The sequence below is a fragment of the Platalea leucorodia genome (assembly GCF_965183815.1).
Source record: "Platalea leucorodia genome assembly, chromosome: 2".
Lineage (NCBI taxonomy): Eukaryota > Metazoa > Chordata > Aves > Pelecaniformes > Threskiornithidae > Platalea > Platalea leucorodia.
In genome coordinates, this window is record NC_138824.1 from 1,263,666 (window position 1) to 1,405,541 (window position 141,876).

General features: G+C 50.0%; 3 protein-coding genes across 3 annotated transcripts; 1 reads left to right on the forward strand and 2 right to left on the reverse strand.

Annotated features, from left to right (window-relative positions):
• Positions 1-2,146: 2,146 nt before the first annotated feature.
• On the reverse strand, positions 2,147-28,277 carry LOC309587078 (disintegrin and metalloproteinase domain-containing protein 9-like; the record flags this gene model as incomplete). The annotated part of the gene is made up of 17 exons (XM_082304958.1): positions 2,147-2,373; positions 2,575-2,686; positions 4,691-4,768; positions 6,020-6,203; positions 8,612-8,717; positions 11,269-11,461; positions 12,158-12,250; positions 14,498-14,666; positions 16,931-17,085; positions 17,478-17,553; positions 18,943-19,112; positions 19,991-20,062; positions 20,161-20,235; positions 23,532-23,721; positions 25,493-25,569; positions 26,050-26,128; positions 28,168-28,277. The coding sequence occupies 17 exons, from the start codon at positions 28,275-28,277 to the stop codon at positions 2,147-2,149; spliced, it is 2,166 nt and encodes a 721-aa protein (XP_082161084.1).
• Positions 28,278-37,676: 9,399 nt separating this feature from the next.
• On the reverse strand, positions 37,677-38,648 carry OR2AT4 (olfactory receptor family 2 subfamily AT member 4; the record flags this gene model as incomplete). The annotated part of the gene is made up of 1 exon (XM_082304959.1): positions 37,677-38,648. One exon carries the CDS (start codon positions 38,646-38,648, stop codon positions 37,677-37,679), a length of 972 nt encoding a protein of 323 aa, XP_082161085.1.
• A 19,472-nt stretch (positions 38,649-58,120) lies between these two features.
• Positions 58,121-118,951, forward strand: SLCO2B1 (solute carrier organic anion transporter family member 2B1). The gene is made up of 15 exons (XM_082337846.1): positions 58,121-58,202; positions 71,983-72,086; positions 82,498-82,635; positions 82,736-82,898; positions 84,289-84,516; positions 85,626-85,724; positions 88,253-88,383; positions 99,559-99,667; positions 106,866-107,030; positions 108,622-108,814; positions 109,615-109,774; positions 114,523-114,692; positions 116,546-116,610; positions 117,297-117,417; positions 118,440-118,951. The coding sequence occupies exons 2-15, from the start codon at positions 72,006-72,008 to the stop codon at positions 118,612-118,614; spliced, it is 1,998 nt and encodes a 665-aa protein (XP_082193972.1). The 5' UTR covers positions 58,121-58,202; positions 71,983-72,005; the 3' UTR covers positions 118,615-118,951.
• The last annotated feature ends 22,925 nt before the right edge of the window (positions 118,952-141,876 follow it).

A 141,876-nucleotide genomic window follows, 5' to 3' on the forward strand; every position in this document is an offset into this window, starting at 1 on the left:
GGACTTTGGACAGGGATTTCATGCAGAATAAGGTGCTCTAGCTTATGGACAAGTGCCTTAGGAGAAATGCTGGCTGCTTTTTTGAAATCGTGTTCTCTGACATGGCTATGTAAAATGACAGGAAAATAGAACTATGAAGTAAGTTAAATCCTGTTTCTTACCTGAGATCCAGAGATACCACAGGTCACTGTGGTAAGGGGAAAGCATTTATTATATCTGTTGTGGAGACTTGGGGTAGAGATACCTAAATTGGTAGTACACGAGGTAGCTGGGTACTAGGCAGTCTTGCTGCAAAGAGCAGAACAAACCTCTGTGTGTTTTTTTCCTATTTCTTGGCAGAACAAATTAGCCCAGCAAATCTGAAGCATGTGGATGTGCAGAGATCATCGAGGGGAATGTCATTGTTCCTTTTCTGCTTTGAGATTTTGAACATTCTCCCTGTCTGCAGTCACATTCCCATATTCTTTCAGTTAAGTTTATAAACACGTTTGACCTGGGAAAAATGTGCAAAACAGTAAGAGGATAAGAGAGTGTTTATCCTCCGCATGCCGTTTAAAAAATCTTTCTTTATTCAACTTCGGTTTGCATTTTTCAGTGAATGAAAAAAATGAAAATCAAAAAGTAAAAAAAAAAAAAAAAGGATTAAACATTTCAAAAGAGACAAATGGAAGAGCCATTTAGAAAAAGCTTGAACTTTATGAAAAATTATCCTGAAGCTAGACAATTCTCGTCTCAAAATTTCTATGGAGAACTTTCAAAAAGTGCCAGAAGGGTTTAAAAACTATTAAGCTCTAGCTGCCATTTCTGGTTACGAGGCAATTGTGACAAAGCTCGGTTCACAGATCGGAGCACGTTTGGTTGCATTACTCCGCAGGTTGTCTTTGAAGCAAGAGGAGCTCGGTGGCCGGCATTGCACCGTGAACTCAGAGTAAGGCCTTTCGTGGAAAGGCGTGCCCTTGGTTAGAAATTGTTAAATGTGCCTCCGTTTTGCCGGGTGATGTGAAGATCAGTGGAGCTTTACCTACCTTCGGATCCACTGAGCAATGGCAACCCAAATCAGGAAGAGTAAAAGAAGTGTTCCAGCAGCTTTTCCCATATTCCTTACAGCTCTCAACACTTGGACTGGAAGAGGGAAAGAGAGAACATCACTCTCTGTGCACATCAGACATTTCTGGCACAACAGAACGCTAGTAGACATCAGTTTGTCATATATGTTGAGATGTTAATGAGCGCACGCACTCAACCCCAAGCGAGCAGATGCTCACTGGCATGCTCCCGCCCTTCTGCTCTTGGGCTGGGTCTCCAAGGCACCTCCACCACTCCCTACGTAGGACCTACCAGCGTTCTTATCTTTCTGAGAAACAATAAAAAGCCTGGAGTTATTATTAAGTATTGCTGTATAGGCCTGGCAACGAGGAGTCTTTGGGACTGCGTGGTAAGGAGTTTGAGGACATAAGGAATGAGCAGGAAGGCTTCCCAGGTAGTTCCTTGGTAAGGACACGCAGGTGAAGAAATATCCAAATATAGCACTGAAGGACAAGTGACGTGAGCTGAACACCTACTTCAGCTAATGGCTGAGGCTTCGCTAAGGCTCCGGTGTGTAGTTAGTGTATGGATAAATAAGTACGAGAGGTTTTTCATACTGGAAGCGTAAAAGGGTTGACTCCTCCTAGCACACCTAAGCAACCACTAAGGAGACCGTAGCAGAAGCCTAAAACTTGGCATCGGCTTTTCTCCGTGAACTGAGAGGAGCAGAACATTGCCACTTGGGTACCTTCCCTTCCACGCAGGCAGGTGAAATATCGCAGTGGGTTGATATTTGAAGAACAGCTGGTTTGACATATAAACCGTTACCTGCTCCAAAGAGCTTCATTTCTGCAGTGCCCGTGGGCCTGTTACTGCCTGAGCAACTCGCCATTTGCCTGGTCAAATAAACAGCGGGAAGATCTAAGAGCTCTTCTTCAGCAGCAGAACTAACGAGGAAAGAGGGTTGGGGAAGAGCTTGAAGGCTATCGGCTGTCGGGTGCTGATGGGTTTGTGGAGCACTGCTGCGTGACCCCGTGGTATTTCTTAATCAGCAAGTTAGGACGCCTAATGTATAGGAAGGCAAAAGTATAACTCTCAGAGGTACGTGCCAGGATCGGATTTATTTATGTCCTGTCCTCTCAGGATTGGAGCTCTGCTGGAGATCTCTGTTAAGAGGAGAGGAAGATTCTTTGAAGAGGGTTTTCATGAGCTCAGAGCGACACCCCTCGTAAACCGTCTTAATGAGCTGCGTGCTGGCTGCTTGGCCCCTGTGCTTAATGGAATCGATCTGCAGTTCGTGCGGGTGCCCTGGGAATAGTCTGATAGAGTCAGGCAAGGCAAGCACGACTGGAATGATAATAAAGAAGGCGAGATGAGAGGGAAAAAAAAATAATCTGACATGGCTAAATAGGAAGGGACAAAGAGATGCCTGAACAAAGTCTAAACTGATCTGAAAGTATAGATGGAGAGCTGCTGAGCTTGTTGAAGGCAAAATAAAGCTACGGCAGGCAGTGCGGTGCGCAGAGCGGTCCCACCCCACGCGCTTACTGTTGAAAGAAGGAGGTGGTCCACTGTCAACGCTGCCTCCAAGTCCTTTCGCCTTGCAGTCCGGAGGGGCCCATCCGAAATCGCAGTGACAATTTTTCTTATTGTTGCACACCTAAAAGAAACCAAATATTTTATGGCATGAAAAATAAAGAAACCGTGAAGTGGCCCTGCATTTCTCCAGGGAATAGGCTGCTAGCACAGCTTATTGGCAGGCAGACCAGAGACAGGCTGGATGAAATCTGTGTCCTAAGATAAATTTGTTACTCTGCTTTAGCTGCCGCTGTGGAAATGTTCAGTCTGTTTTGTGCAGAGGTGATAGACTGGTGCCCCGGTCACAGGCTGTCGTGGGCTGTGTGGCTCGTACCGACCATTAGGTGTCTGCTACCCTGGCAAAGTGAGGGCAGCGGGAGTTCCCAGCCCATCGCTGTGGTGATGCTCCTGTTGGAAGAGGTGCTACAAACACAGCAGGGAAGAGATGACAGCATACAGAAGGTGAAAGATGGTTATGTTTTGCCTTTTTCCAACTTAGTAGGAGTGCTTTTGCGTTTGTCAAGCCATTTTTAATCTCAAAGTTGGAAAGCGTTCTTGCACTCTTTATTAATTGCAGAGCTACCCTGCGCTTGTGAGTGCTTTCACTGTTTCTGTCGTGACAACGTATTTCACAAATACGTCCAAAATGAATTTGTCACCTTTATGTGATACAAAAATTACAGGTTTTCCTACAAGATAGGACCGTGACTCCCTTGGTTGCACATTTATTTGCCCTGTCCAGGCTGCATTACTCACCTCCTGTGTTTCTCAGTTCTCACTCACGGTCTGTAGCAGCTGAACGCCTGACGGGGTGCGGCGAGGGCTGCCCAACAGCGTGAGCATCCTCACGGTGGGCCCCTGGGACTGCCACCCTGATTTTGGGTCACGCCGCGGTGTGGGTCTGCGGTCCGCCTGTGTCGTTGCACGCACTGCGGTGGTGCAGAAGTGAGCCTCTCTAACCGTCTTTAGATGCTCGTCGGCTGATTTCCTATTGTATGTTCTTGGTCTAGGTTTGTGTTATTGTTTGGTAGTATGGACCCATAGCTCTGCTCCCCCACATCTCAAATTTGCACGCCCGTGTAGGGAGTGACAGTCTCCCACCCAACCATAAGCGTCTCCGCTTCGAGTAACGTTTCTCTCTCCTCTTCTGGGGAGACAAGGTTGAGGCCAGCTTTCCTCACTCATTTGTGCAGCCCAAACCATATAGAGCAATAATTCTTCATTTCAAGGATGTGTCGTTAGTTTGGAGAACTGCTTCCCAAGAAAAAAGCGTGCGTTTTTGGGGTTATAACCTTTCTCTCTGGAGACAGCAAAAAGACGTGATTATTCCAGCTACTTTGAGAACACTTCCGCCAAGAACGTAACTTCTGATGGACTCAGCCACCCACAGCTGGTGACAGAGCAGAAGAAAAGCAGACCTCAGACCCTTCCAATTATAGATTGACAGATTGCCAGTAACTTTTCTTACTGGTCCTCAGCAATATTACAGATAAAGGACAGATGATGGCAAATCTTCCCAGTATTCTCCCTTAACATCCACACTAACACCCAGACAGATCTGCTCATCTACAATAATAATCTGTCTGGAAACGGGCAGGTAACTTGGAAATGATGTCATAAAAAAAAATCCACATGTGAAATAATTCTGCCAGTGTTAATGTCTGAAACGGAGGTTTTATGTAAGACTAAGTGTTGTACAAAATGTGCCGTTTCTGTGGTGTTTGTAAGGAAAGCGAAGTTACAGAACCGAGCATGCATTTTTTTAGATCTCTCCAACTCCACCTAATTTAAATTCAGTAGCACTGACAGACGCAATGAAGGATGAAGTGTTCTGGTGTGGAAGTTTTTCTTCACAGTATTTGAGGGAACAAAGAAGAAAAATGGTAAAAGTAACCAACAAACACTGCTGTGAAGAGCTGTGGATGGCCAGAGCAGAATCTGGGAGGACAGTCGTGGGTGAAAACCAAAATAATCTCTGTGCTGCTGAGCCAGGAATGATTCTGGACATCTCATACTGCTTTTGAGAGACAAATTTACACTTCCTATACTCTACTATTCAGAGGATACTTAGGTGTTTTCTACTTACCCCTCTGTAATTGCATTTTTTCTCCCTGCAATCGTTGTTGAGAAAAGCTGCGCTGACACATGTCCTGTTCATACATATCTGCAGAAAGAGGAACATTTATGTTAGTGAAACGATAAAGTGACGGATACTAGGAACGGGCACTGGCTGGTCAATAGGGATAAAATTGGTGAAAACCAGCCTGGCAAGTCTTTTCCTTCGTTTAATTTCATTCAAGGCTTTTCTTTCCCTCTCTCCAGACAAGCGCTGGGGGAGCATAGAATGAAGATCTTTAGTTCCAGATTCAAGACGAACCAGAAGGGAGACTGAACAAACCCACTGAAGGTTAGAAAATGCACAGAAACCACTTCTACCTCAGGAACTGAGTAATTAAGAGCTGAAAATAATTGAAGGTAGTGCCAGTATTAGTAGGAAGTACCATATGTGCCTGCTCTCTTCATACCCTTCCCACGGTCCTGCCCGAGACTGGTGGAGGATGCTGGGCTGGATGGGCTCTTGGACTGACCCCGCACAATCATCCTCATCTTCGTGCATCCCCGCAACACTGTGTCCCCAGCATGCTCTCCAGCTCCCGGCAGTTTGTGGCTCGGGAACTCCGGTCTTGTCCTGTCCAGTCCACGATGTGAACAAGACCTTGGAACTACAGAAGATGTTTTGTTTGCTCAGTGAATAACTTGGGGCATCTTCCTAGCTCTAGGAGACACAAACACATCTCCTCTGTGCAGAAGGAGAATGAAGGAGATATATTTTCAACTTTTTGCCTTGCAAATTAGTTATTTTTGGAATTAATGTGTGTATCTGGTGCTGTGAAACCCATGTCTCCTGAAAGGGGAACTCTACTGAAGCCAGCACTGAACAGCTGCTTCCTTTTCTGTGGAACTCAGCACCTCTGTTTTCCTCAGAAATATTTTTGCTGACATGTAATAGCAAGAAACTCATCCTTTAGTGTGTCACCAGCTTGACAGGAATTGTCTCTTCTGCATGTGTCAAGGGAAGAAATGAGTCCTGTTCTTGGAACAACACTTCAAGTTCTTTTGCCTGTACAACAAATGAACCTCGACTTTGGTTAGTAGCTTCAAAAGACGAGTACGATCTATTGCTTTTCCTTTCTAATGGAACAAAATAGCAGCTATTGTGTTAGCCACTCAGTCTGAGGGAAAAAACCCCACAAAATACAAGATGTTGCTAGTTTTCAGCTGCTAAAGGAGGCTTTAACAGAAGGCACTATGCAGCTTATATCAGAGATCAAGAGCATCTCCTTTAGGAACAAAATCCTTCCATTTAATCTCCATCCTGTACTATTCGTATCTCCTCCTAGCTTTCTAAGGGTACCTTGTTACTACCGCACGATGTGCCGTCTTTCACTGATCCCTCGTCAGGAGTGTCTGAAGCCAGGTGAAACTCGAGTCCCCAGCAGAGCTGATCGTTCACGGTCGTCTGAACCACGGTCTCGCCGTCTTGCCTGACTGGTACTTTTTTAATGTTAACACACTGCACTCTCCCACACAGGACATTCCTGGGATAGACAAAGAGACTGCCGCAAGGTCTGTAGAGACATCTGACGACATGGTGATCCGTGGTGCTGGTACACAACTGTGCCGTCAGCTATTTGAGCAATCTGGTACAAATTTGGCCCGTTCCAGCTCACGGGCTCGGAGCAACCCTGGGCACGGTCAGAGGCTCCAGCTCTCCAGGACCAACCCTTTTGGGCAGTTTGCATCCCAACCACCCCTTTTCTGAGGTTCAGACATTTAGCTGGTATCGACTCTTTTATGCCAGTCGGTGTCAGTGCCGTGGGCGCATAGGCCCGGCCCTTTGGTGTATCTCTCCAGAAGCTGCAGAGACACTTCCATTTGACTTTTTGACCCTCACTTTTCATGTTTTTTGCCCATTTTATATACTGTACGAGAAATACTGCTGTTTATGCCAGGAAGAATTGGCTGTGGCTATTCAGAAAGTCGTCTCTGTGCCCAGAGGTGGCAACAGAGGTGCTGCCTCTGTAGTGCTCAGTAGGAAAATAGGACATAAGCTCAAATTCTGAATTTGCATCCTAGCGTCTCCCCTGATGACAGCAATGTCCCTCTCCTTGGTAAACTGTCAAAGCGCAAGCGTGAAGAAAGGTTAGGTACTAGCAACTGCGTATTTTTGAGTGCATGTTAACGTGCATAGGGACAGCAAATCTCCAGGGTTCTGGTAAACCATCTCCTTCCTTTTGAATGATTGCCCACAGTCAGATGTGGCTCATTCTCAGCAGGTCCTGCTCTCAGGACAGGACCACAGAGGAGGGTTTGGAGAGTTAGGAGTTCAAAGGTTGAGGGACTGCACTCCATGGCAATGTCCTGTCTAGAGATGTCTTTCAAGGTGTGCTGAGTGATGACTGCTGCTCATGGCAGCAACGTGAAAAGAATTAATGCTGTAGGAGAGAAAGGGTTAGAGAACCTGTTATCAAACAAAACCCATTCTCAAAGCCCTCGCCCGGTGATGGGATGACCCCTTACTGCGGGGAAGCTGGAAAGTATCATGCGCTGAACCTCCATTCAATGCTGGGAGATAAGATTTAAGGCTGTTCTGGGCAAGCAAAGAAGAAAAATCTGTAAGTTGCTGTAAAAAAAGAAAACCGTCCTCACTTAACTTTCTGGGTTGAAAGTAAAACGCAAGAAGAACCCAGCCTGAAGAAATGCTGCAAATTCCTCCTCTTGCCATGTGCTTTTTTCACCTACTTTGGCTGTTAGACGTGTAGGCTCTCAGCAATGCTTGTGCATCACTCCTTCATCTATGAAAACCAACCAGAAAAGCCTAGCGGAGCCTCCAAGTTGTATAAAAAGCTGCACTCCTTTTCCTGATACCATTTTTGCTTTTGCCTCCCTTCTTGTGCTTAATCCCAACAACAACAAAAAAAAAACAAGTTGAAAAACTTTTAGAAACAGTGTTCTGTTTGTATGCCTTGTACAGCAGTGCACGAGCAGTGTCCCAGTCCTACCTTTGCAGGTGACACCAAGCTGAGCGGTGCGGGTGCCAGGCCTGAGGGACGGGATGGCATCCAGAGGGACCTGGACAAGCTCGAGAAGTGGGACCCTGTGAACCTCATGGGGTTCAACAAGGCCAAGTGCAAGGTCCTGCACCTGGGTGGGGGCAACCCCCGGTGTCAGCACAGGCTGGGGGATGGAGGGATGGAGAGCAGCCCTGAGGAGAGGGACTTGGGGGTGCTGGGGGATGGAAAGCCGGCCATGGGCCGGCAATGTGCGCTGGCAGCCCAGCAAGCCAAGCGTCTCCTGGGCTGCATCCCCCGCAGCGTGGGCAGCGGGGCGAGGGAGGGGATTCTGCCCCTCTGCCCCGCTCTGGGGAGACCCCCCTGGAGCCCCGCGTCCAGCTCGGGGGTCCTCAGCACGGGAAGGACATGGAGCTGTGGGAGCGGGGCCAGGGGAGGCCCCAGCGATGGTCCGAGGGTGGCCCAGCTCTGCTGTGAGGGCAGGCTGAGAGCTGGGGGGGTTCAGCCTGGGGAGGGGGAGGCTGCGGGCAGAGCTGATTGCGGCCTTGCCGTGCTTAACGGGGGCTTGTGAGAAAGGGGGGGACAGGCTTTTTAGCAGGGCCTGCTGCGACAGGACAAGGGGGGATGGTTTTAAACTGAAAGAGGGGAGATTCAGACTGGATGGAAGGAAGAAATGTTTCACGCTGAGGGTGGTGAGACACTGGCCCAGGTTGCCCAGAGAGGTGGGAGATGCCCCATCCCTGGAAGCATCCAAGGCCAGGCTGGACGGGGCTGTGAGCACCCTGATCTGGTGGAAGATGTCCCTGCCCATGGCAGGGGTGGGACTGGATGGGCTTGAAAGGCCCCTTCCCACCCAAACCCTTCTGTGATTCTATGATTCTACCTGGCTACTGGCAGGACTGGGACACCAGTAACCACCAGTCGCCAGCACTTACTCTTCCAGGCATTTGGCGTAGCGCGTCCCGTTCCAGCCGCAGTTCCCGCAGCGGTCGCCCCGAACGTTCACTTCCCTGAAGCAGCTCAGCGGGGCGCGGTGGGCGGCTGCAGAGCGAGAGAGCAAAGGCAGGCGCTCACGGAGCGGCAGGGGCTGTGCGCGCCCCCGTCATCCCTCCAGGTGATTTCTGTGATTTTTTTCTGAAACGAAGTTCTGGTCAACCACAGCTTGTGTTTGACTTGCTGTGTTTTATGGGCATATTTTTTTTTTTTTTTTCACCTCTTCTTTTTGTTCTGGTCCTCTTTTGGACCAGAATAACCAGTGTGAGAATGAGGTGGCTAAATGAGTGGGTTTGCCACCAAGAGATCAACCAGTGATCAGAATAGACCGCGGTCATTTATACAGAACAACACGGAGCATAAAATGAGATTAAAGCTTAAAACCTTTCCCAAGCCTATTTTTTTTTTCTTTAATTCTAACTTGCTGCGTGACGCAGGTCAATATATCTTAGATTTACTCTGCAACCAGAATCACCGCCGTTATATTCAGCGTTAGCAACGCTAATTCCTGTTAGATGTCAGAAGCTGCTCCCAGATCTGGATTTCAGTAAGGCAGAACCATTTCTAACCCAGGGACTCCCCGTTTTTTCAGAACATCTTTATCTTCACCAGGTGTTGTATCAGAGCAGAGAGCACTGAGGGAAGAGACGGAGAGCCTGTGGTCAGCGCAGGACTCCCACCAGGCGTTTTTGCAAGTTTTCAAGCATCCAAAATGTTTTGAAGCATCCAGCCAGCTGCGGGGCTTCCCAGCTCTCCTGCAGAGGTGGCCGAGATCACTGTTGCCCACATTAGCACCCGCGTAAATGTTCGTGTGACAGTGTCCCGTGGCAAAATGATGACAAAAATATTTTGCCTTATCGAAATATTCTGCCTTATCAATATCCTTGCCTTCCCCAGCAATGCCTTTCATGAGAAATGCTACTGTCTTCATCTGCGGGGGTTCCCCGGGACTCCAGACTTCTCATAAATGTGGTAGATCACAGAGGAACGGTGGTTTTACTCGCAGAAGACTTTCGTATGAAAGACACCTCGGACTCAGATCATGATGGGCATCACTGCTGTCGCTATCGAGGGAGCGCAGAGTCGATCTGCTCTGCCGCAGCTTCGGGACATGTGCTCTGAGGAAGTTTGGTTGCTTCCTCCAGAACTGAAATAATCTGAAAGAGGATGTGGGCAGGTATTCAAAGAAATCACATGCGTGCTTCAGGTTTGAACTGGGGCAAACTTAGATGCACGAATTACAGGGCGTGGTTGCTTTCAGAGGCATAAAAGTGATCTCCACGGCTGTCTCCAGCGCATCTTTGTTCCTGGGACCCTCTCGTGGCAAATGGGTGAGGGTGGCCACGTCTGCTGTTCCTGTTGCACACGGGGCATGGGATGTTCCTAAACGGCGCTGCAACAACTACTGCCCGAGAAAACCCCTTTTCTGTTACCCTGACTGTTGTAAATATATAGAATCACAGAATCATTTAGCTTGGAAAAGACCCTTAAGATCATGGAGTCCAATACTATATTTTATATACACTTTTATATATATAGTTATATAGCTATTGTTATGAAATCATAGGGTATTTTAAAAGTATTCTGTAGTATTTTTTATACAAGTACTTATATTCTTAAGTAACTGGCCCATCTATCTAAGCCTGCCTGCCTTACAAACAGTGAGTCTTCATGGGCCCAGGCCCCGGGGTGAGGGTCAGCAAGGCTCAGGGCCGGGTCCTGCCCTGGGGGCACAGCAACCCCAGGCACCGCTGCAGGCGTGGGGAGGAGCGGCTGGGAGCTGCCCGGCGGGAAAGGGCCTGGGGGTGCTGGTCGACAGCCGCTGGACACGAGCCAGCAGGGTGCCCAGGTGGCCAAGAGGGCCAGTGGCACCCTGGCTTGTGTCAGGAACGGTGTGGCCAGCAGGAGCAGGGCAGGGATGGTGCCCCTGCGCTGGGCACTGGTGAGGCCGCCCCTCGAATGCTGTGCTCAGCGCTGGGCCCCGCACCCCAAGGCGGCCATGGAGGGGCTGGAGCGTGGCCAGAGCAGGGCAGCGAGGCTGGGGCAGGGGCTGGAGCACAAGGCTGGGGAGGAGCGGCTGGGGGAGCTGGGGGGGCTCAGCCTGGAGAAGAGGAGGCTGAGGGGAGCCCTCATCGCTCTCTGCAACGGCCTGAAAGGAGGCTGGAGCCGGGGGGGTCGGTCTCTGCTCCCCAGGAACAAGCGCTGGGACGAGAGGGAACGGCCTCAAGCTGCGCCAGGGCAGGGTTGGGTTGGGTATGGGGAAAACTTCTTCCCCCAAAGGGCTGTCAGGGCCTGGCCCAGGCTGCCCAGGGCAGGGGCTGAGTCCCCATCCCTGGGGGGATTTAAAGGACGGATAGACGTGGTGCTTGGGGACATGGTTCAGTGGTGGCCTTGGCAGCGCTGGGTTAACGGTTGGACTCGATGGTCTTTTCCAACCTAAAGGATTCTGTGACTCTATGATTCAGTGACTGTGGAAAAACCAGACTTTTTAAAGTAGGGGGCAGGGCAAGGGGAGGAGACACGAGATGAAGTGTTCCCTGAAGGTGAGGGCTAATTCCATAGGAGATGATCTGGCAGTTCCTCGGACGAGATCTCTTACCTCTGCCAAATAAAGCTTTGCATTGTGCCTCATGGCTGTGGCAGTGCCCATCGTAGCAGCGGTCGTTGTCACCACATGGGGTTCCGTCTTGCTTAAATACATCGATGGGGCAGGTCCCTGAAGAGCCGTTGCAGTACTCGGGAAGATCACATATGCTCCTGTCTTCTCTGCAGATTTTTCCTGCTGGCTGAAACTGTAAAGAAAAGCCCACAAAATGAGTTTTGAATGGAATTTTTTTACTGGAGCGGCTGGCCCAAATTACTGAAACCCATGTGGCAAAATCTTAGGGAACGCCCCAAAAGTGTAAGATGAAGAACAGCAACTTGAATTTGCAAAAAGTCAGGCAGCATAAGGCCTGGAGGAGGGGGTAAGGCACTAAAGTCCTTGCTGTCCTATGGAAATCGAGACATTGCAAATGGTGATTGCTGATATTCCAGCACAGAAACCCGTGGTTTTATTTGTGCATTTCAGGTTAAATCTGAAATGCCTCTACAAATACAGTGTTGCGGGATTTTCCCTAAAAGCTCAAAATCAGCAGGAATGTAAATAAGGTTTAAAAATCTCTTTCCTTTCATCCAGACTTGTGATTGTTGGATGTTTGGTCCAGGACACCAATGCTCGTGTTGGGTTAGTCGGTTCGGTCCTTACACCCTCGCTTTGCCGCTCCTGCTGATGGTTTTTGTCTGACATAATCGCAGTGTTTCTAAACTATTTGTTTTCTACCTAAGCACGAGCAGTTTCCAGTCAAGTTTACGCATATTTTCTGACCAGATATACTGAGAAATGCAGGAAATAAACATTACAGCACCTAGCAGCTTTGAAAAACAATTAAATCATTCGTTTACCCTACATTACAAAGGCAATGGCAGTTGTTGCTGTTATAACTCACCTGACATTTGTGGCAGCATTCGCCTCTGTAACAAGAAGCCCCCGGTGCGAGCAAGCAGCTGGAGGAGAAGCAGCATCCTTCTTGGAGGCATGCCTGGAAGTAGATAGTGCCGTACCCTCTCGGTATGGGGGTTTCTTATTTGGATCACCTCCTCTAGCTGAAGAGCCACAGAATTAAAGGAGGTTAAGGGAAAACAGCTGTTTTCTGCTGCTCTTCAGACTCTGGCCACTCTGGAGTTCGGCGTCGAGGGGAATGATGCCTTGGGTAGACGCTTTTCAAACAATTTGCATTTTTCTCTCAACGCTAATGCTTCCATCTCATCTCCTCTGTTAATCAGCCAACCTACCTGCTTCACAGGGGTGCTCTAAGCATGGGTTCATTAAGGTTTCCAAAGTGCTTGGAAACTCCTGAGCACAATGGGAGAGATCAGTCTCCTTTGCTGGAATTTTTTTCCTTCTTTGATACTTTCCTTCCTTCCCTTTTACAACTCTTTCAGCAATGATCCACCATATCCTCAAAAGTTCCAGTTCCCAATCCCAAATCATTCAAGGTGCTAGAGCTGATGGACTCTGTCATGTAAACAAAATTAGGTACTCAAATTTTAAGGATACCTGGGATGTAAGGGTATCAGCTTTGTAAGGAGAGCTGGTTAATGGCTTTTTAGCGTAAAAACAAGGAGACAGGAACAGTACTGAAGGGATCACACAGCGATGATGAGGAGGAGGTAGTGGGGGCATTAGCAAAGACCAGAGCTCTCAGGTCACTGATGGAAAATGAGATTCAGGAGATTTTAGGACAATTTAGGAGATTTTTTAAATGAGATTTTGGGACGAGAGGGAGAGGCCTCAAGCTGCGCCAGGGCAGGTTTAGGTTGGATATTAGGAAAAACTTCTTCACCAAGAGGGTGGTCAAGCACTGGCGCAGGCTGCCCAGGGAAGTGGTTGAGTCTCCATCCCTGGAGGTATTTAAAGGACGGACAGACATGGTGCTCGAGGACGTGGTATAGATGGGCTTGGCAGTGCTGGGTTAACGGTTGGACTTGATGACCTTAAGGGTCTTTTCCAACCTTAACGATTCTGTGATTCTATGATTCTATGATTTTCTTGTGTCTCCTGAAAAGGCCAAACTTATAATGTGGTATTTGAGAGGGAATGTAGGGTTGTGTAAAACCTATTGTGGGATGTTTTAAGGCAAATGCAGGGATGTGCAAAGCTTTGTGTGGGATGGTTAGGGGAAGGAGCAAAGGTGGACTGGGGAGGAAGAATTGTGGGAAAGGGGAAAAGGGCTGGGATAAAAGGGGCTGATAAAAAGGGTCTTCTGGTCAGGGCACTTGTATGGCTGAGCCCCGCGTCTGATTGAGGAGAACAGGTCTGGGACCAGTTGTTGGAGAGACCGGGGGTCTGGGGGCTGTAGGTGGTAGGGTTTAGTTTTTTCTAGCGTAATTTCTTAAAGCAGGTGAATCCTCTTTATCAGCAAGGTTCAGCAGTTCAACCTAAGCCTGAATGTCAGACACGTGCAAATCGCTCACGGGGGAAATGTCAGTGCACAGGCTGAGTTTTGACAAAGCTGCAGAAGCTTTGTACAAATAACGATTGCACAAAATGCAAACAAGAGTTTCCACTGGAAAACTCAAACTTTCCGAAGTGTCGCAACTGCATGGATCCTGGAACTACAGCTGCGCAATACCAACATGCAAGCCCTTCTTTCACTGACTTCAAAGTAAATATAACGGAAAAAAGAACAGAAATAGAAAAACTCTCGTTTTCCATAAGTGCTCATAACTTGCTTGATATAGAGCGGCTTGGAGGCAAAGACATGTCCCTTCTGCAGAGTCTCCCACTCTGACTGCAGCACTGATCAGATACTTTTCTTTTCATCAGACCCCTCCTTCTTATGAACATTCGTACAGCCAGAAGGAAAACACCTTTCCTTGTGGAGGAGGTATGGAGAGGTCTCATCTCCGTCCCGGAGGCGTGACTCCTTATCAGACTTGCAGACAGAGTCCACCCTTAGATCTGCACAGAGTCTGCCATGCCAAAGGCTTGCCGTACCAAAGGTCCCTCCATAGCCGTGGAAGAAAAACTGAATTTACCTCTAGATATGCTCTGCATGTGTTTACACATATCATGCATATTTTGCCCACAAATAAAGCCATATTTGGGAAAATCCCCACTTCGAGGGAATTGGCAGAAGTGGAAGCCAGTGGGCTCGTTTGAATGTATAACACTTCAAAGATCATTTCTTCCCATGAGTCAGGGAGCTTTTATGGTTACAAAACCACCACAGTTTTACTACCACTACCCTAACAAGTAGATTGCAGTGAAATATTTAATTGCCAACCTCGTCACTGCCGCAGTCACATTCTTCCTCTTTTTCCAAGACACCGTTGCCACAGAGTTCAAGAAGAAATGGCTTTAAAGATGGTATGTTGAGTAGACAAGGTAGATTTTTTCTTATTACTTCGTTGTAATATTCTCCCATAGTGCAGTTACTGAATGCCAAGCAAGATCTGTAAGAAAAAAATACCATATATAACCACACCATAAATTGGTGGACTCAAAGAAGAGATAGATTAACTAGCGAAGAGGAATATGGGCAGTTTTAGGGGGAATAGGCCTTTTTTCTCGCCTTTTTTCATGTAGGAAGACATGGGAGACAGGAATGCCTGGATGAGAAAAGGGGAAGACTACAAAGCAGCTTTGAAAGTGTTTTGGTTGTTGTGGAAGGCTGAAGGCGGAGGACAGGAGACACTGCAGACACGGCGAGATCAGGTACGATTCATGACAATGATGTACAGTGTGAGAGCAGATCACCGGGTGTGAGAGAGGGATGGATCTACTTGCTTTCGTGTGAACGCTATGAAAACTACCTGGAACTTGCAAAGTAACCAGGAGAGAAACAGGGTGGCTTCATGCCTAGCTGCTCAAATGGGTGACAGCTGCTCGTGAACCAGGCAGGAGCGTGGGCATGAGAATTTCCAGCTGTGAAGTTAAGTTATCTCTTATTGAGGATTTTAAAAGAGAAATTGAATGCAGTTTGTAATCACACGAATTAAGAAGAAAGCTGAAGTAAGACGGTAACGTAGTGAGCATGATGCAGATATCAAACTGAGCATGATGCAGATAGCAAAGAAAATGCCGACGTGGCCCAAAACAAAGTGAGAGCTCGCTCGCCCTCAGCTTTGCTAAGCATGGTGTCAGGCAGCAGCGACGGGACAACAGAGCACTGCAAACGAGGAACAAGGCTGTGCAGACATCCCTTAAAGTGCTGAGGGCTTACATACGCCTAGGGTGACATACGGACAGGACTGATGAGGAATAAAGATTGCCATCATGGGATAGGTGAGAAGCAGCAGCGGATGGAAGGATGGATGAGTCAGAAAGAGAGTTGCTGGTGTTGTGCATAACTACGGGCATGGAAATTACTGCAGCCGAAATGGAAGCAGCTTGACTGACTGTGTCAATGTAGGAATTCTGGAAGAACTATTGCCTCAAGCGAGAAGTTTGGAAACATACATTTAATGAGTACGTTAGGATAACACGGTTACTATGTGAATGGACGGCAGCAAAAGCTGAAGGATCAGAGACCTGTGAAACACAGTGCTCTGACTTGCTAAGGTTTTCACCCCAGCAGTTGTGCGCTGGGTCCTCCGTCACGTTGAGGGCACCGAGGAGGTGACTTCCAGGTGGACGGGATAGGAGGGACCATCACGGGGTGAAGCAGGACTGCTGGTGACTGCACTGAAAGGGCTGTTTCAATGCTGATGTTATTGAAAGTGCAGACAAATCTGCTAGGAGACTTCAGTTTCTCAAATCTTTGATGTCTTCAGAGAGGCTTGGTTGGTCTCTGGTGAAGATAAGGGTCTAATATTACGCATGGAGCCTGTGTCCTTCTCATTACTGCAGTATGTACGTTGCAGAGAATGAAACAGGGATAGGGACTTCTTCACACCAAGAAAAGGATCTTAGGATTTGGAAGCAAACAAATCTGCAATGGAGCAACCTTCACTGCCTGCTGAAGTTCACTGCGTGTTGAGCGGACCTCTAAAGCTAAGAGGAATGAGTCATTTTTAAAGACACTGTGTTATCAGCAGTACTTGGAGCTGACCACAGGGATGTTGAAAGAAATATCATACGGTTTCTTTGATGCTGAAACAACAGGAGCTGACATCTACCAAATATTCATCACAGGAGACATTAATTAATTAGTAGAATTATTTTTCTTCATGATGGTCGTATATCGAGAGGGCAGGTATGAGCAGCTCCTTGTACACGAGGCACCTTTTCTGGAAGATACGTTGTCATGGGTAGCAATTGTAAATAAACGGTGCAAGGGGAGGGGATGCAGTAACCCATCCATCTGCGGGGAGCATCAAAACACAGCTATGAAGAAGCCAAAAGCAAGCATCACTTGGAGAAAGCAGAGGAAAATAAATGAACAGTTACACTGTGACCAGTGGAGCCAAGGCAGCCAACTTTTCTGGGAGAACTGGTATCTCTTGTTTTAACTAGATAACTATTTTCACTTGATAAAGCACCGTAGAGTAATTTAGGTTGGAAGGGACCTCTGGAAGCCCCTGGTCCAACCACCTGGACAAAGCAGGGGCAACTTAGACTCCTCTGCCAAGTGGAGCTGGAAGATTAAAAGATGGTGTAGAGGAATGGTTGTACGCACCCCCCTACAGAAACACAGCGGTTGCTCCGAGGTGGAGAGCTGAAGGCAACGACCCAAATCTCACCGTCAGTGATGTAGGGAACACCAAGCTTTACTTACCCCGGGGACGTTCGCATGATGCATCCGCTGCGGGTGCAGTTGCAATCACAGAATTTGTCATGAAATTGTTTCGCGTCGTCGTGGCTGAAGCCTAAACTGTGGCCTATCTCGTGGGCGAGCGTCATCACGTTGCTGATGGTGTCGTGGCCAGGGAACTGCAGGTGGGAAGAAAAACCACAGGTCCACGTTTTCTCAAGTCAGTGTATGTTGATGTGGAGAAAGATCCAGACTTCCAATGTTTTGCTTAGTAATTGTGAAATTTGTGCTGGCTGGGGACTTGCACGGGCAAACAACCAATTAAGGGAACCAAAGGACCCCTAAAGAGTTGCTCTGGGGAGGCATTGGAGAGGTGTTCTTTCACCATCTCATCTTCTTTAAGAAACGGCAAAAACAAGGCCAGTATCACCTCCTTTAGATGCCCAAATTGGGCTAATTGGTAAACGCCTGAGCCCAGGAGTTATGTAGAATTAACTCCCAAGGTTTACTGTGAGTATGAAAGGTTTCTTTTTCCTTTCAGGCAGTGCAAACCTGCAAGGTCTCCCCTTACCGAGACGACACCCATGGAGTTCATCTGGCACATTGTCCCTTTCCAGGCAAATCCCCGTTCCTTGTAGTGCTGGCCGCTGCAGCGGGAAAGTTTGAACATTAAAGAAATGCAGAACGACTTTGTCTCAAGGATCATAGAATCACAGAATGGTTTGGGTTGGAAGGGACCTTAAAGACCATCTAGTTCCACCCCCCCTGCCATGGGCAGGGACACCTTCCACCGGACCAGGTTGCTCAAAGTCCCATCCGACCTGGCCTTCAACTCTTCCAGGGATGGGGCATCCACAGCTTCTCTGGGCAACCTGTGCCAGTGCCTCACCGCCCTCAGAGTGAAGAAGTTCTTCCTTATATCTGATGTAAACCTACCCTCTTTCAGTTTAAAGCCATTATCCCTTGTCCCGTCACTACGTGCCCTTGGAAAAAGTCCCTCTCCAGCTTTCTTGTGGGCCCCCTTCAGGCACTGGGAGGCTGCTGTAAGGTCTCCCCGCAGCCTTCTCTTCTCCAGGCTGAACAACCCCAACTCCCTCAGCCCGTCCTCATAGGAGAAGTGCTCCAGCCCTCGGACCATCTGATGGGATGCATCGCCTGAATTACAGCTGGAGAATAATGGGTTTGGATAACAAGGAGCTCCTTTCTTGAAGAAAAGCCCAGCATCCTATGGGAGCCTCGTATGCAGCCGGGCTGGTACCCACAGACCAGGTGTGCAAGCACCAGCGATGCATTGTGCTAAGGAGGCAGAGCCACGGTTTATAAACTCATTGGCCTCCTCCCTACTTTAAAGGGTATTTCAATAAAATATAATTATTCAAAATTATTTTAAAAAGATTTGGCAATATAAGATGTTGAATTTGAAAAAAGAAATATTCAATACATTTTGAGATACATATTTTACTGTGTAGAAGGTTTCTTTCCCCCCAGATAGAGGAAAAAGGAACGGACAAAACAGAAACAAGGTGCTAGGTCTAAAAAGCAAATGAGTGAAATAAGTGATTAAACATCTTGCAGTTTGAAATCTAACTCCCTTGTCCTAGCAAAAAGGTTTTATTGAAATACTGAGTTGTAAACCACATAACAACGAATTATTATATCTAAAAAGTGAGTGGCTTGTATATATAAAAATGAGTAAAAACTAAAAATGAGATTAAAATAATTCAGTTACAGAGAACTGTATCAAAATTGGAAATAAGCTGTACACTGTTTGTGTACATGTGTGGAAAAATATAAAAGAGGACAGTGAAAGGGAAAAGCGAATTCTTGTATCAATTTACATGACAAATATGTGCTGATTAGTACATGGACTGATTAAGCTGTTACATTTTTTTTCCACGAGATACCAGCAGGACAAAAAACTTATCAGCATATATATGTAAAAATTAGAAGAAGAAAGAGGTGAAAATATTCTTTCTCCCTGCTTATCTCCCCACAGCCGGTACGTGAGCTGGGCGATTAAAACGCAGGACTCTTACAGCAGTAGCTGGATATGGTCGTAATTAATGCGACCGACAGCATCCCTCTGACACCACGCGGCAAAAACCTGCAGCATCCGGGCCAGGCTGTGGGCGGTCGTCACCTGGTCCGTCCTGGTCCACATCTCCACCGCGCTGATGATGATCTGCAGCTTCATGCGCTTGTAGACCTGGAAAACGGCAAGAGCTTGCATCCCCTGCGGGCCATGGGGCACGCGGCGACCCTGGGCACCGCGCTTGTCTCCGCGTTATTCATGCAAGAACCGGTTTCTTGCTAAAGCTGAAAGATCTGAGCATTTATTTTCAGGCATTATATATTAATTTAATGGAGCTTTCGGTGTAGCTTGGTTTTGAGTGCCTTGTGGCTGATGCACCGGTGCCTTGTCGGTGTATTCACACAGAAGCAGCAGCAGATGAACTCATGTCCTGGTTTGGAGGACTCGGAGCAAGGAGAGGATGAAGAGAAAGGGAGGTTGTAATGAGCTACCAGAAAGCATTTAGTAACGATAATGCATATTCCAAATCAACCGTTTTATAGGGATGATTTCAAAATTATTTTTAAACTGAGGTGGGGGGTCGGTCTCTGCTCCCCAGGAACAAGCGATGGGACGAGAGGGAACGGCCTCAAGCTGCGCCAGGGCAGGGTTGGGTTGGGTATGGGGAAAAACTTCTTCCCCCAAAGGGCTGTCAGGCCCTGGCCCAGGCTGCCCAGGGCAGGGGTGCAGTCACAGTCCCTGGAAGTGTTCAAAAAACATGTGGATGTGGTGCTTAGGGACATGGTTTAGAGGTAGACCGGGCAGTTAGGTTAACGGTTGGACTCTATGATCTCAGAGGTCCTTTCCAACCTTAATGATTCGGTGATTCTATGATATTTGAAGCAATTTTTTAACAGTCGAAGTGGGCTTTATAGCATTGAGGAACACATTGGTTCCTGCTAGAGTAGCTACAGTCAGGCACGGATCGTTCATCTCTTTCCCAGGGTAATGGGTCAGACAGACAACCAACGGAGCAAAACGGCAGTCGTAATTACCACGTCATTAAAACTCACCGTGTTCAGGAGGTTGCTTATGGAAATGAAGAGGTGTAGCATCAGGGTTTCGTTGTAGTTGTTAACTTTAAACTGAACGGGGAGAAGGGCTGCGTTACAATGCTGAACGCCAAGGACTGCCTCCAATATAACACAACAGCCCTAGCATGGTGACAACTTCTGATGCTTACCAGCTCTTTGTTTGTGACCAGAGCCAGCTCCAAGTATCTGGTGGGCACGGGCAGTCTCTGAAGACCGGGGACCTCCTGGAAGCGAACAAATTATGCTGCGGTTATTGAGGTACGTTCAGGAGCTTTAAAGCTTACGCCGCATTGCAAAAACCAAGGTGGTGTTACTTAAACTAATCCAGAATTTCCCTTAAGTACAAGAACAAAGAGCAGTTATGCATTAGAGAAGGATTAATGAGCGTAACGAGTAATCAGGGCGCGAGCAGAGAGATTGAGAGACAGAACACAGCTGTAGGTGGGGTTTTCTTGGTAGCAGGGGGGTTACCTGGCATTGCTCACGTTAAATCAGCTCACTGTGGGCTGCAGGCTTTTGCACGTGCTCAGACCATTTTTTAATCACGCAATTTGGCACCACAGAAACTGCGTCAAAGGGAGAATTGAGTGGGGTCATCACGAGCTGCCTGCACCGAGCGGCTCAATGCTAGAAACCGGGAGGGTAAACAGATAACTGCAGATAAAAACTGGTCCTGAACTGAAATTTTTCAAGCCGTATGAAAGCCACTAAAATAACTTAGTTTTGCTTCATTTTGCCCAGCCCACCTACGTAATACAGCAAATGGGAGCGCGCCCACCGATAGCCCCAGCCAGTGAGAGGCACCATGTGCTGCGCCTGGGATCCAGCAGCCTCTGGAAATAAGGTTTTTAGTATTTCTTGCTTGTGCCCTTTGCACATTTACCTGTGCGTGGGCAGCTCCACAGTTAAAATCTGCTCTAAAAGTGCGACGTGCTCCGTCTTGGGCTGGGTAGAGCTCATTGACTTCTACATTTCGTGCATCCAGCACATTAATTGCTGGTAGCAATTAGTTAATGGGTAATCTGGGGGGTTATTCTTCTTCTCTGAGCGCGGCATTGCTCAGCGGCAGCGTCGTCCCATCTCTGAAGGGGTGAGCGCACACTCAGATTGTGTGGGGCATTCAAGATCTGCAGATTTGGTCAAGTAACGAGGAGAAAAAGAAGGTGACCCTGCAAAAATCTGGGCGGTAGCTTTGGCACTGGCTGAGGTGGGAACGAGGAAGCCATGTTAGCGTTTCTGTTGAGTAGTTCCCAGGTGTTTTGGTGGTAGAAGAGAGGAGGAGGAGCCGCTATCTCTCAGAAAGACAACTTTCTAAATGGTTTGGCTGTTGCACAATTATGCAGTGCTAAAAAAATGCTGTTGCTTAAGTCGTTTTAAGCATGGGGACTCATCTCTCTTCTCTGCTGAACGAATACCATTTTATTATTATTATAAATTATCCTCTTTCCCTGGCAGGTTCTCAGTAAATTCAGTGAAATTGTAGCAATTTATAAAACTATATTTCTGCCATGGGAGCTGATAAGTAATTCTTTCATCTAAATGCTTCATATTATTATCAGGAGGCAGCATCTCTGAATGTCACTCTTTATTTCTTTCACCGAATGCAATCACAGTACGCTGGCATAGGCCAGACTGTCGCTATAAATAATCCACGCTCGTAGGTACAAAAATAACACTTTATCTCGGCTCTTTTGAAAGCAGGAACAGCAATGACAAAAGTCCTCGCAAGCTCTAAAAGCACTCACAAATCAAAGCAAATAAACTATTTTTCTAACCCAGGTGTTTCTGAAAACAACCGCATCAGTAATATCCGATATCAAGTGATGTCAGAACAAACTAATTTCCTTTGATAACGTGGAAGCTGTGTTTCTGAACAGAAGAGAACCAGCAGATGTGTGCATTTTGACATCGCTAAGGCTTTTTTTCATGTAATTTAAGCAAATCGGGGCAGGAGAGTGCAGATTTGCTTACTATAAGGTGGATACTGACTAGAGACACAGAGAGAGCAGTTGCTGATCTTTATTGCCAAGATGTAAAGAGGCATTAAATGAAGTCCTAGGGGAGTCAGACCCAGAGCAGAAACTGTTCAACATCTATCCCAGCAGCCTGCGGTTACCACCGCACGCTCGCGGATTTGTGAACGACTCCCATCAGAGAAGTACGATGAACCCCGATGAGACTTGAAGTTATTCTGCTCTTCAATGAGGGAAAAGAAAAGCAAACAAATAGGATGCAGGAGCAGGAGTGGCATCAGTAAAGGCAGGGGACATAACCTCCCCTCTTACTCAGCGCTCACAAGACTTCAGCAAAAGTGGCTGCTGGGAGAGAGGCCCCCAGCCGTGGCCCCAAAGAGTTGCACCTCCAGGTCCCTCTGGAGGTAAGGGAAAGGCAGCACGGACAGAGCGCTGGAAGGTGCTCAGAGGTTTCTCTAGAAAAGTCGAGTTACATCCCCAGAGCATCTATTTCTGACACACTAATAAGGAAGATTCAAGCATTGCAGGAGGTTGCCCAGAGGGGTTGTGCAGTCTCCGTCCTTGGAGTTGTTCAAGATCCGACTGGATAAAGCCCTGACCAACCTGGTTTGACCTCAGAGCTGACCTTGCGTGGAGGAGGAGGCTGAACTTGAGACCTCCTGAGGTCCCTTCCAACCTGGGTCATCCTGTGATCCGATGAGATGGAGCTCACGACTGTTGTCAGAGGGGCTGATAGCACCCACTTCCCAGGAGCAGATCCCACCCGCCAAGCTGTGTCCTTCCCAGGCTCTTTGGCTGGGCAGCCCTACAAGGAGAGGGTCTGGAGGGAAGAGCTCTGGGTGCAGACCCCTGGTCCCCAAGTCTACACTTTCCTTTCTGGAGTCAGGCAGTACAATACTCGATTGTCAATAGATTTTCTATAACAGAAAGTCAATAACGACTGAAATCACTGCTTCTATAGCTTCTGATCACAGCTTATTTAGAAACATTATCTGTCTTTAAAAATAATTAATCGTTTCAGATTTGTTTATTGAAACCTTCAGCTGCTTTTACCTCTGGAGCTGACAGAGATGTCAACTCCCCTCTTTATTGCTGTCTTAAAAAAGTTCTTCTTGTCTACTTCCACTTTCATTTCAACCACCGTTTTTAAGACCTGAATATTTTTTTCAGGGCTTGTGAGATGAACTGGCAAGTGGGAAGGGATCTCAAGACAGAAGCAAACCCAGGGCAGGATGATTTGCACCTGACAAAGTGCTACCTCACACTCCTCCAGAAACAAAACGAGGTCTTCAGTTGGCAGTGTGACGCTTAGGCATGGCTGCAGGTATGGTTTCCATACCATGTGAGGGTGCTTCGCTCATCGTCACTATACAGAAATCCCGTTTGCTTCCAGACCTGCTGATGCTTTACAGTGTGAAATCCCTGTCATGCTCTCATGAACGCAATGGGAATTTCCTCTACGGTTGGGCTACTCCCAGCATTTAACATCACCCATACGTATACACACGAGTGTGCGACATCGACCCGAGTGGATGGGGAGTCCTTACTTCGATAACAAGGATTTTATGACTTGCGTTCGCAAGTTCTTCGGGCAGATGGTCCTTGCGCTCTTCGGGCACTTGGCACAGATGATGCGAGCCACCTTCCAGCGCCCTTCGGTAAATGAGGTGTTGAAACGTCGAGGAGTTCTCCACGGGCTCAATTTCGTACCTCACATCTCCAATTTGCAAAACTCCACTGCGAATTTTCAAACAGAAAAGACGTGAACTAAATGAATTCTTAAATTATTTAGTAAATACAAAAACAAACAAGGTGCAGGGTGCTCATCATAGCATGGCTGGAGGTGCGGGGCAGCCCTGTCCGTCTCACCAACAGGTAGAAGCTCCAGGAGCCGCCCCTGGCATTCAGGGCTATTGGGATCAGCCCATGTTTTATGTTTTTTTAAACGGGAGATATGGAAGAATTTAGCTCTTTCATACCACTGCTTCTGTGGGCGGGGATCCCATGAGAAGATACAAGGAGCTCACCTAAAAGGTCTTTTATGGAAAAAAAGTGTCACGCACAAGGTTTAGGATTCATAAGACAGCCTTGAGAGAGCAATCGTGCAGCTTTGGGAAAAAGTAAAGAAGCTGCAGATGAATGCTGTATATTAAATGAAAGTGAGAAGGCAATAACAGCTCTGCGCTATGGCTCTTCCAAGGAGCATCCGTCTTTAAGATCTGCTTATCCCTGCGTAGACGCTGCAGCTCAATAGGCTGCATCTGCTAATAAGTTTGCATCCTAAAAAAACTCACTTAATTCAGAGATGTTTTGGGGTGCTTGTTTGAGAAAGAAGGCACAGGTAGGTCTACCAAATCTCAATCTCATGCCTGGTCTTATAAGAGAAGCTCAATGGGTTTTAGTTTTGCCAGCGTTTGAGTTATTTAGTCCTAAAATGTTCATAATTACTGGTTTGTGTATCACAACAGGGAAACGTCGCCTCATCAAACACCGAGCTGGAAACCCAGAAGACTGTTAAGGCAGTTGTGGCAGTGCGTTTACCAAGAAGGTCTTTAATGGGAAAAAAATTGCCAGTTTCCCACCCTGCAAGTCCCCTGCATGCAGGCTGTGAAGGAAGCCAAGTCTTGCTCTGGGGAGTCCGACACTGGGGCAGAGCGTGGGAGTTTCTGCTGGATGCGGTAAGTTCTGGAAGGCTGGATAACTTCCTTCCACCAAAGCCGGTGAAAGTAATACAAAATAAAATTAAATGTTTTCAAAGGACAACTTCTTTAAAAAAAAAAGCAGCTGCTGCTCGCCAGGGCTGCTATTTCTGGAGAAGACGGAAGGTTTGGGGTTGATAGCGTTGCAGAGGTATAATGTAAGAAGAGGACTGCTAAGCTATGCACGGTTCGTTTAAATATCCCCTTCATCTTCAGAGGAGAGGTTACGCTGGTATTCCTTTTTGTTTGACTGATATTCTAAAGAGAGTAAGTTCTGCAGGAAGGACTTCAAGAGGGATGTTGGTGATGGTAGTGGGTGGCCACCCATATTTTGGGAAGTCTGATTTGCAGGAGACTGGTATGCCCGTACAGATACGCTTTCTGTCTCGTGTTCAGAACTTGCGCTATCAGAAATGAATATATCCCAGATCTGGAGTGTGCCTGAAGAGGGAAGTTTCTCGAGAAGTGCTTGTTTAGTTTACTGTCTTTTAAAGTAAGGCTTGGAGCTGTCTTGGCATGTCAAACCTGCTACCTGCTTAGAGGCTATAGAAAGCACATTCTTTGGCCAAAAATTTCCTTTAAAACTGTTTTTCTATGAAATATCTGCCTTTAAAATCTATACTGGTGATGCTGCAAATGGTAAAAAAAAAAAAATCTCAGCCATGTTTGAAGATTTGAATTTTAGTAGCGGGATGCAGGAGGAAGCATCGCACGCAGAAGCGGGGGCGCCTGCTTTAAACAGGGAGATCAATGCCCAGCCCAGTTAATTTGATGCTGAACCCCTCGTTCTCCCCTGGGAAGAGCCCTACCTGATCCCGAAGCATGTGCTGAGGGAGACGATGGATCCTGGGGAGCCTTCCACAAACCCCTCATAGTAGCAGTCGTCCTGCAAGGTGCAAACGTGGCTTCAGGCTGGGGGAAACGCTCCCATGCCCGGGTCAAAAACCCTGCGTCAGTAAAGGGACGCATAAAAGCTCCCCAAATCCGCATTTAACCATTTTGGAAGGGGTATTTCATGTGCAAAAAAAAGTGAAGGCATAAAAGGTAAGCAGGAGAAAACCAGGAGCCTGAGAGCTCATCATTGGATAATGATGAATTTTCAAGGGGTATTTTTTGATGTCTCAGATTTTCTTTTGATGGAGTAAAATTATTTTAAAAACTGTAAAAATTTGAAAGGGAAATCAAGTGTGCTGATCAATCTGAAATTGTTTTCCCAGTTTTTATCAGTCTTGATACAATTTCCTTCCTTTGTTTAAACAAATGGTGTAAATAATGGATTTTTTTAGAAACAGAAAGCCATCCCTTGCTCAGGTCCACTGGTGTAGTTCTGGCTGTCGATGCATCCTTGACAGACATCTAAACTCACCTGAATATATGGAAACTCGGTTATCAGGTGTCCCTCTGGGCTGTACGTGAAAACTGCGATGTCCTTGGCTATCAAATTTCTGAAAAGCAAAGCAGAAATCCTCGGTGCGGGTTAATTAATTCCCCGTAATGGCCCTGTGCAAAAAATAGCAGGGAAAGGAAAACTGGGGAAGAGCCTTACTTTGCCTGGGTCAGATGGACGATGTGGTGGTTTCCTTCTGCCATTATTAAATAGGACGTGTCCCCCTGGAATGGCCAAGGCACTGATTAATTGCAGAAATTAATCCAACAGTGGAAACACTATTTCCAGGCTGATTTTGGCTGCGAAGCCGGAGCCATCTCCTCACCCCGCTCTCCCTTTGGCACCCACCCGTGGCCCCCGCAGAGGCCATGGTTTAGACCCATGGTCTAAAAAGTGTTTCCTAAAAAGCAAATGACCTCTCTGAAGGTCCCGTCCTTTGCCTCCAGCCGCCTGGGCACTGTTACTTCCGAGTAGACAATTCTCGATGCTTCAGTAAAACCTGAAAGAGATTCTGCATTTAGGGAAAAGGGGCATTAATCACACCAGGCAATGAAGAATTTCCCACCCCTGCAGTGCAGAAGGAGGATTTTAAGTGGAAGTTTGAAAAATTTGGCGTGTTTAAATTGTGCGAGTCCATCTGTCTTCAATGAGAGGTATAAAGGAGGTAGTTGAGCAGCTCTCTGCTGTTAATGCTGGCTTCTAAGGAAGCTTAAGATACAAAAATAACCCGGAGGACATTTTTTAAGAAAGGGAAAAATGAGATGACTTTGGTAATTACAAGATGCTGAGCCCAGCATGCATCCCCCAGCCTGTGTCCCCCACCCTGCCTTCCCCCAACCAAGGTCCCCAAGCCCACGTCCCCATCCCACATCCCTCCACCCGCTGTCCCCCATGTCCCTCCACACGTCCCCGTGCCCGCATCCGCCAGTGCATGTCCCCCAATGCATGTCCCCCGTCCCATGTCCTCCCATGCATGGCCCCCCATGCCCTCCTGCCTGCTTCCCATCCACCCACATCCCCCCCGTGTCGCTCCACCTTGCCCTTTGGGGTACCCCGGCCCTGCTCCATCCTCCCGTCTCCCTGTCCCTTACCTGGGCAGAGGAGCAGGATCACTGCCGTGACCCACACGTCCCTTGGGGGTGGGCAGCGCCCCGTCCCCATTCCTGTGTCCCTCCAGGCCAGGCCAGCCCTGTGGGGATACTCCATCAGCGCGGCCCCCACCCCAACCTCCGCTGGCCTCAGCTCGCCCTGGGGACGTTGTCACCCTGTTTCCGTCCCCACCACCTTGCTTGGCTGTCACCCCATCCCACCCCTCCCAACAGCCGCCCAGCCCCACTCCCCGTCTCCCTCAGCCCCTTGTTGGGTCCCCCCAGCTGCCACCAGCCCCGAGCTGCGCCCAAGCCCCTACTCTTCTCCTCATCCAGCTCCACTCCTGCACCGCCAGCTGGCACTGGGGCCTCCATGTCCTGTCCCCGCCTGGACCCATCCTGCCCCCACCCCAACCCCTCACCCCGCTGCCACCCAGCCCTGCCCTGCCATCTTCCAACTGCTGCCTGGGCTCCATCTGCCACCTCCCACTGTCCCAACCTCCTTCTACCCGATATCCCTCCCTTCCCTTTCCCTCCCTTCTCCAACTGCCACCCATCTCATGCCACGCCATGCCATTCCATGCTATCCCATGCCATCCCATCCACCCCTTCTCCAACTGCCACCCATCCTTTCCCACCCATCCCATCCCATCCCCATCCCATCCCATCCCCATCCCCATCCCATCCCATCCCCATCCCCATCCCATCCCCATCCCCATCCCATCCCATCCCATCCCCATCTCTATCCCATCCCATCCCATCCCATCCCATCCCATCCCCATCCCCATCCCCATCCCCATCTCCATCCCATCCCATCCCATCCCATCCCCATCCCATCCCATCCCATCCCATCCCATCCCATCCCCATCCCCATCCCCATCCCATCCCATCCCCATCTCCATCCCATCCCATCCCATCCCATCCCATCCTCATCCCCATCCCCATCCCCATCCCCATCCCCATCCCCATCCCCATCCCCATCCCCATCCCATCCCCATCCCATCCCAACCCCATTCCACCTCCAACTGCCACCCAGGCCTGTTCTGCCACCTTCCAGCACTCCAGTCCCACTTCCAACTGCCACCACCGCTCCTCCACCTGCCACCCGTTCTGTCCCATCCTGTCCTGTCCCACCTCCACCTACCTCCTGGGCCCTCTCCTCTGTCCTCCCACTGGCATCCAGCCCCCTCCGTGCCTTTTCCAGCAGCACATAACTGAACTCCAGAAATCAGGGGTCCGTTAATGCTGAAACGGTCAGTCTTCCCGTCAGAGCATTTAAAGGGAACATGCTGCCTCACACGTGCTTGCTGTCTTTCCTTCCCCCAGGGGCACGGTGCTGGGCAATGTACTGAAATGCAGAAGGAAGACAAAAAATGCAGGAAGAGATCATTCCTTTGGGAGCCCTCCCAGCAGAGGAGGCGAAGCATGATGAACACGGCGTGAGACTGCAGGAGCAAAATTGGAGCAACACACAAAGGGTCAGAGCCAGCCTGGGCTGGAGCAAAACTTCGGCGGGTGTTTGTGGCAGGAGAAACACCCAATAATCCATTTGGAGGTGGATGAGGAGATAAAACCGTTGGGTGCAGTATCTGAGGATTCAGGACACCGTGTGGGATAATGATGCTTTGTGCAAGGGGCTGCTTGTCTCTGAGTGTTTCTGAACATCTTAAAGGTAGAAATCAGCCAGCAAAGCCCAAGAATCCTCTGGGGATGTGCTGCTCCTGCCTTGCTCCAGCCCAGCAGCAGCAAGAGGCAGGAGGGTCCCGTTCCCGTGTTGCTGATGTTGCTGGAAAAGCAGTGATGTTTGCTCGTTGCTGTGTGCCATCCCTCCTGCTGCCTGGGCTTGCAGGGGACGAGGCTGGCTGAGCCTTGGCCAGCCCACCCCAGTGCACCGCAGGGGCTGGAGAGGGCTGGCAGGAGGGAGGGAGGCACGAGAGGTATGGGGGAACTGGTGAGGATGGGGAAACTGGGTGCCCAGTCTCAGTTGCTCGAATCCCTCTTGGGTATGAACGTCCGTAGATTCCCATTCAAACCAGAAGCAGACTGATGCACGCGATGTGGACCTTTCCTTGCTCTCCTCTGCGCTGGAGGAGGAGCCAGAGCAGCCGTTGCCAGTTTGTACGAATGGCCCACAGTCAGCAAATCCAATGGTTTGCATGCCAAGGGCTTCACTGCTTTCCCTAGATGTTCTTCTAAATTCACCTTCATCCTCCTTCCTTAGCAATGAAGTCGATAAACGTTAGCAAATATAATTTACATATAAATTGGGCAGCTACTCCTAAAACCATAAATGATAAAACCATGTTTCACCAACACACAGTGTCCTTGCATTTCTACCTCTCCAGCCTGTGACCGAAGGGAATATTGCATTTTAGCCCATAAAGCAGATCACAAAGCCAAACCAGCACGAGCGCATCTCTCAAGCAGAGGAACGACACCACCGGCACATTTTAAGTACACCCAAACACCAAGTACCACAGAGACTCACCAGATTCAGGCTTGACCAGGAAACCCTACTTCCATGTGTCTGTGCACACGTGTTGGGAAGACCAGGAGCTTCCTGGAGGCAAATGGATAAATGACTGCTCTGGACAGCGAATCCAAGGGCTGAGAAGCGCACAAAGTGCACAAAGGCAGTACAAGCCCGTATCTTGCTCATGGCTCAAACCCCCCCAGGGAATTAGGATTCACGTAGTTTTGCAGAGCAGTAATTCCCTGGCGTGGACACTGGTGTGCAGTGGGATTGCAGCCACACCAAGTATCACCCCAGCAGCTACAGAATCACAGAATCAGTCTGGTTGGGGTGCGAAGGGACCTCTGGAGGTCATCTGGTCCAACCCCCTGCTCATGCAGGGCCACCTAGAGCCACAGGCTCTTGACCATGTCAAGATGAGTCTTGAATATCTCCGAGGATGGAGACTCCACAACGTCTCTGGACAACCTGTGCCAGGGCTCAGTCTCCTGATGTTCAGAGGGACCCTCCTGTGTTTCAGTTTGTGCCCAAGGCCTCTGGTCCTGGCACTGGGCACCACTGGAAAGAGCCTGGCTCCATCCTCTTGGCACCCTCCCATCGGGTATTAACAGACATTGATAAGATCCCCCCTGAGCTTTCTCTTCTCCAGGCTGAGCAGTCCCAGCTCTCAGCCTTTCCTCATAGCAGAGAGGCTCCAGTCCCTTCAGCATCTTCATGGTCCTTCTCTGGGCTCTCCCCAGTATGTCCATGTCTCTCTTGTACAGGGGAGCCCAGCACTGGACACAACCCTCCTTTGACCTGCTGGCAACGCTCCTCCTAATGCAGCCCAGGACACCATTCACCTTTGCTGCACGGACAGAAGGATGCTACTCATTTTCTTGTCTAGAAGACTCATAGAAAGATGCGTGGGGCCAAACAGGATCCTTGCAATGACCTCCCCAAGCCCCATCCTTTCTAATAACAAGAGCTGGAGGATTTGGTTCATGGTGAGACACTGCCCATCTGCCTCTCCTTCGCCCTGTCCTGGGGTTGTGCAGGGCTCAGCTCACCCCTATTGCAAAGAACAAGCTTCACATGGGAAAAGCATCTTCCAGGGCATGGTGCCTCCCCTGCTCCCACCAGCCTGGTGCAGAGGGACCGAGGAGAAGGCTCTCAGCAGCAGGAGCAGGGAGGAGGATCCCTCTTGATCCCTCCTTGCCTGGTCGGGTGAAAGAGGGGCCATCTCATCTCAGACACAGCAACATCCCTGCTCTGAAAGGGCAGCTCACCAACCTAGGACATGGGAGAGGAGACACCTCAAAGCAGAGGCGTGCAGGGAAGACCCAGGGTTTCATAACCACTGGAAGACACTGAAAGATGCCGGGCTCCTGGTGGGATTTGCAGCTGTGCAGATTTCCAAGGAAGAAATGGTGAAGGAAGCCATTAAGCAGGGAAGCTGCAGTAGAGCGTGACTTGGGAGTGGCTTCCCAGCTGTTCCCCGGGCTCCCTGGGGTTCGGGCCATAAGGCTTTTCTTCTTCTCTGTACCAAAAAACCCTTTCCCCCACCGCCCCCCTCGACTATTTTCAGACTCTCCCAGCATGACAAATACACAGCAAATGTCATGTCGCTCTCCAGGACTGAAGGGATGCAGTCGAAAGCAGAAAAATCTATGCAAAACGCGGAGGGGAAAAACCAGATCTCTGTGCTCCTGAGTGCTGCACTGCTGGTGCAAACTATGAAAAATGGTGTTAAGGCACCAAGGAAACGATGAGTTCGTTCTCCAGATTCAGGGACTTCTGCCACGACGTGTCTCCGTGGAGAAGCGGCCTGACGGGGGCTCTGCCTGCAGGGACACCACCTCAACCTGCAGCGTTCCTTTTATTCTATCAAAAAGAGTTAATCAAAATGTGTATCGCTCTACTGCAGATGTTGTGACATTTCAGCCCAGATTTCCCTGGCTCTTAAATCTATAAACAGCACTGGAAACCTCACGGCTTTGTATTTCCCTGCTGCGATGCTGCAGCAAGATCCCTTGTGAGCTGACCAGAACTGGTCTGCTTTAATGAGAGAAGCAGCGTCCTGCCCAGTCACCCCGGTGACTGCCAAGATTTCCAGGTGCAGACCGTCCCTCATGGAGAAACGCAAGGGGCAAGATGGCTTCCCCCCTCTGGAGGAGGGGATGGGGGGCACCCTCAGCCAGTTTGCAGGGGACACCCAGTCGGGCGGGAGCGTTGATCTGCTGGGGGGCAGGAGGCTCTGCAGAGGGCCCTGGCCAGGCCGGGGCGATGGGCCCAGGCCCCGGGGTGAGGGTCAGCAAGGCTCAGGGCCGGGTCCTGCCCTGGGGGCACAGCAACCCCAGGCACCGCTGCAGGCGTGGGGAGGAGCGGCTGGGAGCTGCCCGGCGGGAAAGGGCCTGGGGGTGCTGGTCGACAGCCGCTGGACATGAGCCAGCAGGGTGCCCAGGTGGCCAAGAGGGCCAGTGGCACCCTGGCTTGTGTCAGGACCGGTGTGGCCAGCAGGAGCAGGGCAGGGATGGTGCCCCTGCGCTGGGCACTGGTGAGGCCGCCCCTCGAATGCTGTGCTCAGCGCTGGGCCCCGCACCCCAAGGCGGCCATGGAGGGGCTGGAGCGTGGCCAGAGCAGGGCAGCGAGGCTGGGGCAGGGGCTGGAGCACAAGGCTGGGGAGGAGCGGCTGGGGGAGCTGGGGGGGCTCAGCCTGGAGAAGAGGAGGCTGAGGGGAGCCCTCCTCGCTCTCTGCAACGGCCTGAAAGGAGGCTGGAGCCGGGGGGGTCGGTCTCTGCTCCCCAGGAACAAGCGCTGGGACGAGAGGGAACGGCCTCAAGCTGCGCCAGGGCAGGGTTGGGTTGGGTATGGGGAAAAACTTCTTCCCCCCAAGGGCTGTCAGGGCCTGGCCCAGGCTGCCCAGGGCAGGGGCTGAGTCCCCATCCCTGGGGGGATTTAAAAGCCGGGGAGATGTGGGGCTTGGGGCCATGGTTTAGTGGTGGCCTTGGCAGTGCTGGGTTAACGGTTGGACTCGATGATCTTAAGGGTCTTTTCCAACCTAAGCGATTCTGTGATTGATGATTCTATGTCTCTTTTTTTCCTTGTTGGCTATGGAGGAGATCAGCTGGAGAGCTTGGCCCTGAGGGATGGGAAGGGGGGACGCCAGCTGGGGGGGATGGGGTGTTGCTCGCAGCACTCAGGGGTTTCTTTGGGGGCTTTTGAGTGACCCCAGTGGTCATTGTGCTTTTGCTGGGGGGAAGGAGGTGCGTGGGGGTACCCTTGGGTGCCTTCTCCGTGGAGCACTGCGGGGGGTGAGGCTTTCACTTCACGCCGTGTAAAAACAAACAAAACCAAACAAAAACCAATGAAAGCAAATGTATTTTGAAGCTCTTGTGTTCGATGGTGAGCGTAAAGGAACCATGGAAAAAGGAGATCTGCTTTTACATGAACTTTATGTAGAAGAATTCTGATTGCAAAATGGATTACAGAAACTCGTATATCATTTTAAGCTATTATTATAATGGCACTTGAAACAGTCTGGCCTTTGCTTTGCATCCATGTGTACATAATTTGCACAACGTAGAAGCTCATGACCCGCTTGGGAAGGGCATCTCAGGCATGAAGAAGCAGCAGCAAGTCAAGGGGGAGAGGGCTCTCACGATGGAGGGGGGGACCAGCAGATGAAAGTGGGCACTGATCAACTCCTTGGGGTGCGTATATTTTCATACGGCTGCAAAACCTGACATCTTTTGATTTGATTTTCTGATTTTCTTTCAGTTTGAAATGAGAAAGAAAAATCAAATCATGGTTTTCCTGCAAGATTTCTGTTGAGCCAGGAGCGTGGTCTGAGCTGCTGGGATGTGGAGGGGCTGGAGAAGGGGGGCTGACATCCCCGAAGGCGAGGTGGAGAGCACTGGAGTAATTTAAGGACAGTAATGAGTATTAGGTGAGAAAATTTGCTGTTTGGATGGAGAATAAAGTATTATGCAGTGTTGTTCTGGCTGACATACAAATGGGGTATGGGAAGGATTTGGGGGTTCATGTTCACAACCAGACTGCAGCTCGTGGCTCAGAAATACCCAGCTGCAGCTGGAAACCTGGTGCTCAGAGTCTGCAGATGATTCTGCTACATGTAATTCTTATTTATTTTTGGTTTCATATAAAACTGAGATGCAGTTTTGGAGCAGAAAATGCATTATGTGAATGCAATGTCTTGTAAAAAGCAGCTGCCTGACCCTCTAGATATTAGTATAATGCTGTTGCTGCAGATAACAAATAATATTAGCTGGAAATGGTTTCTAGCTGTTAGGCAAAATTATTATATTGTCAAATGTGATGAATGAGGGAAGTGGAGAAGGCTTTAGCATCCTATCTGGGTAGTTGTTTTCTGTAATGTTATCTGAATGCTGGTTGCAAGCCTCTCTACCCTGCCTGCTCTAACCTTGCCCTTGGGTGCAGGTGTTAAGAGCCAGCTGAGGTCTTTGCTTCCCTCTTGAGCAGCCAACAGCATCAGGCTTTACCCAGGTGAAAAAAAAGTCCAGTTTCTCAAAGTTGATGAACAGCTCACATTGCACAAGGGGAAAACTCTATTTAAAAACTATGTAAAATCTTTTGGGTGGGTTTCCTTCTTTTATAGAGTCATGCTGGCAATCAGGTCCAGCACTAGGGCTCTTCCTTTTGTTTGCTCCGCTCCTTCTCAGGAGGTCCTAGAAAGGTCCCCTCCTCCTCGAGGTGAAGTCCCAGCAATGCTGCAACGTGCAAGGAGAGACAGAAGTCCAAGTAATGGCTTTATATTAATTAGTTCCAGAGGTAAGGGTGCATGTGCTGGAATGATGCCTCCTGGGGGCAGCTCCTGGAGACAGCTCCTGGGAAGGACACAGAGGGGACACCTGCGGCTTGGGGAAGGTTTATTCCCTTCTAATGAAACAAGCTGCTAAGAAATGACAGGTGATGTTCATTTTTTGTTCATTTTTGGGGCTTTTTCACCCCAGTTTGCCCATGGGTGTTGGAAGGAGGGGAGCGGTGCTGCTGGTGAGTCTCAGCATCTCACCCCTGTGGCTGCGGTGGCTGATTTCCCCCTGCGGTTCGTGGTTACGAGCCATCACCCAAGACCACCATGGGATTTCTATGGCAGCTGGAAACATCCTACCTGCTGGCGCTGCGGGAAACCCAAATGCATCTTTTCTCCACGACTTAATTTCTCTTTTTCCTGATGACTAGCCGAGGGGAGAGCACAGCACTCCCAGTTCCTCATAGACCATGCTCCCTCTTCCTCCGGATTGCAGTGCATTTTTAATCCCTTTTCAGCATCCCGTCCCAGGGCTTTGGGAGGAGTTTCCAAGCCGTGGATGAAAAAGGCATGCAAACCCTGGTGGGCTGGGGGTACCCCTCTGGGCTAAGCACCTCCACGATGCTGGGCTCTGCACAGCTCCCTGCTCGATGTGCTGGCTGCTTCCCATTCTCAGGGCACTTGGAAAAATCCATGCAATCAAAATAGTAGCTAACATTTGTATGTTTAGGGCTTTTTTTCTCAGGAACGCTTGTCTCTGCAAAATGACTTGTTGAGAGGAGTAAACCAGTCCTATATATATCAGTGGGGGAATGCTGGCAGTACTGGGTAGCGATAATCTCTGTCTGATGACGGCACAGCCAATACAGCATTATTATATCGAGTTTTTATGATTATCCTTCAGGAAGAATGTTAAAACATAAAGGAAGTTGGGAGAAAAATCATGAGACTAGTTAAAAGTTTGGAAAATATGTATTGCAGTGAGAGCCTCTGGGCACTCATTTCCTAAGGAAGAGTTTGATCATCTCCTACATGAATTTACATGGGCAACAGGGATCTGGTGTCAGACAAAAAATGAAACAAGATCTTAATGGCGGGAAATGAGTAACATCAAAGTGGAAATAAGGCTTAGGTATTTAACTGTGCAAGTAATTAAAAAAAGAACATTTTACTAGTCATTATGAGTGGTTCCTTGTCGCTAAACACTTAGTTAGGAGGGGATTTCAACTGAAAACTCCACTCTAGTTGAACTAGAAGTGATGGAGCTTCGTGCTACAAGGAGACGTCAGCTTTCCCAGACCCAAAGGCCACCGTCTGCAAAAGTTGGGACCAAGGAAAAATTGATGCTCCATTGCACCCACTCTCTAACACAGTCTAATCCTGGAAGTCCCCAAAGCTCATCAGAGACCTCCTGCTCCCACGAAAGCTCTTCAGGCACCTGAACTTGGTGTACTTGTTAGTGTGTCTGCAAGATCCCCGGTGGAAACCTCTTTCTCAACACATATGCAGCTTTCCTCTCTTGTGAACAGGGGGTCAGTGCTGAGATTTCAGGGTGTGTCCCCATTCTGGTGGGGGAATCTCTGTGCTCCAGCCTTTCCACGTCGGTGGGATGCATGCAAACGAAGGCTAAAGACCCGCAGAGGAACCACAACGTCTGGAAGGTCGCTCACATCTGAGAGGAAGACCTACTGCTATTTTTTTCCAGGATTTACTTCATTACCGCAGCTATCACGTGCATATGTATGTGTATGCCCATGTACGTGTGCCCACGCGCTAACGAACACACGGGCATCTTTTGTTCCTTGAATGAATCCCACGGTGCCTCCTCATTTGGAACAAGAACCTGTGCCCGAGCGCGGTGGCCACTTTTAGGCAACCGAGATGATGCCATGCAAATGCCTTCAGTGACTTACTCACAAGCTTCCAGCTCCTGCTCACACGCTCGTGATAGAGAAGACGCTCTGCACGTTAGGGAGTCAGTGTAGTGGGAAACACTAAATGTTTAAGAAACATTTAAAAAAATAACGTATTCTACCAAAATTGACTGCTATATTTAAATGAACTCTTTCTTAACTCTCTTTCAATTAATCCCCAATCTACATGTACGTTTTTGGTGGTGGACAGTGCAGGAGAGTGGCCGTTGTCACCTCCTTGCCGGCCTGGCAGGGTCTCTACCTCTCCAGCCCTCCTTGGCTGGAGTTCCTCTGCTCAGAGGCAGCCAAGAGCATGAAAGGTTGGTCACGGGAGGGTAAAGATGTTTGTACGCTGGAAACGGAGACCCTTCTAATCTTACACGGGCTGTCAAAGCAAGGGGTTGAATCTGGGTTGAATCAGTGTCTCAAGTTAAAAATGTTAGTGGCAGAAGGAGTGAGGAGAGAGCCCAAGCCTTCCCCCAAATCTCTGTTGCCGACCCCAACACCTTTAATGAGCTTTGAAAGGCTCCGTTAAACAGTCGCCATAGGAAACACATATATTTCAGTAAGTTAATCACAGAGAAAAGCAGGCATGTCTCAAAGAGTCAGAGAAGCTCATTTGCACCCAACTCTCTGTGTGCTCTGGAGAAAAAAATGAATTAAATAAGCTCCAGATAAGCAGTCACACTTTCTGATGCTTGATAGCATCTCTGTCTAAAATTTAAGGTTCATGGTGTTTTATTGACTGTTGCTTGACATCGGCTTTCGTAGTGCAGGAACCTGTGGCTCAGGCTGTTGGATGTAAGAGGTGGTCGACGGCACCATATTGCACACGGGAACCGTTTCATCCAGCTGTACAAGCTGCATTTTTAATTTATCTTTAACTTTTCCCACCGTTCTGCAGTCCTGTAAAGTGATTTTGTATTTTCCTCACCCAGGAGTAACAGTCTAGGGTCACCTCTGTCATTTGTAGGGAAAATAACTCCTACCGCCCCTGAAACTCTTAAATGGAGGAATTAAAATAATGCATCCTCCACGGTGCAATGTGGAGGGGAAAGTGTAAAGAAATGTGGTACCGCTCTAGTTCAGCTTTATTTAGTGCCTTTTCACCGTTCTTTAGTGCGTTTTCAGCTTTCTTTAGTGCATCTGTGATTTAGTCACTGAAGGATAGAAACCAAACTAGAAAATTACAAATATTACAGCAAGTCTACTAAAAACTTTGCAGAAATAGGCTGAAATACATGAACATGGGATATACCGCAGTTCAGAGGAACCAAACGGAACTCCGAAGGCGACGATGTCTTAATTAACCAGAGGACTGAAACAAGAAATAGCATGAGGCTTCTGCCCTGCTGTAAATATTACCCAAATAAATTAAATTTTTTAGAAAAGGGAAAGATTTTCTGAAAAATAGACTTTTTAACTGCAGATTTTACTTCCTTGTTCCGTAAAGTGTAAATGATGGGGTTTAACAAGGGAGTTAAAATAGAGAAGACAACATTGCTCATGACATGGACATCAACGGGGATGTCCGCTTTGTAGGACATGTAAGCCACAGCGATGGAGGAGTAGTAAGTGCCTACCACAAGCAGATGGGAAGTACACGTTGAAAAAGCTTTCATGCGTCCTTCTTTGGAGTTGATCTTTAGTACGGAGAGGATGATGTGGACGTACGAGAGGGTGACGAGCAACAGAGGGATGACCGACACTGTCATAGCGATGCAGAACCCCAAGAAGGTCTGGAAATTGGCACGGAAGTCCGAGCACGCGGCTTGTACCACTGCCAGGTGGTCACAAAAGCAGTGGTGAACCGTGGTTGTGTCCCCGTAAGCTAGCTGAGAAGTCTGCATGATGACGGGCACGGGTATTAGCAGCGCAGTGATCCAGGCGCTCGCTGCCAGCTGGATGTTCACTCTTCTTGTCATCTTGGCCGGGTAATGGAGGGGGTTGCAGATGGCTTCGTAGCGGTCATAAGCCATGACCACCAGGAGAAGCGCCTCGGTTACCGTCAACCCGTGAAAACTGTACATCTGCAGAAAACAGCCCTGAAACGAGATGGTTTTAGCGTTGGCCAGGAACATTGCCAGCATTTTGGGGATGGTGGTGGTTGTGAATAGCACATCTAACACAGAGAGGTTAGTCAGGAAAAAGTACATGGGCTTGTGGAGCGTACGGTCGACCACAACCACGGTGATGATAACAGCATTACCAACCAGGATCAGCAGGTAGAATAGCAAGAACACAACGAAGAGGGCGGTCTGGAAATCCTGGAGAGCTGGAAACCCCACCAAGAAAAATACTTTAGTGGAAGCGTTGCTGCTGCAGCTTTCCATGGTGGGGCTGGTCAAAACACCTGCAAGGATGAAGAGGGAGTAAGGAAACAAGCTCACATGGAGGAAGACATTTCTCTAAGGAGCTTTGCAGAGGTTCTGCAAGGAAAACGCACGTTGGATGAAAACTTGCAGAGCCGAGCACATTGCAAGGCACAGCTCGGCCCCTCTTGTCTCTAACCCGCAATTAAGATGATTTGGATTCTCTGTCGATGATGTGGATTATGTCTACGGATGGCACGCTCTTCAGCTTTGGGCATGAAGGGCCAGGATTCGTCTCACCTAGCTTTGGGTGCTCTCCATGCAGAGCCCCCCCATCTGCACTGGTCCTCCCGGGTCCCTTTCCCGGTCCGTGGGGAAAAGGGGCGTTTTGGGGGATGCAGCTCCTCTGCCCCATTCTGCACCGAGGAGGAGATGAGTCGCGTTATGGAAATGCCCGTTTCTCTTCTCTAAGGGAATTCAGGGAATTAGCTCAGAAACAGCAATCATCCATCTCTCTTTTTCTAGGTTATTACAATCCTTGCTGCCTGAAGTCATTCTCATCACCGTTTTTCATGCCCACGTTACCTCTGGTTGGCTACTTGCAGCTCACTGCGTTTCCCACGGTCATTGCAGCACGCAGTCGGTTTCTGCTGCTGTTGCTGAAATCCAGATGAAAATGTAGAATTTCTTTTGACTTCCAGGTCGTTTCCTGGTACATAAAAGCAAAGGAATTTTCACGGTAATTTTTTTGGCTGATGTAGGTCAGCATCATTTCTTTTACCACAGTAAGAAATGTTTCAGAGATGTATGAAGTTCAAAGACACTGCAATAAAAAACTAGGAATAAGTATCCATCAGCGACTTCAGCTCAGATGGAGAGGGACACAACATGTGACAGCTTACAGCCCTTACATATCTTTATTTTACATAATGTAGCTCTACAATTGCATTATTCATATAAACTTGTGATCCTTTTTGGATTTCTCTAGGAAGGGTAAGAAAGAGCACGCCGTACTTTTCCATTTATTTTACAGTATGAGCTTTTAAGATTCCTGAGTTACAAAGATTTTCTTTCCTCTCAATACTTCTTTTGTTGCTCATAAAGATTTCATGCAGATTGGGAAGGACTGTTCTGCCCAAACCCTGTGGAATATGCTGCTTTGCTGCGGCAAAAGCAAGCAGTGTTTTGGAAACTTCCAGCATCTTCTATTCAAGCCACGAAACAGCTGCTGCACTTTCCTAGGCACAAATTCATTTTCTCTAACATTGGGTAAATCAAAACTAAGATAATGTTCAGAAGAAAAACCACCCTTGTTTTCATTAGGTTTATGCTAAAAAAAGAAGGAGAAATGAAGCTTAATTAAGTTTTTATGCCTTTTCTTGGTTTCCTCATCCCAATTTAAGAGAGGGGAAATAAAGCTCTCTTGGAAATGTTTTGTGCTTGGCCACAAGTAGTTGAGAGTAATGGTTGGTCTCATGCAATTTCCTAACATTATTAAATCTCTGGTAATTTTCAGATAGTTTTACCTTTCACCCAGAAAGTCATCTCCATAACCATATAGGAGAGATCCATTTAATATTACAAATAAATAGATTTTCTGCTGCACTGAGTTTTAAATACAATTGATATTTTGTTTACTCTCTACCTCTCATCTAATCTACCCTTCCCCATTTCTCTTTCTTGTTATTATTTTTTCCAAACTGGTAAGCTTTGAGGATGTAATTTGTATAAACAATGTCGCACTATTAAAAAACCCAAGGTAATTTATTGTATTGAATTAAAATTGCCAGCATGTAATGTCCTTAAAATTAGCATTGATTTGAAGTTGTTTTCAGACATAGTAGATCAAATTCTCATTCTTTGGAGCCCGTTGACATGTATTACAATCATATTTTTCCATCCTGGACCCCATGAGAAAAAAGTAAATCAAAATGAAACACTTAATTAGTCTGAAAAATATTATCGTATTAACAGAATAGTATCAACAATAACTCACTTGCACTTTGAAGTTATAACAAGGTCTTCTCCTTCCTTAATGTTATCCTTGGTGGGAAGTGCAAAGCTCCTGCAATAAATCAACAGGCAAAGTCACTACTGATATTGAACGTATTTGAACACGCAGCCCTGCTCCCCACCCAGAGGTGCTCCCCAGAGATGCTCTCCGTGATGTTCTCTTGCCTTGAGCTGGGAGACCCACACGTTGTTTTCCCGACAGAGCATCTCAACGGTTTTGAATCCCCCGGTTGCACGCCGCAGTTCACAGCAGACGGAGATCGTACAACAGATTTGCGTAGTCAAGAGCAGCAACGGAAGAGTTTTCACTACTCAAAGTTTGTCGTGTGATGGAAGTGGGCTGTTGTGTCGAGGCCGGTGGAGAACCACTGGAGGAAGACCAGTCTTTTCTTCCCAGATCTGGAGGAGCTTCCCATGGTTCAATATTGGCCCTTCCTTTGGCATTTCCCTTCCAACACCTGGCTCGCACTCTGGAGGGCGTGAGAGTCTCCATCTCCCCCTCTGCACCACCCGAGGCATCCACCGAAGATGTAGTGCGTGGCCAAGGTAGAGGAGCAGCTCTCAGGTAGGGCCAGCAGCAGCTCTCCCAAACGTGGGCGCAGCCCAAACGCAAACATAACCACAGAGGATCCCGACCTGTATCTGTTCTGACTCCATCTCCTTTCTCCAGGATTTTCAGGTCAAGCCTGGTATGCGGCTCAGCTGGTGCAGGAGGAGCGGGCAGTCGCAAAGACAACGTGCGTGGGACTGGGCTGGACAATATCTCTGGCGGCTCAGGAGTTTCCTTGGGTGCCATCCCTGCAGGTTGGCCTCTGGTTCTTAATTCCACCTTGGACAAGAGCCCTGGAATGCTCCATGCACCATGCTTAGGTATGTCTAGGTGCGTTGGCCAACATACGACCCTTTTACGTGGACAACCAGGTGACTACTTCAGCCACCCCCGGGCCACTTCTGTGAGCAGCCCGTCTCCTTGCCCTCTCCATCCCTGAGACCATCAGCTCTAAACCTCATAGCTTCTTATTTTGGAGGCTTTTTCAAGTATGGCCGAGGCCAAGGGGAAGAATGACAGCCTTTGAGAGCTGCGTGGACTGGGAAATGCAGGCATGTGGCATGAGAAGACATTGCCACCTGGCTCTGTAGTCAATGGAGGGAGACATTCCCTTTGAGGGGCAATTCATAGCTACTGAACTAAGCTCCTTCTCCAAATGTCCTCCCAGACAAATGTCCTCTTGCTCCAGATGCCTACATAAATATCTTCCCTGTCGCCTAACCATCTTAAGTGAGAGCTGAAGGATGGCAATTAGAAAGGGTTAAATCCTGTCCTGTGTAAACAGGTTCTGATGCACTCAGGCTTCTGTGGTGCAGGATGTGTCCTTGGACACCACACAGAAAAATACAGATTTGATTACCATATTAGCAATTTGTGAATAATGCACCCACCTGCATTTCAGGAGCATCTAGACATTAAAAAACCTCAAACCAGTCTCATTTCCATTGCTCTGACCCAATTATTCCTCCAAATTGCAATCATGTCTTTGATAAATGAAAGAGCTGGAGAGCTCTGCCAGGTGGTGAGATCTGGTGGTGCTCCTGGAGTGGGTCCTCAAAGTCATTTTGCCCAGGATGATCCCTGGGAGGACAAGTCAAGCGAGAATATAGGTGGGGTTTCGGTACCGGTTCCTTGGGTCCAATGCCCTGGGGCTGAATCCTCAGACTGGGGGAGATGGGGTCAGCAGAGCGTTGCTGAGGGCTTGGCAGGAGGTTGAGATCTTCTTGGGAACCTGAGGACACAAAGATGGATCCCAGTTTGGTTTTATTTGTAAAGTGTGAGATGGGATTCATGCCAGATCGGGCCAGCTAGTTTTGAAACAGAACCTTTTGAAATAAACTTTTGCTGCAGTGAATCCTCAGTCTATTTTCATGATTCTCTCTCCCCCTGCCATTCTCCAGTCATGTCCTGGCCAAAAGCCATCACAGCCAGAAACAGTAATAGGGTGGAGCTGTGCAAAGTCCCTCCTGAACGGGCTTTGTGTCCTTGATGGCCTCCAAGTGCTCACGACGCTTGTGGGGATTTTGGTATGAGGTTCACACCTTCTCCATCACGTTTCTGCTGTGGATGTTACCCTGCAGCCCACATCTTGCTCCGGGGACTACCGGGGGACACCAGCTGCGTTTCCGAGCAGACAAACCCACGTAACTACGGTTTGCTGAGCTTAGACTACGGATGAGAAAAATCTCCCCTACCTTTAGTCACCTGAAAATTTAGTTCTAATATTCTTCTAGGAAAACAGGTAATAAAATCTCTCTTGCGTGGTGCAAAGGAGGAACTGATTGCTGATTATAAACCATTCGAGCTGTGATCTTGCCTTGTCAGTTATAATTTAAATTTTAATTACAGGTAGCTTCAGGTACACCCGCTATACATGATCCTGGGATTATCTAGCCTCTGCTGATCCTCAAGAAATCGGTGGAAAAATGTGTTACAGGACAACAGTCCCTCCTTCAGGGTGGCAATTTTCTTAACCTACCCAATTCTGTGGAACACCCACACACTCAGGACTAAGAGCCGCTCTGGCTTAAAATGTCGTCGCTGGCTTCCCTGGGGATAGGACAGAGATGCTCACGGTGTGAAATGGTTCACAGCAGTCTGCGAGACTTGAACGTTGTATGGTTTTGAGCACCCCGATGTCTGGTTGTAGCTGAGATATCTCCTCCCAGGAGTGCAGCTCTGTAGGGCCCTGGTGCTGTCACCACCGTGGTGTCTGCAGCTGTCCCAGGTGGGATGGCCATGGTGGGGGAAGGATGGAGAGGTCAGCACGAACGCTTACACCCTCAGCAGATCCGAGGTCCCTGTTCCTGCTCCAGGCCGTGGTGGGTGAGATGCTCCTCTGGGGAAGCTCATCTCATTCGGAAGCAGACATCTGGAATAGCTGGAGAAATTGCACCGTGAAAATGCTACACATGAAGGTGCGGGGACTTCCTCAAGCGTGACTAGCAGATGTCAGCAAAGGAGGCTGCTAAATGCTGTAAGACAAATGACTAAATCACGGAATTGTTGAGGTCGGAAGGCACCTCTTGAGATCACCTGCATCATCTACAGCAGGTTGCCCAGGACTGTGTCCAGCTGGGTTTTGCCTGTCTCCACAGAGGGAGACTCCACGACCTCCCTGAGCAACCTGTGCCAGTGCTTGGGTGGGGGACAAATCCCTTCCCTGTGCTATGTTTGCATGGAGCAGCAGCCTCCCCGTGCTGTCCCCCCTTCCCGAGCACATCTGGCCAGCTGTGGGACGGGCAGCAGAGCTGTCAGACAGAAGCCAACCAGACCTTCCTGAGTGAGACCCTGGTGCCTCTTGAAGGCCAAGTCTTTTCATCTGGGAGCTCCCACTCCTCCTGGATGGGACCACCCATTGGGATGGCCAAAGAGCCAAGCCCCGTGATAGTTCAGCTCAGCTAGAATCATGGAATCATAGAGTCACAGAATTGTTAAGGTTGGAAAAGACCCTTAAGACCATCGCGTCCAACCGTTAACCCAGCACTGCCAAGGCCACCACTAAACCATGGCCCCAAGCCCCACATCTCCCCGGCTTTTAAATCCCCCCAGGGATGGGGACTCAGCCCCTGCCCTGGGCAGCCTGGGCCAGGCCCTGACAGCCCTTTGGGGGAAGAAGTTTTTCCCCATACCCAACCCAACCCTGCCCTGGCGCAGCTTGAGGCCGTTCCCTCTCGTCCCATCGCTTGTTCCTGGGGAGCAGAGACCGACCCCCCCGGCTCCAGCCTCCTTTCAGGCCGTTGCAGAGAGCGATGAGGGCTCCCCTCAGCCTCCTCTTCTCCAGGCTGAGCCCCCCCAGCTCCCCCAGCCGCTCCTCCCCAGCCTTGTGCTCCAGCCCCTGCCCCAGCCTCGCTGCCCTGCTCTGGCCACGCTCCAGCCCCTCCATGGCCGCCTTGGGGTGCGGGGCCCAGCGCTGAGCACAAAGTTCATTACTTACAATCCATAAGACATTTCTTTTCATCTCCTTTTCTTCTCCCTCCTTCCCTTTGCCCTCAAACTTGTCTGAGCTACCTTCTCCCACTGCCACACTCTGCTCCTCCAGCTCATGAATTGCTTCTCCTCCGCTGTCTGCCATTGCATGAGCCTCACTGGTGCTCCCTGTGGTTTACTCTCCCTGCCTGGAGCCCAAACCCCCCATGTCTCACCCTCACCCTCCCTAAATCTGCAAATCTGCAAATTTTTGTTGTAAATTTTCAAAAATTGCCGATTTGCAAATCAATACTGTTACCACTCCTACCCTGTCCCCCCTCACGTGCTCATCTCTGGTCGTCTGGTTTCTGCGGTCACTTTTTGGAGCACCTGGTGGTACAAGAAGACCAAGGGCATGTGTCCCTGTGTAGGAGGCAGGATCTGGCCCTGCTCCATGGACACGAGATCAAGTAACGTCAGTGCTAAGCCATGGTCACATTTAGCACAAACAGGACAGGTAATGACTCTGCTCATTTCCACACATTTTCTAACGTAATCCTTCTGGAGCAATTTCCCACTTGAATTTCTGATTGCATCCGAGCGGACGTGGTGCCCCTGACAGCAGAGCTCCTGGCTGCTCCTGTTAAAAATGCTCCCATAAACATTCAGGAGAAGTTGCATTTCCAAACATGTTTGTTTTGAAACACTTATTCTTACACTCGGGTGGCAACGCCAGTGAAAACAGCGCAAATTGGTCTCTTGGTGGCTTGCAGATCTTTGGGGTTTTAGAAATGTTTTTCAGAATAATTAATATCCAGGGAGGGTGTAATCAGGGCTTGCACAGCTGGTGCCCGAGCCTCAGATTGCATGGGTCCCAGTGAGCATGCAGTAGGAGTTTTGAAGGTCTTAAACCCTTAAACTGTTTTTTTTTTCAGCCTTGACATGTTAAGAAGCTCTGGGTGACTTGGTCTATGGCGAGAGGTTACGCTTTGGGCTGCTCTGCAGATGTGGGGCGTCCTCCTGGAGCCACTTTTTGTTCTCCCATCAGTAAACTCATGAACACCGCTGTACCCTGTGAGTCTCCCAGAGCAGCGCACGTGCTTTCATTCTCCTCATTATGACTTGCTGGAAAATACTTTCATTTTCACGTATATGCTAGATTTAAAGAGAAAAGATCCAGCGAAGAATTCGTTTATGTAAAAATTTCTTACATTGATGCCACCTGAAATAACTTTCTTTATTTCATCATTTCTTTTTTTTTGAAGAAAATAAAAATAACATGTTTGCCTAAAAATACATTAGCAGTGTTTGGCCAAGAACAGAAGAGCAGAGCTGATGCCCAGCCGTGCCCGACCACGGCCCAGCTCGTCTGCTGTCCGCAGCGCAGACGCTAACGGGGAGAGCCCCTTCCTGGGGGCTCACCATTGCGTTCACACCACCCCAGCAGCCGAAACGGCCACACCGTCCCTTCGCCATCTCTCCACGGACCCGTTGTCCGTCAGCTTGGCCTGCTGCTCCTCTGCATCTCTACAACCTTGTGGGCTGTAAATCCCCCTTTGACCTGCTGCTCCTCTGCATCTCTACAGCCTCATGGGCTGCAAATCCCCGAGATGCACTGCCTGCTGCATAAAACCAGGACTTCCCTGTTTTAAACCATTTCTGTACTGGTTTTGGTGAGCATCCCCTGGTCCTGCTGTTGAGGGCGGGTGTTCAAATGTCAGATCTGCATTCACCTTATCTCCATCCCCTCCACCCTGCTCCCTGCTCGAGCTGGGAGTGATCCTATATAGGAGCAAACGAAATGCTTTTGGAATAATGAACCCAGCTTGCCCCAGTTGAGAAGGTTCTTGACCACACCATCGATTTTGAATTTCAGAAGTTCTGGGGAGGGAAGTGCTCATTTCTCTTTGTGTGCCTGAAATGCTGGATGTCACTCTTCAGCTACCCAATTTCACCAAACGTGCACAATCGATAATTAATAAAATAGCTGAATAAGGGAAGATTAATAAATGGATATGCTGTGAACAAGGCGAGTGACACGGCTAGATCTAATCTGTATTTGGATGCCATAAACACGCATTTCCCTACAGCACGTGAATTCTGTATAAATCACCCCCATAGCTCAAGTTGCAAAAACAAGAACAGAGAGGGGTATTGGGGCAGGGTGAGGATGACACCTTCCTTCCCCGGCTGTGCTTGTGCTTCTTCTGTGTACGAGGCATGTACCATCCTGTTAAAAAGGGGCAAAGGACTCAGCAACTCCCCGCAGCACAGCTGGTCTCACGCAGCTCGTACCCCACGGCCTCCAGGATGCGGTTCGGGTGGGCAGCCCCAAATTTATAGGGAGGGCTGGGGGTTTTCTGGGCAGTGGGTTGAGAGGTGGCTGGCGGTGCCTTGATTCACTGGGAAATTCATCTGAAGAGCCCTGACTTTGCAGATGGGGAAACTGAGGCTGGCGGGAAGCCGGGATGGCCCTAGGACCCGCTCAAGATGCGGGTGCGTGCAATCCCTGCTCACACAAAACTGCGAGCAACGGGAACCCAGAACGGCTGTTTGTTTTTTCCTTTCGCCTAGCTAAAAATTGTCAGTTAAATTCATTATTTTTTTATTTCCTCCCTTTGCCCAGAGATATGCACGGGAATAAAATTCATCCCCAGCCCCAGGAGAGCTACCGGGCTGCGGGGCGAAGGCTGCGCGGGGCTCGGGGCTTTGCAGGCTCCCTGCTTGCATGGAGGGAGCGTCCTGCTTCTCTGCTCTAACACTGCCACCGCCCGGCACGCCGGCACACGGCTCCCCGGCCCTGGGGGCCCGGTGTCCCCAGGACCCGCCGCACTCCTCCTCTTCTCTGCCAGTGCCAGAAGAGGTCATCCTTCCATCCTTCCATCCCTCCCTCCATCCCTCCCTCCATCCCTCCCTCCATCCCTCCCTCCCTCCCTCCCTCCCTCCCTCCCTCCCTCCCTCCCTCCATCCCTCCCTCCATCCCTCCCTCCCTCCATCCCTCCCTCCATCCTTCCCTCCATCCATCCCTCCACCCCTCCCTCCATCCCTCCCTCCCTCCCTCGATCCCTCCCTCCCTCCATCCCTCCCTCCCTCCCTCCCTCCCTCCCTCCCTCGATCCCTCCCTCCATCCATCCCTCCATCCCTCCCTCCTTCCCTCCCTCGCTCCCTCCCTCCATCCCTCCCTCCCTCTATCCCTCCCTCGATCCCTCCCTCCTTCCCTCCCTCCCTCCATCCCTCCCTCCCTCTATCCCTCCCTCGATCCCTCCCTCCTTCCCTCCCTCCCTCCATCCCTCCATCCCTCCATCCCTCCCTCCCTCGCTCCCTCCCTCCCTCCATCCCTCCCTCCCTCTATCCCTCCCTCGATCCCTCCCTCCCTCCATCCCTCCATCCCTCCCTCCATCCATCCCTCCATCCCTCCCTCCATCCCTCCATCCATCCATCTCCATCCTGAGCTGCGGTGGTAAGTAACAACGGACAGCTCTGCGTGTTCTCACCAGCTTTTCAGCAGACAAATACCCCCCAGCTAGCTATTTTGGGGGGATACATGGCTCAAGTGACTGGCATTTGGGAGAGAGTCCCTCATGCCTTATCTCCTTGCAGTGTCCATGCAAACCACACAACCTCTTTCTGCATACGGGTGCTCCCTAGCACAGTGCTATGAGACAAGAAAGGCTTTGGGATTATATCAGCACAGCCGTGCCTAGCCCAGGGACTTGGACAAATGCGCTGGCGGAGCAAGGGTTTGCGACATCTGCCCTGGACCCATGGTGCAGACCCTGGGAGGGGTGGCTGGAAAAATTTTTGTGACCACCAATCCCCCCGCCCCCTCCAAATGGGACCGTCACCTGCATGGGTCGGGGCACCGGGTCCTCGCAGCATCCGTTTTTTTTCCGTTAGAGCCCCAAGGAGGTACCTGGGGGTGGAAATCTCCACTTGGTCAGGTGAAGTCCTACTGTGAGACGTGGGCTGGTCAGGGCCCTGCAAACCTCATGTTAGAATCATAGAATCATAGTTCGGGATGGAAGGGACCTTTAAAGCCCATCCAGTCCCACCCCTGCCATGGGCAGGGACATCTTCCACCAGATCAGGGTGCTCACAGCCCCGTCCAACCTGGCCTTGAATGTTTCCAGGGATGGGGCATCTCCCACCTCTCTGGGCAACCTAAATGCCTGAATTTGCACTCCAGGGACATCCAATGAAGCCACCAGTGGATGCATCAAAGCAAACAAGAGGAGGTGGCTCTTCATGTGGGGTCCCATCCATCATCGTGAAACTCCCTGCCATGGGATACTACGAGATAAAGCTGACACAAGTTCAAGGAAGGACCTGGGATGTCAGTGGAAGAGAATTTCAGGGTTGCTAAATAGTTAATGACTGTCCTGACTCAAGGAAACGTTGAGTTGTAAATGGTTATGCTCTTGGGGCCACTGTTGGCCTATCTGATGGACAAGGTGGGCTGCTGGCCACCTGGACGTGGCTGTCCTCTTCTTAATTGCTCCTGCAACCTTTGAGAGTTCCTCGCAAGCAGGATGATTGCTCGGATGTGGACTTTTTCCTCTCCTATTTAGAAAATCTAATTAGCCTGGCTTAATGAGAAGGTGCCATTGTGCCTGGGAGGTATTTTTCTGATGTTGCCACAGCTGAGCTCAGCCCTTTGGAGGGGTGGCCAAGTGTCCTGCTCATGGGAGGCTCTCTCGGTGTAAAACAGAAATCAGTGATGGAGCATGTCAGCTTTGCTGGGAGACATGATCATCACTTGGAAATCGAGAAAGAAAAAAGTTAAATTTTAATACTTTGAGGCTATTCTGCGTCATCCTGCTCAGGCAGAGGCTCTGACGGGGAGGACGTTGGAGCTTGCTGAATGTCACCGTGGGGCTGCCCCTCCTCAGCTGTCAGCAGTAGCTGGCTCTAAGCTCGGCTTATCTCCACGCGCAGCCGGCACGGCGGGGCTTAGTGTGGCTCCTGCCTGTTTTCTCAGCTGCTTTCGCTCTGCGCTCTTCCAGATTTACAGCCTCTCGCCGTGGCTTTTCAAAGCCAGGGAATGACCCTGTCCTTATGTCCTCTAAAATAAGGCCCAAGCAATTTTAAAATACTGAGATTACCTAAGCACTCCCAAAATGCCTCTTTCACCATTTTCAGCTCTATCCATTCCCCTCCACTGTAGGTGTCTACTTGGCTCGCAGCTGCAGTTGACCTTTTGGTGAACATTGATGTGAAAAAGCCATTAAGTGGTTTTGGCTGGCAATGCCACCATGGAGCACAAGACCAGCTCCTCCCCGGGCTTCCCCTTTCCACATGCTGGTGGCCGTCCTTGCGGCTCTGGTGGCCGTTCCTGCTGGCTGGATCCCTGCTACATGCTCCTGAAACTCTTCAATATTGTCCCAGCGATCTTGCCCAGTTCCCACCTTCTCTGGGCTTCCTTCTTGGCTTGAAGTCAGAGCACCAGACCACACTCTTACAACACCTTCTATCCATCCCTTGAATTGAAGATCCCTCATTTCTGTAAACTCCATTTTTTTTCGACCTTTTTAGCTGCCTGCAAAGCTTCCTCCACCTGAGCTTCGTGGCTTTGTAGCAGACCCACACAACAGTGTTCATTCTCTTGTCCCATCTCCTATGGACTTTCAGCCAGTCTGACTCTTGACATGGTCTGAACTTCAGAATAAATCTGTACCTCTGTGATGGTACAGAAAGCAACACGCTCCTCTCTTGCTCCTGTCTGCCCTTCCTGAAAATGTTAGTCCTTTTTCTGTTGATATTCTGGTTATGGAAATTGTTTTGCTGGGTCTCTGGTGGGGCAGTGAGAGCCATTGACCCAAGTCCAGGCTTCCAGCTCTTCCTATTCCCCTCCGCACTCCTTGCATTAAGATACAGACCTCTGGGATGTTGGGTGGACTGCCCCCTCATCATCTTCATCCCTCTTTTCTACCCCTGGTAGGACTAACCCTATTTCTGCATGGGTCTAGGTCCTCATTCGAGTCCCGCTCCTTCCCTGCTCTCCTCGTTTGCTGCCTCTGCTCCTCATTCAGGATTTATGGATGAAAGCCAGCGAGTCTCTGTGCAGAGAGCTGCTCATCGTGCAGCCCTCTCGCATCTCCACCGGCCTCCTTCTCCCCAGCAAAGGCTGTGCTAGGGCAGAGCAATGTCAGGATGATTTTTGTTATTACTGGGTTGTCCTGGGAGAACAGTGAGGACACAGTTAAAAAAAAAAATCATCTTTAGCCAGCACTCTTAGATTTTTTATGGAGAAACCCAGTTTGGAGTCTGCTGGAGGCGATCGGCCCTTCCCTGTCCCCTGCATCCTTGCAGCATTGCTCTCATTAAAAATGATTTTTTAAATTACTTTAGCCCCAACAGTATGTCTCTCCTTGCTGGGCCATGCAGCCTGGCTTTCCTTCCCGAGGACTTTTCCATTCTAGAAACCAACTACAATTCTTTCTTATCCCTTTAGGTTTGGCTTGGTGAGATTATATTTCAATTGATAGGCGACAGTAAACATCTTCAAAAAAAAGAGCAAAAGGATACTGGTGAAAATGGGAAGACTGCAGTGCTTTATCAGGGCTGTAGTACCATTTACTTACAATTTATTTAGCCTACTCTAGTAAAGGCAAAATGTGCTATGATTTAGATAACTTTGAGGGCTGGTAAAGGCACAGTTCTTCTAAGGATTTCTGGAATAAATTCATGTAAAGTTTCACTTCAGTAGCAACTGCAAATTGCAAATGCTTCCAAGAAGCAGGAACTCGTTCAATTATTAAGCACCCGGCGGTGCCTGCCTTGATCTCGCTGCGCGGTCGGGCTCGGTGACTAATTACTTTTCAGTAAGATCCTTCTTAGGAGAAGCTCTGCCCCTCCTCATAGCATTGCCATCAGCACTCCGGTCATTAGAAGCAATTAGGACTAATTGTAAGCCTGCATGGACAGAAAGGCTTTAGGGAACGGCAGGAGATGGCAGGGCCTTGCATCTCCCCATTAGATGTGGGTCACGCTGGACACGGTCAGGGGGCTGTTTCCCATACATTAAGCTCCAATAAATCTGCTGCCATCGCGAGTGCCATTAATTAGTACCCATCTGCAGCCTCGGCAGAAAGACTGTGGACAACGAGGGCGTTGCGAAGTACCTTCTGCGTTGTAAAGCCTCGCTGAAGGGATGGTGGGTGTGAGCGCTCACCCAGCCGACATCCTCGACCCAGGACAGACCTTGTTTTCCACAATGCTCCGACTGGCATGACGTGCTTCCTAAAAAAAAAAAAGGGGAAGAAAATAGAAAACCAGATGTTTTCCTCAGTGCATTCTTGCTACGTGCATGCTGACGTTTTAGCCGCTTGCCTTTATATAACGCCATTAGGTCTCCTAATTAACACCTAGCACTCAGACGTAGCGAGGGGTGGAAATCTGGACCAGGCTGTGAAGCATCATGACTTGCAAGCTGTTGGTTTTTTTTGGTGTGTGTTTTTTTTTTTTTTTAAATTGAATTACAAACAGCATGATGGCTTCTGTCCATAAATCGCAGGCTCTCTGACACCACGTCTCTGAGGAGTGGAGTGCATTAATAGACTTGAAAGTCTCCGAGAAGTGCATCTTGTGCAATTATGGAGCAACATAAACGCTCTCAGGCAGCCTCCGAGTGCGGCGTTAATCCCCTGCTGGAAGGTTTTCAAGTCAAAGCACATCCTCCAGGAAACATTATTCCTTCTGTGTTATTCATAAAAAACACTCTCATATTTTGAAAGATTTTCCGAGGCTGAAGGCATCTCGCACATCGCGGGCGATGCTGTCCCAAAACAGTTACACCCAAGGGAGTGGGCTGGCAGTTTCGCAAGAGCAGAATGGGGGAAAGTTGTACTTTTCCCTTTCTTTTGCTTTCCTCCTCCTTACCCAGGGCAGGATTTCTCTCTGCCCTTTCCCAGCTATTGCTGGAGATGTTGAAACCCCGCTCTGTCGCAATTTGCTCCCCTGTGTGTCTCTATAGCACTGCCCATTCATAAGAATTGAAATTTCAGTTGAATGCATGCCTTGAAATTTCCCTCCTCTGCTGCTACAGAAGAATTTCGGGATGAGGTTCATCGGCAGAATAATGAGGATACTTCGCACCGCCTTTGCACAGCCCACGAGAGTCCTCTTTCTTCGGGACAGGGAGGAAAGGCCCATGGTTGAGGGAGAGGAAAGGGGACCATGAGTTCAGCCTCTGTTTTTGTCTTTGTCTTTATGCTTCTGAACTCAGCCTGCATCGACATCTGTGCTACGGTTGCTGGCAGCTCTCAGTGCAACTCCTGCGTGCATTAAAAGGTGAGGAAAGGATTCGGAAAGCAGCCCCCGAGCATACAGAAGCAAGGTGGCTAATTGCCACCCGCGGACTCGGGCCACCCAGTTTAGATCCCAGCTCTGCAAACGATTTCTGCAGAGTTCAAAATACTTGCGTCTCGGATTTTGGCTGGGTCTCTGTAAGATGTCAGCAGAGCTCAGATGTAAAATCCCGTCCCTCATCCAGCTGTTTTTTCCTAACCCCACATGCAGAAAAGGATCAGCCTCAGCCCCACAAGTAGAGATGAGTCCCATTTCCAGTGCAGGGCACTGAGCTGCTCCTTTGCAAACCCAGCTTAGCTCTTGGACCCAGAGCAGAGTTGGAGCAACCAGCAGAGCCTGGGCAGATATGGGCTTGCTAACATGGCCTCTGCCAGGCTGGAAGCCCCAATTTATTCATCTGTGGACATTTAGAATCTCAGACACATGACATTTTATAATCTCTTTGCACAAGATAAGTGCTGCTATCCTTTGCTGCAAACCGGTTTTAATTGTTCCAAGAAATAGGCCTTCCGCCGCGTCCTCCAGAGGATTTAACAGCACTGAACTGACTGTAATGAGATTGGTATAATTTCTTTTTATTAAAGCACTTCATGTAGCCCATTCAGGTTTTAGTCTCTGGGACTTTCTTAATGCTCGGTTTTCAATAGAAATTATCCTTTTCATTTACACGAGATGCACTCAGGGTCTGTGTGTCCAAATATTTGAAGGTCAAAGGCTTGCAGTGACCTAAAAGCTGAAAGAACTGCAGGAAAGCTCTTGGTCAGAGAGTGGCAGCAGCAGGCAGGAGACGGCTCCGAGCTGGGAGCCACGGGCTAGTGCACCAAGAGGAACGCTTTCCTTCCAAGGAGTCCATGGGCTTTTTTCCTGCATCCCTTTCCCACATGATACAATACCAATTAATATTGCTAATTCCTGTATAGCTAATTCATATAGAGCTGGTGGAGTTCCCGCAGGCCAAGGAGGTGGCGGCTGTTGTACGCCCCTTGGACAGGGGAGCGCGTGATGGCCACGGCCGGGCTGCACGCACCCGCCATCCCGTGGCATCCCTTAGCTTAGAGCCAAATTCTCCTTCAGCTCTAATACTTTGCAGAAAGCTGTTTGCATCCTACAAGGGAAAAGATGGATGAGCAGCCTTTGGGACTGCAGGAGGAGCCTGCCTGACCATGGAGATGCAGCAACCCCGTGCTGTGCCATTGAGCAGCCGGCTTGGACCAGCAGGATGAGAAGGACACGGAGGGGCTGGAGCGTGGCCAGAGCAGGGCAGCGAGGCTGGGGCAGGGGCTGGAGCACAAGGCTGGGGAGGAGCGGCTGGGGGAGCTGGGGGGGCTCAGCCTGGAGAAGAGGAGGCTGAGGGGAGCCCTCATCGCTCTCTGCAACGGCCTGAAAGGGGGCTGGAGCCGGGGGGGTCGGTCTCTGCTCCCCAGGAACAAGCGATGGGACGAGAGGGAACGGCCTCAAGCTGCGCCAGGGCAGGGTTGGGTTGGGTATGGGGAAAAACTTCTTCCCCCAAAGGGCTGTCAGGCCCTGGCCCAGGCTGCCCAGGGCAGGGGCTGAGTCCCCATCCCTGGGGGGATTTAAAAGCCGGGGAGATGTGGGGCTTGGGGCCATGGTTTAGTGGTGGCCTTGGCAGTGCTGGGTTAACGGTTGGACTCGATGATCTTAAGGGTCTTTTCCAACCTTAACGATTCTGTGATTCTATGATTCTAAAACTCGTGCGGGCTCAGAGCAGCTAGAAATGAGGTGCTGAGGAAGAGGAGTCGATAGATGGTGCTCTTCTTTCGTGCAATATCGCAGCGTGATATTGCTGCTGAAAGGGGTGTCCACCTTTCCCTGCCGCTCTCTAGGCTTGGGGGGGTGAGGGTCCCCTGGTCCGGGACATTTTGGGTGTCTGCCCTTGCTCCTTTGCAGCTGGAGAGTCTCCTCTTCCCACCAGGTTACTCCCTCCTGTCAAAGAGCTCCGACCTCCCGCTCCCAAATGAACGACGTTTTGTGGGTCCTGGGGGGCTGTCTGTGCACGCTGCCCAGCCTCTCTGGAAAGAAAGGAGTTATGCAGCTGTAAAATATTAATAATACATTTTTTAGATCTAATAATGCCTTCCTGAGATATCGCAGAGCCTACAAGAGCTGATAAAGTTTATTTTCTCTGCAGTGCATTATCTGTCTGATGCAGCCCTGCTTGGGAGGACAGCTCAGGGACACTTGGGTGAAGAGTATTTTTGAACGCACTGATTTGGCTGTCTCTTACTTAGCAAAATGTATTTCTGCTGCTAGAGCTAATAAAGCAGTTGTTTAATTATTATTTAATGAGCTTGTGCAGGGAAAGCAGATAATCTTCCCTTCAGAAACATCAAGTCCCTCTGCCCAGCGTGCCCCGTTTCCCATGGCTGCTCTGTCCCATCCGTCAGACCCCAACGAGAAGTGCCCGGAGGAAAATGCGGCTGTGCCTTTCTTGGCTGCTGCTGCACCGCGACCCTGGGTTGGAAAATATCCCATCTGGAGTTTCCATCTGGGAGCTTGTTGTGGCTTTTGGGATGCAAAGCAAATGGGGAACCCACCAAAGGTCTCTCCATCTTCCCTGGTACCTCATATTCTCCTTGGATGTGACTTTGCAGCTCTCTGCGTCTCCAGGCTGCAGCATCATGAAATCCAAGTGTGAATTTGCCCTGGCAAACCTCACCTGGGTTTGTGCACCCATTTGCAGCTGAGACAGCCCCGGACATCGATTTTCAGGGCAGCCGGGGCCATGTACACCCAGGCATCCTCGGGGAAGGCAGCGGGAGGGACCGGCAGCAGTGCCTGGGCAGGGTGCAGCATTTTGACCAAGTGGCAGCACGAGGTGAAGGGATGGCTTTTGAAATCCAGGTATTTGAAAAGGTCCAAAACAACCTGTTAGGTTGTTTTTTTTGGAAAAAAGGTGCACACAAATGGCTTTTATGGAGACTATAAGGTGAACTTGCAAAAGCGTTAGCAGGATTAGGGTGCACGATCCACTGAGAGAGCAGCAGCTCATGGAGTCTTATAGAATCATGGAATCGTTTTGGTTGGAAAAGACCCTTAAGATCATCGAGTCCAACCGTTAACCCAGCGCTGCCAAGGCCACCACTAAACCATGGCCCCAAGCACCACATCTCCCCGGCTTTTAAATCCCCCCAGGGATGGGGACTCAGCCCCTGCCCTGGGCAGCCTGGGCCAGGCCCTGACAGCCCTTTGGGGGAAGAAGTTTTTCCCCATACCCAACCCAACCCTGCCCTGGCGCAGCTTGAGGCCGTTCCCTCTCGTCTCATGGCATTTGGTCCTGCAAACGTTACCTCCAGAGACTGCGGGTTATCAAGCAAAGCAGTAAAACACCTTCAGCGTTAATTGTCCAGGTCCCATATCTCACACCAGCCTTGCTCTGCCTTCTTCATCCCGTTGAAAGCTCAAGGGGGGCAATGATGGCTGCAGCAGTCCTGGAGCCCTACCAAACCTAGCCCCAGGGCATGGCTGAGCCTCGGAGGATCCATAACTGAAGTTGCTCTACTGAAACCTTTCCCTCCTTGACCTTTTTGCAAGGTACCAGGCCCCTGAGCAGCCCCTGGGCTTCCCACCGCCATGGCACAGTGGCAGGAGGAGGGCGAGAGGGGAGGGAGCCGGAGAGGGACCGACTTCCCAGTCCCACCTAAAAGCTTTACGAATCAGGCTCTGCCTCTGAGCTCGTCCATCTGCAGATGGTTGCAGAAAGGTTCCTGGCTTTTCTGAGCAGGGAAATGTATGAGCAGCGTTAGGATGAGCGGGGAGAGCCAGGTTTCACAGTAAACTGTGGGACTGCTGATTTTTGAAGCTGCAAAAGGCCAGCGGGGCTGGAGGTCTGGGGGATGGACATCCAGGGACCTGCTTTGAGAGAGGCAGTTTACGCTGCTCTCCGGAGCACCTGCAATATCTCCAGCAGTGTTTGGTGATGTTTCCATCACCGCCTTCAGCAGAGGTGACTGAGAAGAACCTCCTGGGGTGGATCGAGCTCCCAAAGTGGGTAAGGTGAGCGTCCTCCCCTGGGTGCTTGGATGTATTTCCAAGCCCACGGGTTAAACACAGCCCCTCCAGCCAGCTCCCGCTGGGGACCGCATCCTCGCACTACGTCCTCCTGCCTCCACCCGAAGAGCGTGGGTCTCTCCCCAGCTGTGACGAGCTAAACCCCATCTTGCCCCGCCTGGCTGGCGGTGCTCGGCGGCAGATCCCCGGGACCGTCAGGTTGCACGCCCACCTCCACACCCCTGCTCACGCAAAAGGGACAACCGAGTTTTTTCTTTGCCGATGCATTTCCAGAACAAATTGGTAGCTCCGTCTGCTTTCACCCCACGTCCCTGTTCGTGGTGTCTGAGTGCCGGGAGCAGCTCATCTCCCTCATCTCCCTGCAGCACGGAGGTGGCCGGGGCCGGGGCCAGATCCATCCGTGGCACTGCCGGCACACACGGGTCACCGTCCCCGGCCAAGCCGACAGCAGATGGAGCAAACCCAACAACCAGGGGTGAGGAGGAGGAACACACAGCAAAGGTTGGTGGGGCTGGGAAGGAGCCGTGCCGGCAGCCAGGCAGCGAATCGCTGGGTTCAAGCAAGGAGAGAAGATCCCCGATGCCTGCCTGCAGCCGTCCCCTGCCTGCAACCCAAACACACAAAGGCACCAGAAGAATCCCAAAGGGAGAAATCTCAGCTTCCCTTTGACGGAGTTAACTAGGCCTGCCGGTTTGTTAACTCCTCTGGTTCTTATCTGGAAATGCCTTAGTGCAAAAAAGCGACGGGGAGAGTTACTGAAAAATAAATAACCCAGGGTTATATAAACAAACACTCCCCATCACAAATCCCAGGCTAACACCACAGCTTTGAAAGTTAAAGAAATAAATGCAATAAATTGGAATAAGAAAATGAATGTCAGCAAAAAGCCCGGGAGGGATGGGACCCTTTCGTGGAGGGGAGATGGGACGGGAGCCAGAAGACGGAGTGAAAGCAAAGACCAGTTCGGACTGGGACAGCATAAGCAGTTTGCAAAGCCCTGTATCAGCAAACCGCATGGGCAGCTCTGTCATTTTTGGATTGCAACTTCAGAAGGAAAAAAAAAAGAACCCTCCCATTGAAACAGATTGCAAAAGTTTTGGTTAAAACGTGCTCCAGCTTTTGAAATTGCAGCCTAAGCCCCACCTCCACACACCCATCCCCACCTCCAGGCTGGGAAGTAAAAGTACTGAATGGCCCCAGCAGCCGCTGACAGAGGGAAACTTTTGCTCCCGGCGCAGTGGGATTGGGATCGGGAGAGTCCTGAAATTGTGAGTACGGCAGCAGCTGCCCGTTGCACCATCCCGATGCCGAGGGTGGCTTTGGTCCTGAGCCCGCTCGGGGTCTGCCTGCGATCTGCAGGACGGGTTCAGGGTTGGGGAGAGGTGAAGTTTCTCACGCTGCTTTTCCCCGTGTTGTTTTGCAAGACTCGGTGAACCCATTTGGCTCAGGAGCTGGATATTTCCAGCAGCTTAAAAGCTAAAGGGGGGGGGGGGAAAAAGGAGCAATTACAAATGTTCTGCACGCCTGCTCCATGCCGGCTTTCTGCACATGTATTTTGTCGCTTCCACTCTGTTTGCGCTTATTTATTTGAATATTTTTTTCCAATAAGGCAGCTCCACTTATTTCTCCCTTTGCAGGGAGTTTTCCCAGCCCCTGAGGCTGCCATGGTTGGTTTCTCTTACAGTTTTGCTTCTTCTTTTATGGGAATGCCTCTTCTCACCCCGGGTCTTGGCGGGCTGGGGGGGAGGATGCCAGGCAGGTGTGGACCTGACCGTGCCTGGGCTGGCACAGTGTCGGTGCCACACGGGGACCCGGGCCAGACCCAAGCTTCTCCAGCAGTGCATTGCTTGGGAGAGGAACCGATTCAAAGCAGGATCACCGTGTTGGTTAGAAAAAGCTGATGTGACCTCCCGGCTCTGGGAAAATTGGTGGCAGGGAGCAGGAGAGGGTTGACGCCGGGGGGAGAAGCCTTTCCACAGCTCTGCAGGCTGTGGGTGAAGATGCAAACAGCCCAGGACCAGGGTGATGGGTTGCGTCCCTTTTATTTAGGTGCGTTGGCTGCTCAGGAGAGGTGTGGGCTCAGCCTGGGGACAAGCCCTGTGTTCGGGGCCGAGCTGCTCTTTCTGCCTGCTCCTGCCAGCGTCCTGCTGAGTTTTCCCCAGCTGGAAAAGGTGAAGCAGGCTTCTTGGTTTCTCCTGCGTCTTGCAAATGGTGGAGCTGGCGTGTCCCTTGGCCAATGCTGAAAGCCTCGGAGGTGGGCTTAGCCTCCTGGGAGTCAGCTGTGGGACCAGCCTCTCTTCCCTGTAAACCCTGACTTTTAACAGTTAAAGGAGAGGTTAAAGGCTGGAAGAAGGTGCTGCGCTTCGCACAGCCCAGCTGATCATGCGTTGGCCACGCTTACTGCCCTGGAGGGGTTCAAGGCCAGGTTGGATGGGGCTCTGAGCAACCTGGTCTAGTGGAAGGTGTCTCTGCCCGTGGCAGAGGGTTGGAACCAGGTGATCTTTAAGCTCCTTTCCAGCCCAATTCGATGATGCCGTCAGGTTTCAGCTGTTGTGTGCCTGGTGGGCATGGGGACAACGGGGATGGCTGTGCTGGGACATGGAGGGGGGGAGATGTCCCACCCTGGGCTGGGGCTGTTGCACCCCTCTGCTTCCAGCCCCTGTGGATCTGGTTGGCCAGGGGCAAGGCTGCCCCATCCTGGGCACTGCATCCAGGTTGTAGGGAGAGGGAGCAGAGGGTTATTTAGGCATTGGAACAGACTGCCCAGGGACGTGGTGCAATCACAGTCCCTGGAAGTCTTCAAAACACGTGTGGATGTGGTGCTTAGGGACGGGGTTTAGAGGTGGACCTGGCAGTTAGGTTAATGGTTGGACTCAATGATCTCAGAGGTCTTTTCCAACCTTAGCGATTCTGTGATTCTGTGATTTTATGATTCTATGATTCGGGGAGACCTCAGGACACAGACTCAGGGTTGCTCAAGGATGCTTTATGTCCACCTGCAGAGGCTGGAAAGCCTGTAACTGCAGTTCCCGAGCAGGTTTCTCTTCGTGTGAGAGGCACGTTATGCCCAAGGCTCTCTGCAAGGTGCGTGTAGGGATGCACACTGCATCTCCTGTATCTCTGGTGTTTTGGGGCAATTGCTGTGTCAGAGGGCACATCCCTCCCTCCCTCCTGTCTCACCTGGACACTTCTGAGGCACCTTTTCACAGCGTGCATGGGTTTGCAGCCGTGCCAGGGGCTTTCTCCAGCTGGAAGCCCTGCAGTGCACTGGGAAATGGGTGGGATCCCTGGAGCATGGTGCTATCAGGTTCTGCTGCTTCATGTCCAACCCGAGCATGTTCGGAGCTCTTCACTGCTGCTCTTAGTGCTCCAGGTCCAGGAAAACACTGGTCAAGGACGTTGGAGTAAATCAAAGAACAAGGGCAAATGAGGCAAAAAAGAGAGACACTTAGGGCTGGTTATGAGCAGAACCAAGGACACCCAGCCATACAAACAGGCCAGAGCTGAGCTGCTTCAGGAGCTTATCAAAATTCATGCCTGTGTTTCACCCTACCAGCTGTATATGATAACCTCCTACAGCATCCGCTTGAGGCAGTGCAGTGCAGCTCGCCCACGGTTGCTGGTACAGCTCCAGCGGGCAATGGAGCATCCTTTATCCAAGCTTCCATCAGGATCTGATTTCTCACCAGTGGTCCAAGCCGTATCGATCTGCTCCAAAGGGCCTTTTATCAGCTATTTGCAGAAATTTCATGACTGTATTTTTTTCCACTCCCTGCCCTGCGCTGGTCTCTGGTGCCTTGTGCTCAGGTGGAAGATGCCAGAAAGGTGAAAAGCATTAGAAAGGAGCATTAGAAAATTCACTCATAAAGCTTCTGAAGGGCTGTTGGGGGAACCACTGGCATCAGGCTGGCTGTGAGAGCCTTCCTGACTCCCAGTCCTCCTCCTTCTTATTTATTATTTGGATATTTTGCAATGTGCTCTCATTTCTATTCATTTTCCCTCCTACACTTCCAGTTTTCTTGCCTTTGCCAGACATGCTGCTGGGCGTGGGTGGCATTTCCAGGCTCTGAAATGCTTCGTCCTGGCTCACTTGAGCACTCGTAACCCAGACATTCAGTCTTGCTGGGCTCCTTGGTCTGCTGCCTCCCCTGCAGCAGCCCAGGAGTCTCCAGGGATCCTGGTCTGGTCAAAAATAGATCCCAACCCCCCTTTCTCTCTGGTTCCTGGCTCCCAGTTTGGTCCCAGTGTCTCCCTGGGGGTGCTGGTCTGCACCATGCTGCTCTCGCTGCAGCTTGGCAGCACATCCCAGCTTGATCCTGAACCTGCTGCAGGTGCCCTGGCTTAAGCCATCCCATGGATTAAATTCTTGGTGTCTTGAGCCATTACCTTGCTAAATGTGGACTTGAGGGATGGCTTGGGAGCCTTATGACCCATCTTGGGACCTGGCTTTGAAAATGTCAATTTTCAAAAGTAATGGAGACAGAGGTGTAAGATGCTGCAAAGCAGCAAGAGCAATGAGGGGAATTTCTGGCCTGAAACATGATTCCAATACTGCAAGGCTCTGCAACACCCTCTGGGAGAGATCGATAGTGGGTGGCTGGCTGGAGAAGCCCCGGGACAAGATTGCTCAACGGGATGCAGGAGAGGGCTTGCCGCCGGCCAGGTGCCGGGCTGCAGACAGGCAGCTCAGCCGGGGCCAGATGTGGCTCCAGCTGCAGGTCTGGGGACTTCCAGAAAATAATCTCCTTTTTCACTGGGCTTCCTTGATCCGTCTGAGCGTGCCGGCCTGTACCTGCTCTCGGGGTCAGCAGGAGATGCTTCTTCCAAAGGGTGTAAAAAAACCTGGCAGCAAAAAGAAAAGAAGCAATAACCCTCCATAATAAAGACGACTTTCTGCAGTCCATTAATATTAAATAATGGAAGAATGACATTTAGTTGTGACATGAATTAATTCCCCCTGCTGCCCAAAATATCGGCATTTCTTCCCTTTCCCGTGCCAGCTCCAGCCCCCGACGGCTGCGCTGGGCTGGGGCTTGCTCCAGCGCTTGCTCCTTGTCCCAGCGTTGCCCCATAATGTCACCAGCTCTCCTCCACCCTCAGTGTTTCCTCCTGGGTTTTTATAAACAGCTCCCCTCTGCCTCTCTTTTGCTGGCTAAGGAAGTTTTTCACTTCTCCTAAGCTCTACTCTCAGTTCCCCGTTCATCGTAGCAGCTTTTCTCTGCACCTGCCCTCCCATCAAGTCCTCCTGCGTGTGGGCCGGCATCGTTCACAGCTCCCAGTGAAGCAAATCTTACTGGTCTCCCCCCAAAACTTGGGGATGCTTTGACTGCTAATCTATGGATTAGTCTGGAGGGAGAAGAGAGCCACCCTCGAATGTCCCATGGAAATAAATGGGTAGGAAGCAAGTGTATTGGTGTGTGGGTGCTCCTCGCGCAATACTCAGCATCAGCTTGGGGGATCAGGTCCATGGTCCTGGGCAGACCGTGTGTGCGGATGGAAAATCCAGTTGCTTTTTTTTTTTTTTTTTTTTGTTATAGATAATCTATAGCAAACAACGTCTGGATTGCTCCAGAAAGACTGTGCTCCAGGAAGCTATTGGGACTTTGATTCAGGCTGCGTGTACAAGGCACGAGGCTTTTGCAGCGTCTCCTGCTTTTCATTTTGCAATAGCTTCCCCTTTGAAAAGTTAGATTTTCTCGTCGGAGCGTGTTTGCATCCGTCAAGCTCTGGAGCCCCTCTGGCTGCTGCCTTTTTCTTGCTTTCATACGTTTCCTCCAGCTGCTCCTTGCAAACAGCACTACAAAGTCACAGCTCTTTGGAAATGCTCAGCAAAAACCCCGTCTTTTTCTCAGTCTTCGCTCCTGTCCAAGCATCAGTAAAGTATGGAGGAAAAAAATTATCAGGAAGGTATTTACAGTGTATAAAACCCCAAATTAGAAAAACTCTGGTTTGGGATCACCTTCCTTCAGACTTCCCTTGGCAGATGTTTCTCCATAGACTCGAGCACCGTGTCTGCAGCCTACGGAAAGGCAGGTCCCCGCTGGGGAAAGGGCTTTTCATACTTAATTCATCATTTTAACTCCTATCCTGAGGTTTTGAGCTGCTTGAAGCAGGGAGAATTTCCCTGCCAAACACGCAGGAGGTGGTGCTAAAATAGAAAATCCCCACCGAGGATACAAGACATCACTTTTCTGTAGTACACACATCTGGTTCGCCCCCCGTAGGAGAGTATGCTCAGCATCTGGCACGGTCCAAAGGACAGGGCTAACCTTTTATTCAACATACTGCCTAAAATCTTATAGAGAAGGAGTAAAACTTGCAAAGCCGTGAGCTCCCGGTCTGGCAAACGTCCTACACGTCCTTGAGCTGAAGCGCATTTCCCCACAGCACATCTGCCAGCACAAACAAACCCGTAGTTCACACGGGGAGAAACAAGGGCAGGGGCTGCGCCAAGGTTTCACGAGACGTTGCTGTTGCACGGAGTGGGATGCGTCCCGCGAGAGCTTGGGAAGCAGCAGGAGTGAGACGGAGAGCAGAGGGTCTCTGGAGGCACCAGACCCCCACGGCTCCGGAGCCCTGGGCAGCCTTTGAAAATGAAACCGTGCAAATGATTCACGTTATTATGCAATTCCCAGCCTTGCTGCTTATGCAGCTTGCTGAGATTGGGAATCTCAGCCGCAACACCTCCCTCACCCGTTCCCTCTGCGCTCCGAGCCACTATTGCTCTTGGGTGCTTTCCCCTCTTGCAGGCGAGGCCACCTCAGCCCTTGAGATGGATGCTGGCTTCTTCCCAAGGATGCATGATGATGGTAATCGCCACCACGAAGGTCATCCAACACATGGGGACAGCCCCATGCCATGTTTATGGCTCTGCTGGCCTTGATCTGCAGGGCTACAGAAAAGCTGCATTCTCTCTCAGAAACGACCACGGAAAAGCAACCCCTTTTTTTGCAGTGGGGAGACCCTCTCCCTTTCATCCTCCCATGTGTTCCCCCAGGGAAGGAGTGCGACTGCAGCTGATCTCACCTGACATCAGGCTGCTGGACTTTGCACTGTGTCCCCAGGCTGGATATGTTGCTGCCTTTGCCATTAACAAATAGACCTTGAGGGTGTGACTGGCAGTGGCCATGTTGGGTTGGGTTGGGTTGGGCTGTGATGGTCTCTCTGTTGGATGCAAGCGTAGTCCAGGAGGTGGCTCAGGGGCAGATGTCCCCAGTGCAGATGTAGGGTCAGGTGAACCCCACAGCTTCATGACGGCACCCACAGCTCCAGCTCCTCCACATGACCCTTTTGCAGTGCCTCATCTCCATGGGGGATGGCGTGAGAGCTCCCATCTCTGTTTCGGTACCGCCAGGTGGGCTCCAACCCCTTCACCACATCTTCCAGTGCTGGAGCAGGTGAGGACCTCTCCAAGCAGGGCTCCAGCATCTGGCAGGGCCTGCTGAGGAGGGGAGGGAGGTCTGTGAGACCTCATCACAAAAATGGGGAGGAGGGCTTCACCATTCCCAAGTCAGAGGGGGTCGGGGCTGGCAGGGACCTCCGGAGAGCAGCCGGTCCTGCCCCGTACCGGAGCAGGGCTGGTGCCTCTTCCTCACCGCCCGTGGTTGCGTTTCATGGGTTTCAACACCAGTTTTTCTCTTTCTTCTAATCTTTTAATTTCTCAGTAACAGATTACCTTTTGCTTAGCTTCGTGTGGGGTTTCTAGGATGTGTCAGCTCTGACGCATTCCTCATTATAAAAAGTCACTGAGCTGGGCTGATCTCATTTTCACTTTCTTTTTGCCAGTTGGTGCAAGATGGAAACAGCTTTCGGGCACATCTACACATCCATTTTATCCCTCCGTCTTTTTCCAGGGAGGGAATGATGTGTATACATTGGATTATAAAGCATCTTTGCACCCACATTTTCCAAGCCGGCTTTCCATTTAACACAGGCACGCTAATAAATACACACACTGATGCTATTCCAGTTTTACCACCGGTGAATGTAAATTATCTAGAAATACAGCAGAAGGAAGACAGATTACGGGATATTTGCTGGCATTTTGTCTCCCCTGCTGGGATTTAATTTGCTGTGTTAGATTCGCCGTTATTTACTCAAGCTCTGCTGAGCCCAGCGCGTGCTTTTCCTTGTTCAGCTAACAGGAGCTGCGCTGCTATTAATAAAGGCGTTGTGATAGATTTATGTCCTCGGGAATGGGACAGGAGTCTGGTGCCACCGAGCCCGGTCCCCTGCTATCGCGGTCGGGACCATTGTGCAAGTCCCAGAGAAACTGGGAGGTTTTGGGGTACTTCTGTTGCCCTGGTATCAAAGAAAGGACAGCCTGGGGACAAGTGGAGCAGCTTAATCTGTGCTGCAAATGTTTATGGGATCACCTGGCCAAGCTCTGTACGTATGGGGGTTATTCCCCAGATTGTAGCCCCCTGCTTTGCCACTTTGCAGGTCGCTGGCTCCTGGGAGCGGTGACGTCAGGCAAGCAAGGCTGTAATTAATGGCAATCTTTCATCGTAGCCTGATGGCATCAGTTGGTGTGGGACTGGCCTGCTGGCAACGTCCAAGCTCAGCTCCCTGTACCCACAGCACCCGGGGCTTGTCGAGCCAGGCTCTGCCTTCCCGAGAGATGCTGTGACCCAGGCCAAAAATGTGGAGAAAATGGGGCTCTGAGGACAAATCCTTCATGCGTAACTAAAGGAATAATATCAGCTGATGGACCTGCAGCATCAGGCACCTTTGCTCTCTGAACAACCGTCCATCCATCACCTTCCCTGGAGTAAATGAGTAAATCCTGCGGGTGCTTGGTAGCTGCTGGTTGGGGTCCTGCTGCATGAGCTGCTCCACTGAGTCCCTACACCGAAAATGTGGTCTCCCAGAGGTCACCCTTGGTGAAACCCGGCCACCCGTGCACCAAGCTAGACTCCTAAACACCGCTGTTGAGCATGGAAAATCCCTCTGGGTTTTAGGGGAGAAGCAATTTTGCTTGAGAGTTTACTTGCAGGTGTATAAAGAAGCAATTTTCTGCTTCATCAGGGTGCAGCGCTGGCTTTAAAGGGCTTTGTGCCGGGGTCAGTGACACCGCTTGCGGTCACGGATCCTGCCACTTCTGCCTGTCGCCCTGCATCCCACCCAACACCAGCCTCGCGGGGGCTGGTTCTCCCTAGCAAATGAATTTCACGTTCCTGTGATTTGGGGGAGAAAAGGTGAAACACACCACTGAGAGCTCCAACAGAGCAGCGTTTGGCATCATAAATATCTCGCTGGGCTGAGGTACCTCTCCCCTCTGATGTGTGTGAATGAGCACGGCCGTGTCGGAGCTGATGGGTGTAGCTGCGCCCAAGAGAGCGGTGCAGAAACACTGGGGTGGGCTGCAGCAGCTGCTTCGCCGTGGGGCTTCGCTCCTCGTGGTCGAGGAGGGGAAAGGAGGACGAATAACGAAGCGTTTGGATGAAGATGCTCAGAGGGGTTTCTCAGAGCAGAACTGCAGCACCGGGCTGCTCTGTGAGCTAGTGAGATGCGGGGGTGTGATGGGGAGCAGATGTCTCTGCTTGCCATCCATGGTGAAGACTATCTCAGGAGGAGGAGACCCCCACTGCTAACGCATCTCCATCGGGAGGTGTTCAGGGAGAAAAATTCCTTTGCCATCACTCCTTGCCCCACCGTTATGTTTCTCAGACATCCCTTCCCATCCATGTATGGGGCAAGCTCATCCCCCTTGGTCAGCAAGAGGCCATCAGCTCTCCAAGCAGGCTTCCAGCGGCCGCGTGGTCCTGATGAGTGTCTCACCAGGAGCAGAGGACTGAAGTCAAGCAGTGGCATCTACTCCAGCTTTGCAGCGATGTCCCATCGCCAGCACCAATAGACCAACATGCAGAAGCAACGTCTCTGGGGCTGGCTGGAGGGAGCTCGGGAAGGAGCGGGGATGCTGCCGAGCTCGGGGCAACCTCTGCCCTCACTCCTGCAGGCAGGGATTTGCCTGTGGCCGGAGCCCCGTTCTTCAGCCACCCCAGACCTTTAGACAGCATTCCCCAGCTCGCAAACAGCAGCCTCCGACGTTCATTAAACACATTGTATGATCGTGGTATGTTGTGCAAACACAGCCTAATTGCTCTCGGATGGCTAATTAAGATAGGTGGGATGGTCATTTCGGTCTTGTGTTTATAAACGGTGCTGGCGTGCTGCATTCATGGTGTCTGCAAGAGCCTGGTCTCGCAGAGCCAGGGTTAGTTCCTTCCTTGCGATGCTGCAGACGCGGTGTCACTGCTTGCAAAAAGGTCTTGCAAAAACGCTTTTCTGGGAAGGAGCTTACTCACCTCCTGCAGCTGTGAGAGGCACCGAAGCTGCCCCCGTCCTGGCACCCTGAGAAGCAAACACAGTGTTTTACTTAAAACCTCCGCTGTTATGTTGGTCTGACACCCTCCACGTGCGGTTTTGAGCTGGAGGAGGAGGTTTGACATGGAGCAGATGCTTGGCTGCAGGGATGCTGTGGAAGTTGTTAGGAAGTCCAAGCTCGTCCAGCAACATCTCAGCTCGTGCTTTATTGTTTAGGACAAAATTCCTTCGCGGTCACAGCGGGGTGCAGCCTGCAGAAGGTGCGGGGAGGAGCAAGCAAGGGTCTTTGCAGCACCCTTTCCTCCCCGGCGTGGCTGGGGAATGGCGCCCGCTGTGCTAAGTCAGCCCCCGCTGTTGCAACCCACGGCCTTTGCCTGTCCCAGTTTATCCACTCTTCCCCAAACACTTTATAGGGGCAAGTGGTATCTGTTCCCTGGCTTGTTCTTGGGGAAACTGAGGCGCAAACATGGGAAGCAGCTTGCTCCGGAGCTGAGGTCGGGAGCGGGGTGCTGTTGGTCCTGGTCCTGCAGGGCTGGTCTGGGAGCGGGCTTGGGTCAGGCTCTCTGAAATCAAGGGCTGGCGCTCGGGGATTGACTATTTCTCACCTTTTGCCATTGCACTGGCGTGGCCCCTGTGTGCTCCACGGGTACCACGGTGAACGCGCGGGGATGCTGGGAGCAAGGCAGGAGTAGCAATTCCCACCGTGTGTCCTCTTCCCGGGCTGCTCCCTTGGGCCGTCAGGGAGCTGAGGGCTGCAGACCCGCGCCAGGCACGTCCCCCCCATGCCAGTCCCATTGGGTTTTGGTCTTTTTGCTTTCCTCTCTCCTTACTCTGATGCAGGTACATCTGCTGGTATTTGCTATCTCATCCTTCCTTTCTGCCTCCTTCCCCTGCCGTACCCAGCCTGCAGCACCAATCCTGCAGCACCAGTTCTGCCTCCTTCCGCAGAGAAACAAATTCAGTGACACCTCTTGACCTTACCCAGGAGAAATTGCATTAATCGAAAATAATCTTCCTTTCCATCCGGAGACGTCCGTCCACTAGGAGAAAAATGCGGCTCTTGCCAAGCAAGAGCCATCCCCAGAGGAGATACGATGTGTTATGGGAGAGCTGGGCTGAGCGCAATGGGCTCGATCCAGTCGAAGGAAACAAGAACCAGACTGACCTTAGCATGCTGTTATCTTCATGCAATTTTTTTTTTTTTTATCAGTTAAGTCTTATCTGCCTTTTTATTTGGTCTGCTCATTGTCCTTTGTGCTGGATCAAAGTACCTTTCTGTTTCATTTTTTTCTTAAAGAAGCGTTGTGGATGAACAGTATCCAAATGCAATCGGTTATTCTCCTTTTTAACGGCTGGCAACCTTTGCAGCATTTCAGATCCCTGCTGAGTGTTTCCCCTCGGGTCTCTCGGTGGCTCACCCACCTCCCTCTTTCGCAGGCACTGCGCACGCTCAGGTAATACTGAAATGGAAGTAGGGAACCGTGCCGATGGCGAGATGAAGGGGTGCATGGTGGGATGGAGTCGGACTTGGCTGTGCATCCTTGGCCACCAGCTGCTGACAGATGATGCAGGTCATCCTTAATGCAAGGGACTCCCCCGGAGAAAGAAGAACCGAGTTCCTCCGTGGCGGTGTGGGAAATTTGGGGTGATTGTGGTGCACAGCAAAGGGCGAGGGGCTTTTACACCCTGTTTGGGCAGGGATTAGTGAAAACGTTTCAACTGGTGCTTTCTATCATTTTCTTCTACCAAGAAGACTATGAAAGCTGATTAGGGAAGAGGTTGGACTATTGCCAGATGTAGCAGCTTCGTGGACACCCTGAAGGGTTAAAGGATGCACACATCTAAAGGAAGGCCTGGAAAGGATGGGCAGGGAGACCAAATACTCCTAGAGACCACAGGATTTGTTGTTTGCAGGTCTGCTCGAGCGTGTCTTTGGTGAGGAGGGCTAGCAAAGGCATTAATGCAGTTAACAAGGGAAAGAAGGGCATTAAGCCTACAGCGGGTACCAGCTCCATGAACATGCCCGTCCCTGCAAATCTGGGCTCAGACTCCTTTTGGTTTCCTCCCTTGCTACCTTGGCACCCTTTTTCTTTCCCCTGTGTAGCCCCTGGGCTTTCAAGAGGCTCCAGCAGCAAAGTCGGTAGCTGTAAATAATTAATCACAGCGCTGCTCCCAGAGGCAGGCAATATTGGATGCCGTGGTCCGGAGACAGGCAGGTGCTTTTGCTCCTGCACTGCTTAACCCTCCAGAGGTTCAGGGGAGCTTTTCATGGATGCTTTAATTTACGAACGAATTTACTTTATTGATCCCATCCTGTATTTTGTTGTAGCAATATCTCGTCTCTTGAAATGGGGCCGAGGGCAGCAATTGCTTTTTGCAGAGGATGCCATGGAGCTTGTAACGCAGCGGTATGCAGGTCCCCCTCTTGAATTTACCTCTCCTGTGCCGTGCACTTAAGGGTTGTATAAATGCCACAGTTGAGACAGTCTCCTCTTGCTCGAATTTACATCAACCCGTACATTTGTTAATTTGTTTGAGGCTACGGTACTTGCTCCTTTGCATCTCATCATGGGGAAAATAGAATTACGCAAAATAATAATGTAAAGCCTTTCACCTCATTTGCTGTGGAGCTTGCAGATGCCGCTGAGATGGAAACATCTATTAGAGTGTACTGCACAACAAGCTAAAGCCTAATGGGTTTAACGTGCCTCCAAACAATACCGCTTCCTGCGCAGGAAGTCTGGGTACAAAAAACCCAACAAAGACATCGTCCTGCCGCACATCATTCACTCCACCGGGGCAGCCAGGGAGGAGGGAGTGCAGATCCGAAGGGAAGGAGGTCAGCGGTGCAGGGAAGGGGACGGTGGCTGCCCGCAGATTTACATTTCTTTGCGTGGTTAAATTTAGGTGGTGGTTGGGAGGCAGAAAGCAAGCGGGGAAGGATTCTTCCAGGGGAGATGTAAAAACACCGCGGGTGAAAATGAGAGGCAGGAAAGGAGGGCTTTAATCCATCGGAGCATATGGAGGGATGGAGAAGGGCTTGCTGAACTCCCCTCCTGCAGGCGGGAGCTGTCTGTGCCTCCTGCCTCTGAGCCCATAGGGGACTCCCCAAAACCCACCCTCATTTAGGCATTTAGGTTGTATATAGCCTGCTCTTGGGAAGGCAATTTGGCCAGCCAGCGTCTCCAAAGCTGCTTGACCTCATGCACACACTTCTGCACACCTTGCCCTGGTGCATCCATCAGCCCTGTGTGATGGGGAGCTGAAACCAGTTACATCCCATGAGGACATTTAGCAGCAAATGTGACCTCAGCTGCAGCTGGTGAGCTTGGCCTCACCTTGGTGGGATCTTCATGTCTGGGCAGATCCCTCACACTTGGCCCAAGACTGCTCCAACACCGTTCAAGAGCTGAGCTAATTCCCAGCTGGGTTTTTCCTTCCAACCCCTTTTCCTATCTCTTCCACGCTGTGGGTATTTTTCTCACTCCGTAGCATTGACCTTCGACTACAGCGTCGCTGTGTAATGTCTACTGCAAACGTACCTAGAAAGCTAAGACAGCTTGACATAGTGCAATCCATAACACGGAGGCTGGATCCTGGCCTCAGCCGTATCCAACCAAATCAGAGGAGTTGCTCTGGGGTTTGTGGAGCTGCACTACCACGGGGAGGAAAATAAGGCTCAAGGAGATTCACACCAGCACAGTGGAGACCAGAGCCTGCCCCAGCCACCATAGGAGGACCCTAGGATGCTCCTTGTGGCTGGAGTTCAGAGTGGGATTAGGGGAGGTCTAGAGATCCATTTACTAATTGGGATGGTCGATCTAGGTGTGTGGTTGATACCAGACAAGAAGAAGCCAAGATGTCCTGTGTGTTTCAAGGATATGAAGGCGTCGATCAGAGCAATCAGAGTCCCATAGTTGGGGACAGTAGAGATTGCCCTCCTTCCTCCTAGGGGTACTGAAATGATTATTACAGGACCACAGGATGGCTGAGGTTGGAAGGGAACTCTGGAGATCGTGTCACCACTCCTCCTAACGCAGCCCAGCTGGCTTTCCTTGCCGTGCGGGAGCATTGCTGGCTCGTGTTCAACCCAAGGTCCTTCTCTGCAGAGCTGGTTGGACCCCAGCCTGTGCTGGTGACTGGGGTTGTTCCTCCCCAGCAGCAGGACTGTGCACTTCTCCTGGTTGAACTTCATGAGGTTCTCCGGTCAGTTGAGGTCCCTCTGGATGGCAGCACAGCTGTCGGCCGTGTCAGTCGCTGCTCCCGGTCTTGCATCTCCTGCCAACTGGTGGAGGGTGCACTCTGCCCCATCACCCAGGTCATTGATAAGGATAGCAGTTAAACAGTACTCACCCAGATAATGTTTAAACAATATTGCCTTGATTATGTTGAAGAGCATTGGCCCCAGTTATGCTCTGGCATGGCTGGGATTTAGAAATACCAAGATCCTGGCCCAGCACTGCTTTGAAGTGAAATGATTGATATTTTTTAACCCCTCATGTACCCTGGTGATGAGCGTGTTGGTGTTTTGCATGCTGCTTTTTTGCTTTGCAGAAGCGAAGCGCTAAAAGAAAATGAAAACCAGGAATAATTAATAATTGCTTATGTTGACCCTGCGCTTGCTGTGTGGGTGTTGCAAAGCACGACAGGATTTTGCTGTGCTGAGCAAGGCGAATTCAGGCAGATGAATGTAGCATTGTGCTGAATGATTTATTTTGGCAGGCGGATAAAGCAGACCTGACAGAATGACGAGTACCGCTACAAAGAGCAGCTACCTGGATCAGTCCCGGAAAGCATTCTGCAGGAACCCATTTCTCAGTATCAAGGTAAATACCCCCTGCTTTCTATACCCCCATGCCCACCCCCCCCCTTGGATTACCTGCCTGGTAAAGAGGAGTTTAGCTTTCTGCAGAAGGCATTGATGGAATTTCTGGTTACAAAACGTATTTGGAAAACACTCCAGGTGCTCCGTACAGCAGAAGTGCCATTGGCTGTGCAGCCGGATCCGTCCAAAAGCAAGCTGTGGGACAGCGATGTTGCAATGCAAGTTTAACTTTCAGCTTCTGCGGTATTAAACTTCTGTCAGTGAAAGTCCCAGAGCCCAAAGCAAACCTTCAAGAGAAACAAATCCCAGATCTTAAAGCAGCTATGAGCCTCAGTCTTCATGAAAATATTTTTTGTATGATATCCATGATAAATGCATGCTTGTAATGGGGACAGCAAAGGTGGAGGAAAGGGGGAATCGGTGCTTGCTCTTGGAGCTCGGCACAGAGCAGCCTGCAAAGCTTTGGGTATTAGCCCCCATTTAGGCAAGGAATGGCATCTAGCTGGCTTAAACCCTGCCCTTGCTTGAATTTATTCATTATATCTCCTAAGCAATGATTCAGGCCACCCGCCCTGCAATGCCGCCTGACCCTGGTGTAAGTTCACCCAGCTCCTCTTGTTTTGCTGTTGGGTATCTGGGGGCATGCAGGGAGATGGTTCCTCCATACCTCCACCCAAGAGCTCTGCCAGGTCCAGCGCAGGCAACCAGATGAGTGGACTTCATTAAGCCCTTTGGAGAAGCCCCAGAAGTTGGTTGTGGTGGGGATGGCAGGAGGTCGTGGTCACTTCTGCACAGCAGTCTGATGGTCAGAGGGTTGCCCAGGGAAGGCAGCGGACCGGCTCAACTTGCCAACACGGGTGTGAAGCCACGTCTCCTCTTTCCTGGAGCACCCAAACTGCTGAGCCATGGGGAACCCAGGGTGAAGGTCCCCTTTTGTCCCTTTCTCAAAGCTGGGAAGATGCATGAGGCTGCATGCACTAGAAGCTGAGATCTTCTGGTAGTGGGGCCAGTGCTAGCTGTGTGGGGTTAGCACGCTGATCCTGAGCTTGCCTGCAGATATTCATGGCCTCTCACCTCCTGCCCATGGCTGTGTTGGCACCAGAGGGGCTCCTCAGCTCATTATTTGCAAAGATGTTTGCAGAGCCAGTTGTTGTTTGCAGAGGAGGACCCGTGATCCTTGGCTCATGGAGGTGGTGAGGAATCCTTTTCTCTCTGTATAGTGCTAATGGCATTTTTAAAAAATCCCATGTAACGATTATGATCACAACACTGCTGGTCCGCTACAAGATATTACTGGACAAGTGTAGCAACACTTAAAAGAAAAAAGGTGTAAACATTCAGATAAGACAAGCATCTGCAAAGTGGAAGTAATAGTCAATGCTGACCACGGTATTGTTGGAAAAAGCGAGTTCTCAGCTTGCATCAGAATCAAGTTGATATTTCCATCTTCTTTTCTACAAAAAGGACATTTTGGAAATTTTATGCTCTTTTCTTACACATCACAAGGAAGCAGGAAACTAAAGCTAAGCCAACTGTTGGTCTAGCTGGATGACAATCGCTATGTTCAGTGGAGCATGTCGTTTGGCTTGTGAGCACCAACATTCAAGATGCTCGTGTTTAAACAAACAGATGACAGGTACGGAGCGTTTTGCTATGGGAATAGGCTACGGCGAAGTGGCAGCTGGAGACACAGGGGTCTGGGGGAGCCCAAGGTGGTATGATGTGGGAGCAGATCAAAAACTGCTGGGTGAATAAACGGAGAACAAGGTGGAAAATGCTTTTTCTGTTATTATGCAGCCACAGGTTTGGGGATTTTCTTTGTACACATGCGGTATGCACATACATGATTTCACATGAGCTTTTCTTAACATGTCACTGCAAGGACATGCGGGAAATGATGGTTTCATTTACTTAGGAGAGTTGGTAGTGGCTTGGTAAGTTGGGAGATCAGATTCCTCATTCTCTCTCTGTTGTCTTTTCATTCAATTTTAACGTAAACCAGAGCCAGTCACATAAACCTTGCTTCTTCAAAGTCTTATGGCAAGGCAATGCTCTAAGTGTCCTGCTGGACTCAGTGCAACCTCAGGTCCTCTCCACCTGAGCGTTTGAATCATGGAGTCATAGAATCATAGAATACCAGGTTGGAAGGGACCTCAAGGATCATCTGGTCCAACCTTTCTAGGCAAGAGCACAGTCTAGATGAGGTGGCCCAGCTCCAGGTCCAGCTGAGTCTTAAATGTGTTCAGCGTAGCAGAGCCAACCCCTTCCCTGGGGAGATTATTCCCATGATTGACTGTTCTCATGGTGAAAAATTCACCTCTCGTGTCCCATCGGAATCTCCCTGGGAGTAACTTGTACCCGTTACCCCTTGTCCTCACCATGGGACTCCTTGTAAAAAGGGAGTCTCCATCTGCTTTGTAGCTCCCCTTTAAGCACTGGAGCTCTTTGCAGAACCAGGGGCTGGTTCATTCTCCTTTGGTTGAATCGTTTGCACCTTATCAATAGTGGCAGCACTATCACCGATTTAATGATACTTTCAGAGTAGCTGGAAGACAATTATCCGACTCATTAGAGAGTCTCACTAGGTTGTAGAGCAAAAGATGACAGCCAGCGTTAAAGGTTTAAGATTTCTCTGTCACTTTTGTGGGGAAGATTTTAGGTTTGGGTTTGTTTTTTTTTTACAAATGCTGGTAATTTAATCACCCTCATCCCTGGTGGCAGAGGGGAAATGAGCTCAGAAGTCACCAGAGGCTGGAGGCACAGGAGAGGGGAGAGCTCGGTGCCATACAGTCCTGAGGTTTCTCCCCCAATCCTCTTTTCAGTCCATTCAGCTCTAGGGTTTTTTTACATGTCAGCAAGGTTATCTTTAAAAATAAAATCCCTTTGATTTTTCCTTGCGGAGAAATTTTAAAGGGGTTTGAAACTTCAAAGATTAAAGCCGCTGAGGTGCAAAGTCAGCTCGGGTCTGTGAGCAGAATCAACATGTGTTTCGCTGAGCGAAGGTGTCTGTGAAGGTAGATGTAGAGGAAACTCTTCATGGAGAATATTGCAGGCCAGACCTGGGCAGGGCAACGGGCAGCTCTGCAACTGCCCGTGGTTGGTAGGGTCTGCTGCTTTCTGAAGGGTCCCCGGAGCCCACCCTGAGAAGGGCAGAAAGTGAGGGATTTTGGTGGAGACCATTTCTGCTCCTGATGTACGCCCTACTGCTGAATTTCTGCTGGGAAGGCTCAGCAGAGAAACCCTGACTGATCCCTCCAGGTCAGAGCAGCGTTGCAGGAGGCTGCAGGGATGACTGCAATCGCAGCAGGCTGGGACCAAACTCGCTGAAGCCGTTGCCAGGCATTAGCCTGGCATTGCCAGGCGTTATCCTGCCTGCAGCCCACAGCCAAGGAGAGCAAATCCTCTTTTCCAATTCCATGTTTCAAATTAAACTTCTGAAAGACTTGTTTTTACCCCAAAGGCAGAGCTGACCTGACCATGCATGTCACCAAGCACGCAACTATACTCAGTACAGGATGTTTTCCCTAGATCTCTTTTTTTGGGGGTTTTGTTTGGTTTTTTTTGCTTTCAAGAAGTTAGGTCACCCTGTCCGGTTTCTAAATGACTTGCTCAGAAAACATAACTTCAAGTCCAGGGTTTGAATGATTCTTGCAGAAACACAAAATCATTGCACAATGTGGTTTATGCGTTTGAAGTGGCTGAAGGACCAAAAGTCACAGCATTGCAATTTTTATATATATATCTCTACAGAGAGAGAGCGTGACACGAAAACTAGTTGCCACGTGTCAAAAGGCAACTGAGAAGCATAACTCAAAATTGTCCTTCTGGGGAATGCTCCTAGCGCTAATGAGCCTTTAAGATACCTGGTATGAATTCCTGCAGTCCATCAGAGCAGATTGAATCAGGTCTGCTGCTGCTTCCAGTGAAGTGAAATATCTTTTCTTGGCTTCAAGGAGCGTTTTGCATCCCACGCCGGACACATGAGTTGGGAAGAGCAGTTCTGCTGAAGAGCTGCTTATGCAAAGACATGGAGAAAGAGTTTGGGATCCTCTGATGGAGGCTGCTACAGAAGGAGAAACTTTTTTGGAAAGGCTATGTGTGTGTTACAGCAGCAGTTCACCTGCAGATGAAGAAGCAGCAGACGGAGAGCAATGGCTTGCTGGGCAGTAAAGCATAGTCCATAGCGTGATCTGTTGTAGTCAATGTAAAGAGGTTTTGGCCAATAAAACTGGGATATCTGGAAGACCTGAAAGGCCACTTGGACATTTGAAGATTGTGGTTGCTAATGCAATCACTGCTGGGTTGTCTGAGGTGCACGTGTTTTGAGGCATTGTGCCAGCGGCAAGGTTGGTGAAACCCCTCTCGGTAGGGACAGGCGTGGGAAGGTGAGTGGCCCCAGGGGGATGCCATGGTCCCACAGCCGCGTGTTTCCCATCCCTGCCAGACCCTGCCCGTTGCCATCCTGCACCTTGAGGACATGCACAACGACCTTCATGCCTCAGAGGTGGCTTCCAGGTTCGTTTGCAGACACGGCTGTGGATCCAACACCCCTCCTCAAGGGATGGCGGGCACGTGCCCACTTCCTAAGGCTGTCAAGGATCTGGCTGAGGACATTCACCCTCTGTGCGAGCTTCAGCCCTTGATGTTTTCTGCTCTGTGCTTTACTTCAAGAACAAACTAGAGCTGTCCCTGCCCCAAGTCTTTATTACAAGTGGTTCTGTGCAGAGGTAGGGACTTGTGCCCAATTACACGGAACTGATTTTGATCAAACCGGAACAAGCTGATTCCTCCCAAACCCGTTTTCTCCTCTCTGTAAACACAGCCCAGTGCACGGGATTTTGTCACGTGCTAAGGCACAAAACCCTTTCTTAAAATAGGAGCAAAAGTCTCCCAAACACATGGAAACAGCGTGATAGGGACTTCCCTGTGACAACTGGAGCAAGACTGTGTGTGCAGTTTTCAGAGCCCTTACATGGAGGATTTGTTGCCAAACTGCATGATCAACACTAGAAACACAGTGGAAGCTGTGTAAGAAGTTTTTTTCCAGACCACTGACAGAGGAGATATTGCTGTTTAATCCCCGGTTCTGCAATTTATTGGCTGCTTGGGATTGAGTACATCTCTCTGTTCTCTTACATGTGCGAAGTGGGAGCAGCAATACCTCGCTGACGCAATGCAAGGCTTAGTAGAGCAAAGCCTGCAAAAATGTATTCAAAAATACAGAGAAAAGCAGAGAAGCAGTGAGTTCCTCCGAGAGTGCACGATTGCAGAGAAGCTCCTCGTTCAATGTGTGGTAGAGCGGAGACGTACTCATCCCAGTGCTGGTTGTGAAGGGTGTAGACATTGGGTTGGGATGTCGTTGCCTGTGGGTGAAGACCTGGCAGGGATGCTGCTCTTCCCTCTGGGGCACTAGGAAGATGTCTCGGGCGCTGTCCATGCCTCACTGGTGGTGGGAAGTGGCGGTGGCACATCTCTGGAGGAGGAAGGTTGCTCTACACCCTGGCACTGCAAGGGGGTTGTTTTTGGCAGGGGTGCATCAGTACCAAGCACCTTCTGTCCCTGGTCTACTGTGATATTCGGTATTATCTCAACACAGAGCCTGAGCAGGTTCTTATAATCATGCTTCACAGAGGTTTATTAAAAAAAGACCATTAAAAAACTCTCCCTTCCTTCCTCCTCAGCCTACACAAGTGCTTGTTTGGATTCTCTGAGTTGTTTTAAATCTACTGATGTAGAGGGGAAAGGATGTGAGCGTGGCTTGGCCCATAATGGGAAAGAGGTGCCAGACAGCTGGGCTTGGGGATGCTTTTGGGAGCATCCAGCTCTGGGGCTGCTCCTGTCTTTCCATGACTGCAACCTGCTGTCGGGGCCTGGGTCTTGGGAAAAGGCTGGTGTCTGCAGACTCAGGTCACCTTCTGATCTTCTGCTCCCCATCAGACCCAGTCTAGGTGTGGAGGGACCCCAGCCTCAAGTCCTTGGGAAAAGTAACTAGATGGCACAGAAAGATGATGCAGAGGATCTGCCTGCCCTGTGGCATGGGCTGTCTCCCAGATCCAGCTGAGAAAGGCACAGGGTGGCAGCTGAGTCTGCCTGTGGTCATCCCTGCACCAAATATCATGGGAGGTCCCAGAGGAGCCCTGTGATAGACACACTGCTGGGGCTCGACCACCCACCACCATCATCACAGCTACAACGGGGCAAACTGGAAATCACAGGCTAGCAATTACCAGCTCTCTATTTCTCACTCATTAAAATATTCCCCAGCCTAAATATGCCCCGTGGTTAGGGTGGTTGCCCGCAATGACTCCCTGAGGAGCAAGAAGGAGACTTGGCCTTGCAGAGCTTTAATTGCAAGACCTCCCACTTTGCTACCTTAAGGAAAGTAAATCACCATCGTGGCGAAGTGGGAAACACAGAAAGCCTGGCAGATCCTGCAAAAAGCTGAGTTTTTCTGTGACGTTTCCCTAGAACTAGTTGACTTACAATCGCTGCAGACGTTGGAGAAAATGCAAGCAATGGTCTTCACATTCCTGTTTATTTCTTCCTTCTGAACTATTTCCATCGTGATTTTGACTTTCTAAATGTTCCCCTGCTTGCTCTGGGGTTCTGACTTGTGTCTAAAAACCTCTGTGCAGCAACTAGTGCAGTTCCCATCTGGGTATCCAAGTTTTTGTAAATCTCTTGGTCTTTGCTCTTTCAACACACATGGTCCAGAAATGTTAGATGTTGGCCCTTTAATGTGTTTGGTTGTCAGCAGTCATTTTCAAAAAGGCATGTGTTGAAGAAAAAAGATTGAAATGTTTAATTAAAAACTGCTATCGATAGCTTGATCTTAGGAAGCTCTGCCAGGCAGTCCGTGGGGATTTCCTTCCCTTCGTTTCATCTTGCTGTTTGCACTGTGGTCAGATGCCTTTGCAGCTCTTTCGCCGCCCCGGCTGCCTCGGTGGGACACGGTGCATATCTGAGGGCTCTTCTGGGCTCTCTTTAACCACCCCACCAGCCCCTGGCGTTACCCAGGCCCCCTGTCCTCTGCCTCTGGTTTCCTTAAGCTGCTGCAATCCCCTTGGGATGTCCTGCCACCAATGATGTCCTCATACCCTTGCATTGACCCAGGCTTTTGCTCTTCTCCCTGTTCCCCAGTACCAGCAGTACTGCTTTTCTATTGCAGAAAAGGGAAAGATAAGCCTATAAAAATGCACTGCAGATTTCAGTGAAGGAGCTCTCTGCACTCCAAGTCTGGATGTTCATCCCGTGAAGTCCTGCTCTCCAGGCTGTGGCGTGGATGGCATCCCCCAAACCCGAGCAGACTGTGGGGACACAGGTGGTTGTTTCTTTGGGGGTTGCAGAAAGTGCAGGATCCTTCTTCCAGTCTAGGGTTTTGGTCTTGATGACCGGAGCTGCAAATAGCAGCTTGCTGGGAGAAAATCAAAACCATTTCATGATGAACATCGTGGTGCGGCTGCGTTCCTGGGCACATCCCAAAGGCAGGACCGAGCCTGCCCTGCACCTTCACCCCAGCACAGGCTGGGGGAGCATGGCTGTGCACGTTGATGCCGGTCCCCGGATCAGTTCCTCCAGGGATGGAGGGGGGCATTTTGTGTACCGAGATCTCGAGCAGACCTCAGCATTACAGCTCATCTGGCCGTACCTCTGAATTATCCCCCACTCCATGACTTGGCCTTGGGCCAGCTACTACTTTGCTGAAGACCTGAGTAGCTGAGGCCTGGGGACCATTCCCAGCAAGCATTTTGAGTGAAACCTCCCTGCTTTGAAGGCTCAGTGAGTTTGGTAGGATGGATGCAGGCTATCCTGTTCCCACTGGCCTTGGCATCAGAGAATGGCCCCCGGCCTCTTTCATTTACAAGTACAGACTCAACCTTTGGGACTCGACCAAAACGAGGCTTACAGCCATGCATGCGAATGGAGGACACCTGAATCATGGCTCTTGGTGTCACACCCCTCTTTCAGGCCCACATTAGGCTTGTAATGTGGACAGGATTCACAGCCTGTGCTTTGAGAGGGTGGAAAGGAATGCTCTAGGTTGGCAGGTTTGTTTCCCGGCAGCTGATAAGCAGACATAATTTGATTTCAGTGTCTTGCCTTCATTCTTAACAACACTGCTGGCTGCTGCTTCTCCCTCCTTTTGCTGGGAGTATGAAGAAGCAGGCTCTGCTGGCAGGGAAGGATTTAGATGAAAGCAGGCTTTGTAGGGTTAGCCCTGCTATCTCCTGGGACAGGAGAAGCGCACGTGGGTGTGCATGTCCATATGACCTCTGGCAGCTTGGAGATGCTGTAGGCATTTGTGCCCTTTGGCTCTCGAGCAGAGCTGAGCTTATGCTCTGCAGCAGCTGGTCCTCAGGGAAATCCCTCCCTCTGTTTACGAGGGTCACGCTGCTGTCAGTAATGGTCTCTCCTTCCAGGCACAAGGAGCATCTTCCGGACCATAGAAATTAGAGAGCCAGGTGTCTCGATCAGATACAGAAATGTAAACAAGTGATTTTTTCTGTAGGACAAAATGCAGCGTTGTGTGTGCAGCCAAAGACAACGCAGGCCATCTTTCTCTCCAGCAGATCTCAAGTCCGTGTGTCTGTTCCTTCTTTTCATGGCAGATCACCAGCCGTGCTGTGATCTGATGGCTAACAGCAAACAGCCCCTGGAGCCAGAAGAACCGGGGTCCCTGCCCGGTGTTGACACCAAGCCACTGCAAGTCCTTTGCAGGGCCATCTCGCTTTTCTGTGCTTTAGTCTGCCCAGATAGGGGAGAACAAAATAGCAGATTCCCAACCCATTTTGACCTTCTGTGCTGAAGAGGATGCGGGGCAGTGGCTGCTGATGTAAACCAACGTGCTGGGAAGGTCCTGGATTTGCACAGCCATTGGGCTCTGTGTTATGGATGTCTGGAAAAAATGAATCTGGCCTCAACATTTCCATCTGAACTCATGGATTCAGGAAACAGTGCCTGGACTTGGCCAGGAGTTTTAGCAAAGCTGACTCTGGGAAAGTTTTCCTTTGGCTGGGTGACATTTTCCTAGCCCAAACACATTGCACCCCTCAGTGGTGACATGAGCGTGGAAGGGGGAAGGTGCTGGATTGCATCCTGCTTTGCCTGATGCCAAGGCATCACTTCTGGTGGTGGTACCCATACCCCGGTGCTCCAGCTCTCAGGGAAATGAGGGGGCTTGACCATCCTTTTCCCCTTTTTGTGCTGCAAATAGTCCTTCTGCTTACAGAGCAGTCCAGTTAGGCCGTGATGCCACTGCAGCCCTGGATGAGAACGAGACATAGCAGAAACCCAGGCCAGGCTGAGCAGCTCCTCCAGGCGAGACTCCTGCCTGGTGGGAGTTGGCTGCAAAACAGGCAGAGCCGGAGCAATGTCCTGCTCTGGCCAGCGACTGGGGAAACACCTGCCAAAAGCAGCACTCTGTGGCTTTGGGCAGCATCCGAGGCAGAGGGCATCAGCTTTGGAAGGACCCAGGAATATCCAGCCCCTCCTGCAGTGAGATGAGCGCTCCATCTCCTTAGGGTATGCGACCATTTGGGTTGGTTAGTTTGTTTTAACTCATTTGGGGACTGGAAGGATGCTTGTGGAGAGCCATGTGGCAGCAGAGAAGGAGGTGGCTTGCCAGCTCCTTTCCTTTGCTGAGTACTTTGCAGACCTGTGGATGAAGGGGAGGTGGTTTCCATCCCTCCTGGGACAGTCCATTCGGCACTTGCAAAATGCTTCTGCGTGAGGAGCAGGAAGATGGATGCTGCTCTCGGTAATGGCGGGGCAGTTCGAGCCACATGTTCATCTGGGCAGCCGAGCACCAGTACGTCCCAAACTCTGGAAGAGATCAGGTCAGATGATTTTCTGGGAGCTGATGGTCTTTGACAAGGTTTCCTTCTGGAAGTGGAGATGAATCATCACATTTTCCAAAAGGAGATACATCCTTTACATCCAGAAGGAAAGGAAAACAGAAAGTCTGAATTATTCTCCCTGACCTGTGTTGCTGTGTTCAGAAAGGCTCGTTCCTGTCCCAGAAGAGCTCCTGCCAGCACTGGGGATGGCTGCCTGCCTCGGGCTGGACGGGAGCGGCGAGGTTGTGCAACCTTCCACTTCTGCTGCTGGATCCCTGGGCCAAGGCCAACACAAACTAGCAGAATCCCAAGTGCAGCGATCTCTTTATCCAAAGCCACTTTCAGCTGAAGAAACTACGCTCTCCTTGCAAATACTAACCCTACTGTCATTTTTGGCAGAGAACTGTTTAATGGCCCTGACCTAATTTCCCGACTGATGGCGGGAGGGAGGGTAATATTTCAAAGGCTCGTGGTCGAAGGTTCCTGTTCAATAATCACACCTTTGTGTAGGAGATGCAGTTTGTTATGTTGCAGCTTGCAGTAACCATGCTGGATGCTCTCTTTTTGTGTTGGCAGTTCTTCGTTTTCTGCCACGGGCTCCTGCAGCTCTCCCAGCTTCTGGTCTCCGGCTATCTGAAGAGCTCCATCTCAACCATCGAGAGACGATATGGCCTCTCCAGCCAGACGTCAGGGCTGCTCGCTTCCTTCAATGAGGTGAAAACCAGCTTGCTTCTCCTAGTCTACCTGGTGAACGCTCTCCCCATGCTCCTGTCATTCCCTTGTGAGACCTCCCGGTCTGTGTGTCCTGCTGCAGGTTGGAAACACGTTGCTGATCGTCTTCATAAGTTATTTTGGGAGCCGAGTGCACAGACCCCGTTTCATCGGCTGCGGTGCCATCCTCGTCTCCTTGGCTGGGTTCCTCATGTCTCTCCCCCACTTCATAACTGGACCCTACGAGTATGACCAATCCGTTGCCAGTAGGTACCCTAGGAACGTATTTTATGCCTTTTGGGACAGATAAAGGACATGACCTTCCCTCAAGGGGTTGGGAGCTGCAAGAGGCAACAGCTGATGGTGGGAAGCAGACCCAGGGGACAGCTGGAACCACAGGAAAGGGCATGAAAACCGTCAAAACATAGGCTGTCCCTCTGATTCCCCTTGTCTTCTGCACATCCACGCAGCAGACAAACACCGGGTAGCAGGAAGGTCTTCCCCAGCCATCGGGGCTCTCATCTTCCATGTGTTGAACCAAGTTGCCCTCATGCACATGAACTGCTCCCTTATTTTCATAATGCAGATAAGATAAGGTCTCATGAACGTTAAGATAAGGTCTCTAAGCCCTTTACGGGAAGGAAACAAGAGGTATGGGAAGGAACTTGATTCAACCCAATGGGGCAGCTTTGGGGGTGAAACGCTGTTGTCTGCAATGGGGGAGCATTGGTTGCACACCTTACTTCTGCTTGTGGGGTACCTCACCCGTCTTCCCGTGCCTAACTGAGCTGTCTTTGAGGGAATGCTTTGAGGTTTTAGACCCTACTAGAAAATCAAGCTCCTGTGAGAAACACGCAGGTGTAAATCACTCATGGAGGTGCAGGACAGTGTGGATTTTGGATTTTCTCCCTGAAGGAAGGTGAAGAGATGAGAAAAGAAAGAAATGAGAAACCCACTCTTTCGTTACCTTCCCAAATCCTGCCATGAAGGTCCAGCAAATGTTTTAGAAACCTCCACTAAACAGCTTTTCTCTGGCTCATCAGAGAGAGCGCAGCTGGCTCACACAGCTGCAGCCACCAAAGGAAGACTTAATAGGTGAATAATTCATGGATGCAAAGAGGGGTCAGGTGCTAACGACAGTTTGGAAACAATTAGCCATGCATTTCAGGAGTGCTGGTGCAGGTGGCCCTGTGTCAAGCACTCACAGTTGCACATGATTTGGGGCATAACCATGGAAATCCTGCTATAAACACCACCACCCCCTCCCCCAGTGTTTTAAGGAAGATAAGGGTGCTAGAATCAGCACTTTCACTTAGGCAGCTTTGTAATCCATTTCTGGGTAAAATGAGTTCTCATTTCCTGAGTAGCTATTCACAAAATCTGCAGTTTTGCTTACTTACCTTTATTGCTAGATCTATCAAAGGTCCTGGAAGTGATCTCAGCTCTGCTTTTTCCATGGAGATGGCTTTTCATGGCACGTGCATCCATCTCACTGTGAACATCTGCACAGTAATATTTGCACTTTCTCTGCATTTTCTTCCACTGACGTTTCTCTTCTGACATCTACTGAGTGCATATCTACGTGCTTGCTGCTATCTTAGGGAAGCGCTTTCTCCAGTCTGAGCCCCTTAGACCTGCTTCCCCTTGTCATCGCAGGCATGTTCAGCAACACCACCGACCTGTGTGAGCCCGGGGTGCCGAGGTCCCAGGGGAACCTCAGCGATGCCGGCTGCACCCCTCACGCCGCCAGGGAGAACCACGAGGTTCTCCTCGTCATGTTTGTCGCCCAGGCGCTGCTGGGCATCGGTGGCGTCCCCATCCAGCCCTTTGGGATCTCCTACATCGACGACTTCGCCAGTGAGAGGAACTCCCCCCTCTATTTGGGTAAGGCTGGGGCTGCTGTGGGAAGAGGGGAAACCAGAATTAGCCCTCCATAGGAAGGCCAGACAGTACTAATTTGCATTAATGAGAGCAGTTTGCTGCAGCCCTTCTGCTCTACCCAGTGCTAGGAAGGTTTCTGCAAAATAATTTGTCTGCTTCAAGCTTGGACAAACTGCAGACAGACCAGGAGTGCTGGAAAACATGATTTTGGGGAGATGCTGGGATTTTTGGCCTGAGAATGACAAGCTGGAGGGGGACACAACTTTGTCCTCCTCCAAAAAAGCTTCAACAACGAGAACAGGAATAATTTGGTCTCCATGTTCACAGGAGGCAGCTATGGGCTCAAGATGCAGTGATGAAGACCTTATTTAGATATAGGGAAAATTATAGGAAGCTAAAAAGACAGGATCAGCCATCTGGGAGGTGGGCAAGTATCCTTCAGGGGAGGGGGTGCTGGAGAACAGCTTGGGCCCACAGCTGCGAGGGATGTCCCAGGGTGGTGGGATGGACAAGATGGTCCTTGCAGGTCCTTCTAGCCCTTTTCCAGCTGTTATCTGTGACGGCCTTTTGAACTGAATGGGACAGCAAGGGTGACTCAAAAACAGGTCATTACTGTCAAGACACTGGAAGTACTGCATCAAATTTTGCTTTAGTAGATGCTCCAAACCTCTGAACCGTATTTGAAAGGATCACCTGTAAGACAGGAGTTGAATCTTACATGTGTTTGATTTTCTTACCAGTAATTCACATAGGAGAGTTTGCTGATAACTTTTATCTCCTTAACCTTGTAAAAAAACCTTTACATTTCCTGGATTTCTTACGCCAAGGGGCACATTTTGTTCTTGGGTGTATTTCAGTCTTTCTAGGAGACTGAAGAAAAGTGGCAGGAAAGATCTGGGTTTTGCAAAACCTTTCCTGTGGAGGAATCCTGGAAAGCATGGGGCTGTTATCCTTCGAAAGGCGTGAGATAAGGAAGCTGCCAGGGAAGCAGCCCGTGCTGAAGGCAGATGCAGTGGACCCTGGTCCAGCGCGGTCCTGCCTCAAGGCACCTCCTGTCCCCCCTGGTCCCTTCACGCAGGGCTGAGCCCCTCTCCGCTCTCGCCCCTCTGCAGGGATCTTGTTCTCCGTGACCGTCATCGGGCCGGGGGTGGCCTTCATGCTGGGCTCTGCCATGCTGCGTTTTTACGTCGACATTGACAAAGTCACCGGAGGTGAGTGAACGTGCCCTCGGAGAGCTGGCCGGCACCCTTCACCCTGCCTCCCATTTACTGGGCCAGCAGTGGTCCAGCCCCTCTCTGGGCATCCCGACCCCCAAGGGATGAGGGTGCAACCTGCGGGGCAGGGGCTGGCTCCCTTTGCCTGCTATCTCCCCTGTTAAATCACTTCCATCACCTGGGGATGCTCTGGGACTGGGCCCATCAGTGGATGGCCCAAATAACTGGGTCCTTCCCACCCGACTCAGTGTTGCACACGCATCTGCAGGGTTAAACCTGGCCCCGTGGCTGCTGGAATCCCATATTTCAATCAGCGTTTTCTCCTCCTTCAGACCTGGGGATCCCTCGCCCCTGGGCTGCTGCCAGGTCTGGGGATGCCCATCTGCATTGTGCTTTTAGAGCAGACCTGATTTTCATTCTTCTGCGAATTTTCTGCCATATACCAGCAACAGCAGCGGGAGCGTTTTGCTTCCAGCCAGCACCAGGGAAGAGTGGGGATGTGGAGGATGAGCAAAACCCAGAGAGAAACATGAAAGAGACGGATGGAGGGGAGAAGTAAGGGAGAAGGAATGGAGAATGGGTACCAGGACCCTGAGATGTGAAGAAGCAGAGGAAAGGGTAGGGTGGGAGGAAGGTGAAAACAAGTAGAAGAGAAATTCTGGGTAGGGTGAAAGAGGAGCATGAAAGGGAATTCCTTTATAAGCTCTGCCTGAGCCATGCTATTAAAGCATTTGTAGTCGTCTCCTTTTTGGCTGCTCTTGAAACCCAGCCTGGAAAACAAGAGGCTCTTTCCCGGTCAGTAACAGAGCAGGCGCTCGTTATACAGCTCAGCGTATCCTCACGTGGGGAAGAGGACGACAGACAGGCTCCCTTGGGCGGTGACCAGACAGCATCAGGGCTGGAGCTGGATGAGCCGCGGGTGTTGACGCTGCAGATGTGTTAGCTTGGGCTCCTTCTGCGTGCCTCCGGCTCATTCCTGCTCACTGACGTCACCAGATGTTTTTTCACCTGGACTTTGTCACTCTGAACATTTATGGTATTTGCAGCATGAGAGCACACTCCAGTCTCGACGTTGCCTCCTCCTGTCAGTCGACCTCCAAGCTTATTGCTGCACCTATCCGTCCTCCTCGGTGGGTGAGCCTTGGCGAGGTGTCTGGAGTCTTGGCTTACCTGCCTCTGAAGGGTGAAGAAATGGGCTTAGGGTCTGCAGTCTGCCTGCACACCCTGATGCTCAGTTCTTCTAGGCCATCTTCTTCAGAAGGACAATGAAGAGAAATGTGCCTGAGTAGCCAGAACTGGAGAACACCCAGGTTTAGAGCTGTCTTCAGCCTAAAGGTGTCTTCATCCTACTGGGGAAAGCTATCGAGCTGTGGCTGCTTAATGCTAAATCTAATTTAACCTCACGTTTTCCTAGAAAAAACTTATTGGTGTTTACTCAGGAAGGGATTTAAAGTTCCAGTTTGCTAAATGCACCGTGCAGGGAGGAGATTATCAAATTTCTTTGTCCTATCACTTGTTACTTCCAGAGATGGGAGATTAGATGTGGCAGCATCCACTGTACCAAAATCCAGTAAATTGATTGCAGTTTTAATTGCACCCCCCCAGTGAGAACAGCTCACTTGCGTTAAACCTCACAGTTAAGGAAGAGGTTTCTGGGAGGATTTATTTCCCCGGCTTGTTCGTGAATGCTATCTAGCCACAGGTATCCCCTTTTCTGTAGAAATATTTCTTGGTTTGGACTCACCCCGTTGTGAATTTGCATTCTAGCTTCTGCATATCCTGTTTTATTTATGCCAAGTACCTTCCCCGTAGAAAATGTTATCTTTGGAGAGTGCCCTGAGGGAGGACAGGAGAGGAGGCTGGGCGAACTGAAGGAAGGCAGACAGGAGAAAGGGATATAATCCTTATTAAAGCATTTTTAAAGATCGGCTTCTGTTGGTTGAGCTACAAACCAGGCACTGGCTGCTGGACTGGACTGGTGGGCAGAGCTCCAGGGTCCAAGTCCTGCTGTGAACAGGGGAGCCTTGTGTGGGGAGCCAGACTGGGAAAAAGTAAACCAGTGCTCTTGGATGCCAAAAGTTAATTGGAGTTAACTCCGTTTTGATCTTAAGAAAGGATTTTTCCTTCTGTATCGACGTATGCCATGGCTTAATCCCCTTGAGTGAGTATTTCCAAGCTTTTTCACAACATGGGTATCCTTTCTCTGAAAAAGCCGTGATGGGGATGCTTTCCTTTGCCTTTCCAGCTCTAGGACATCCCTGTCCCAGTTATCTCCGTCCAAAGGGCTGAGTGGGTTTTTAGACACCCTGGTGATAATGAAGAATGAAATGTGATTCAGCACCATGGGACGAGTCAGGTGCAAATGCTGCTCAGACCCCAAAACTGATGGTCCCCAGGTTGGGAGCCACCACCCTGGAGCACGCTGACATTGGGGTGACTGGGGCCACCCATCGCCATCCCTTTGGTGCACTGGGGTCCCTCTGTTCACCTTTGATTTAATGCCCACTGCTCCATTTGTGTTGCAGACGGCGTCCAGCTCACGAACAAAGACCCGCGGTGGGTCGGCGCCTGGTGGCTCGGTTTCCTGGTCGCAGCCAGTCTCGTGGCCGTGTCTGCGGTGCCTTATTTCTTCTTCCCACGGGAAATGCCGAAAGAGGTAGGAGAGACGCCGCGGATTGCCCTTTTGGCATTGCACATAAATACCTCATCTGTTTATACCCACGTTCCTCCCTCGCCGCCAGCATCAGCTGCTGTGTCCATGAGAAACGCAACTATGGAAGTGGTCGTGCAGTTTATAGCTGCATCCCAAAGTCAGATGAGAGCTGGGGCTTGCTCTCGTCTCCCATGTCAGAGGCTCTTGTATGCTAAGCAGATGCTTAGTGAAACCCAGCATGGTGCAAGCAGCTCAATGGATGTGATAATTTCCTTGGTGGGGCACCGAAACAGCACCTGTGAGTTGATTGCTCTGCATAGGAACATACAGCACCAGGCAAGCCCTGTGTGGATGGAGGTCCTTCTCACAGACGCCCTCCTGGCTCACCTGGTGGTGGGAATCCTTGCCTTCCCTAGGGAAGCAGTGGTCCTGCTCCTTCTGCTGTGCCAGGGGAGGTTTAGGTTAGATATTAGGAAAAACTTCTTCACCGAAAGGGCTGTCAGGCCCTGGCCCAGGCTGCCCAGGGCAGGGGCTGAGTCCCCATCCCTGGGGGGATTTAAAAGCCGGGGAGATGTGGTGCTTGGGGACATGGTTTAGTGGTGGCCTTGGCAGTTCTGGGTTAACGGTTGGACTCGATGATCTGAAGGGTCTTTTCCAACCTTAACGATTCTGTGATTCTATGATTCTATGATCTCTTTTGGGATCTGGTGGGAGATGTTGCGCCGATGGCCCTTGTTTTGCTTTAGGAGGAGCCACGTGTGCCCGATGAGGAAATCGGTCTCAGTTCATAGGAAATATGAACAATGCACGAGGAGCCTTTTCTTAGAAGTGGGTTGTACCCTGGGGGCGTTTGAAACACTGAAGCCGGAGGGTGCTTTGTCTCGTTTCCACTGCAAAAGCCCCTTTCCACCACTCACTGTCCGCGGGGCTCGGGGTTAGCTGCTGCTCCAGCATCCAGCTTCCCCCGCCACCTCTTCTCACTGCGACCTCTTTGCTCGCCAAAAGGATTTTAGACACTTTCCAGCCCCTAAACCCCCTGGCTCTGTAAAGTTGTCAGAGATAATTGGTAAAGAAAAGCCTTTAGCTGCCTGGACCCCTTATTGCAAGCCAAACCGACATCTGCCTGCCTGCAGTTTGCTCGGGGGATGCTTGTCCCTGGCTCTTGCTGGAGCCCGCTGGTGGGACAGTACTTTGCTCTGTGTTTACGACCAGGGTTTTTAACTTCTCCGGAGCCCTCCTGAGTGCTTCAGTGCTCACGCCAAGACGAGAAACAGCTTGCAAGCTTCCCAACAGCTTTGCTGGCTGCGGGTCCTGGTTTTCTGGCAACCGGCGTGTCGCGAGGAATAACACAAAACAAGTTCTTCTTTTAGAGGACGCATCATGCTACGGTTTTGAATGTTACTGAAGTCGCTGGGACGCGCTTAGTGGGTGAAATTGCGCTCGTCTCGATCCTTGGCCATACTCTAGCCTGTGTAATTGTCTTTCACATATGTTTTACCTTGGGGCAGTGTCGAAACTTTCTTGTCTGAACAAGTCCACGCACTGTCTGCTGCAGAATAATTCATTTCTCCTGCCACTGCCTGAATTTCTGCAGGAATGAGTGATTCTCAGGGAGATTTGGGTTTCACCTGCCTGGGAAAATGTGACCTGTTGTACCAGTTACACTTCTGGGGAAATAATGATTTACTCCTGGGCTATGTAAGCTGTGAGGTTTGCAAAGGTGCTGCAGTCCTGCGAGGTAATGGGGTGGAAACTGCTCAGCGCTTTGCAGGATGAGGGCGATACTAAATGCAAGGTGCCTGATTTATCCTTGTGAAGCTTGGTTCGCTTTAAAGTCATTACGGATGATCTATATTAGCAGAACCTGCTCAGTGTGCAAGGGTGGCAGACTACATCTTAGGAGCAAGGTTCTTTATTAGAGATGATGGGAATATTAATTTCATAAATGGCTCTTGAGAGAAAATAATGTACTTCGAACTCAAACAACTGTGCTTTTTTGCAAGTGCTGCACTCTGATCAGTCTGATCAGTTTTGAAGAGCTTAAGGGAGGATTGGTTGGATACTGATTTAAGAAAACAGCACGAGGACGTCACCTGCTCTGCTGGCTGATGCCTGTAGGGAATGCTGCCACATGGCTGAGCACCCATTTATCCCTTTGCAGCCCAGGTCTTCCTGAATTTCTCTCCATTTTACAATTTCCCCCAGAAAGCTTTTGCATACTGTTTACGGTAAAAAATAATAATAGGAAAATAAGCTAAGGGATGGCAAAATTCTGCCCCCCTTGCAGGATGGGAGATGCCAGGGCCAGCCGAGCCGGCTCGTGCCTGTCCCGTGGGGGTATCAGCACTGCCAGCAGCAGCAAAGGGCCCTGCTTAAAAAAAAAGAAAAAAAAAAAAAGCCTCTTTAGAAACTTTGCCAGATGCTGTTCTGGGTAAAACATCTGTCTGCTGTGGGAGCACTCGAAGCTTTGTAGGAAATCTGCATTATCACGGGTGATTTTCTGTAGGTATAGCAGAAAAAAAAATATAAATCCCTTTCTCTTGCTTGCCCTTGGAGTAAATCAGTGTTTGGTAAGGGTGTAAGCACAACCGCTTTTCCATCACGAAGGACAGCCCCCTTTCCTCTCCAGTGAGCTGGAGGCAGCAGCGTTTCTGGGGCCACCGAATTACTGCACCCGCCGCTGGGCTTGTTAGAGATGTGGTTCCCCTCCAGAAGAGCACCAGTCGGGGATATATTGCAAAACGCTGGAGAAGGGATGGGTCGAGTTGGTAAGACATGCGATGCAGGAAGGAAATGTGTGTTTCCAGGCACAAAGCTCAGCACTGGTGAAGCATTGACCCCAATTTTGCCTTCCTCTGCCCCAGCTGGAGCAGCCGCCCTTCCCCAGCAGGGTGGGACACACGGTGGCTCACGCTGTGGCTTTAGGGTTGCTTCCAGGTTTCCTCTCACGGCACAGAGCAAAGCTGTTCTTTCTTCTTGTGCTTGGCTCTGGTTTGGGACGGAGATGCAACATTGCAGTGAGGAAAGGTGGGATCCCCGTGTTGGCTCCCTGTCCGGGCTCTGCAGCACGAAGCCCCATCCCCGACACACTGCAGAGGGGAAGGGAGGGATGGGGTCAGCACGGGGTTTTACAGACCAGCAGATCAGCAAGAACGGACATTGTGATAACCTTTGGGTCAAGCCTGTCTAAATACAGCTGCAGCTTCAAAGGCGGTCGGCATTTCCTTGGCTGCCTTCAGTTTCAGGGTTTCTGCTGGTCCAAAGCAGGAAAAAAGCTACCAGCAGAGCAACCACAAGCTGCAAGTATTTGAAGCATCTACTGGGCTTTTCCACCGTGTTTGTAAAGCCCCAGCACAATATCTTACCCACAGCAAATACCTCCAGGCATGGCAGCCGTAATAACACATGGGAAAAACACAGATCTGCTCTGTGCACGGAAGAAGCTGAGATGTTTCTGCACCACCAGCTGTGGGTTTCATTTCTGGAGGTCAAAAAGGAATTTCAGGTGCCCCAGACCAGGCTGTCCTTGTGCCGCTTGCTGTCTGAAGACCCCCGGGACCACGCATGGCTCAGTAGATGTTGAGGCTGCCTGGGAATAACATGTCCACACCAAGCTGGGGGTACGTTTCCCCACTGCAGAATCCACCAAACGAGATCACAGCAGCAAAGACCGGCCCATGGCTCAGTCCTTCTTGCTGCCCAAAGTGATATTTCTCCTCTCTGATTCTCATCCTAACTTCATTTTCCTTTCTTTCTCCTGCCTCACTCTGTACAACTCATCTGAGCCCTTGGTGGTTTCTCCAGACCAAGGACCGTCCCCCTCAGCGGGCATCATCCAGCAAACACTGAATAACAGCACAGCCCTCTGTCTATCTGGAGATTTATTTGCCTCCTCCCATCAGCAGAGACAGATCTAGATTATTTATTCTACAACCACATTCCAGCTTTACCTGTATTTTATAGCTTCTTTCTTTGAAGTTCCTGGAATGACTTGTGCACTTGATGTTAAGATAATGATGATGAGACTTCGCTCTTTTGATCTTTTTTCATAAATCAATCACTCCAGACCCAGAACATTTTTATTCCTCTGCTTTGAAACTTGTCAGTGAGTTTCTAGCACCAAAATATCCTGAATAATCCTATTTAAGGGACAATCACAGCAAAGTTATAAAGTTGTCATGATCTCAGGCAGGGGATGAGAGGATGAGGCTGTTACTGGATCAACTGTTTCCAGTCAAGACCATTTTTTTTTTCCCAGTAATTCCAGTTTAATCCTGCCTCCATGAGCCTGAACCATTTCTTGGGGTTATGTCCTGTTTTGTGGAGAACTACAGCATCTGAGCATTTTAAAGTTGCTGAGAGCCAAAGTTTAGCGCGTGCTTGACCATCCATCGCTGGCGATGTTATCGTACCCCAACCCAGGCAGCGGTATTCTGTCTGCTACAGGCTTTCCCCACGGTTTTGCTCCAGCACAGTGTCTGTCTGTCTGTCTTGCAGGCCTACTGGCTGTTGCGTTGCAGCTGGTAAATCACCTCCCCAGTCCCCGCAGCTCCGCAGGTGAGGTGAAAAGGGTTTGAAAGGGGGAAGGCTGCTCTCGGGAGCACCTGAAACAAAAGCAGAAGCATTGCCTTTGCTCAGCGTTTCTCGCGTGCAAGATCTGTCTTGTACACCCAGTTATCCCCCGGTTCAGGTTTCGTTCTGTGACACTCCAAAGTCATGTAGAACCACACATCTCCCAAACGCTGTACAAAGGGGGTGAATGACACTTCCTCCTCGCCCTGGCAAAGCCTCGCCTGTAAAGTCGGCACAAGTTGTCTGCAAACAGATGCTTCATGAGAAAGCTCAGGTGGATTTTACGGGAAGCAGGTCTACATGTCCCGGTCGTGTCCAAGCCCCATCGGCTCCAGTTTGCTGTCACGCAATCCCCTCTGGATATCAGTCCCTCTCATCAGTGTTTTCCTCCCAAGCCTCACCATTAGGTAGTTTCAGAAATTTATTTCCCTGCATGTTGCAAAGCTTGGTCTAAATTCCAGTCCATAGTTTAGCCTTTAGTTTGTTGTTCTGCTCCTAATCCTGATTAAATATTTTTTCCTACTCATTGCCATATTGGTGTGGTTATAGAAAGCCTTCCTTTTGGGGGATGAGGGAGGCTAGCTAGTCTTCTGCTGCTAAGGAGCTTCTCCATCCCAGGAGCTCTGCTCTTCACCCATCCCAGCCACAAGCTGGTTTTCCCGGTGCTGCACTGGTCTGGATCTGGTCTCTGATGGTGGTGCGGCAGGGTCTGCACTCCCCCAGCTCTCCTGGAAATGCCATCCTCGGTTCTTCCTCGCTTACTCCTTCCATGGCTGCCCCATATGCTTATGCAGAGGTAGACCCGAAGCTATTTGTCCTTCTCCTCCTCTCATTTCCAACATTTCCAGCTCTGCAGCAGAAATTGTTATTAAACCCTAAGTGCATGGCGATGCCCTTTGCACTCTTTGGTTCACTTTCTGTTATTTCAGCGCTCTAGTTGCCTAGTTTTTCCTATATGGTGCCCTGGCCCACTCTGTATGGACAATTCCCACCTTCCTTCTCTGCAGATTGAGTAGTCCATGTCTTCTTACTATGCCAAGGCAGTTACTGAAAATATTATCTGGGGCTTCTCCGTCAAACCACCAAGGAAGCCACCAGACCTCCCAGCAGCTCAGTACCTCCCTCTGGGATGCTCCGCTCTCTTTCTCCTATTTAGCCATGTTTACTCTGCTAATTTTCATGTTCTCCAGTTTAGCTAATGGTTTCCCACTTGGTGCTGTGTGTTCTGCTTTGCCCAGGTCTGTAGAGATTAGACCTACTGCATTCCCTTTGTTTATTTAATCACCGGTGTTGAGGAGGGAGAACAGGCTGCTGCTGATCCATCAGCCCCTAACCCAAGGTACTCATCCATCTGGGGAACATGTGGGTGCCAACCAGAAGAGATGAGCAGGACGATGCTTCTTTCGTGTTGGGTCTTTCATCTCAAAGCTTCGCGCGTGGCATTTCAGCTGGGAGAAATGCAGAAATGGGGTGGAAAGGAATCATGCTCCTTCCTTGGTGTTGCTACTGGGGGAGGTGGAAGGGGCAAGGTTGTCATCTGTGGGATGGGACAGAGAGGCTGGGAGAGGCTAGGAGATGAAATCCTTTGCAGAACAGAGAAGGTGGATTTCTGGGGGTGTTTCACCGTGAGGCTGGAGGGACGTGAGCTGGGGGAGCGCTCAGGGCATGCCGAAACGCGACAGCTCTGTGGCGTCCTAGCAAAGTGCATCTGATGGGTTTTTCTGCTGGGATGGTGGGGGATGTGTCCCCTGTCATCTATACAATATTTCCAGATTTTACTTTCAATTGCCCTGCCGGATAGTTGGAGCAGACGCTTGGGGAAAGAGGGGAACACCAAGCTGGCCACGCAGCTCCATCCTGGAGGAGAGGTACATGGCAGAGCAGAGGGTAAAGAAGTCACCTCCCATTTCCCAGGGCAAAACCCATCTGTCTGGGCATACCTCAAGCTGTGGAGTGGGGAGCTGGCAAGTTTAGGACCACAGCGCGCAGACTGGACTGACTTATTTTATCTGCAAAAGCACCTGGTGCACAGTGGCAGGAGGGGGCTGCAAGCACGAAGAAACCTTGAAAGAGACATATTTGTGTCCTGGCTACACATGTCCGTCTCTGGACATCACCGTTCCTGCTGGAGGTGGCATTGCTTGGCAAGGTGCAGGCAACGCACGTCCCTCCAGTCCCGAAGCAGAAGGTTTGTGACGAGGAGAAGCTCCTGCAGGTAAAATGCAGCCAGGACCCCTCCTGCCCTGCCCTGAGGATGCCCCAGGGATGCTGGTGCCGCTCTCAGCTGTATCACGGGATTGCGCCAGCATGTCTGAACCTGCAAGGAGCCTCCTGCCCTTCGCCAGGGTTGCTGGGGACTTCCCAACCCACGGAGGGTATTTGCAGGGTGCAAACAGCTGACAGCTCTGTCTGGGGTTGTCCCCAGGGGTCCCAGCAGACATCCCAGGTCCAGCATGGTGGGATGGTGCTGGGGCAGCGACTTGACCCTTCTGTGCAGGCAGAGGCATTGTGCAACGGTTCTGGGGAAGTGAAAAATAACTTCTCCAGTTTCTGTCTTGGGACAGATTGCCTGCATTTATACAAATCCTCCCCCCTCTATTCAGCAGTGACCTGGTGCACTTCCAGTGCACGCAAAAAGCTGAAATGAAAATAACCACCGGGGAACTCTCTTAAATGCCGGCTCCGATTTGGGTTATCAGTTAATGGGGAAAGGTTAAAGAGCAGGGACAGGGAAATCTAAGTCTCTGTCTGGAAACCTTTGCTCCTAGGGCTGCGATGCTCTGAGGCTGCCACATTAAAGCTCCTAAAGCACCAGCAAAGGCAGCCTAGAAAGACAGGGCGTTATCTGGGGAGCAACGGGGGGCCAAGTGGCAGGGCGTGGTGGTGCCACTGGCGCGTTACAGGAATGGGCTGGTCTCTACGTTCAGATTTTCCCCAGGGAGCTTTAAAGACAGGCGCAAACGGCGGCTAAAAATAATCATCCCGTTTCGTGCGAGCAGGGTGCCTGTCAGCTGGTTATTTTAACACTCTAGGAAATAGGGTCCCTGGTGGGACCCACACTTGCTGGAAGAGGCATAATGAAGTGTTTGCAGGGAGCATGACCTAGTCAGGAGGAACGGAATTGTTTTTCAGGCTATGAGGTTTTACATTTTGTTTGTTTAATATGAAAATAGCTTCTCTGACCTTATTTTTCACTGAGCCAGGAGTGCCAGGTATTGCACAGCCAGAAGGAAACTCCGCAGAAGCCTCAAATTAAGCAAGGAAAACCTCTCTGTCACAGAGCAGGTCATTTATCCCTTTTTCCAGTGGTGTATTTGAATAAAACAAGACTGTCGGCACCTCTGGCTGCCCTTCTCGCAGGTGCAATAGCAGGCAGGTGAAAGGCAGAGCCTGGCTTGCAGACAAGCTGTCTTCATTTGCCTTTCCTGCAAAGCAAGTCCGGGTCTCAGCCCTGCTCAGTCATACCTGATGATTTTTCATGTCCGTGTAGGGAAACGGGGGCTTTCCCCAAGTGGAGGTCAGGTGAGGGATGCTCTTCCTAATGCAAAGCGTGGGGGAGCTTCATCCTCCTTCCTCAAAACCCAGTCTGCCTCCTCCATCGCCCCACAAGGCTGGAAGTGACAGCGATAAATAAAATCCAGTTGCAAAAACATGAGCTGCAACAAGAGCCCCTTCACCGGTGGACATGCACCAGGAAACTGAGCCCTTTAAGGAATCATCCTGAAAAATCCAAGCGCGGGGACATTTTGCAAAACGTTTCCCACATTTGTTTGTTTTTCCTTGGCACGATGCTGTGGCAGACGGCCGGGGTAGTGCTGAGCAACCAGCCCCTGCTATTGCACCTACCGACACCGGCTTGCCAAATTGCCTGCTCTGAGTAACGCTAAAATCCCCTGTGGCAGGAGCACAGCACAGGGCTTGAGCATCTCCGACGGCAGAGCCAGCGCCATTCGCCTCCCACAGCGAGCAGGCAGGATTCGTGCCGGTCCGTCCACAGCTTGTTTCCCTGGCGTGTGAACGCGCCTGCTTCATCCCAGAGGAATGCGCATCCTGATCCTTTCAGGAAGCAAAAAAATACATCGTGGGGCCAAGCCAGCATGGGGAGAGGAGTTTTCGTCCTCCTCAAGGGCTTTGCTCCATGTGCAGACAGCAGCTGCTCCTCGGGTGGGTGCTGAGCCAGCAGATGTGCACAGAAACGTCCCGCTCGCAAGGGTCACGCTCATGCAGAGGCATCCCAGACTGGGAAATCTGGGGGGATTGGGGCCTTTTTTTTTTTTATTTTATTTTTTGGATATGTAGACAGTGCCCAGCAGACTGTTACCTCTCTGAAGTACACACAGCTGGAAGCTGGGGAAGCCACAGTCAGTAGCAGCCTGAATGTGTTTTTGGAAAACACTGCAATTTTAGAGCAGAGAGAAGAGACGCCGTAACCTAGTTGAAAAGTGAAAGGAAAGATGGATTTTATCTTTGCTTTTGAAAAACATTTTAATCTCCGAGCTCTGCTAATAAAAATGATGAAAGGAGTTTTATCACTTTTGCCTTGTGGAGGCTCTTCAAAAAGGGAATGTGGCATTCGCAGCACGGGACATTTTGACATCTCTGATATTTAATAATCAGTCTCCATTTCAAAGGAAAAGAGATCATTTTAGCCAAAGAGCTGTCCGGTTCTTTCTGTGAATTAAGAACATCTAATTTCTGTTGAATGAACTCATTTGTCTGACTCATATTAAATTTGTGTCAAGAGTTGCAACAGCGCCGTTGCTGAGCTGATGTGGGATGTCAGAGACGGGGCCGCTGGCTCTGTCCTGCTGCCTCAAAATACGCTGTGGTTTTCCGTGAAAACCGCACTCCTGGTGAACGCTTTCTGCTATTACACATGCATAGTAGCGGATCTGATCTAATTAATGCCCTCCATCCAGTGATTCCCCTAAAAGCCTGCAGAGCAAGGAATCCGATGCACATCCAAGAAATCCTCCCCTCCCTTGGCCTCCTGCTGGCTAATGGGATGTTGGACACTTGCCTTGGACACGCAGTCATCTCCTAATGAGGCCGGGATGGACCTTAGATGATCCAAGCCCTCCATCTTCCACCTCTCCTCTTCTGCCAGCACCTCTTTGCTTATGAGCGGTGGCAGTGTGACCCCCGGGACACAGATGCTGTGAGCACCTGAATTAATGTCCTGCAGAGCTGTAAGCATCAGCTGAGGCTAAATTAAGCAGAGACGCCTGGACCCATCTGACCTCCAGCTGCAAAGTGTTGTTCCCCTGAGCAGAGAAGGAAGACTGGGGGAGCTGCAGGATCTGTCCCCTTCCATGGATCAGGATGGGAGAGGATGTCCCTTCCATATTGCTGCTGTTCAGGGGGAAAGATGTGGCTAAAAAAAATCAAAATCATTAATGAAAGTAGGAGTTGCTAATATTCAAGTGGGGTTTCCAGGAGCAGAAGAGTAGAAAGGGGCTGGGAGAGGTGAGGGGTCTGTAGCTGCTCCCCGTGACCCCTGGTATGTCCTTACTCCAGGTTGCTCTGGGTCAGCCCCTTAGGAGGTGAAAAATATTTTGCCTCCATCCCAACCCCCCTCCTTGCCTGGATCTTTTCCTCCTACAATTGCTGCCCGCTCTCCTTGCTGGTAACAGGGGCAAAGGCACCTGCACAGCAGCTTGTTACGGTACACAGGGGAAAACATAGAGTCATAAAATGCTTTGGGATGGAAGGGACCTTTAAAGGTCACCTAATCCAACCCCCTGCCATGGGCAGGGACATCTTCAACCAGATCAGGGTGCTCACAGCCACGTCCAGCCTGACCTTGAATGTTTCCAGGGATGGGGCATCTCCCACCTCTCTGGGCAACCTGGGCCAGTGTCTCACCACCCTCAGCGTGAAAATTTTTTTCCTTGTGTTTAGTCTAAATCTCCCCTCCTTTAGTTTAAAACCATCACCCCTTGTCCTGTTGCAGCAGGCCTTGCTAAAAAGACTATCCCCATCTTTCTTGTAGCCCCAAACGCTCATCCTCCATCCAAAACCAGTGACCAAACCTGCTTTGGGTGGAGGTCTAGGTGCATGGCTCCTTGGGTTCCTGTGCCTGCTTCCCCTGCACACAGGGGCAAAACAGACCCTCTGGGAAGAAAAGCATCTCCTTAAGGGTATCCATCTTTCCTGATGCAAAGGCTTACACCTCCTGAATTTCCATATTAATGTGAGCTGAGCACACGCTGTGCTGTACCTGGTTAATGGCCCAGCTTGGTATTTATGAAGTGTGATTCATTACTGTTGGGGAAAGGGGGGGGAAGTTGGCTCTTACCTCTGTAACGCAGACGTCTGCGTGGATGCTTTCAGCCCCACCGGAGACCCGACGGTGCGGGCACCGAGCAGCAGCCGTGGGTGGGAGGACGCCTGTCCCGTGGCGGCTGCACATCCCACGCTGGACACGGGCAGTGCTGGCCAAACCCAGAAACATTGCAAACTCCGTCTGCAAGAAGCACGAGCTGCCGTCTGCCATGATTTGGGAAGGAGATTTTCCTTTCCTTCAGCAATGCAGCTGTGGAAAAAGGGAGTTCAGGGGAAACTTTGGCATGGTCGGTGCAGTGACAGCCTTTCATCTGTCCCCAGGTGGCGAGGGGGAAGGAGAGCAGCAGCAAGAAGAGCGAAGATGTGCTCAGCCAGCTCAGGTCGAGATCCGAACACATGCAAAACCTCTCTCTAACCAAGTTCATCAAACGTAAGTGTGTGCATCCCCCGCCTCCCGCTCGGACGGGGTTTCTCTGCTTGCACAAACATATGTCCTGGCAATGGGCAGGTTGCAATGCTGGTAAGAAAAAGGGATATTCTTCCCTGTGCTCAGCCTAACTCCTAGGTAAGCCCTCAAGATGCAACTTAGGCGTACTGTTGGGTTTAATTAGATCTGCAGAACTCTCTCTGGTCTGCTCACAGCAGATGCTTGCCCTCACGTCCAGACTACCCCGCTCCACCTCACGCTGATCAAAGCATCTGGGCTTGGCAGCTCTCAACATTGCGTGGCTTTGTGGCTCATCTGGGCAGTGGGAAACGGAGGCCAAAACCTCATCGGAGCCCAGAGCCAGGCAGGAAAGAGGGGTGCAAGCTGTGAGCCTGGAGCAGAGCCATGGGAAGGGAAAGAGTCCCCCAGTTAGAGGGGTTTTGCAGCTTGGGTGCATCCAGCTGCTATTGCTCAGCTCTCAGGTCACAGCAGGAATCAGCCCAGCAGCACTGGCAGCTCTGTGTCCCCAAAAGCCTCCTCAGCCCCCCTCTTTCAAGGCTGGTGACAATATCAGAGGCAAGCTGCCCTCCCTGTCCCACCGAGGATGGCCAGCCCTGCCTGGAGCCAGGGTCTGAGCAATTAAAATCAGATGCATGTTTGTACAGGGTGATCTTAATCCAGTGCAATTAGCTTGTTTAGAAATGAGTAGGCTCTTTCTTCTGAAGGGAATCAGCTGGGCTTTAGCCTATGAAGGTCACCACTCAGGGTTGTTGTTTTTGAAGGAAATACTCTGCGCTTTGGCAATTACTTAAGAAAAGTGACCCTCTGAAGTCAATCCATGTCAGCTTCCTCCATATTTCCTGAATATTATCCCTTTAATTTATTGGAAATTCTCTGTTTTATTAAGGTCAGTGCAGGGCAGGCACAGCCAGACAAGTGTGGGCAGGTTTTTATTCTGCTAGTCGCACCGTTTGCTTGCTAGCCTAATGCTCAATTGGAGGAGCAAGTCGGGGGTTTATTCCCCCGCTGACCTTGTTGCACTGTCATTTAGAAAGCCCGTGTGATGGAAGCGATTGCGTGGGAACAGATTTATAGCGCTCAGATGGGATTTTCACACTGACACTCTGCTCTTTGCCTCTGAAAAATGAATAAAAATGAGCTCCCTGCCCCTGGGTGAAGAGAGAGGGAAATATCTTACCTCTGCTCCAGCTGCAGGTTTGGCTCAGGGCTTGCATCAGGGCTGCTGTTGTCAGGGCTGCAGGAGCTGTGCTAATAAATTCATTTTTTCTGAGAATTTATCCCCTAAAGCCCAGTCCTGAAAAAAATTAAGTGTCTGTAATATTTGTCAGGAGAGCAATCTTGCTGAAATCCCCAGGATTTCTAATAGAAAACTCTCTTTAGAGCCAAAAACTGGATGGTAGCTAGTGTGCAATGATTAGATGGGGAAAATTTGGTTGAAGTCTAAAAACTTCAGTGCTAGGTCATCTATGGGTCGCTAGAAAGACAATTCTACCTCCCATTTTGTGGAGGTAACCTCCTGCTTATTTTGTTTCTTCTTTCCGTCACGCAGCATTCTTTCCTCTCTGTTTTTATTATTCCTTTCTGCACGATAGTTTATGAAAACAACATTTGGAGATTTTCCAGCCTGAATCACCTTGCTATTTTATACCTTCTGTTGTTTAAAAAGAGTGACAGAATGAAACACATGTGATGGAGAAATGCTGTAGGACAGTCTAGTCCCTCCAACACGTTTATAGTGAGCCCTTTTTACACCACATCCCAGTACAAAAGCGTGCCCCGGCTCCTGAAGGAGAGGGGTCCCGCTTTGCTGGTCCCAGGGGCTGGAACTGACGGGGTTGTGTTGTGAAATCTTTGAGCCGTACCTCCTGGGTTTTTCTGATTGCATCTGGCACCTCTGCAGGGAGCGTGGGGAGCAGGAGCCCACCCTGCAGAAAGGCAGGAGATGGGCATTTAGGAGATGGGCAGTGCCAATTGCGTGGCCAGAGCCGGGCAGCGAGGCTGGGGCAGGGGCTGGAGCACAAGGCTGGGGAGGAGCGGCTGGGGGAGCTGGGGGGGCTCAGCCTGGAGAAGAGGAGGCTGAGGGGAGCCCTCATCGCTCTCTGCAACGGCCTGAAAGGAGGCTGGAGCCGGGGGGGTCGGTCTCTGCTCCCCAGGAACAAGCGCTGGGACGAGAGGGAACGGCCTCAAGCTGCGCCAGGGCAGGGTTGGGTTGGGTATGGGGAAAAACTTCTTCCCCCAAAGGGCTGTCAGGGCCTGGCCCAGGCTGCCCAGGGCAGGGGCTGAGTCCCCATCCCTGGGGGGATTTAAAAGCCGGGGAGATGTGGGGCTTGGGGCCATGGTTTAGTGGTGGCCTTGGCAGCGCTGGGTTAACGGTTGGACTCGATCATCTTAAGGGTCTTTTCCAACCTTAACGATTCTGTGATTCTATGATTCTATAATCCACCAGCAGAAATGACACAAAGCAGATTCCTATAATATCTTACAAGAGAAATAGCAACCTGTATGTTAATTCAGGCTTACGCTCACAGCTTTTCAATGCTTGTAAAAAATACATTCATTTTATGGGCAAGGGGCTAAGCCTTATGCTGGAGGTGGCTATTGGCAAGAAGTGGATTGGATCTCATGTGCTTGCTGGTCCGTCTGCATCTCAAGGGGAACTTTTACAGATGGTCCCCTTCCCAGAGCTGCCTGATACTTTGGTGCTGTCCCTGGGACCGGCAGCCCCAGGTCTGCCCAGAGCTGATGGCTATGGGTCCCCTGTTCACTGATGGCCGTGGGTCCCCTGTTCACTGATGGCCATGGGTCCCCTGGTCAGGGTGGGATGAAGGAAAGCATTAGGATGCCAGCAGGGATTGGATCAAGCAAGGACTGCACAAGATCTCAGCTTTTTCCCGATGGTATTTCAGTCCCGTTCCTCCCGCATCCTTTGTAAGACAGGGTCCTCCCTCTGATTGAGGTGTTTGAATACAGCAAGCAGGTTGAAAAACGGGCCTGGAGATTAGGGCAGTGCTTTTTTATTTGGCTCATCTGCAGATCTTCACCCACTTTCAGTTAGAAGGTACTTTGCACCGTTGGTGTTTAGTCTGCCCAAACAAAGCACTTGGGGTGGGAGTCAATTGAGTCATCACTTGGAGTTGGCTCATCGCTGGTGTTAAAGCATTTTGCAAACTGGCCTCGTACTTTCACACGGGCCACCCATGTGGGATGGCTGCAAACTCCAACTGGGACCAGGAGCGCTTCGCCCGGGAGGAAGGCAGCGTCTCCTGTTGGGAAGTGTCCCTTTGCCTGTCCGCTGGAGGGAAGAGGGACGGCTTTCCCTCGGCACTGACACGTGGGGAAAACCTGGCCCGAGCCCGGGAGAAACCCCAGGTGAGAAAGACACTGCCTGGTTAGGCTGCGATTCAGCAAAGCGCTCGAGGCTGCTCCTTGAGCAGAATAAGACTGAAGAGTGCCTTTAAGGGTTCATCGTTTTCTTAAGGGCTTGGCAGAGGCAAGCCTTAAAGTACTAGGCTGACCCGGAGAAGGAAGATGTTCAGAAATGCTGTTTAGTCACTTATTTCAGCTTAAATGATGCAAAATGAAGCATGGTTATGGAGAAGGAAATGCATTCTGTCATTTTTTCTGTTGCTTCAGTGCACATGGAGATAACTGAGAGCAAAATAAGGCTTGCAGGAATTTGTGCCGTTTACTTTATTGGGAAACAAAGTGAGGATGGGTTAGAGCCCATCCCATGAGATGCTTCACGTTCTCCATTTCTCTGGGAGCCACTGGGCTTTAAATCTTTCTGGGGCAAGGTGTGATGAGCAGAGAGCAGTTTGCAAAGCCCTGGGAACTCTGCCTCAAGGACAGGAAGAGCTTTTACATTCACAATCAGCAATAACAGGATGAAGCTGTGTACAGCATAAATACTTCGGAAGAGCACTGGGGACGTCTCCAAACAATGAGGTCAATTCCCCAAGAAGGGAGCAGGCTCCACTCGCTGGAGTTATTCAAAAGTAGGAAAGTCAAAGCACTGTGGGGAGTGATCTTGGCTCTTGCACAGATGCACTGGGTGACATTGGGTTGCACCCTGCTCCTTGTCCTCACAAAGTGCTCCTTTTGCAGCCATTGGACCTGCTCACAGTAATCAAGAAAGTAGGATTTAGCTAGCCTGAAGTCATTTCCATTGCTAATTTCTAGGCTTCTGTTGAAAACACCTGGGAGGATGTTCAGCTTCTGTTGCACATACTGGGAATTAATCCATTAAAGGTGATCTTCAAAGCAATTAAAACACTGGGCTTGTGACTTGGTTGTTTCTCTACGGTGCCTAAAGATAGTTTCAAGGATATTTTTTATTATTATTTTAAAGTTTCCACTTGCTTTTAGTATCTGCCCAGCTTCCTCTCCAGAGCTCTAAGGAAGATCGAATTAGCAGTGAGATGGTGATTGCAGAGGACGGCAATCTTGCTGCTTCCCACCGTGAAGTGGGAGACCTGCTCTCTGTCGTAGCTTTATAGCTCTGATGTGGGGTGGCAGAGGGGGTGTAGTTTGATTGAAAAGAGCGAAGAACTCTAGGGAAAAGAAATCTTTATGGTGGAAGATTCCCACTAACTCCCACAAAAGGCTGGATTAGCTCTCAGGAGATCTTTCAGCAAGCAAGTGAACGTTTCATATTTGCAATATGCCTGAGATGGTCCAGTGTGTAAACTAGGCAGGAATATGCTTCAAAAAGCAAGACTTCTCTTGATACTTAAGAGCAAAACCACCTCCCTTCTTTGAGGTTCACCTTGGTCTAGCGCAGAGATATCATTGCAGCTCATTCCCTCTCCAGCTGACTGCTATCCTCCCAGCTCTCCGGCACGTCAGTATTTCAGGGTCCTTGAACTTGCCTTGCATGCTTGGACCCTCTCTAGTGCCCTGAGTTTGCTGCTCCTCAACGTCTTTAATTGCTTGCTTAACCCTGAGAGCAGAGCACTGAGCTGGAGAGGCAATACTCCCATGAACGGGAGCTTTGCCTTCGTGTATGGAGGACCCCCTCGCATCCACAGAAGGACCTTTGCTCTTCACATAACTTTTTAGGACAGCTAAAACAAATACACAGCTTGGGGCAAATCCCAGACAAGCACCAGATGGTTCTTCCTCTGCAGTCCCCCAGTGCCTCTGTGCTGGAGCACATACGAAGATTGTCCCGATTGTTTGTGAGCTGCTAAGAATTAACACCATTAATTTATGGCAGGCCCTTGCATTAATCCTCCCTGTTAATTCCTTATCTCTCCTTCAGCATATTGACTTTCAGACCCTCATCTGGGAAACTCATCATCTGTTTGTGTGGAAGCTGTCCCTATGCACGCCCTTTGCTTGCGTGCTGCAAAGCCGGACAAAAGAGCCCCGGGGGAAAGCGGTGGTTCAGGGGGAGCAAAGGCACGAGCAGAAAGTGGGTTCGGGATGTGCACGAAGGAGAAATCGCTCCAGGCTGGAGAACTGCAGCCTCCCAGCTGGCGGGTGTCAGCATCGGGCATCCCGCTTCCCATGGCACTGGGAGCGGGGCAGCTGTCTTTGCTGAGCAGGCTGAAGATATCTTTTTCTCAAGCAGTAAGGGTTCAGCCACAGGGGAATTTGCTGGAGTGTTTCTTGCCTGTAATCAAAAAATACATCTTTATGATTGAAACAAAAAAGACATTGAAATTGCAATGACAGCAAACAAATAAATTAACTTTTAATGACTTCCCAGTTAGTTTTGTATTTATTTTAGCAGAAGCCTTGCCAGAAAACTTCAGGGAAAGGAACCGAGGCCACGTTTCCTCGGGCCACGTGTGTTTGCAGCAGCCCCTGTAATGACTCCATGCTGCAGCCCTCAGCCCACGGTGGTGGGGGAAAGACAGGCAGGTTTCCATGTTGCTCTCAGCCATCCCGGTACAGTCCACCCATTGAAGGCAGGAGATACAGACAGTACCTGCAGAGGTTCAGCTGAGGCTGAAAAACTATCGCAGAGCCACTTGCATTTCTCCTAAGGCATCGTAAGACCCTGGCAGCTCTGAAGAAGAGCTCAGCAGGAGGTATCACTGCAGAAGGCGGCAGATTTGTCCTCTGCATTAGCAGATGTTCAGGATCGCTTGAGCACATCACCCAAGTGTTGACGTGAGATATCAATTTTCTTAGGTCAAGATGCTTTGTTTAGAGTTTACTTAGGAAGCATTTCTTTACTGAGAGGGTGGTGAAACACTGGAACAGGCTTCCTAGAGCTTCCTTCTCTTCTCTTCTCTTCTCTTCTCTTCTCTTCTCTTCTCTTCTCTTCTCTTCTCTTCTCTTCTCTTCTCTTCTCTTCTCTTCTCTTCTCTTCTCTTCTCTTCTCTTCTCTTCTCTTCTCTTCTCTTCTCTTCTCTTCTCTTCTCTCCTCTCCTCTCCTCTCCTCTCCTCTCCTCTCCTCTCCTCTCCTCTCCTCTCCTCTCCTCTCCTCTCCTCTCCTCTCCTCTCCTCCCGATGCTGACACCTCCAACAGTTTCCCATTGTGCTAGCACAGACCCTTAACACGCTGCCTGCGTCCACGTCTGTTCAGAGCAGTTCCCAGTCCCAACTGCACAGGCTTCAGCAGAAATTAAGTGTGACCGACCTCAGCAGCAAATCAAAAGGATTAACAGATATGGAGGTGAGCTCCACAGGGATGGGACGTGTCCAGAGAGGAGTTGCTCTCTCCTCAGGTTCACTTTGAGGCCGGACATGCTTTGCACTGAAAACCCTATTTCTTTCCTTCATCTTTTGCAACAACTGACTTCTGCCATTGATTCACCCATCCCATGGCTGATTCCTGAGGCAGGTGGGCTGAGGGTCATCAGCTTCCCTCTCTCACCCTAGACAACTTAAATAAGACATCTCTCATTAGATGGCTGCTCTTAGCTGAGATGAAATCTACTTTATTTACAACAAACCTCAGTGTTCAGGTGTTTAATTTTTGCAAAGTCCTGGTGCTTCATCCTGACTTTTTAATATCCAAATGGTCATGCGATCAAGCCCTGAAATGATAAACCCCAAAAGCCCACATTCTGCCCTTTTGTAAATGAAATGTTCAGAAGAGCTCACCACTCCTGAAGAGTTAATTCTGCACAAAAATGGAAGGAAAATGCAAAGCTTTGCCACTTCCCATGGATTAATATTTTGCCGTACACCTCCTCTGTATGCAACAGATTTCCCCTTTTCCTTTCAGATTTTCCTCTGGTCCTGCTGAGGAACCTGCGTCATCCCGTCTACCTGCTGGTGGTGTTGGCTCAGGTCAACCTCTCTGCCATGGTTGCTGGTTTAGCAACATTCATGGCGAAATTCCTGGAGAGACAGTTCTCCCTCACGGCGTCTTTGGCCAACATGATCATCGGTAAGTGTTTTGCCATCAAAGCTTGCCGGCTTTTGAGCACCTCTTAGAAAATAATCTAGAGATTACTAAGAAGCGCCTTTCCCTCTGGAGCTGCCAGTCTCCTTCCATTACCTACGGGCAGACATGGCGTGAGGTCCTTGCCCGTGTGATTTCTCAGCTACTATCTGCCTTCCTTCCTTTACATTGCAGCCTGAGGTTGCTAGAATAAAATCTTTTAAGACCTGGAGAAATGTTTGTTATCTAAAGCTGTTCGCTATAATCAAGGAGAGGAAACCAACTCATTGCACCAAGGGAGCAAAGAAACATCAGATATGAATTGTGCACGTGCCTGTAGCAGGGAGTACTTTACATCGATCGTTGGGTTAAGGGTCTTTAAAAAAGTAGATAGTAAATAAAATTAAAAACTTCAGTAGTGTATGCATGCATTTTGAAGACACTTTGCAGCAAGAAGCCAGTCAGGCTGGTGTAATAATCATGCTTAAACTCTTCAAACTGTTTGCTATAGTTAGACTAATTGCTTGTAACGGTTGGACTAATTGCTTGTTGTCGGTATTGTTAAGAAGGAAAGGAACAAGTGTTAAGCAGGGTATGTGCTCATGAGATTAGGACGCTTTTACTCGTATCGTAACATCCAGGATGTCCTGTCCGGGACTGAGGTCTCCCTGTGCGAGCTTGTCATGGTAATAAAAATATGAAGAATAAAGGCGTACTCTTACAATCAGTTGTAGAGTTCAGAGAACTAGACACGGAAGAATGTTAAATATATTTTTGAACAAACAGCGTGCATCCGCAGAGAAAGAGTCTTCTGAAGTCTGCAACAAATAAATCAGAAGGAATCGAGCAGAGCAGACTGGCGAAGCCCAGCAACCCAGGCTAAATACAGGCAGAAAGGTTAAAAGCTGAAGCAGCGGTGTCCTCCACTGATGTGCCCTGCTGAGTTGTTCCCAGGCTTGATTTGCCCGCTCCGTTAAAGACGTGCACCATATTTCTTGTTCGAATTTATCTAGCTTTTGTTCCCAGCTACTGAATCTTGCTTTGCCTTTTTCTGTTAGATCAAAAAGCTTTCTGTAGTTGGAAATCCCTTCCTTGTGTTGGTATTTATGGGCTGCAAGCAACCTCCCTGTTGATTCTTTGTTGAATTAAACAGATTGCACTTCTTTGGTATCCCATTATAAAGGTGGGTTTTGCAAAACTCCAAGTCTGTCATGGAAACCGTCCCAGTTTTGTAATGATGACAACAGAAGTGGGCACGTTACTGCATTGCGCAGAAATTAAATATCCTCTCCAGGTTTCATTGGTATTTTCTCCTGTCTGCATTGAAAAATCACATTTGCTGGATTAAGCACGGCTTTTCGCTGGTCCCTACATCTTCCAGGCATGGATACGTAAGACAGCCAGTTTGCTGTGGGGTCCCGCTGTTTTTGCAAAACTGCCCTTTCCTAGCGTTCGTCCACCCTGCAAAACCCTTGGTCCCATCCAGATGACCAATGCTGAAAAATAGGAACCCAACAACAAATCCTCTGGGCCGTCACTATAACGAAGGGACTGATACGGCTCAGAGGATGGAAAACGAGGACTTGCCTTTCCACAGGTGCTGTGAACATCCCTGGGGCGATGGTCGGGATCGTGGTGGGTGGTGCCATCCTGAAGCGGTTCCAGATGTCCCTGAGGCAATGCAGCGCCATGTGCGTCCTCGGCATGTTCCTCTGCCTGCTCGTGGCTTTCCCCCTCCTCTTCCTCGGCTGCCCCACGCAGAAGGTCGCAGGCGTTACCTACAGCGAGAGGTACCGACAGCTCCAGCCAGGCTGGGCACGGGTGGGCCATTCCCAGGGCTGTGGGTACCCCCCATCCCCAGCTGCAGTCCTTGGGGTGGAGGTGGAAGTTAAGCAGAATACCCAGAAATGTGTTTATTCCCTCTTGAGAAACAGTTAATGGTGATAAAATAAGGCTAGAAATTAATACTTTGTGAATAAACACTGAATCTGCTGCGTCCTTACTCCTTCTAACTTCGTTGACTGGTGGTGAAACCCAAAGTGAGCGCATTTTTGGCACAAACAACACAAGATTAAAATTTCATCTTGGAAAGCACGGCGCTTAACTCACAGGCAAATACTTTGGGCAGGGGCCAGCCCTGGGATCACACCTTCAAAACTGCGGCTGCTTCCCTACGCAGCTAAACGTGGGCAGGACCTTGTCTTCCCTCAAGGCTGGATCCCGGTTGCTGTAAATTCCCGTGTTCAGCATCCTGTGGTCTCGGTGGAAGCTGGTCCAAGCCCTCAGTGGGAAGCCCACCACCTCCCACAGCGTGGTGTTGCACTACCCCAAGACCCTGCGTTTGGGGCCAAATATGAAGGAAGTTTGGGACTCCCTTAACCATTCGTGGTCAGGGTGCTTTGCCCAGGCAGAGCAAAGGCTTGGGGGGTTATAGTGGAACTTCTGTGCGTCCTCACTGACATATGGGGAAGGGTTTTTTAAGCAATCGAGTGTTTCTTTACTAATCTCAATATACATGCAGTGTATTTTCTATATAAATGCATATTAATGATGCTCAATACCATGCGTTTATATTCTCTTCCTGCTGTAGCTCTGAATTTGGACACCACGCCTTGGAGTGTAACCTCCAGTGTAACTGCCCTGAGAAAGCCTATAACCCCATCTGCGGCTCTAACGGTATCGAATACATCTCGCCCTGTTCCGCCGGCTGCAGAGGCGTAAACCTCAATGCAGACAACAACTCAGTCCTGGTGAGTCGTTCCCACTGCGCTAGCGTCCTGGCTTGGGATGGCTAATGAGGGATGACTGATGCAGGGCTCAAGTCTGGCAATTAGGTTTTCTGATGTTCGTTAGTGTTGGACAAGCTCTGCATGACCCTGTGGGATGAGCAAGGGAAGGTTGAGAACGTCCCAGGAAAACCCTGGTGTCTCTTAGCACTCTCCAGTATAACACAGCCCTTGCCAGTACAGGTCCTCGGCCAAGGCAGCAAGCAGAAACCTTTTAGGTATCCAACCTTTCAGGATGTCAAGGTGTCCTTCCACATCCACTGCTCCCCCCCAGGACAGGTTTTGCTCCACAACCCCCAGCTTCAATATCTCCCTTGCTACCCAGCAGCTTGAGTGGACTTTTTGCATGGAAGATGCAAAGACCTTCTGCTTTCCCTTCACCCCTGAACGGTCACCAACACGGTCGCCTTTCTTAGCTGTGTTCCCTGTGGTGGGACAGGAGGATGTGCAGTATGGGGAGGGCTGATCACAGCACCTAGCATGACCCCAAGTCCAGGCATGCCTCTCGTACTCAAGGGTGAGTCAGCCCACCTTCAGGCTCCTGCCGTGAATTGCCCCGTCTGAGTTCTGTGAATAGGGACCTACCAAAACCAGGCTCCCAATTTAGACATCACATGCCTGAAGGTCTCTGAAACTGGATGGAATCCGAGTGTTTCCATTTTTCCAGGGTTGTGAAGGCAAAATATCAGTGCAGGTGGCACACATTTTCACATACCTCGATGTCGTGCAGCAGGTATCACCCAGGCTGCTCACCCAATAGTATTTGCTTGGGCTTGACCTAAAATACTGCTCGAAGCCTAGAATGAGCAACTTATTTATTTATTTTTGCTGAAGGAAAACGCAAAACTGCACTTGGTCCAAACTGCCGTCCTGCAGAGTGGGGGGAAATACCAGCTGAAAACACTCAACTGATACCTACAGTTGCAGAAGCAGCCTGGTGTTCCCATCATATAACTTGCTTTAGTTATGCTACATCTATAGATCATGTATAGGGTTGGAAAGAGGGAAGGTAAATCCTGCTTTGGGGGACTCAGGGAGCAACTCTGGATGCTCTGCGCAAGCCAAGCCTGGAGGGACCATTGCCCCAGCACACCCAGCACTGACATTTAGACCTTCACTGAATGCTCTGGGAGGGCCCCCTTAGAGCAATGTTATTCCACCTTTCAGCCTGCAGATTTGCAGCTTAAAAAGTCATGATCTAGTTGCAATGTGCATCTTCTCCATAAGTACTGGTTGTCAAACCAAGTGTCTGCGTGAGAGGATAATTTAGTGGGAGAGTCCCGATGCGGGGGCCAGAGAAATGGGTTTTGCTCAGGGCTTTCCCTTCATTTGCAGACCTGGCCAGGTTATTTTGCTGCCACGTGCTTCTCTCTCCTCTGCTGCTCCCTGCCTGTCACCTAAACCCCCGTAGGACTGCGTTTTCCCGGTGCCAGTTGTCTGTTGGGTCTCCAGGCAATAGAGTTCAACAAATAAATAGCAGGGAAATCTTGGCCAATTCAAAACCCTAGCTGAAAAATGTTAGCAATCCGTATAGGGTGAGTAGTTTTCCTCTGTGTTCTTGGCACAGGATATAATGGTGGCATGGGACTGTCTGGGCACTTTTTAGCAGCATTTTGTTAATTAACAACACTTCATTTTAATAACAATTATGTTTTCTGCCAAAGCTTAGTCCCAAATGTGCTTTTCTGCATCTCTGTGCCTGCCTTTTGTACAGCAGATCCTTTTCAACTGCTTCTTCCCCCTCAAAGGTGCCTCCAGCCCTTTGACATCCGTGCTCCTGAACGACGCGCTCCTGCAGTCATTATACGTATTACTACGTGTAGCCACATGCTACAACACAATCCGGGCTCCCTTGATGAAGCCATGCAAACGCTACTTAGTAAGGCCAGCATTAGCTGTTCCTTTAGCGCTGAGATAATTTGCTGGATCTTCTTGCCACCTGTTGATGCATCTTGACCCAATTTAAGTATCGCAGTATGTTGTTACAAATGCCAAGCCACGTGCCAGCACGTAGTAGCCGGAGCACGTTGCATCTCCCTGGGACGGGGGGTTCATGGCACACAGTGATGTGGCTACAGGTGCTGAGCTCAGGTGTCCACGAGCAACCTCACTCCCTCTCCGGCGTTGGGTATTATCTGTTGCAGGGAAGGAAAAATGAGATTATTGCATTTTATGGCATTGCTCCAGCTCCTTCTTTCTCTGTCTTATTACACTTTTCTCACTATTTTGAGCAGCTCTTTGCCAGTGCACGGACCTGTTGCCTACTGCTTTCCATGTCCCGAACACCTGGGTTTCTAGAAACGCTCCCAGCGTGCAGGAAAACCTGCAATTTTGTGCTCAGCTTTGTTGCAGCCCTTCCAGAGGAGGCTTGCACAGTGCAAGCTTGGCTTTAACACTCTCATTTGAAAGCTCTTGTACACTGAAAGTGATTTGCTCTTTGCATCGCTCGATATCCCCAAATTTCATGGGCAACAGCAGGAGCCTGCAAGCTTTGTCCAGGAGTGACAACCTTTTAGTGCTTTGCTATTTGTTCAGGCCCAGTGTGACCTGTTGAAGAGAGGTGGCCACGGGGGCTGCCCCGGGACTGCAGGAATCTTCATGCTATGGGGCTTCTGGGTTTCCGAGTCCTGCTCTGCTCTCATCGTACATGGCCACGGGTGGGAGTAGGGACATCCCTCTGCTGCCAGCTGGGTCAGGTCTGAGCTGGTCAGTACACACCCCAAAATTTTGGGTACCAGAAGGTCCCAGCTGGGGAAAAAAAAAAGAAGAAATAAGACAGCATCAGGCAGAGTTTAATGTGAGCAGCTTTCTCTCTTAAGGAAACAATTTCTAAATGGTTCTGTTGGGGATGTTTGACACACAGCCCTGAAAAACCCGGGGCTGGCTGCATGCCATCCAGCTGCCCGTCCCTGCCTGGAAACCACAGCCGCGGTTTCAGGGCTGGTCTCGGTTATTCTCCTCTCCCCGCTTCGCTGGGTGGTTTTTCCCAGCCCTGGTGCTGCGTCAGCCTCCTGGCACTGCTGCCCAGACGGTGCAGCTCGCGGGGATGGGCCACCGGTGGCTTTGTGGCTTGTCCCCGCTGCTCGGAGGTTTTTTCAGCCGGGGTCATGCTCCCTGCTCTAAAAATCCTCTGCGGTTTGAAATGAAACGGGCAGAGCATGGTCTTGTGCCTCCATCGCGTGCATCTCCAGCCCTTTGTCTCAATTTGGCTTTGTGCGGGTCCCCTAAATATGGTGACTCCAATTCTCTGTAAAAGGTGGCAGTTGCACAGATTGACTGAGTTTTAATTTGTCTAATTGCATTTTTGTTAAATGCTTTGGCCCAAATTCATCTCAACTATCATAGGTACTTATCTGCGGTGGGTCCTCTGGAGACCCACCTCTCCCTCCGTGACTGCAGAAGAAGCCCAGATGATGAGTTTGGTTTAGTTCGTTTCAGATGGCTGGAGAAGATAAATCCCAGCCTTAATTTAAAGTATTAAATCCTCTTTCCTAGAGGTGGGAGGAGGGATTGTGTCCCCTTTCATCCCACATCTCCCCCCATGCTCTCAGCCGGGAGCAGTTCCTTGTGGGTCTCTTTTATGGGCATCGGCCATGCCTCTTTCCCAGGCAGTGATGTGGGAACGGGGATTTGGGAGACCCCGGGCTGCTCCTGCCTCTGGATCACCCTTCTGCAAACTGCCATCCCGCTGTCAATCTGTCCCACTCCAGCAACAATAAGATCATGCTCATTTTATTTAAAGGTCTCTTCAAAAAAAAAAAAAAAAAAAAAGAGGTTTCTTTAAAAAAAAAAGAGAATTGTGACTAAAATTTGGAGAAAAATAAAAAAATCCATATCCCTCGCCCCAGGCCATCCTTCCTTTGCTAACGCTGAGCTGGTTATTTATGACTTTCTCTCAAAGGTGAGGTTTTGCATTTTCCCCTAGCAAGTGTTTTCTGATTTAATGCTCTCCTGAGCTTGGGCTCTGGCTTTGATTGCCAGCTCTGCTCAACACGTAGCCCCTGGATGAAGGGTCTCACGGCAGGAGACAAGCTGGGTGCAGGTGATGGAGCCGAGGCTGCTCCCCTGGAGATCTCCCCCAAAAGATATAACACAAGCCAGTAAGCTCACATCAGACTTGAATGTTTTATCAGCTGTGGGTGAGATTTCTCCATGCCAAGAATCCAGATTTATGCAGGGTGCCAAAGCGTTCAGCTGGCAAATGATGACATTGAAATAAACCTGTGCATAAGCATCTTTAATGCACACCAGGTGTGAAACACGGGACTGGAAGCAGGAGCCCAGAAGGATTGCTGCAGGGGGTAGGGAGGCATTGCGGGGCCTCAGGGGAACCAGGCAAGGATGCGTCTGGGTTGGGAGCACTTCCAGGGGCCTCTGGAAGCACAGGGAGATGAACCAAGGGACTGCTGTGGTCCTCCATCCTAGTGATGCCCATGGGACCTGGTGGGACTTTCAGAGACGGCAGCGTGTTGGAGGCTGGAAGTGGGGATGGGAAAATGTGTCTCCTCATCCCCTCAGTTATCCCCAGTTTCATTGTATGTGTTTCTTCTTTCGCCCCTGCTGCTCCCTGAAGTGTTGAGTGTTAATTACTGCGAATTATTTACAGACAAAACCTAACCACCCTCCCTCCCTATGACAGCTGGCAGCTATCCCTGGTGTCGCCATTGCCTTGAGCAGATGAGCAGCCTCTGGGTTTTCTCTCCTCTTTGCAGAACTACACCAACTGCAGCTGCATCTCTGAAAACGGGCTCGTGGGGTTTGCCAAGCCCGGGACCTGCGGCACCGGCTGCTCCCACCTCGTCCTGCCCTTTGTGGTCCTGTCCTGCCTGGCGGGGATCCTCGCCAGCACGTCCCACACGCCGTCCTTCATGCTCATCCTCAGGTGAGCAGACTGGGTTGGCCATGGTCTAGGTGCAGCCACTCCTTTAAGCACGGCAGAAAAGGCATCCAGAGGTTGTGTTTGGAAAACCAAGAGGTCCTTGAATTGCAGAGGAAGGTTTTCTCCAGCTGGGGGACAAATCAGCCCCATATTGCACCTCCTGCCCAGTTCCTCCCATTGCTTTTACATGGTTTTTGCATGTGTTGGTGCAGGGAATGGGGAACGGGGCTTCCCTGCTCCTGTCAGCTGGCAGTGCATGCGGTTGTCCATCTTCTAGGCTATGTCTATCTTAGAGGCAGGCTGTGCTTTGCTAGCAAAGACCTGGCATGTCTGGGCAGGACAGAAACGTCGAGCATCTCCAGTCTCAAACGTTGAAGCAGGAGGGACCTTCAGGACTTGCTCTTGAAGACCCTGCCCTAACAGAGCTCCTGCTGCCCTAAGACTACAAAGGCTCCTCCAAGGTCTCTTTGGCTGTTGCTGCTGAATGCCCTGTGGAGTTAAGCAGCAAGTGGAGATTTCAGGCTGCTGGAAGCTTTATTATGGAGCCACCAGTGCTGCATGGCCAATTGCTCTTGCAGGCAATGTGGTGTTCACCAACAGGCTCAGGCAAGGAGCAGCCGGTGGGTGAGTGGGTGCCGCGCCATGTCAGGCCCCCATGGCACCTCCACCCACCGACGGGACCATGGGGCTCGCAGGAACCCCACGTTGCCCTGAGCACCCCCCATTCCTGGTCTCGGCACAACCTTCAGATCCAGCAGCCATCCTGTTCCTTCTCCCCACCCACGGCTGATACCTCGGTAACGAGATGCACCATTAATTCAGCATTAATTTAGCACGGCAGTACTTTGGCACTTTTTAATGCAGCTCTGTGTTAAGTTAAGAAGTGTAATTACCTTCCTTCCTTCTGATGGGTCTTGCTTGAATAAAGCCTCCCTTCCTAGTGCGGAGAAGCAATTAGGACTCTAGTTTCCCACCCCCTTGGAAAGGTGCCTACGGGGCAGGCAGTGGCAGGCTGGAGCCAGCCTCCACACAAGCCCCAGGCTGGTGGGGCTGGAGCCTGGGATGGGGATGAGAGGCTGAGGCTGGGGCTGTGCTGGGGGAGAGGGGAAAACCAGGGGGGAACCTCTGTGTTAGTCTAGAAATTATATTTGCAAGCACATTTCTGTGGTTGAAGCACTCCAAACAGCTGCTTTTTAGGGAAAAGCTGTGGTTAAAACCTGTTTTTACCTCCACCCCCAGGCGTTATTAGCTCACCTTTTATGCCATGAGTGAGCTATGCATACACTAGGCATTCAGAGAGGAAAGGGAAGCTGAGTCCCCTGAGGTGGGGTGACCCTGGGGAGGTCCTCTGCCACCCGGTCCTCTCCCATGTGTGACCTCAGCAGGAAACACAGCCTGAAATATTTATTTCAGAAAACTGAGGTACCACCAAAATATGCACTGGGGCATCCCACCTCAAAAAAAGCCACTTCCTCAACGGGTAAATCGCTTTTCTCTTTCAGTTACAAAAAGCATCCCTTGTGTTGCTTGTGTTTAGCAGAGCCAGTGGCTATATTGGTTTCTGTTTGTGTGTTGCTCATAAGGAATCTTTAAATTAAAAGCACAAATACTTTGCTGAGCTCCTCCCTGTCTCCTACAGAGTTTGGCAGGTTTTTCAGGCCAAGAAAAGGCTGTGGTAAGCTTCTAGCCCTAATGAATGAAACATCGTCTTTGCTGATGTAAATGGGAACCGCCTGAGGTCCTTGGTGGTTGGGTTGAAGGATGACTTTTTGGGTAAGGCTTCACACGATGCCGGGGAGGGAAACATCCATCTTTGCGCAAATGCCAGAGGGCACGCTTTCTATTTTGTTTTTCAGGAGCATCCAGCCTGAAGACAAATCGTTTGCGGTTGGGATACAGTTCATGCTGCTGAGAGTTTTAGGTAAATTAAAATGTGTTGAAATGCCATCCTGGAAAATCATGGGAGCTCTTGGGGATTCGTGAGGATTTCATCCCTGCAGAAGTGCTCTTTATTCAGAGTTTCAGACTGACCAAAGCCTGTCCTAAGCCAGGGAAAGATGCTGCCTTGCAGGGTCTGGGGGGCTGCACATGGTGGGGAGGGGAAGAGGCATCTCCATGGGGCTACATCTACATGGCTAAATAAAAGAGGGCAGGGGATAAGTTTGGGTCCAGGAGGACAGCCCTTGGCTGTGTGCAGATGCTGCCATGTTTGCCTCCAGCATATGAGGGTGGCTGAAACCATGTCCTGTGATCCCACTAGTGATTTTTCTTATGGTGGAAATTAATTTTCACCTGGAGGCCCCCAGAACGTGCCACTGCAGTCATGGGAAGGAGTGCAGTGCATGAAGGAGGTGAGCATCATTCCTGGGATGAGCGATGGTCCCTTATCAAAGAGTGATGAGAAAGAAGGACCTTCTTGCACCTTGGTGGGGTGCAAACACACAACCGCCCTTGGTGTGTTGTGCAGGACCAGTGGCTTCATGGGTCACAGCAAAGAAAACCATCCCCAGCCGCTTTCCACCCTAAGACATGGGAATGTAACCAGGGTTGGGTCTGTCCCAGCAGAGGTGCTCCCATAACATAACAACTCTGCCCCTCTGCTTCCAGCGTGGATGCCGGGACCCGTTCTGTATGGCAGCGCCATCGACACGACCTGCATCCTCTGGGAGAAGAAGTGCGACAGGAAGGCAGCCTGCAGATACTACGACAATAACCTCTTCAGGCAGAGGTAGGGATGGGCGGTCAGGATAAGTCCCGGGGGTGCAGAGGGAAACCCAGGGGGAACATGGCATCAGGCCACCTCCAACGTGGGATAAGTTGTTGTATATGCCATGGTAAGCAAACAGGGACACTCGCATCCCCCTGGCCAGTGCTAACTCCCAGCAGTGCTCAGGAACGGTTTGGAGGGAAGTCATTGGCGCAAGCCAACACCATGCCAAGGACCATGCTAACTTGATGCTATAGACCACAGAGATCCACTTCCAGAAGCACTCCCTGCATTATAGTGAGAACAATCGTTCACTGGAACAACCTCTACAGGGATGTGGTAGAGTCCCCATTGCTGGAGGTTTTCAAGATGTGAATGGACAAGGTGCTAGATGATCTCATCTAGGCACCCTTTCCCATGAAAGGCTGGACAAGATGATCTTCTGAGGTCCCTTCCAACCCGGGCTGTTCTATGATGCTATGATTACTTATTTTACAAGCATAGACACAAGCAGCCTGTCCTGACACCTTCTCTGTGGAGGTAATGCAGCAGCAGGGGTGACCCCAGCCTCAAAGCTGCCTGTGAGGTGGTGCAGGATCCGTGCAGGGTGCCTCACACCCTGGGGTTCATCTTCCAACAGAACAGCACAGAGGACACCAAATCCAGACTGTGCATGGTGGGGAGGCTGGAAGAGAGCTGTAGGTGGTCTTCCATCCCTGCTGTAAATTCATTGTTGACTCCCTGCCCAGTAGCTGCAGCAAGTCCTGTTCACCCTCAACTCCAAGACATGTTTTTATATGCCTCCTTTTTACCAGGAGACATGATCTGTTAATGTAACAGCAAAGAGAAGTAGCTATTCCTAGGTCTTCCTAGCTCTTCCTCCTCTTTCTGCCACCTTTCTCAGGAGCCAGGCTTGCGGCTGTTGCTTGCCCGCTGCTGAATGTGCCCAAGGAGCCCATCCCCATGTTCAGTATCTGCTGGGTGCCTGGGGACATTGGGAGTTGGTGCTTGGTGCCCTGATTTATTGTGTTCCCACACCACAGGTATCTTGGTCTCCAGTTTTTCTTTGAGGTGGGTGCTTTCCTGTGCTTCGTGACCGTGTATGTGATTCTCAGACGGCAGGAGAGGGAAGCCAGCAAGGCAGCAGAGACAAAGGCAGAGCCAGAGAAGGAAAAACTGGCAGGAAACTCCATAAAGAGCCCAGAATCCAAAGTGTGATGCCAAAAATGTGAATTGCGACCCGTGTCCACGGAGGCGAAGCCGTGTGAATCACCCCACACTTGAACTGTGAAGGATGGATGCTTGGAGAGACAGACGATGGGGCTGCTTCCTAATCTTCTGGGTAGGATGTACTACTTCTGTACCGCCGTGGGAGTCTGTTCCTTCTCTGTTCTACGCCTGCCGCCTCCACCTCAGTGGTGCAGCTTGCTCCTTCACGTGGATTAGTCCACACACGTTAACCTTTGGACACTGCAGTCTTCTGGATTTATGTCCTCCAAAGCATTTGTTCCTGCTGACAGTCTTGGTGATGCCAGCACTGAGCATTAACCATATAGCTGAAGGGTTTTGTGGGTTTTTTAATAAATCATTTTTAAGAAATGGTTTTGTACTGAAGCCATGCATCTCCATGAATGATGGTCTGTCCTTGCCCCCAAAACGTCAGTTGTGCTTGTTCCTTTTGCTCTCGTGGTGTTAGGTGGTCTCTCTTCCTTGAAGGTTTCATCCAGCTCCAGCTGACGTTGATGGGAGTTTTGTCCCAGGCTGTGGACCGTTGCAAGGACCAACTGTGCTTCATCCAGCTGCTGCGTAGATGCTGCTTTGGTGACGAAGTGCAGGGATGAGGGTGCTGGGGAGGGGAGGACATCAAAAGGAACCATAGGTCCAGCCCAGGAGAGAAACTCCAATAGCCGCAGACTTGTTGCACTTTGGCAGCATGGCCACATTTTGCAGCAATAATAATAATTCTTATTTTTGCATTATCAGTATTTGTCACAGGAGCTTACCGAAGCACGTGAGTGTTAAGTTTCCTTCCTGTTTTCCAGTTTGAGAAAGGCAGAACTTTTCCCAGGGATGCAGGACCAGAAAGGGAGGCTGAACCCAGCCCTCTTGCAGACTGGGCAGAACTTGTGGCTAAGCCACTTGACCACAGAGCCAGACAGCCTTGCTGTGCTCCTTGAAGGGGTTACTGTCAGATGCAGCTGTAATTAGGGGGTGAAAGTCGAGCCTGGTGTTATTTTGGTGCAGCTGCCTCTGTTTTCTGCATTCTTCCCATCTTGGGGCTCCTTTCGACCCCCACACAAATTGTGTTGCTGGTCTCATACCATCAGTGTGCAACCACAGACCATTGGGTAACTTGTAATTTTTGGCTCCAAAATGGAATTCAGTAGAAAACCCAAAACTTCTAAGTTCAGCCCAAATATGCAGAAGGGAAAAGAAATACACAGCGGAGAAAATTCATTAACTCTTCACACCCTGGCAAGTAGTCCTATGGTAAGGTCTGGGGTGTGCAGAGAGGTGCGGTGGTGGAGGGTGGAAAGGCCAGTGGTTAAGCGGCTGGTTTAGAAATTTCACCAGACTGTTTGCCCAGCCATTTTGAGACACTAAATTAACATACCTCAGAGTAACAGGTTAATTATTATTATTATTATTTTAGGGTTTTTTGCATATTTTTGTGCAGTGCCTTTTGTTCATTGAGGAGATGGTTAAGAGAGTCTACAGCCCTGTTCACAGGTACCTACACGCAGAAGTGACTTCTGGGCTCAAAAGATGTTAGAAGACAGACGTGAGAGTGGATGCTGAAGAGATGTAGGTGGACTCATTCAAGGAAGGATGAGTAGCATATGCTAACCATGAGCATCAGAAAGCCAAATCCGGGGGAATTTTGCACTATTCTCAGTTTTCAAGCCATGACTAGGTAGCATCTGTTTCTAAAACAGACTAGGAATAGGAATGACGTTCTTTGGACAGGAGTAGGGAAGAGACGGGCCATGATGTTCACAGTGGTCCCTCCAGCTCTTGGCAGCCCATGGATTTGTGGCATCCTCGCTGCATCCGGTGGAGAAGACGGTTCTTTCCTGGCTAAGCAGAAGCTCTCGGCTCGCAGACGGTTTCCTGCCTTGTTCGGCACAACGCGGGTACTTTCCAAACCACAACAAACTAATAACAACACTATTTGTTTTGTATGGCATGAAAAGTCGAGAGCGGCAATGTGCCATGCCAGGAATACCCCTGGATGGGGTTGCAGAATGACTTTATAAAGTCAGAAAGGCTGCAGCTCCCTACCATTAGGACAGCTGACTGCTGATGGGGACCAGACCATGCTCGAGCACCCGAGCAGCACAGCCTGGCTAGTGGCCACCTCACAGGTCCAAGGAGTCCTGGGCTCCGTGTTTTGGTCTGCCAGTGCAATCCTTCTGCAAAATTGCTGCCGAACGTTTGCTCGTCCTGTGCTGCGGGGTCTGCCACGCCAGGCTCTTGGGCAGCGGTGGGGACAGGCTCAGGGGGTAGCTGTGCTCTTGCAAAGCAGACGGAGGTTGTGAGGAGGTGGGGGTCGGTCTCTTCTCCCCAGTAACAAGCGATGGGATGAGAGGGAACGGCCTCAAGCTGCGCCAGGGCAGGTTTGGGTTGGATATTAGGAAAAATTTCTTCCTGGAGAGAGTGGTCAGGCCCTGGCCCAGGCTGCCCAGGGCAGGGGTGCAATCACAGCCCCTGGAAGTGTTCAAAAACCGTGTGGATGTGGTGCTTAGGGACAGGGTTTAGAGGTGGACCTGGCAGTCAGGTTAATGGTTGGACTCAATGATCTCAGAGGTCTTTTCCAACCTTAGCAATTGTGTGATTCTATGATTCTATGAAATCAGAGGGAGACCCTCAGAGGAATGACTGTGCAGCCTTTCTGAAAGCCCCCCAGATTGCAGCAACTCTTCCTTAATCCTCACGTTTACCGAAGCAGTGGTGCTGCTTATAGAAAGGAGAAAAAAGGGAAAATAAAAACCCCTTACACAGCAATTTGTCTTGTAAGTTTGTTCACAAACAGCATCACGCAAAAATAAACAGTGAGTTCAATTACCTCCCTTGGATTCGTGATGCTATTTTGGGCAGCAGGCAGGCTGCACCATCCCTTGGCCATCCAGCTGGAAAGATGGCCAGGTCTGCTGGGCTCTTGATGGATGCAGAAGCAACGCGCAGGACGGCCTGGCCAGCTCAAGCCCAGCGTGGCCTGTTCTCATTGCTGGCCTTGGCACTCTACATCCATTTTCCACCTGGAAAACTCCTATCACACCATATAGAGATTTTTCTCAGGCAACGCATGAGCCAGTACAGCCTGAATTCTTCCTTTCCTCATTACCACTCCAGCAAAGGAGAGTTCCCTGTGGGTAAGCATCCAACTGCAAACAGTGTGTCTTAGCTTTGTGGTCAACTATAAGCCTGTTATTATGCTTTTGCAGTGGTAATTTCCATTAATTTGGGCTGGCGTTTCTATAAAGAGAAATAAAACCACTTTTCCCCCTTCCTCTCCTCTGTGCTCTTTCAGAACACTGTTGAAAGGGACTGACTTGCAAGAGAAGATTAAAAAGAGGCAGTTTGGAAAGGCTAGCTCCTGCTGTCAGCAGGGAGGGAGATAAAAACCCGCAAATATGAAAAGGTTGTCAGCACCAAGGTGGGAGGAGAAGTGTTTGATGGAGGGCAAGGGGCAGGCAGGTAGGAGGACTGCGAAAAAAGGAAGCAAAGGAAGGTGTAGCATCAGCAAAATCCACCCAGTGCTGTTATGCTTTGCCAGGTTTTCCCCAGAGGAGATATTCCCCTGGAGATAGTTTAAAATAGAATTTACAGAGCACTTAAGGATATACCTTAGGCAACAGCCATAAATTGCATAGGGGAGGTTAACATGAGTCAATTCAGCTGTGCCATAAGTCCATTGACTTTCTTCAGCCTTGCTCCTTTGTGCTCCAGGAAGGCTAAAGGAGATAACCTACAGCAAGGCAAGTATAGCAAAGACGTCCAGACCAGGAGCTGAATGCACTGGATGTTTCTGTGCGGCACTTTGTAGTACCGGGGGTCACAGACCTGAAGGTAAACCAGTGCCTTTAGGGCTGGTGAGAATTGCACAAGGTCAAGAGGATGAATTAAGGAGGGAAGGCTATTTCCCCAACTACAAGAAGGCTTTGCAGGGTGCAAGGAGGCTGGGTGGGTGGCACCAGTTCCAGCAAAGGCAGCGAGCTGGTTAGCAGAGCCAGACAGCTCTGCAGGAAAATATCTCCAAGGCTGGGAGCTGCTTGTGGGCAGAGTTATCACTTTTGAATCACCCCGTTCATGCCAATCCCTTGCAAATTCATCTGTGGTCTACAGCATCTTCTCATCATATGCTGACACTCTTTATACGTATGTTTTTAATGTGGTCATGATGGCTGGTCTGCAGTACAATGCAGCCTCTGGTTTAAGCAGTCACTAAATATGGCATTGTAGGAGCCCCTCAAGAGCTCAACTGTCCTGCCTTGAGGGTTAGGAATCATAAAATTGTTCTAAGAGACCTCTGGAGGTCATCTAGTTGGCAAGACCATCAACAACACTCTCAGGTTGCCCAGAGAGGTGGGAGATGCCCCATCCCTGGAAACATTCAAGGCCAGGTTGGACGGGGCTGTGAGCACCCTGACCTGGTGGAAGATGCCGCTGCTCATTGCCAGGGGGTTGGACTGGATGGCCTTTAAAGGTCCTTTCCAATCCAAACTATTCTATGGTTCTATGATTCTATGATTCTGTGAAGGCAGCCACAACTTTGACCTGACCTAGAAAAACCTCCAAGGATGGAAACACCACAGCCTCCCTGGTGACCTGTGCCAGGGCTGCACCACCTTTCTGGTGAAACATGCTTTTCCTAGTGTCCAGCCTGAAGCTCCCAAACCACATCTTGTGGCTGTTGCCCCTTGTCATGGTGGCTGCTGTGGCTGAGAAGAGTTTAGCTCCATTCTCCCTGCCCTTCAGGTGGCTGTAGAACGCTGTTAGATTGCCCTTAGCATCCTTTTGGCCAGACTAAACAAACCCAGCTCCCACAACTTCTTCCCATTGACCATGTGCCCCAGGTCCTCCCCAGGCCCTCTCCAGTTTTTCCCCATCCCTCTTGAACTGGGGAGCCCAAAACTTCACACTATATCCCAGGTGTGGGCTCACCAGGACTGAGTATAGGGGATAAAACCATCCCTCAAGGTCCTTCTGATGCTACCAGTGTGTGGTTTGCCTTTCTCATTATGAGCGGTATGTTGGCTTAAATTCCACTTGGCGTGCACTGTAATCCTTTTCGGTGGGTCCATACTCACCCAGGCAGTTCCCAGCCTGTACCAGTGAGTGGGTTTATTTTGACCCAGGTGCAAAGTACCTCACACTTCTTGATGAACTTTCCAGAGGTTTCTGTTGACCCAACCATCATGTTTCTCAAGGTCCCTTTGGGTTGAAGCTGTCCCATTCATCATGTCACCTCTTCTAATTTAGTAACTCCTTCAGACTTGCTGAGATGCATTCTGCCTCATCATACATGTCACGGATGAAGATGTTGGACAATATCAGCCCCAGTATTGATCCCTGAAGATCAATGATTCTCCTTGCTACCAGCCATCAGCTGGATGTTGAGCCATTGATCCCTACCCTCTGAGCCTGGCATTCCCACCAGTTTTCAGCTTGTCTAACATACCTTTGCCCACAAGCCCACAGCTTCTCAAGCCTTTTCTGGTTGTCTGGGACTCAGATCATCACAATTTTTCATAAATAATAGAGGGACTTTGCAAACATGTTGGCCAGCTCCTTCATCACCCTGTGATGAAACCCATCTGACTCTGTGGATGTAAATGTTCCAGCTTCTCTGAGCAATCCTGCTGCTCCCCTGGGCTCTCCATTTACTTCTCCAACCATGCTGGGGCACACAAAGGTCTAGGAGCTGGCTTCCTCTGTAAAGACAGAGGCTAAAAGGGTGTGTCAAGAACTTCAGTCTTTTCCATAGCGTCCAATACCAGCTGTTTTCCCCATCCATCAATGAAATCACATTTTCACTGATCCTTTTTTGACAAGTAGAATACCCGTAGGATCCCTTCTTGTTACCACATTGTCCCTCATTGGCCCTATCTCCAGCTGGGCGTTGGTGCGCTGGATGGTGTCCCTAAGAGCCCAGGCGATGCATTTGCATTCCTCCTCTGTTGCCTGTCCTCATTCCTGTGGTGTGTTCTCTTCTTGTGTTTTAGCTCATTGATAAACTCCTTACCAATGGCCTTCCCCTGAAATTACTGATCTCCCTGCCCAAGTTCATGGCTTGTTCTGGGTTCTTGAAAGTTTTCTTTTCAAACTGCCTCACTCTCCTGGGAACCCCAACCCTCCATGGCTGCTCCTGGAGGATTCTGCCTAGTGGGTCTCCAAACAAGTGAAAATCTGCTTTCCTGAAGCCCTGAGACACAACTGCTGTTCACTTTCCCTGCCTTCCTCCAGACCCTGAGCTCACCCATCTCATGATAGCTGCAGCCCCAGCTGCCTCTGTGGACGTACTCGCTGTCAGTTTTTCTCTGTGGTTCAGCACCTCCTTACTCAGCCCCTGTAGCATCTGCACCAGGAAATTGTTACCTCTCTGGGTTTTTCCCTTTGGCTGGAAGGATGGAGATCACCACATGGGTCCCCACTCCCTCACACCCTGAGTGCTGTATTCATCTTCATCTGCTGACGGTGTCCCCTGGCTGAGTCAGTGATGACCACATGGATAACAGCCAAGGGAAGCTGGAAATTTGGATGAGCCTTAGCAATTTTTCCATAACATCATGGATCTGGGCTCCAGGCAAGCAGCAAATCTCCCTAAATGACAGGTCTGGCCAGCAGGTAGGTGCTTCTGTCCTCCAGAGGAGCCTCCAACCACCAGCACTGCTGCTGTAGTGACCTGAGGTCCCTAACAGCCTGAGATTTCCAGCCCAGAATCTTCCCCTGATGGATTGAGTTCCTCCTCCTCTCTTACCAGCCCTGAATCCATTTTCTTGGCAGATCTAACCCAGACCTGTGCGTTCTTCATCCAGCCCCAACAAGATTTCTGTGCCAAGAGCTGCACAGCATCCCTCGGTAGCCAGGATAGCACGATGCTGGTAGAGCAGTGGTACCCAGGACAGTGAGACACCACCCCAAAGTACCTCAACAAGTTACCGTCTGTCACCTTCAAACCAGAAGGAGCTGAGACACTAAAATAAAGCTGGACTGGCCCTCTCAGAGCTGGCCTCCCCCTTTCGCCCATGCTGCCCAGCCCAGTGGTCAGAGCACTGGGAAGTCCTTCAGAGCAGCCAGCTCAACTCTTCTCCTTTGCAAAATAAACACACTTCCTCTTGTCTTTCCTTGGGAGACACAGGGGAAAAACTGATTGTTATCCTTTTGACAGCAACCTGGGTTTTTTACTTATCCATTACCCTTTGGCCTTCCCTTTTCTGGAGTAAACAAACACAACAGATTCAACCTCTCCCTCCTAGCTTGTGTTTTCTAAACACCTAATAAATCCATCGCTGTCTCCTCTGGTCTCTCTCAGGTTCCTTTATCCATCTCTGAAAGTGCAGCACTCGGCTAGGCACAGCTGGGACCAGGACTGGCCAGAGCAGCAAAGCGAAGATGCTCAGTGCTAACACCCATGGAGGGCAGTTTCACCCGTCAAACCCCCATCAACTGGGAGAACCCTCAGCACTGGAGCATGGCTGTGTCCAGGACAAGGTCTGTGTGCCCAAGGCACTGCTCAGCTGTATAGCAGCTGGGGAAATGGCAGAAATGGGGTGAGAGAGGGCGTGGGGATCAGCACAACACTCGACAGAGACGCACACTCAAAGAAAAGAGGATAGGGAGGAATTTGAAAAGTTTCCTAGGATCGTTTGATTTCCTCAAAGCATGGCCAAGGCTGCCTCCTCCATCCTGATGAGCCATAACCCAGCCTTTCCCGGCAGCCCCTTGCCAGAGGCCAGCAATTACTCAGGGAGAAGATGTGGCACCAGTGTCCCAGCTGGGGACGATGCCTGCCTCGTTACCGAGGAGTGACAAATGGTGGTGCAAATGGTGAGAGCAGCAAATTCAGTAATTGCTCTTGTCAACTGTACTAAATTGAGACAGCTAAACGCAGCAGTTCTTCAGGTGTCCCTGGCCAACACCTGGACTCCATCCATCCAGCAGTGGAGGGGGAGCTGGGTGCCTTGCAGTCCCACCAAACAGAAATGAAAGCCCAAAGAGGCACACAGCTGCATTTCCAGCACTTGACATGGCGAGGACCCGCTCATGCCTGGGATAACCTTCCCCACAGTCTCTTACACAAGGCAGGGATGGAGACCAGCACCTCCAACTGGGCCTTGCAGAAGCCAAGGTGCAGTACTGGGAGCTGCTTGAACACAGCAGAGATAAACACCAGGGAGGTGTGAGGGAGACCTCTGCCTAGAAAGCCATAGGACCTCTCTTTTTTCACCCCATTGCCCCGTGGTTAGTACCCTTGCTTGGGGCAGAGGAACCCAGATTCCCAACCTCCATCTCCATGAGGGTTTTCAACACATTGCATCTTGTAGACAACTGCATTGGTGCCGTTCCTGGCATTTTAACCCCTTCCCACTAAACAGCTTGTCTGCTGGGCTGTAGTCTTCAACCCGTGAATATTCACTGCTAACTCAAATCTCTGCAGGCTGGAGAAGAAAAACATCAGCAGAGTTTGCCAAATATTCAGTGAACCTGGTTCATCGCTGTCTGTCTGAGTGGGGAAGGATCCAAGGCATTTATGGAGCTGAGAGCTACTTTATAGCTAAGCACAATGCTCATTCTTCTGGAAAGGAGCAAAGCTAAAGCTTTTAAATAACCTAGCATCCCCTTGGTCTATTTATCTCGGCTAGATGTCTCCCTGGGGTGCTCCTGGCCACCTCTCTGCTGCAACCAAAGCCCAAAGGGCTTCTCCTGGTCATCTGCTGCTGTTAAAGGAGCAGGTTTTTCAGCAGAGGGGATAGGGATGGTCCCGTGTGGATTTGGTGGCTGCTTGCAGAATACCAACCAAAAATGTGTATCAAAATGCACTGAATGTTTCCATTAAAATTCACTCGAACTGCCTCCAGCAATCTGAAATCTGTTCCCAGAAAAATGCTCATTGAAGAGACCCAGTTTGGAGCAAAACCACGGAGAATCCTGGTTCCTGGCCATAGCCTAGGACTGAGGCAGAGCTGCGAGAGAAAAACTCAGTCTTCAGGCTGGGGAAGGGGAAGGCAAATAATTCATATATCTATACACGAAAGGTAGCAATACTCAGTTTAGGAAAGTCTGGGAAGTTCCCACTAGGATACTAAAAAGGAATCACTGAACTGCTGTTGATCAGCCGCACAATTCGCAGAGGTTGGGGGTTCCTGGAGGATCTTTCTTAGAAAGGGAAAACAGAGAAGTTGGGCAATCCAGGCCCAGCTCAGCCCTGAGCACCAGAAAGACGCTGAAGCAATTGCTAACCCATGTACAATCGCTTGGATAATAATGTCGTGGGTCGTCACAGACAGACCACATCAAACATTTAATTTCTGGGGAATTTAATTTCTCGGCCCATCTGGGGAAGCTGTGCTACCTCTTGACTTAAGTAAGGATTTTGACCCTACCCCACCATATTCTCATAAACTAATTATCAGCCATATGAAATTATCATGCAGAGAGGAGAAAAAAGAAGGGGAAAGAGCATGCTTAATTGGAAAGCTTCACTTCCAGGGGTTATGGGTAGTTTACTGCCTACCCAAAAGGATTTATCTAGCAGAATCTCACTAGGGTCTGTCCTGTCTCTGGCACTAATCAATATTTTAATTAATGATTTGGATGATGAGAGAAAGAGGAGCTAATAAAATTGCTGCCTGCAGTCGTGAGTGCTGCGGATGGCAGGATTAGAATTCAAATCATTCACGGCAGATTGGAGAAATGGCCTGAAATCAATAACGCTGAGATTCAACACCGAGAGCAAAACGGACGTGCCAAAGAGGAGGGCTCGAGTGCCAAATCTGGCCTGCGAGAAAGGGGATGTGGCAGCCACCTCTCATACAGCGTAGCTGTGAGGAGGAGGGAAAATCAGTTGTTTCTAGGAGAAAAAGTTATTTAGGCAAAAGACGTAGGTGGAGGAGCAAGAAAAAAAACTTCAACTGCAATGAGGTGCCCGAGCAGACTGTAAAGCCCTGGGTCTGTCGGTGGAAGGTTTTAGGAACGGGAAATGCAAATACCCATCTGCCTAATCCAAAGTCACAAGGTGACTGTAATAAAGGCAAAGTCTTTTCTTACACCAAAATATATATGAAGCTGTTGAGCCCCTTCCAACCTGCCCTTCCCAGGCTCTACTGAAGCGACGAGGAGCAGCGAAATGGAGAGGACGTCTTGGGACCCCGTGGAGAAGCTGTGCAAGCTGGCACTGCGCAGGAGCTGGCAGCGCTGCCGGGATCGCCGCCGTGTCGGTGCTGCCAGCTGTGTGACGGTGAGTGAACCGGGCAGGCAACACGTTCAGTATGGTCACAGGAAATATTTTCCCAAAGAACAACTTTTTTCACCTCTGCATCTCTCTGGTAGGTGGGAGAGCTAAAGCCAAGACTTTGTTTGGGCGTTAAATGGATGTAAAATTCATATAGATCTTGATAATGCCCAGAATTAGATCAGGCATGGTTGCAAATGCAAAAGGGAAGAAAATCTCATACTTCAAAGCAGATGGAGAGCAGGAGAGCTTGCTTTCGGGGTTTCTGCTGTGGTCCAGCATCTGAGACAGGTTACAGAGCAATGCAAAGCACTGCTGTGATCTGATCTGGCAGCAGCCATCTCCAACAACACGTGTCTTGGTCTTGTCGCTTGTTCTCCAGCCGGCGACACGAAAGAAAACAGACTTTGACATGGAAATGTGTAAGAGAAATTCATGCTTCTTGTTGGAGATCACTGCGCTGTGCAGGCGAGCATGAAAACAGCCTCCAGCACAGCCATCAGTCGGTTTGCCGCCTTGCTTTGTGGGTTTTGACCACCCGTCTGGGTCCAGGGATAGGAAGAGAGCCACCATCCTGGGGGCTCTGCAAGCCCATGGACCCCAGGGTTTCAGCCAGGCTTCCCACCCCAGCACCAGGGGAGGTGTGGGAGCAGCTTTTGGGATCTGCCACTCTAGCAACATGGATGCTGCGGTGTCATAGAATCATAGAATCATTTAGGTTGGAAAAGACCTTTAAGATCATTGAGTCCAACCATTAAGTTGACAGAGACTATCCATGAACAAGGCAGTATGAGGCTCATAGGCCCAGTAATGCTGCAGCAGGCAGAGAATCACTGAATCACACGTACATGGCGCGATCTGATGCTGCTTTCCAGAAGGTCTCACACTGAAGCCCAACAGAAGTATTGCAAAGAAAGGGTTGCCTGCCTTTTCCATTATGCCAAATGAAAGGAGGAATGGGAGAGCCAAGGGATTCAAGGCTTCAGGAAAAAACTGAACTGCTCCTCTGCTTCTCTGTGCTGTGACCGTATCTTGTTGCACCCACTTAAAGAAGTAGCACAGATGCTTCTCCACCGCATAACAGGTATCACGCCCCCATTTTTACTTTCTACAGAGTCTCTAAATCTAGAGTTTCAGCTTTCCAAGCAAACTGCAGTCATACAAACAGCTGGAGCCATGCACTGGCTCTGGGAGAGCTCACAAGTAGAGCAGAGGCAGCACCACTATTCGGACAGGAGATCATCAAGAAAAGACTGTGTCCTGCAGGAAACATTGCTGTCATCTAATGGCTGGGTTTGCTCTCGGGTTTGATCAATGACCCACCGCCGTTTGGGGTCTGCCTGGTGCATGGCAGGGAGAGGTAGAAGGCAGCTGTGCTTTCCAAAATAGCGCTTTTTTAAACAACAGGAACCAAGAAAGAAATAGCTCAGATCCCATGAAACGCTACTGCTTGCTTGGGTGGGCTTTACTTGTAAGCAGGAATTGCACCATCAGACCAAGACCAAGCAAATCATGGCTATTAGCCATTTATTTATCTGATGACTCCCTTCTTCATTTCCTGCTCTGAAGTGCTGCGTGGCATTTGACTGTCCTTTTCAAGAGGTTCTTGCATTGCAGTCCTGGTTACTTGGGTCAACATTTCCTTACAGAGCCGTGACACCGAAGGTCACAGAGGACCTGCCATTTACAAACCTTTCTTCATTCAGCTGAATCTGAAAATACTTTCAGAAAAAAAAAGAATTAATGAGCTGTGTGTCAAAGAACAACCGTCCCATCCATGGGATGCAGCCCTCTCTGGGGTGACCTCCCTGTCCCTTGGCCAAGAGCATGGCAGGACGTGGGGGAGATGGCAGCTGCCTGAATGCACAACAGTGTATATAAAGGCAGAATTTGCTGGGATTTGGCCAAGGTGCTGGGCCTTCATTATAAAAGTTCTAAGCTCATATCATCCCTTTAAATTAAATTGGCATTCACCAGAATTCACTTGCTGTCCTATGCGGAGAAGGTACAATCCCTTGCACTTTGAGGCATAAAATCATCTCCCCGTGTTGCTAAATTGAATGCGTTTTCCTACTGATTTCTGAGTGCCCTCCCATCTTCTCTTCCAGTTGTGCTTACTTGAAGGTCCAAGACAAACAGAGCAGAATAAATCAGCAAGCCTCTTCTGTGTTTAGAGACAGGTTGAGTAATGATTACTCATGAAATATGAAATTCATCTTTGGGGCTTAATGTACTTATAACGAAGTTGTGTAGGAGCTTGTTGTTGAAGGCTCTGAAATTATTGTGGCAAGGGAACAACATCCTTTATCCTCCGGATCTGATAAGAGCTGACACTGCATCATTGAGCATATTCCCAGCTTCATCCTAATCTGTTGCTTTCAGGGCGCTGAAGGACAGAAGTGCTTTCAGACGGTGCTGATAAAGGCTGCCATAACATTTTAATCCCCCTCACCTCACTTTTCTAGTTAAAATGTCATTTGCTAAAGAGACCAGAACCTGAGATGGTTCCAAGCTGTGCACACCATTATAACTTTCTGAGCAAACTTCAGTGGAAAAACACATTCCCCAGCTAAACTTGCTATTGAAACCTTCTTGCTGTTATACATGCTACTAAAAAAAAGTTTTCCTTTCCACCCTCCTTGTCTCCTGCTTCTCCCAGTGCCATGACCTAACTACACATTGGTGACTGGACGTATCCAAACTACACTCATATAGTTTTGGGAACTTTGCACCCGTCTCTAGTGATGGGCTGATAGCAGCGTTTTTTTCCCCTGGCTTCTGATTTCTTATGACTGCAGCAGTGCTCTGGAGCAGAGGCTGGGCACAAATACAGAGATATTCAGAAATCTTTGCAAGCAGGAGGAGAAGCAGCCACAACGGGAGGAGGTGGGTCTGGCCAGGCTGAGACACAGTGGGTTTGCGCATCACCCACTCCTTCAGTCTCAGCTCTGTTTGTAGGTGGCTCTCCAGGGAGACCTTCAAGGTGGGATGTGAGGGAGGCAAGAGAGATGCAGATAGATATCTGCAAATATTTGCAGGTAGATTTTCCATCAGGCAACCCTGGAGAAAACACGAAGATGTGGATAAAGCGGTGACCTAGGGGCTGAGAGGCTGGCATGGTGGTCAAGGACACAATGTGAAGGACCTTGATAGCATAGGGCCGGTATCTACACCTCCGGGGTGGAGTAGACAGAGGTGCAGAGAGAAAGATAAGCATGTCAGAGCATATGGAGACCCCACAGAGATGGAGGGGAGGAGGAGGAGTGATGGAGAGGAATGGGTCATGACAGCCAAGGGCAACACTTCTTATCAGCTGTTGTGTCTCTTTTCTTTCAGAGAGTCTCCAGAGAAGCAAGACATGGAGAAAGATCTTCTCTCTTCATCTCCTAAGTGTTTTCAGCATGGGGACACCAGCCGACTTTGTGCCCTCGGGTGCATCCCACCCTGTGCCTCCCAGGGGTCTGTGCCAGAGGTGCTGAGGTTGGTCTGGGTGGAGGGAGATGGGAAATGTCTGTGCGTGAAAGCACCTGTGGAAACACTAAAGCCCGGTGGATAGGGACGGGATGTTGACAAATGGGGACACCATCGACAGTGAACAAACTGGGAACATTGGGGAAAGCCACACTCCCACTGTGCCTGACGGACCCACTCCTGTACAGCCCTACACAACCACCCTTTGCTGCAGACCAGCGCTGGCAATGGGAGGGTGGCAAGGAGGTGCCAGCTCATGTCCCATGAGCTGCCCTCATCCTGCTGTCCCCTTGGGAGACGGGCTGGAGCCATGCCTAGCCCCAGGGCAAGGAGATGCAGCAGCTTTGCCTAAGATTCACAGAAACCAAAATAAGCAAGATTTTGAGGCAAAAGATACCCACTACAGATCCCTTCCCCAAAAAAGTTTGTCATTGCTGACGAAGAGGAATCCAAGAGAGATGGGGAGGACCAGACTTTGGAGCCTTGATCTTCTTCATTGCACTAGATGATCCTGAGCAGACTGAGGCACGCACGCCTTGGCTCTGGCAGACATGTGGGTAGCAGAAGGTGAGTGGATGACATCTAGGAGCAAATGACTGAAACCCATCTGGATTAAAACAAGTATTACCTTCCCTTCCAGGGGGTCTTGCATTGAGTATTGTTGCATTAGTCTCTTACATCTGGAGCAGAAAGAGGCACAGCCCTCGTGACTGTCCCCTCCAGCAGAGGTGTGACACAGCCAGGTGTCCCAGGTCTGAGCTGGGGCTCATCCTGGACTGAAGATGTTTAGGCACACAAGGCAATGCATTGCTCTTGGACCCTGGTGATAATGACAGGCAAGCCCAGAGGAAATTACAGCTTCACTGTTTCCAGGAAACTAGAGAAAAGCTGCAATTAACAGCCTGGTGTGCCAATGTCATTCCCCGAAATCCTGGCTGCAAAGTCTCCGGGATTCCTCATACCTCAAGGGAGCAGTTGCAGAAGATGTTCTGGGAACAGAAGATGCAGGAGTGAGAAGTATCTAAAAAAAGCCAGGAGTCTATGGCAGCTCAAGCAAGATATCAGCTGCAGAGAGCACGCTGCAAAGCAATAACATCTCCCAACCATGCGATGCTTAATCTCCTGTGTGGCCTCCGCCATCCCGTTCCCACCCCCCTGGACCTGTCCCTAGGGTACTGGTCTTACACACCCGTTTTCCTGAGGCTGAGAGATATTGAAAGTGCAAGCTGTGCACAGAGCAGAGAAACGAGCCCGTGGGTGATGAGGCCCATGCTAATTTTGAAGCCACAAACATCTTTCCTCACTCCCCTATACAGATGCTAGGATGTGATTCAGCTTGCACATTAAATCCCCCAGATGTGGACGTTCACATGCCTCCATGTGCACTGAGTATTTCAGCTCCCATTACAGCCTAGATTTGGCTACACAAACACAGCTGTGTAGTGTTATTTATTACGTGGGGTCCGAAATGTTTAAAATATGTTCCTGCATACCCCATCCAGCAAGAGCATCCCACAGGCTGGCACGTCACGGTGGATGCACACGACCTGCCACTGCTGCAGGGCCACCAAGCAGAGGCCACAGAAGAGGCTGTGATGGACCAGGTCAGGTAGCACCAGGGTGGTTTCTGCCTATGAAGCCTTTCTGGGAGAGGACAACGGGAGGAGGATGCACAAGGGTTAATGTGGGGCCTGCCCTGCCTCCTTTTGCCAAGTAATTTTATGCTTATTTTTCTCCAGTAATGTAAAATAATAAATGTTTTCCAGGTTCCCGGAGGGAAACAGCGCCTTCCGCTTGTTTCTGGACTGGGGAGCGAGAAGGCTGTGCAGGTGCTGGGAAATGCATGGGAAGGAGCCATTCCTCAGCACGTCCCTTTGGGACCAGAAGCACATCCCCCTTCCGACCCACACAGCCCCCTCCTGGGCTCCCCTTGCCACTGAATCGTGCAGGATGTAAACTATCCAGAGGAGCACAATATCCCTGCAGGCTGTAGGATTAAACCCTTCCAAAGGTAACAGCCCTGCTGTAATTGTTAAGATTTAGTTAAGATATACCGACCAAATGGCCAAGTCTTAAAGGACACGATTCTGTAGAACACGGCAGATCCTGAATGCCCTCAGATGCCATCGTGTTGGGGATGCTGGAGAGCAGCATGCGCTGGGGCTGATCCGAGCCCTGGAAGGTGGTGGAGGCTTTCAAACACACCTCTGATCTCTTCTGGTCCACACACAGCTGCGGCTTTAATTTAAAAGCATCTTTTGAGCCAGAGGACCCTACCCGTAGCCTGGGTATAGTTAAATAATAGAAAAGGAGGGAGAAATCAGGCAGCAAATGTATATATTAATAATAAATAGGGAAGGAGAAAGAACTGAACAAAAGCAAAGGCAAGAGTGAAACGAAGAGATGAAACGTGAAGTGGAAAGGGACCCAGGGCACCACAGACAGCTGTGGAGGAGAAGGCTCAAGGTCCTCCTTGGCTTCATCTACTGGGGCTCCATCATGAACCAGAGTCACTGGCTCGATTTGGGGTCAGGTGCAGCAAGCATTGTGCACATTATCCCATGGGGACTCCTTGCATGAGACAGAGCAACTTGGGGAACGAGAGCTGGGAAAGCCCCATCTGGCTTGAAATCCAATGTCCCTCCACAGCTGCAGGATGAGTGTGAAGTTTTCCACTTTATACAAGTGGTTTTAACTCCATCCATTAATAACCTCCATACGTTGCTGGCCAGCAAAGTGTGCTTGTCCCTGCAAGGCAGAGCTCTCTGTCTTACACAGCAAGGCAGAAATTTAACTCATCAGAGTCCCAGCATGCCTGCATCACCTGGGACCTGCCACTGCTCCTCGTTGGGCTGCAGCATCACCAGCCCCGGGATGATCACATCACCCTCAGCATCCACCTCCATCAGCAGCAAAGCATCGGGAACAGCCAAGACCTGCTGAAACACGCACTACGATCACAAGGCAAAGCAGCCCTCCCGATTCCACGTGCTTGGTGCTTTCTGCATTAAAAAAAAAAAAAATACAGTGGTTTAGTGGGGTAGTAGAGGGATAACCCCTATCACAGGACAACCCATGGGTATAAACAAGCCTAGGGCCCAGGGCACCAGTGCTGTACAGAGTGAAGGGGGACACAGGAGCAGGGATTTGGCTTGGAAAGGTGAGAGAGGAAAAGACTGGGAAGAGAAAACATGGTCTTGACTGTGCCTCCGTGAGCCAGCGTGCCCCACTCCCTTGGATGGGGATTCGGGACTCTGAAAAAGCCACGGACTCTGCACCCAGAGCACATCTGCAGCACAGCATCAAAGTCACAGCGGGAAGCAAAGCACATGCAAATACTCAAGGCTGCATTTCTGGGCAAGAGGAGATTCTCTGACACTATAATTCAAGAGAGAAAAGGGAAAAAAGGAAACCACATGACTATTTATCTGTGCTGTGGAAGGAAACGCTGCTCAACTTGCCCCTTCTTGTTGGGGTTGTCTAAGAAAGGTGGGGACAAACTTTTTAATAAGGCCTGTAGTGACAGAAAAGGGATAATGGTTTTAAACTAAAAGAAGGTAGGTTCAGACTAGATATAAGGAAGAAATTCTTTACGCTGAGGGTGGTGAGACACTGGCCCAGGTTGCCCAGAGAGGTGGGAGATGCCCCATCCCTGGAAACATTCAAGGTCAGGTTGGATGGGGCTCTGAGCACCCTGATCAGGAAGATGTCCCTGCCCACGGCAGGGGGTGGGACTAGGTGGCCTTTAGAGGTCCCTTCCAACCCAAACCATTCTGTGATTCTATGATTCTATGTTATGATTCTAAAAGTCAGGGCTTCTGGAGTGGATGCAGAATCATAGAACACACCTGGAGCTTCTGAGAGATGCTGGGAATCCGATGAGTATCCACAGCTCCCAGTAAGCTTCAGCAGCCGAAAGCTGAGGTCCTTTGCCAGACACTGTAAAAGCCAAACTCTTTGAAAACAAAGATAAGTCTGAATTTCCTATGCTGCGCAAGACTTCAGATATATTAAACACTCAATAAAGGACTCAGGACTCAATCTTGAAGCTTCCCAGAGAGAAGTCACTCATTGTGGCTGAGGGCCCCAGTGATCCCTGAGCTGGGATGCTCTGCGCTTTGCAGATTTACTATGAAGAGCAGTTGCTTGAAAGTTGCTTAAGTGGTTGAGTCTCCATCCCTGGAGGTATTTAAAGAGCAAATAGATGTGGTGCTCGAGGACATGGTATAGATGGACTTGGCAGTGATAGGTTAACAGTTGGACTCGATGATCTTAAAGGTCTTTTCCAACCTTGACGATTCTATGAGTCTAGGATTCTATGATTAAACCAGCATGCCCTGGGCAGCCTGAATCCACCTGCCTTTGATGTTAATGTGGCCACAGTCAGAGGCTTTGAGGTCAGGGCAAAAAACACCACTTTATTTTCTACTAGATTAAGCAGGCACAAATGCAGTTTGATCAGCTAAGACCACAATTAAAATGTTGGACAGATGACAGAAGGAGCAAGTGAAACCCAGGCAGGTCTACGAAGATTTCTCTGTCTATCAGTTACCAGCACCTCTTAAGATAAGGAATGGTGGGTTTAATGTTGTGCATATGGGAAAATTAATCCCTTCTGTGATCCTGTGTAAAATCCGTGATGGGGGTGGCTCCGTGGCCAGGAGCAGAGAGAGGCTGCCACTTCTCTGCTCACCACTCTGGTGTCCCTTCACTCCCAAGGCCATCTGGGCTGCTGCCTTTCGTTCTATTCATCTCATAGCATGGATGGTGGGATGGGTCTCCTGCAGACTCATGAGAGCCATGGGTCTTCCCAGCCTCCACCAGACCCCTGGTCCATCCTCTCTCATCACCTATACCACCAAACAAGGATTTCTGCTTGCTCTTCTCAGTTGCTTCAAACATCAAGAGTGAGGACATTCAGATACCAGCAAAAAAGCAATGCTCAAGCAGTAAGAAGTCTCCATGTTGATGGCCTCATCACTTCTTTCTTATACCACGCTTGATCCAGAGGAGAGCCAGACAAGCAGTTTCTCATGCCTATAGACCATGCCAATAAAAATAACCCTTTCCAGTTCTTCTAGGCTAATGCATATACAGTGTTTACATAGTAGGAGAGGAAACCCAAGTGGAAAGAGATTGTGCTTGGGTGGATGCCTCAGCCAATACTGCCCCAAGCTCAGTGATGTACCTGGCTGCGTGTTCAGTATCTGAGAAACTAGGGTCAAGGCTTCCCCTGTAGTCTGCAGGGAGGGATAAGGAGAGGATGGTCTACACACATGATCTTGAGGCAGGATGAAGTGGCCTCCAGACCTCACTGCCCCTCCCCATGCCCAGGAGAAGGAGGCAGATGAGTTGAGATGCCAGCAGCGAGATGCCCCAAATTTCACTGGACGTTCATAGAGCAACCTCTCCACGGGATATATTTTACCTGGACAGCTTTGAGTGACCCAAAGTGTGAAATATCCAGAAATTCCCTGAGGAAACAATTTCAGAGCTTTATTTACAGTTTCCCTGCTCCCTTCCAGCACTCACCTGCAAGAGGGCTTGGGGCTCCATCTAGAAGTGAATATTGCCAGCTGCTTCCCAGTCTCTCTATCAGTCATATACAAGTCATCATTAAGCCTCAGCATCCATCAAGTGAATGGGCTATAATGAACCGAGATGGCCGTGAGAACAGGGCACGCAAGCAGCTTGTGGGAGAAGAACTCAGCAGGGAAGGCGAGAAAGGAGTCGGGGTAATATTAATTGTATTCAGATTTCTTTACAGATAGCAGTGAGAAATTAAACTCTCAGGGAAGTGTTGATAATGGCTCTGCAATCATGGCATTGTGGTTTACAGCACTATACAGGTCAAGGGCAAAGGCTTTGTGGGGCTGGAGGGACTCATGGGTAAAAGGGGTGGACTGGGACTCTGTCCCTAGCTGCATCGCTGTCACCTTGTCATTGGATAAGTCACTTCATCCCTGATGGCTCCAGAGCCTCCTATGTAAATATGGAGATACCAGTTCTTCCTCAGTCCTGCGGCACCTTCTGGGTGATCGAGACAATCCAGGCTTTTTGAAAACAAGATCATCTTCATGAATATATATCCTCAGGTCTGGGTATCCCAAGTTCACCTGCCTGGCTGTTTCCCACTGTGTCCTGGTCTGTGTGAAGGTGGGCACCTGCCAGATGGTTTCCCTGTCTCCCAGGGGCATCACATATGCTGCCTTGCAAGCAGCAAACTCCACAGGAGCCTTTAGGGATGAAAGTACCTTGCTGCAGCGTTAATGAGACTGATTGAGCTTAACTAGCAGGGAACTGGACCCCCTTGCTCTTGACTAACCTCTTCTATCACTCCAGCTGTGGTGCTGGGCACCTGCAAACTCACCATCAAGAGAGAAGATCTGGAGCCCTGCTCTGTCAGGCACTGTGCAAGCCCCCAGGGCTCATCTTCTAGGAAGGAAGCCCAGATCCCAGTCTCCCTGCTCCACAGATCCCATTGCTGCCTTGGTGCAATAGGTATGAGTAGGCAGGGCTGCAGACATCCATCCTTGACCTTGGCTGGGGGAAGCTCATGCCCAAAGAGCTGTCATTCTGCCACAAGATGATTTTCTCTCCTCTGCTGACATTTCTTAATGGCTATTTTATTCTTTCTTGTCCAGAGGCACAAAATGCAAATAAAAGTGCCAGTGTGCTATGTCCAGCCCCTGAGAAAGGGCAGATTTATAAGGGACAGTATAAATGTGTGCATGTTTCCTATGAAGGGGGAAATAGCCTTTTCCATCACATAGCACAGCCAGAAGTCCAGTGGCCTTCCTTTTCCCCCCTTCTCCAAATTTCATGAATGACTGAAGTGCTGTGGCTGCACAGGCCTCCTCGGTGCTGTGATTTATGCATGGGTCTGCATGAAAAGTCTTACATGAACACGAGTGTGCATGAAAAGCTTTATGTAAGCACAGACCAGCTTGGATCAAGAGTGAATCCTCTTGAATGGGGTGAGCAGCCAGGATACGGGACTTACAAGAAGCCTCTGCCCTTGGTGGCTGGCAGCTGGGGTCCTGCCAGGATGCCCAAGGGCGTCTCAAACTGCACTGGACACCTCTGGTAGGCAACTGGACCAGAATCATTTGCGTAGGGGAATCTGAGGCCCCAAGGGTTAAAAGTACATGCTTGGTAGTTACAACCCGAAAGCAGCATTGGAAACTTCTCTGCAGCCCTCTGCCTCTCAGCCTGCAGATTTACAGTCTTTCCGCAGCTCATTTTCACTGCAACCCACTTCGCTGCTCAGGCGTGGTTGTCTGAACTAAATCGCACTGCAGGCTGTTCAGTCTGCGGTAAACCGCTGTGCAACGGCACTTACACTCTGCTAAAGGCTGTGTCTCAGTTAGTAAATAAGAGGAAGGTGAGAAGCACAGCCTCCGCATGTCTGCAGAGATGAACTTGCTCCGTTCCCTGGCTGATGGGCTGCATCCAAACTGCTTATCTGGATCAGACCTCCGGCCCGTGTTGTCCTCCAAACCGCGCTCAGGCATGGTCTGGAAAAACCACAACAGCGTTTCAGGAATCAGCTGACAATGAGGCAATCCAGAAGATAATGAGCAAATCCTGGAGCCTGTGGCTCAGCCCTGGCTAGTTGCTAGTGCAGAGAGCGCTACAGGGTTTTAGTTTTGAGATAGTATATTTCACTTCCATGTTTGCTTTCCATGAAGGGAAGAAGTTAGATCAAGGATACCTAATTTCTAAGGAAAAAAAAAGAAAAAAAGAAGAAAGGAGATGCTTCCCTTGTAGCCTGAAACCACTGGCTGTCTTTTAGTCTTCTAGAATGCAGCATTGGTTCTTCTGGGAATCACCTCCTTCCCAGAAGTAAGCTGAAGTCTCCCTCCAAATCAAGCAAAATTAGGTCTTTTGGTGAAAACAAAATCATCAGCTGCAGGTGGAATTGGACAGAATGGCCACAGCATGGCAGGGAGATTCATCGGACCAAATACACCATGGAAACATCTCTGTCAGGGCCACTATCCGTGGGGCAGCCTGCAGTCAAGGAGCACTGGGACATGGCCATTTCTAGGTTGGGATTAGCACCCTCCCAAAGCAGGAGTCTCAAATGAAGGCTCAGACTTCAGATAACCCTCGTGCCTCTTGACCACAAGGACCCGGCTAAGAGGTTGACCTGTTGTCCTAAAGGAATTTCCCAGCATGCTGGGCATGTGTGTGGCCTGCTCTCCCTCTGGGCAACGTTCCCACATCCCCATCCGTCAGCCATCCAAGAATTCAGAGAAGGGAGTGCTTCTGGTACATCTATTCATGCCCCATCATTGCAGCCTGGCGAGGAGGAGGAGGAGGAGGAGGAGGGCTGGAGTGCACACAGAGGGAACAGGCGATGCTGAAGACAGTCTGACTCTGCCAAGACAGCTTTGGCATGGCTGCCTGAGCTGGTTTCCAACCCTGTATGAAACAACCTCTTCTCTTCATGACTTCCATAATCATCTTTTTTCTCTGTACTAAAATGGGGATGCAAAAACCCCCAGGGAGGAGTCATCCTCTTTTTTGCTTAGTCTCCTCATGTACCATGGGGAGGGCAGGGAAGGCTTCCCAGCAAGCTGTTAAGTGTCTGGTGTCTGTCGGCTTGCAAAAGCATCGGGATAAAACTCTCAGCTGGTGAATCTCCAGAGATAACAATTCGGGGATGCTGGAGACAGGGGATGCTACTCTTTGGGGTGCTCTCGCTCTGTGATCCACTCCCCTGTGCTTAATTCCCCACAGACTTCTTCAGACACGGAAATAATAAGTGAACTGCAAATCCTGAAGCCAGGAATAAATTGTGACATGGGTGACACTTGTAATTGAGAGTTTCTTAATTGCTGCGTTTGATTAAAGAGAGCTGCTAGTTTTGTGCATAAAAGGTAGGGACTCCAGAAACCCAGGGAAGGAAGAAAAGAGGATAAGAAAGATGATAGGAACAGAAAAACGCAAGATCAAGGAGAAGACAGACACAAGAGAAATCTTGTTCAAGTACCAGGGAGACAGAAAAAGAATGAGTGGCTTCACTTGTGACTACATCCGTGTTTACTTCTCCCCTTTTGAGACAGAAATACAGGGATTTGCGCTCTCCTGGAGTGAAACGTGGCAGCTGTTTAACACTGTAAAGTAACAAAGAGGAAGGCAGCATATCAAGAAGAATTAAAACCGACTGGGAAATTGCTTTTTTGTTGAAATAAGAACCCAGGGAAACAGAAAAGCTTTCATTAGAACTTACATGGCTGCACTGCCAAGAGGTTCATGCTCCAAAAAAGTCATGAGTCTGCAGCCCAGGGCACCCCCTGTGAGTCCCACGTGTGTCTCCTGGTCCTGCAGGTCCAGCCTGGAGGACTCCATCCGAGGCCAAGGAGACATCCATGTGCCATCGCAGGTGGTGCCAGGAGTGAACGGGACCCTGCTGGGACAGGAGCTGGTTCTCCTGCCCTAAGATGTCTTCCAGGGACATTCCTAACATCTGAGAGGGGTTTATGGGGAAATCCAAGCCAGTAGGCCCCAGGGCAATGATGAGCGTAGAGAAGAAAAAGGAACAAGAG

What these genes read in the sequence shown, in the direction of transcription:
- SLCO2B1 (XM_082337846.1), top strand. Translation starts at nt 72,006, where the DNA reads ATGACGAGTACCGCTACAAAGAGCAGCTACCTGGATCAGTCCCGGAAA. An exon ending in GGCGTTACCTACAGCGAGAG is followed by an intron (nt 108,815 to 109,614) that starts GTACCGACAGCT and finishes TTCCTGCTGTAG; the next exon opens with CTCTGAATTTGGACACCACG. An exon ending in CATGCTGCTGAGAGTTTTAG is followed by an intron (nt 116,611 to 117,296) that starts GTAAATTAAAAT and finishes CTCTGCTTCCAG; the next exon opens with CGTGGATGCCGGGACCCGTT.